General features: G+C 38.6%; 2 protein-coding genes across 2 annotated transcripts; both read right to left on the bottom strand.

Moving 5' to 3' along the window:
• Positions 1-2,175: 2,175 nt before the first annotated feature.
• On the bottom strand, positions 2,176-104,815 carry sardh (sarcosine dehydrogenase). Its single transcript, XM_041811745.1, has 22 exons — positions 104,655-104,815; positions 103,522-103,711; positions 101,042-101,178; positions 100,638-100,816; positions 99,256-99,435; positions 75,813-75,936; positions 75,235-75,335; positions 68,862-68,966; positions 58,297-58,426; positions 54,163-54,249; positions 45,279-45,369; positions 44,918-45,059; positions 35,056-35,139; positions 34,712-34,825; positions 33,416-33,554; positions 30,115-30,228; positions 26,495-26,642; positions 14,495-14,588; positions 10,773-10,935; positions 7,609-7,777; positions 6,360-6,495; positions 2,176-3,828 (listed from the first exon to the last, which is right to left on the bottom strand). The coding sequence occupies exons 2-22, from the start codon at positions 103,704-103,706 to the stop codon at positions 3,700-3,702; spliced, it is 2,751 nt and encodes a 916-aa protein (XP_041667679.1). The 5' UTR covers positions 103,707-103,711; positions 104,655-104,815; the 3' UTR covers positions 2,176-3,699.
• Positions 104,816-110,958: 6,143 nt separating this feature from the next.
• cercam (cerebral endothelial cell adhesion molecule) lies at positions 110,959-134,403 on the bottom strand. The gene is made up of 12 exons (XM_041810855.1): positions 133,945-134,403; positions 129,651-129,761; positions 125,566-125,683; positions 125,237-125,371; positions 124,959-125,163; positions 124,748-124,867; positions 124,504-124,580; positions 122,264-122,370; positions 121,495-121,627; positions 118,120-118,247; positions 117,478-117,681; positions 110,959-114,860 (listed from the first exon to the last, which is right to left on the bottom strand). The coding sequence occupies exons 1-12, from the start codon at positions 134,145-134,147 to the stop codon at positions 114,629-114,631; spliced, it is 1,773 nt and encodes a 590-aa protein (XP_041666789.1). The 5' UTR covers positions 134,148-134,403; the 3' UTR covers positions 110,959-114,628.
• Positions 134,404-144,179: the final 9,776 nt, after the last annotated feature.

Consider the following 144,179-nt stretch of genomic DNA (forward strand, 5'->3'; position numbering starts at 1 on the left):
TGGTTAAATTAAAAGTTTATCATTTTTAATCATGTATTTGAGCATATGAATTATATAAAAGTGTTTAATTAATAAAAATGTAGGAAAGTATCATTTAAAAATACATGTTGTTTTGTAGGTCTGCTCTCTAGTGTTCATAGATTTTTTCCCCAGCTAAGAAATTTCAGAGAAGAAAACTCTAATGAATGTTAGAATCTTTCTAAAAGTGGGTTTTAACAAATGTCTGTAGAACAGTTAGTAAATGAGGCCAAATGACATCACCCTTCTGCAGAGGGCGTCTGAAGCTTGTGGATGGTGGCGGCCATACTGGAGACCCCATCTCAGACCCAATTTAGGTTAAGGGCTAAGAGGTGGGCCTTTAGTGTTCTGTAAAACAACTACAGTACGTATCAGCCTATCGGTCAGATCAGCCATACTGCTAACAATGCATAACTCTTAGCATTAATGTAACCATTATGTATTTGAAAATTCTCTCCTTCCTACAGAGTGTACCAATAAAGAATTGAACTGTGGAGACCAAAACCATTGCTGTACCAGGCTGTACCCACATTTATTTCCACGGTGAAAATAGTGGTTTTAACATGGGTGTTAATGGAGATTCTTTGACTTTTACTGCCAGCCTCAAGTGGATGAACATGAGGTTTTGTATTGTGACTACCAGGGAGATTTCTACCATCACAAATTAATTTTTCTTGTTAACACTGAAACCACAGTGAGACCTTTTTATCCAAACAACAATAAATTGTGGACTTTGAAACTAGAAATCAAACCTGTTAGCAGTTATGGGTTTCATGGATGAATGCAGTGACTGTATTTAGTCATGAAGGCACTTTGAATCCTAAATATGTACACAGCTACAGTAAACAGTCATTTCAAAATCATATTAGGGTCCTGAAATACCTCTGATGCAGGTCGTTCATTCAGAAAAATCCACACATAATTACAACACTATTTTGCTCCACTTGTATCCCAGCTGTGCTTAGGCTTTTCTTTGAACTGAGGGTCATTAATGAATGATGTTGTGGTGATTTTAATGTGCTGTTTCTGAACACCTCCTGAAAATGTTTCACAGTTCAAGGGCTCTCAGAAAAAAGGGAGAAGTGTTTATGCCCCCTGAACTGCTTGGAGGGTTTTTCTGTGAAGCAGACACACAAAATGTTAAGTGTGATTTAACAGCACAACAAGACAGAATGAGAGCTCTTAAGGCTGCCTGAAAGTGTAGATAGCCTTGTTAAATGACATCTGCTTAAAAACAAAACTAAGTGATGCGAGTTTATGAGCAGCAACGACGCGCTTCATCGCCGCGGAGCAAAGCGGCGGCGGGACGGATCAGAAAACACGAGGGGTTCGTTCTGTGACGGTGGCTTTCTGATAAAACTCAACTTTTTCTGTCATTTTTCTCCAGCAGTGTTTTGTCCCTCGCTGGTTACATGTGCCTCGGGGTGTTGTCTTCTTACAGCCTTCAAACTTTGATAAACATTTAAGCTGTCTGTTTTAAGAAAAAATTGTTTTTTTCCCTCTTATTAACATCAGCACAAACATCAGTCACTGTAATCTGACTCTAACTGCCTGAAGGCTTGTATAATGTTTCAGAATACTGTTTTAATCCACCATACCCTTTGGCATCACACAGGCTCAAACTTGTGCTGCTCTTTTTTTTAAATGAAACTTTTAACTCATTTTCTTTAAGATCTCATGCTTTGCTAACTAATTTAGAATTAACTATGTTTAATTTAATCAAATCTTTCACACAATAGTGCAATTGTTTTATGCTCCTTTATAACTGGTATTTCAAATGAGCTTTACACCTTTAAACATAGGCTTGTTGTCTTCAGGTTCACTGCTTTACTCACTTTTAATTTGGCAAAAACAGAGATTGAGGGCCTGTGTTTTTTATTTTCAATACAAAGACAATATAGTCAAGCGTTTTTAGTGCTCAGCACTGAGTACAAAGACAAGGTCAGCTGATTTTTGGTTGCCATGCTCCCAGCGCTCTCAAGCCTTGTCCATGTGTTGGCAAACATTTTTTTTTTGTTTGTTTGTTTTTTATAGGTCACTGAAAACCTTTTTTTGGAAAATTACTTCCAAGTCAAAGATTTTTTAAAAACTTTACAGCTTACAGCATTTATGTGTAGATGGGAAAACTGAATTTTTGGCAAGTAACGTGACGCTGTGTAACGTTATCATTTTTATTTACATGGCAAAAGGTGGAAGTTAAACTTGCATTAGCATCACTGTTGTTAACTGGACTTCAGACTGGACTTTTCATGACTGCACAAAACACACAGTCTCTTTCAATTTATGGGCCAAGTGTGTTTGAAGCAAACAGGAAGCTTCATAAATAGAAGAACTTTATCATACAGACACATTTTAGCTTGTGGTCGACAAGAAACAGATTTCAAACATATTCTCCCAATGTGGATGTACATATCTGCTACAACAAGGTAAATATGGCTCTCTATTCATCATTTTACTGGCCAATAACTGCTTGCTGTGCACAGAAAAAAGAAGCGAGACCTCAATACTCTTCTGATGGAAGCCCATGAAACGTGTCACTCACGCACAGACAAACTAAAAATCTTCAGTGTTGTGGCAAAAATGCATGTGTTACACTGCCAGTCTAAAACGGCGGGCTACTGAATAGAAATAGTGCGGAAAATGTAGACATCTAGGGGTTTTTTTTGTTCAATATGCAGATCTATCCAATTATACAAACTTGTCTGATCACAGCCTGCTTCTTTAAATCATCCTGGACTAAAGGCAAGTGAAATATGGATTGAAACGCACCTTCAGCAGGTAAAAAGTTTGTTTTTGCTTTATCTAGTTTAAGTGAAAAATAGACGAGCACTCAAGCATTTATCCTGCCACCTGACCTTATAGTGAACTATGGTCAGAGGGCAGCTGCCTGGCTCTGTGCCAGAGCAGAAGGACAGAAGTCTGGGATTCAATTTACTGTTTTCTGGCACAAATCCCTTCATTATGATGCTTCACCTGTAGGCCACCATGGCTGATAGATTTGGTAAATTTACCTCACAATTAAAAAAAAAACATAGCATATAGCTGGCTGTTAACTTTCAATGAAGGCAACATCAGCTAACAACAGACTGTATTGAGATGAACTTCTCTGTGATTTTATCCTGTTGTAATGTTAGGGGGTTGGGGTATAGCATCCGTGACATGGGCACAAAGCAGGCCAGGAAAGAGGTAAAAAACTTCCTAATGGTCTAGATCCAAAATTTGGTCACACATAGATCTCACTGTTTTCATGTTTACGGCAAACTTTTCCAACATATCTAGTGTGTTAAGACACATTTTTTATTTCACCCACAGGGACTTTAGGCACCTTAAAAGGTCTACAAAATTTGGAGATAATTTCTCTTCATTGTTTCTTTGTAAAATTCACACAGCAGCATTTTTAAACAGTTAGTAAAAAAAATGTCAGTTTTAGTACTTTTAAATCAGCACCTCTTTGATTCTTTCATTCAGATTTCTGTATCACCTATACAAAGTTAAAATAAGTACAAAGTTTTGTCATATCCTCTCTATTGCTGTTAAATTAGATATATAATGACTAGAATCAAAACCTTTCCAGTTACTCAGCATTTCACAGAGGTCAAATTAAGACAAATGGATCAGCACCTCTATTTCTCCAACCACAGCTCATTTCCTCATTATCAGTTTTTAAATGTGTGGTCCTTGTTAAGCGTAGATGCCCTTGACACGTTTATTCTCAGGGTCGAATGGTGATTTAAGGTGGGCCTTGGCCTTGAACGTCACACCCATCCTCTCCAAGGTGAAGTCACCACTTTTTATGAAGTCAGCGCTCACCTGAAAAAAAGAGAAAGAGAGACGAATATGAGAGGACAGTGATTAAAATACAGCAGAAATAAGATGGCCGATTAATCTCCACTCAGACTTTAAAAAAACTGAGCTTCCAACTGGCACCGCACTCCATAATGCCCAATCTCACAGCCTTCATATGTGACAGAGGAGAAGTGTGCAGGAGTTATAAAACACTGAGAGCAATTCATCCAGTCATGAGTCAATGTCAGCTGCCTCGTAACCCAGAGAGCTAATTTTCACTGACTGACTCCCTTTTCCCTCCCTGCAGCTCTCCCACTCATCTGTCACTCTGCCTCTTTTTCACATACACACTTTAAAGGGAGCAGTCAAAGGTCCGGGACAAAGCTGCTTTTACTGCTGCTTAAAAAGGTCGAACAGATATGACATTACGACAAAGGAGGAATGTACATGAACTTGTCCAGTATGGGAAAAAAATAACCTGAATATGGCTTCATTTCAGTTTTCCCTAGCAAGATTTTAAGTCTGAAAAAATCGAAGCCTTTCTGGGTTACAGTGCTAAAATTCATGTTTATTCCTCTGCATTAAAATTAATCAGTTAGAGACATTTACGTTGATTGACCCTGTAGGAATCTGCTGATTTACTAAACAGTTCAACTTTTAAAACCCAGATCAGAACAAAGACTTGTGATGTAACAAGAGCGGTTTAGCACATTGCTGGGGAGAGTTGCAGCAGTGTGAACTAAGGGTGTAAAAGAGATGTAAGGGTTCGGTTTATACTTTGGCTTTGGGGTCTATGTTCAGTATTGATTAACTTCATCAGGAAAAAAACAGAATAAGGTCCTAGATTTACAAGTCTAGGTTTTCCTCATTTATGTTTTTCAGTAGTGCAGCGTATAGTTTGTTTCATCTAGAGTTAGTTAGAACTTCCTGTGACAGCTGGTCAAAAGCAAAACAGAAATGAACAGCCTTATATCATCTGATTTGAAACACTAAATTAAATACAACATAAAAATGTTCATTAAAAACATGCAGTGATTTATGATGTATGCCGTGACATACTCACATAGTTGTTAGTAACAGCCAGTGCAGAGGTTACTCATGCAAAATCACAACACATGCACATCAGCGAAGGACTGCAGACTAGCTTATGTAAACACAGGATGGGAAGTCATATCAGAGCTGGTAATAAGAGTAGTAAAATACAGACTTATGATCAGTGTCTCTACTTCTGAATATAGGCATAAAGCCTTAAAAATGTGTTGGCATCATTAATGTCTTCAGCCCTCAAATTTATTCAAAATAAGTCTAGAAAAAAGAAACACAGGGAGATAAAGCACACAGAGGAGTGCAGACACTTCTAGATCTCTCACTACAGAACTGTCCACAGACAGTGATGTGATAGTGAAGAGAGTGATCTGTAATACTGACTGACAGCAACTTGATGGACCTGTGGACGTGTGTAAATGTGAGAGTAACTGAAAGACTCCACAAAGCCAAGAGTTTATTCGCTTTGTTTTGCTAGTGAGAACTCAGGACTAGAAATGAAACAAATGAGCACAAAGACACACAATCACAAGGCCGACACACAACCAAACAAGCACGCACACACTCCTATGGTAAGTGTGCCTGTTGAATACACGCTCATCGATAGAGATCTAAATGTGCCGACAAATCACAGCAGGATTGTTCTATTTTTCAGGATGTAACAGAAAAACGTCTGCTTCTGAGCACTTCAAGGAACAACTTTTTGTGTGCCTTTTCTCTCATTCTGCCTCATTCCTTCTGTTTGATGTAACATCTGTTAGTCTGTGAGTGTGTCTGTGTTATTATCAAGAGAGACACACAGAGAGCGCTATGCTGGTCAACGAAACTTCAGTACAAAATAAGAGGAAGGGCGAGACAGACAGCTGACAGGAATACCATATACCCCGGTAAAATTTGGGGGGGGTTGGGGTCATATCATGCATATTCTTCTTACCATGATGTGTAGTGTCATGTTGTATTATATCATATCATATTGTATTGAATGTCGACACGTGTGTTGCTTGGCAGCCAATGTCAAGCTCTATGGCATCTATTTTGTCAAGTTCATTTCATCCCTGGTAATACGCCCAGAGACCGCTGACAGCTTTCAGGCCCTTGGGACATCACAGCACAACCAGGGGCATGTTGTAACCCTTCTACCTACCCTGATAGTACCGTAGGCCAATGCTTACTCTCCACATTCACCCCTAACTCCACCCTAAAGGTATGGACTTTGTTATTTTTTCAACAGATTGTTTCCCCATGTCCCTGGTAGTATGCAAGGACATCCAGAGCATGGGTGGGGTTGTGTCAAAGTTCTGCACAGCACCGTACCACATAAGAGTTTTATATAAAAACAGCAGAATCAAAATCATGCTAGTGTCCCATTGTTGAGACTTTGATCCACATTTTCGACTGGATGCATGCCAAAGTGAGACTAAATTTCCAGCAGACTGACAAAGGACAAAACAACAGAGAGGTGGGAAACAGGGTAGATTTGTATGTAAGTTTTGTGTGTTAAAGGCTTTTACCACTCCTCCATCAGGGTTGCAGATGTATCCATAACCGATAGTTTTGTCAATAAAGAAGCCGTAGTCAGAACGTCGCAGGTGACCAACAGGGATGCCGTTTCGGAAAATGGCCTCCAGACCAAACATTGGCACTTTCCTGGAGTAGAGAGAAAAATGGAGTGACAAGTTAGAGTTTACCTACACTCGAATGCAATTACATCTGTATTGTTTTTTCCCCTTCTTTTTTTTTTTTCTTTGTTTTGTTTTTGCTAAATTAATGTCTGACAGCCACACGACTCCAGGGTGTTTCAGTTCTTTCAATGACACTTCTGAAAATGCTACCAGCACATTGTTTGGATTGAAATTAAACATTTTGTGCACGTAGGAGATGTAAACACATGGAAAGGAACCCTTTGTTCTCACATAAATTGTGTTTTATTAAAGCTTCTGTTAGGCACCTATTATCTGTTCATTAATTTTGTCAAGTGCATGTGGGTAATGTTTTCTGACCATAATCCTGCTTTCTTTCAACAGGCAAATGTTATGACACATTGTGAATCTCTTTTAACCTTTTACACCAAGAAACTTCCAGGGCTGGTTGTAGCCAGTGCTAAATCTAGCTCCAGTTCTTTGTTTTTCCAGAACCAAAGAATTTGATCTAGAAAACATTTCCAGCAAGTCAAAACTCCACGCTGACGAGCTTCCTCAGGCGTGACCTTCCAGTGAATTACAGAGAAAGTCAGATGGAGCTACAAGTGCTAGTGTTGCTGGGAATACGAAGATGCACGCTGATGTTTACAGTGATGTAGTGAGGTATTTCTCTGGCCTCCTCCAGTTCATGGAAAAGCAAAATAGTTTGTCACTTTTTAGACTGAACCAACTGCAAAACTGACTCCAGCTCTTGTCCAGCACCAGGCCTGGAAGTGGTGGATAAGGATTGTGAATATTTGTTATGGAAAAGACAGTAGTAATAATTTCAGTCTGTTTCATAACCAGTAAAAACATCCAAAGGAGCTTTAAATATTATATTTCTTTCTGCCATTTGTATTTTCTACATCAAAGACACCAACCAGAGAGCAGAAAATCTGCCTCCTTTGTACTATGGCATATTTTAGCGTAGTGTAAATAAACAATCCTCTAATATGCATATATATGCATTGCCAGGCATGTTATTATGCATGAGGATCATTTCTAAAACAGTGTTTTCTCTTTGGGGATTGTGATTTATATTTCTTTGTGTTGTGTGGATGCAGCCTCAGGCTTAAATTACTCGTCAATGGTGAAGCAGACAATGCGTCTCCTTAGACCCTCCTCCTTTTGTTTCTCGAGCCTATCACGGCCCTGGAACGGGATTGAACTCTTCAGTTTGCAGGTAAAGGCTAGTCCCGCCTCCAGGGGCGTGTCATCAGGGCGAAGGTCGGCGTGCCAATGTCTGTAGCCTGGAAGACGTCATCAGAAAGTGGTCATTGAAGCCACTGTGCAAACCCTTGCTCCAAAAAAGTTGGGACATTGTGTAAAATGCAAATAAACAACAGCAAACCGATAAATGATATCATTTTATTGTAAATATATACACATCCTGAATTTAATGCCCGCAACACATTCTAAAAAAGTTGGGACAGGATCATGTTTACCACTGTGTTACATCACTTTTCTTCTAACAACACCCTGTAAATACCAGAGGACTGAGGACACTACTTGTTGAATTACTGACAGTGAATTCTTAACCAGTCTTGTTTGATGTAAGTCTTTAGTTTCTCAACAGTGCCCGGTTTCAGTTTTTGTATTCTGAGCCTCATAATGACCCAGATATTTTCAATGGGAGACAGGGCTGGACTGCATACAGACCAGTCTAGTACCTGCACTCTTTTCTCATAAAGTCGTGCTGTTGTGACTTGTGCAGAATGTGGCTTGGCATTGGCTTGCTGAAATAAACAGAGACATCTCTGGAGATGTTGTTGTTCGGGTAGAAGCATATTATGCATTGTAAAACCCAATTATAGACCTTACTTTAAAAAAATCCTGCAAACCAATTGCCTAATAAAAAACAGAAAGTAAAAATTACTTTATGCCTTCAGTAAAATAAATAGATATTGTGTTTTGCATTTACAAAATTGTTTTTTTAGTGTTGTGCATTTTCAGTTGAGTTTAAGTAACTTAAGATACTGGAGTCATACTCATTTAAAAAAACAGTATTTGTTAGATACCAGGTACTTAGTCGTTTGAAGCTATATCAACTCAATTTGACTTGTACATTTATGTTAGGTTAACTTACCTTTCTCATCCATTGTATTTTTTCTAAATCTAATTCTACATATATTTAATTTCAAACATTCATGCCACTCAGAGTAGTCTAACTTTTGTGACTTCAATTTGCAGTGACTGAAAGGTGCACACAAAATCAGGTGGTGCTATTATATCGTGTTGAGTAAACTAGCCCTGCTAGTATTAGCAGGTACATATTAGAGTTCCTCCACATAGACAGGACTTCTCTGACCATAATGGGGTAATTTCATCAATGGTGTAAAATGTCTAATGCCTGAAGGCATTCTGGAAAAACCCAGTTAATTAAGGAATGACTGTCAAAAAATTTGAGTACAATGCAAAAATACTTACTTATCGAGTACTGTTTACTTGAATCTATAAGTGTGTTCTTTCAACCGTGAGGAACAGGGCTGTTTTGGTTATTTAAGCTTTCTCATTTCAACTTTTTTCACAACCGTTTACTTGTCAGTCTTACAATGTGTAATAATGATTGAAAAGTGAACTCCCAACAGTAAAATGGTTTCTTTCACCATACAATTTAACATTACTAGATTAAAACTTGAAATAAGTACATGTACTTCATTATCAAGTAAAGTTAATTTTATTTATGTGAATGTGGATAGCTATCAGGGTTTATTGTGTGTTGTACCAAAACCTATATGAACCTCTCAGTATTAATGTTGTTTGTCACACCTGAGTCTAATCGCCCCCTAGTCTATTTAGTTTCTGTGTAACTGTCAGTTTGTGGCGTGTCTTCTGTCTCCCAGTGTCTTCTATTGTCTCCTGGTGTGGATTTATCTCACCCCTTAATTACACCAGATGTGTGTTCGGTCTGTCTCCGCTCAAGCACGGTAACGGATCAGATAAGCTTTAGTTTTAGTCAATGAGAGTGGTTCCAACAGCTCCGCTGGACTGCATCCCTGCTCTGGCAGAGCTCCAGCAGTCCGGAGCCCACAGCAGACATGCCGGATTTCTGCCGGATGCCAGAGACCTGTGCATAAATTCAGCAAGGAGCAGATCAAACAGGACAGGAAGTGTCGCAAATTAAAATATCCAGTTAAATTTCAGAACAAAATACTCCGTGTTGATGCCAGTCAAATGCCAGACTGTATTTCCTTTCACTACACCAACAAAATGTCATAATGAAGTGTAGCAGAGCCTGTAGTTAGCAGGTAAAAAACAGAGACAAATCCAAGCAAGTTAATTCTACTTCCGCAGTTCAGAACAATAGCTTGATATGTGTTTGTTATGTTTTACAGCACTTGAGATGTTTCTACTCTCATGGTCAGGTATGATTCTGTAACTACCGCAAAACTCCTCGGTCTCGCGGGTCTAGCAGTCCAGCAGTGCCGCTCTGTGCTGCTGTGCAAACGCAGTCAGTAGGTGTTGACGGACAGCAGGGCACGCAGTCAAACCGGAGGACAGCCGTGATTGACCAGAGACATATCTGGTGTGTTTCAGGGGTGAGTCTCCTGTGTGTTTGAACACGTTTCAGTGGATTTTTTTGAAGGCAGTTTTGTTAGTCACTTGCATTTTGTTTAATTGAAAAGTTTTGTGTTGTTTGCAATTACGGCCCCCTGGTTTGACATTTTTGTAAAACATGACACCTGACTTGTGTATATTCAGTGACGTACTGTGTTCACTGGTAATGGTTTTCCAAAGAGTGCCTGAGCCTGCACTGTAGTATTCATCACAGAATGATACCTGGTTTTTATCACAGCACTGCCTGAGGGATCAAAGGTCACAGGCTTTAACGTTGGTTTTCAGCATTACCCTTTACATGCAGAGATTTCTCCAGATTCTCTAAATCTTTTGATGATATTACACACTGTAGATGGTGAAACCTCTAAATCCCTTGAGGAAAGGTCTTTCAGAAGTACTAATTTTATATCAGACCCTGTTACTATGACCTGTTATCACCAGTTTTGAGCATGTCGCAACTTTCCGGGTCTTTTCTTATCCTGTCCCAACTTCAGCAACTTCTGCAAATTCAGAATGTGTGAATATATTTCCATAAAAGCAATACAGTTTACAAAGTGTTATTCAAGTTACTGTATACAGTTTCTTTTCACATTTTATGAAACGTCCCAACATTTTTGAATCAGGCTTTGTATGATGAGCACTTATAAATATTTTAGTTTTAATGGCTGACCTTGAATTAAATGTTACCTTTCTCTATGCTGAGTGAGTCAATGGCCCTGTAGCCTGAGTTTATGATGCCGTGTTTTGCACCAGCAGCCATGACGGCGTTGTAGACAGGAAGGCATGAGTCTTTTGGAATGTGCAGCTCCCAGCCGAGCTCCCCGACAAATGACAGACGCATGGCTCGCACCTTAACCAGAGAGGAGGAGAGAAGAGGAGGCTTAGAGAAAGGCTCATAGGAGACAAACCTGCCTCTACTTGTGCTCAGCTTACACAGACACTCAGTTCCCCTGTGCTGCAGCTGAGGACGGAAAAAGAGAAGGAGAGAAATAAAGCACAGAAGAATCAAGATAGAACAGATCCAAAGAAAAGATAAGGTGCACGAAAGGAAAAGTTTAATCTTCTATTAGAGACAAATGTTGCTGAATGAATGCTTTAGGTCCTGAGGGAGATTAAAAAACACCTCTGGGGTTAGGAGGCGGAAATGAAAAAGGTGAGGTAACAAGCAACTCAAAAAAAAGGAAAATTGCTGGGAAAACGAAAGAGACATGGCTCGAGAGGTCTCTCCCTTCCTGAAGCTTGGACAGAGGACACCTTGGTGAAAAAGAAAAGGTGACATGTTTCTATACTCATCTTTGCTGTTATTCTCCTATTTGGGTTCCTTACAAGTGGTGACATTTTCCTATAGTTTGCTGCATTCATTTTACCCTCTACCTTTACAAACCTTCCAAGGCCGGCTGCTAAGAAGCATCCCCACAGCATGATGCTGCCACTCTGCTTCACAGTGGGGATGGGTGTTTGTGGTGATGTGCCGTATTTGGTAACCCCCAAACATAGCATCTTGTCTGATGGCCAAAAAGCACCACTTTTGTCTCATCAGACCTAAGAACTTTGGCATTAAAGAGAGATTTTTCTGGGTTGTAGAGTGGGTTGAATGTGTTAAAGACAACATTTAAACTGATGCTGGCCTAGAAACATTACTAACCATCTGACAAGAAATTCAGGTGCTAGCGAAGGTGACTACATTCAAACATTTATTTCTCTCTGCATATACATCCCTAGAAAGGCATTGACATGTGAGCGTGTGCTTCCTGCAGCTTTCCATAATAACCTAGTTTAAAAGACGGCATTACAAAATAAGTTAATCTCCAGCTGTGAGTAAACAGAGAAAGTAGTCCACTGAAAATCCATGAAGTTGCTCGGCAGGGATGAATCAATTACTTTCAACTAGAGTTAGTCTATTTCGGAGTAAAAATCCATGACCACTGTGTGATATGAATCCTGTCATTTTATTTCTGCATCTGTTAAAAAAAATCCCAGGAAAAGCTGATGTTGTTTGATTTTCCCTTTATCTAAAAGATGTTCAAATCAAAAGTGAGAAACTGGTGAATATTAATAAGCATGACAAGTATTGGTGATGATATTTTCATTTTCCTGTAACTTGGAGGCAATTTCTTCTCAAATCAGAAAGATTAAAACCCTCATTGACAAAAAGCAAATGATGAGGATGCAATAAATCAGATGTTAAAGCTGAGAATGCTTAAAAGGGAAAGCAACAAAAAAGGAAGAAAATGTGGACAAGAGTATAAAACGAGCAGAGAAAAAGTATCTCCAACAGTTCTCCCAGTGGGTGCTGTGACGGCCAAGCCATCTGGACAGCCCTGGATCACTCTGCGCCCCCATATGTACACCATGAAAGTCTCAGGAGGACACTACATACAAGCCTGAGCAGATTCACAGGCATCTTACTAAAGCACATGAACACTGTCACTCAGATTTTCACCAGGAAAACATCAATCACAGACACAAATACAAGAACAAAAATACATATAAACATGACCTATCGTATGCAAGTACACTCAGTTATACTCGCATGTTAGAGAGAGAGAGAGAGAGAGAGAGAGAGAGAGAGAGAGAGAGAGAGAGAGAGAGATTGTAATGAGGTGTGAGGGGAGCAGAGGGCACAGAGAAGGCTCTGTTCTCGCAGCAGTGCAGCCATTAAAATGTCACCAAGACAAGGCCGGCAACCAGCTGGAACGCAGCACAACTAACACACAAATACACAACGGCACTACACACAAACACTTCTACAGACCTGTGAGAAGATGCCGTCTGCAATCACTGCAGAGTTGCATAATTCATGCAACAGCAACTAAGACAGAGGGAGTGTGTGTGGACATATGTGTCGCAGCGTGTGTCGGTACAACACGCTTGTTTTGATCTGGGGCCAGGTGCATTGTGGAGGTCATCCGGAGGGGTAGAGCTACATTACCAAACAGTTACATGGTTAGAAAAGTGAAGGATAAATACAGTTATTTGAAGAAATTAATCATTTAAACAATTATCATTGTTAAAAAGATGAAATCTAATATAATCTTAGAAGTGTTGGACCTAACTGAACAAACAGAAAAAGATGGAGGTAGTGAAAATCCCATTCTTAAGCAAATTTTTAATTAAGTTAAAATATTTCTTTTTATCATAATAGGAATCGGCTTTATTTTCCAAGTATGCTTACACTACAAGGAATCTAACTCTGGTTTGTGCTCTCAATGTACAGGACAGTGGTGCAGCACCGCCAGACCATTCTGCCAATTGTCTGGCATCAACACGGAGTATTTTATTCTGAAATTTAACAGTAAATTTTCATTTGGTTATGGCAGAACTTCCTGTGTCATTCAGTCTTCTCTGTGCTGAATTGATGCGCAGGGGTCCAGCATCCGGGGTAAAAAGAAGTGCTGCATATTTGCTGAGGGGAGTTCAGGCCTGCTGGAGCTGTTATGTACTACAGCGGACCCAGTTGGAGAACTGTCATTGATTGCCGTGATGGAGTGGTCACGGTGGAAACAGTGGAATTTAGGGGTTAGGTATCTGTACGCTACTTCCGGGAGACAGATTTTTTCCCAAGCCAACAGTAAAAGGTACCACATTTCCAGTTGATTTGATGCACAACGCTGGTGTGCTTTGAGGTTATGTTCTCCCTTGCTGATCTGTGTTTGTGCCCCAGTGGTATGATGACATAAATGTTTTGTCACTGAGCCCTCAATACTTCATGTCCATGTCTAACTAATTAAACACTGAATCATCTAAGATTTTGTAAAATCAAACAAGAACCTAACCTGACATGCCAGATGGATGTGTTTCAAACATCCATCTGGGAAAGCTTCAATACGAAACGTTTGAGAAAAGGCAGAGGTTTTGAAAAAAACTTGGAGGGTGATTGGACGAAACATGGCGACTATAGCCATGTAAGTACTCGACTTTTGTCGTTTTAAAAAAAAAAAAAACACACAACTCACTGCAGAGATTTGTTCTTCTTTTAACAAAGAAAAGTTGTCAAGTTGTGATATAAAACTGGCGCTTTTGCAGCCTCCACGCTAGCCTCTTCCTCCATAACTGCACCAGCTCTTGCTGCTGCTTGTTAACGTCACGACTCTGCTGTGCCTGAAAGTACTGCCCCTCGTCGCTGATTGGACCTGTCACTTTCTAACCTGGCCCAAACGGTTCAGATGGGAGCTTTGCAAGATGGATTCGCCAGTGAAAAACAAAGAAACGGGCGTATCCATCTGCTTTGCAAGGTTAACAAAAACCTTTCTATCCATCAACTTTTCCGTGTGGAGGCTAAAGGGTCGTTGGAATGTTGCATCTTATCTCCAGTCTTAAATGCATGTAAATATGAATGCTGCATGCGGTCTGTCTGGACCAAGGCACTATGTCTGTATGTATGTGAGTGTGCAATTCTGTGTTTTCACCTGATGCCCCGCTGCGTTGACGACTTTGTGCGTAGAGAACGGAAACGCTTCGTTGCTCAGGTCTGTGTCCAACACCTCCTGAAGAACCTCCCGACTGCATATGAAGAAGAAAAAACAGACACAGAACATTACTAACATAGATTTTGCTTATCCTATTAAATCCTCTGACAAAACACGTAGGTGGAACCCTCTCTGATAATGATGTGAAGGGGCTGATCACAACATATCTAACAAATATGAAACAACTTAAATCACTGTCTGCATTCTCAAGTTTATGTGCAGCTGTGTCACTCTTCTAGTATCTTGTTTTTTCTGTATGAAGTTTGGGCATCTATTAGCTATATTACGGTAGTTGAGGTTTTGGCCTGGTGACTTTATCACAATAGTCAACTTAATAGAAATGTCCAGTTGAAACTGTGCTCAGGCCACCGAATACAGAAAAAGCACTCAGGGAGAACCTGTATGGGCCAGGACATTGGTTACTTATCTCGGTAGATAAGATAAAAGATAAAACTAGAAAAGCACTCAGAGAGCGCAGACCTCCGCCATTAGCCCTATCTCCCAACAGTACAGCATCCTTTAAAATATTCCTGGATCCAGATGGTGATCCGGATCATTCACAAAATCTAATCAGTTCTTCCTTATGCCATTTCTGACATTTCCTGAAAATTTCATCAAACTCCATCCATAACTTTTTGAGTTATGTTGCTAACACACAAACTAACAAACAAAGTAACAAACCCTCCCAATCACATAATCTCATTGGCGGAGGTAATTAAAAATGGTTTGCATTGAAACATGAAGCTTGACTGAACTTCACTAGGCGTGCTGCTGTGTTAATTCTGTAAACAAACAATTTGACAAGGAATCTATGACTGAATTGAGATGACGCAAATGGTAATTCTTACAAACCAAAAAGAATACCAATTTCTTGATTAATAACACCCTAAATTAACAGCATTGGTAAAAAGGAATCCTCATTAGTGTTCAAAATGGTAAAACATGGAGAGCTCACTGCAAATGAAAGAGTCCGCATTAAAGCACTTCATGATGCTTGATGGTCTCTGAGACAGGTGGTCTGATAAATGTGTTAAGCACTGTACATGCATGTATTTATGTATATTTATGTTGTGTATGACTTGTGTGAACTTCTGTTGAAAACTGAATTGCCCCTTGGGGAAAATAAAGACTCATCTCATCTCATCTACCAAAATATGCTGGTGGGCGAGGCTGAGGCCATTTTTTCATAATATCCTCCTATCCCAGGATTGTAGAAAGCAGAAGGATTACATCATCCTGTTTGAGGTGTAACAGATGATGTTCACACATTCTGAATCTCTGAATCACTCAAAAACAAAAATCAAGATTAGTGTCTCGTTACGAAAACGACTACCTTATTCTCAGTGACAGAAGGCACAGAAAGTCAAACCCAGAATTAACCGAAGCTATCATAAGAGCTTGGAATAAGGTGATTTAAGCGTTATGAAAAGACTTAAGTCAACACTATAATTCTTTCATAATGATTCTCTGTTTTCTGTTACCTGTGATACTGATGAAGTAAAAGATGCTCCATCAATATGCTTTTGTATAAACAAATTATCATGTCATTCTTTCAAATCAAATTTTTGTGTATTTGGAGGAAAAACAACACAAGCGCTTGTTTTTTATCGTTGTAGAAATGATCCATCTCTCCCGCTCCCACAAACACACACTAAAAAAATCAATATTACATAAAGATGAGTCATCAGAAAGAGAAGCGACTAAGTTTAGCTTACTTTGCTTCTTCTACGTGTGTGAGTGGGCAGGTACAGGCCTCTTTTGGGTGGTATTTTTGCTACACTGTGGCAGGAAGCCAGGGATGTGGATATTTGGGGAAGGGTTCATGTTACATTTGTGTGTATCTGTGTGGGTGTGCTGTTTTTCTTCTAACAAGCAATCGATGCAGTCATAGAACGATGCAGAAAGATTTGTGTGTATGAAGGCTGGGGATTCATGGGAGCAGAAACATTTCTTACATCTATGTATGTGTGCAGAGTGTGGTGATGCACAGACTGCTGCTTTCTTTAGGCTGTTCTCTGATTTCTGTCTTTGCATAAGCATGATTTGCTCACTGAACTCAAGAACCCGAGAGCAAGGCCAATTAGCTAATCACTGAATGGTTCTGTTTGTCTGCCTGCATGTGGTGAGGCAGTCTTGAAACCACCAATTTGTTCCCCAGGCTTACCGCAGTCTCTCTAACACACACTGAGCTCCCTTTACATCCCTTTACAGGACGGTGACACAGGTGTTACATGTCCTTTACATGTCCTGGAAAACTACCTTGTGCAGCTTTTCTTGATTTTAACTCACAAAGTCCTAGAGTAAAATATACTGAACTGCCTGATGTGGTCATGTGACTGGTCGGGCAAATTTGTGAATTTTGAGAAGCATTTAACCTGTTCTGATTAAAATATAGAAACAAAGTGATAAAAAAATATCACAGTGACATATACACTATATGGATAAAAGTATTTGGCCACACCTGTTAATTAATGAATTAAGGTATTTCAATCAGACCTGTTGGCACATGTGTACAAAATCAAGCACCTAGCCACGCAGTCTCCATATGCAAATGTTGATGATACAAAATGGGTCATTCTGAGGAGCTCAGTGACTTCAAGTGTGGTACTGTGATGGATGCCACCATTGCAATAAAACGTTTTAGTGAAATTTCACCCTCACTGGATATTCCAGTCAGCTGTAAGTGATATTATCAGAAAGTGGAAGCATTTAGGAATAACAGCAACTCAGCCATGAAGTGGAAGAAGCCTGACTGCATTGTGCTAACTGTGAAATTTGGTGGAGGAGGGATAATGGTATGGGGCTGATTTTCATGGTTTGGGCTAGCTAGACCCTTATCTCCAGTGAAGGGCAATCTTAATGCTTCAGCATACCGAGGCATTTTGAACAATGCAATGCTTCCAACTTTGTGGCAACAGCTTGGGGAAGGCCCTTTTCTATTCCAACATGGCACAAATTCCCTCAAAAACGCTCAAAAATGTTGTGGAAAGCTTTGCCAGGAGAGTGGAGGCTAATAATGCTGCAAAAGTGGGCCAACTCCTTATTAAAGTATACATATTTGAATACAATGTCATTACAGTCCCTGCTGATGTAATGGTCTGGTGGCCTAATACTGTTGTCCATGTAGTGAATGTCACAACGGGCCTTTAACCAAGAAATAGTCCCCATAAACCTAATCTGACACAGATGTCTCTATAAGAAATATTGTCAGTGAGATTCCTATCTAATTGAGCTGAATTAGTTATGTTAAATCAACATTTTTTATGTTGTTCCATCCAAAGCATATTGAAACAAATACAACAAAAATGGTGCCAACTCGATGAAATCATTCACATTCCTATCTTTTAAACAGAACCTTTGCGGTCACCATAGGTAACCACTCATCTTCCACCTCTCCTATTACCTGTGGTGTACAGCAAGGTTTTATTTTAGGCCCACTTTTATTTTGAATTTACATGCTTCCTTTAGGTTTTATCATTCCTAATCATAATCTGTCTTTCCATTTTTATGCCGATGACACACAGATATACCTCCTGCTGAGACCTGGTGATTTTACTAGCCTAGCTGCTGTTTTTAACAGTTTCAAAAATATCAAATATTGGATGGCACAAAATTTTTTTTACAGTTAAACGAATCAAAGTCAGAAATCATACTCTTCAATTACCCAAATCCAAACACCAGCCTGATTAATAATTTTCTTGGTCTACTCTCTTCTAACATCACACCAACCGCAAGAAATTGAGGAGTTACTTTTGAGTCAACTCACATTCGAACCACACATCAAGAGAATAGCCCAGTCATGCTTCATCCAAATCAGATCCATATCCAAAATTAAATCCATACTGTCCCCTGCTGACTTCGAAAAAGTTATCCATTCATTTACAGTATCTTTTCGTGACTGCACTACTACAACTCACTCCCTTCAGGTTTTACAAATAAATCACTCTCCCGCCTCCAACTAGTCCAGAACACAGCAGCTAGGCTTTTAACTGGTTTTAACAGATGACATCACATCACCCCTATCTTTGCTTCCCTTCACTGGCTTCCTGTTACTTTTAGAATTGATTTTAAGATTTTATTGATCACTTTTAAAGCTCGTATGGGTCTTGCATCAGGTTACATTTCTGAAATGCTGACCCCTTATGAGCCAATGCGCAGTCTTAGATCCTCAGGCGGGGGTGTCCTGGTTGTTCCAAAGTCGAGGCTGAAATCTAAAGGAGACAGGGCTTTTGCTGTCAGGGCTCCTTGACCTTGGAACAGCCTGCCCGAGGAGATAAGGCTGGCAGATTTGGTGACATCTTTTAAATCACTCCTTAAAACTCACTTTTACAGACTTGCTTTTGTGTGATGTTCCTTTTAACTATTTATCTATTTTATTACTTCTCTTTTATTTACACTGCTACTCCTATTCTTTTTTATAATTTTATACCCTTCTTTCTTATCTCATGTTCATTTACTTTATTATTTAGTGTTTATCTACCTAAATTTTACTTACCAGTCCTTGTTTCTATTACATTTCTGTTTTGAATCTTATCTTTGTTTTATCGCCACTGATGTGATGTCGTTATCATCTTCATGTATTTGTTTGGTTGTTTGTTTGAATATATGTATTTAACTCTCTCCTTCTCCCACATCCTACGATATCTTTCGGAATATTATCATAGGAATCATATTATCATTTTTCACTGACTCATTTTCATTTTTATTCTTTTTCCTCTGTGTCCACATTATGTTCTCCCCTTCTTGTTTGGTTTTACAGAGCTCCTATTCTGCTCTGATTGTTGCTGTTTATTTTCCCTGAGTTTTAACTCTTGCCATGTGAAAAGCACTTAGTAAACAACTGTTTTTATAAGTGCTATATAAAGTTATTATTATTATTATCATTTTTATTATTATTAACAGAAATACAGTCAGTGATCAGGGTGTGCTGGAAGTCATCTAGGGAGCTGGAAAAGAAAAAAAACACTAAAATTCTTTTTTTTTTGTTAAAGCTAAAGGACCAGGTTTTAATTTTAACATATGATAAGCAAATACAAATGAAGAGATAAATTGGTGTCACTAAGTAAAATAGACTGTGTATTTTCCACTGTGGAATAAATCTATCATAAATGCCCAATGTGACATTTATGTAGCATTTCTGTTCTTTGACTTTGTGGGTAGGTGTTAAAAAAAGTCAGAAATGTGTCCCATGGGGTCCACAGAGTCTATGCAGCTCCAACATTTATGTGAGAGAAACAGCTACATGTTTACAGACTGGGTGCTCTCTGGAGAACTAGAATGAGACATCACTGGAAGAGAAAAGTGAGACACATTTACATAAATGCTGTAATTTCTTCTCTCCTTGAGATTTAAAAAGATTAATCCACTAAGGAGGAAAAAAACCCTAAACATTCAAGGGTTGATTTTGTCTGATTTCCTCATTTGTGGTAGAGACAATGAAGGGAATCAGTTGTGCAAAAGAAGGAAATGCAAACACAGATCTTGTTTATACTATGGGTGGCAAACAAACACAGATGCAAAGACAAACTTTTACAAGCAGATTGCACTCAAGGAAAGTCAATGAGCTCCGCAATCAGCCTCTTATTATGTGTGCGCAAACAGATAATGAACACAAGCACACATATGAAGGACTTCTGCACCTACTGGTGCGCTCATGTCTGATTTTACGTAAGCAGAAACAAGAGGATGCCTGTTAAGTTAAAAAAAATGGGAGGACACGGGAGGAGAGCGAGACAAATGTGGATAAGATCTACAGAGACATGAAGAGGAATAAGAAACTTGAGAGAGCAGAAGATTAGAAAAAGCCTCAAGGAGGAGAGAGAGAGAGAAAAAAGAAATCGACGGAGCCCACACAGAGCGGCCTAACCCTACTGCTGGTAAGAAGGAAGAACAAAGACAGTGTGGTGAGGTGGAGGGGGGAGAGGAGGAAAAGACAGATGAGGAGTTCAGAGAGGGAGAGAGGTAAAGGTGTTACGGCTACGGCTGTGAGTGAAGAACAAAGAAAAGCTGCAGGAAGGAAGAAGAAAGTCACATGTTGGACTGCAGCCACATGTGCGGCAATATTTTCACCTGTAAAGGATTTTTCATGCTAAAATAAAGAAATAACACAGAATGCTGTGGGGATGTCACAATAAAAGACCACCAAGCTTCAACACTAGTAAAAAGCAAAGTGTTTCTATAATTCAATAACATCACAAGTCCTAGGCACCAAAATAAGTTTGACTTCTTGTCTTAAAGTCCAAAAAAGTTGCATGTAAACTCCTGTGCTCTAAATTGCATGAATGTGTTAAGCTCAAGGCAGCGTTTAATAAATATATGACAGAAGATTTGTAGATTTTAGGAGGTTCTGTGCTTAACCATTCTATAAATCATTACAACAGCTGTAGCGTTGTTCAGACAAAAGCTTTATAAGATGTTAATGATCCATTTTGGGCATTTTGATACAAAGTGAGAGCGGATCTTTCTTATTTTATCAAAAAACCATTCTATTAAGCAACACAGTGCTCTTCTGAAGTGCTGGTTAAACTGAATTGACAACTTGTGATGTATTGTTCGTGGTTTACCCAGCAACAATGACTACAGCTGACAAAACAGCAGTTAAACAGTGATTTCTCAGTGAAGAATTCCAATAGCAACATGTGACACATCTTCTGCGTTATCTCGTCTAATATGAGTTTAAAGAATTGCATAGACTTCATATTTCTATGCCGACTCACCCCTCTCCTTCTGCTTCCTGATGGAGCGGAGAGTCATGGCTATAAAAAATACTAAACTTAACAATTTAGTCCTTGAAATAAATTAAACTGGCCTACTTTAAAGCATTTCATGGTTTTCACAAAAGCCAATGTGCAAAAAAACATTTATTTGCAAAATCTGCATAAAGTATGCAAACTTTTTTGTCGATCTAAAGAGATGGCATTCTTAACGATCTGTTGAAGATATCTGTCACAGAATTTCTGCACAAACCTGTGTGGCAGAAGCAGATCTAATCCTTTCGGTATAATAGTTAGAGTCAATATTGTTCTATTCTTTCTGTGTTTTGGGTCATTTTTAATAATAAGGCTAAACATTTTCCCAGCCCCTTTATGAGTATCAATCACGGTAACATTGCTCCTGAAGGAAATTATGTCAAAGAATTCAACCACATTCTGGATTGTGTTTTATTTTTCTTTGTTCATCCTGTACTTCAATGTGAGTTTTAAGGACTAAAGTTTAAAGTATGTTTTAAGGACTAAAGTTAAAGATCTATAATAAACATTTATATATCAGTATCAGCTAAAATGAATCTGTAAATTTTAGCATATTGGAAAATTGGCAGAAATTCAATCCTGTACATCCTCAGTAAAATCTGTGAAAATTCTGAATTTCATCAGCAACTTCAAACACGAGAGCCATGTTTCCTCCTACAGCTATACCTCTGTCACACATAAATCCAGTGTGCGACAGTGTTCATATAGCAGACAGCTGCCACATCATAATCCCTACTTGTCCTCATTAAAGGACCCAAAATCTGCAGCTTTAGATCCCTGCTAATCTCAGTAATTTCATAAGACCTAATTTAAATACAGGAAGTCTGCTGAGAGTTTTTGACATTTAGTCCGTGAAAGTTTTCACTTTAAAGTTCAAGCAGGGAGTTATCGGTACATACTGTGCTGGCACACAGAGAGGATCCTATAGGACATTTATTATGAACATTTAATGCAGTGTTTCCCACACAGAAACGATCCCTGGGTAGGCTACCCAGGTGTATTTGTGGTCAATTTTTACATTTTTCTTCTACCTATGAGACGTATCTGTGATCAATAAACTAGTGAGCATTCTTCCCTCATCTCCCCTGAGCGTGCAGCAGAGGGGACACATCAGTCTGGGTTACTTACTCTTGCTCACTACCTTAACTTAACACACATGAGTTTAGATTATCTAAGATATGAGTAGGGGGCTTACAAGGAACCTCTAGGTTAAGATAAGCAAAGATAGCTCATTAGCATCTCAGTTTTGTCACCAGACATTAATGCTTTATTCTTCCTTTTCTATTTAATGGCCTTTACTTTTAGATACACTATAGACAAAGATCCAGTTTCAAAAAACTGGGGCGTTGTGTAAAATGTAAATAAAAACAAAATGAAATAATGTGCATATCTCATGAACTGATATTTTATTCACAATAGAATAGAAATTTATGTTCTATTCACAACAGAACATAACTAATATATCAGATGATAAAACCGAGATATTTTACCATTCCATGAAAATATTAGCCCATTTTGAATTTGATGGCAGCAATACATCCCACAAAAGTAAGGACAGGGCCATGTTCACCATTGTGAAACACCCCCCTTCTTTTTACAACAGTCTGTAAACATCTGGGAACTAAGGAGACTTGCTGCTTGAGTTTCAGGAGAGGAATGTTGTCCCATTCTTGTCTTGTCTAGACCAGCGGTTTTCAAAGTGTGGTAGAGTGAGCCTCCTCCTTGATTGTGGACCTCCACTCCCATAAAAATAAGACATATTCTTCAAACAACTATATTTTCAAATATTTAGGTCTCAACTTTAAACATTTTATTTCAACATCTTTATATTTTTTATATTTTTGTTTGCATACATCTTCAAACATCCATCTTACCTAAGCAATCAGTTATTTATTTTCAGTATTAAACTTAATTCAAATACTGCCTGATTATTATGCTGTATGCTCTAATTTAGCGGGGAATATAAATTTGCATCAATGCAGTTGATGCAGTGTTACATAACTTTAAATCCTCATCCACCTTCAGATTGCCTTAGTTCTGATGAATGTCAATGTCAAAAACCCTCACTTGCACAGGCTGTCTTAGTGTTTATATGACCCCAGCATGACCCCAGGGTTTACACAGCCTTATGCTGTCATTAGCTTGTAAACTCTGTGGTTGTTGAGCATCATTAGGACCAATGTAGGAAAATCCTAAATTTAATTGTCCACCGTATAGTAACTATAAATCTGTTCATTTTGCCTCACATACAGCAGGAGTGCAAAGCAAATCATCTTTTTTCTGGTTTATGGTTCCACGCCTCACCTTAAGTACTTTGACCCCACAGGGGGAGGCCCGCCTCACACTTTGAAAACTGCTGGCCTTGACTAATGCAACCCCATACCATCAGAGATGCAGGCTTTTGAACTGTGCTCTGATATCATGCTGGGTGATTCTCACAACATCAGGGGGACACATCATCTGTGGTTTCAATAAAGGAACTTAAAATTTTGATTAATCTGATCACAGAACAGTTTTCCATTTTGCCACAGTTCATTTTAGATGAGCTTTGGTCTTGCTGAAATCTGTAAGACCTTCCCTAACAGAGATGTTGTCCTGATGGGACATTTTGGTCCTAAACCTCTGTATATGTTTCAGCACTGATAATACCTTGCACTAATGCAACCCCATACCATCAGGGATGCAGGCTGTTGAAATGTGCCCTGAGAAGATGGCAGCCTTTCTGGATGGCTTCTTCTTTGCATGATACAGCTGTTAATTTCATTTGTGGATGGCACAGCAAAATGTTGATAAACAGCGATTTCTGTGCCCATGCAGTGATTTCCAGTGCAGAATTCCTGTTGTTTTTTTTTTTTTTATTGTATTGTAAATAGTAGGATATTCAAAGTCTTTGCACTTTCCTGTTGAGGAACATTTTTCCTGAAGTTGTTTCACAATTTTTGAACACAGTTTTTCGCAGATGGATAAACCTCTGCCCACCTTTACTTCTGAGAGACTCTGCCTCTGAGAAATGCTACTTTTACAACGCTTTCCACATTATTAAGCAAATGACATTTTCCTTTATTTTCCTAAATATTTATGCAAATGACAGTCAGAGTATTTTTCAAGTTTTCAAGTCAAACTTCATAATGATGACTGTGATTTTTTTTTTAATAAAAACCTCAAAATGCACCATTCCACATTATTAAGCACGACAGAGTTTTAAAAGATTTTATAGGTTGTAAAGAACTGAAAATTGGTCATGTGTTGAATTTGCAGCATCAGGAGGTCATATTCACTGAAATCAAAAGCTATTTCAATCAAAAACATCTTAACAGGCCAAGTTCCATGTTAACATAGGAGCCCTTCTCTGATATCACCTTCACAATTCTTGCATCCATTGAACTTGTGAGTTTTTGGAGAGTTGCTGTTTGAATTTCTTTGCAGGATGTCAGAATATCCTCCCAGAGCTGCTGTTTTGATGTGAACTGCCTCCCACCCTCATAGATCTTTAGCTTGAGGATGCTCCAAAGGTTCTCAACAGGGTTGAGGTCAGGGGAGGATGGGGGCCACACCCTGAGATTCTCTCCTTTTATGCCCATAGCAGCCAATGACACAGAGGGATTCTTTGCAGCATGAGATGGTGCATTGTCATGCATGAAGATAATTTTTCTACAGAAGGAACTGCTTTTCTTTTTTTTTTTTACCATGGAAGCAAGTGGTCAGTCAGAAACTCTATATGCTTTGCCGAGATCATTTTCACACCTTCAGGGACCCAAAAGGGGCCTACCAGCTCTCTCCTCATGAATCCGGCCCAAAACATGACTCCACCACCTCCTTGCTGACATCACAGCCTTGTTGGGACATGGTGGCCATCCACCAACAATCCACTACTTTCCATCTGGACCATCCAGGGTAGCACAGCACTTATCAGTAAACAAGACTGTTTGAAAATGACTCTTCATGTAATTCTAGGCCCACTGCAACCGTTTCTGTTTGTGAGCATTCGATCGGGCAGCCGAATAGTAGGTTTATGCACGACTGCAAGCCTCTGGAGGATCCTACACCTTGAGGTTGGTGGGACGCCAGAGGCACCAGCAGCTTCAAATACCTGTTTGCTGCTTTTTAATGGCATTTTAGCATCTGCTCTCTTAATCTTCACAGTATGTTGATCATGATTAATTTTTCATGAAATATCTAATGTTTTCATTCCTTGTCCAAGGCATTACACTATTTGATACTTTTCGGCAGCAGAGAGATCATTTTTCTTTCCCATATTGCTTGAAACCTGTGGCCTGCTTAATAATGTGGAATATGTGAAAAAGTGGATTTTGAGGTTTTTATTTATTTAAAAATAACGGTTTTCATTATGTTTTGTTCAAAAAATTTTGCATTAATAATTAGGAAAATAAGAGGAAAATTTCATTTGCTTAATAATGTGGAAAGCAGTGTTTACCCAGTCATATTACTGACCTGTTGACAATTAACCTTATCAGTTGCAAAATGCTCCTCCAGCTGTTTCCTTTTCCAGCCTTCTGTTGCCCTGTCCCTTCTTTTCTGACTGTGTTGCTTCCATCTAAGTCAAAATGAGGTGTTTTCATGAAACGGTAAAATGTCTCTGTTTTAACATGTAATATGTTGTTTATGTTCTGTTGTGAAAAAAATAAGAGTTTATTAGAGTTCCAAATCATCGCTCTCTGTTTTTATTCAGATTTTACACAGCATCCTACCTTCTTTGAATTGGGGTTGCAGGACCACACTAAAAAGTAATGGAAAAAAACATAGAAATTTCAAAGTGAATATTCAGAAATGATAGTGAAGTCGATAATGAAGTTGAGCACAGCAGTTGTGTTTTTGTGGTCAAAAATGATTAGTGAAACGATTCAGACTTTAAATCTCACAGAATAAACCTTTAACTCTTCTACCTCCTGTTTCCAATCCATCACTGCCCATTCTCTCACTCTAACATCTACAGCCAGGTTTTGAGGTTAGACTCTTAACCTCCTCTTATTGATCAACGCTCATGCCCTCCTCCTCTGTCTACGAATCATTACCCGTTTTTTAGACCATTAAGTTACCTTCACCTTTTCCCTCCCCTCTCTCTCACCCTTTGCCCTTACTACTTTGTCATTTTCTCACCTGGATACATAAATCACACTCCTGTTTCCTTCTTGGCCCTCTTTTTCCCTTGTTTTCTCCCTCCTCTCCTCACCTCTTGGGTCCCTGAATGCTGATCATGCCCATGTCCTCAGAGTGGTCAGTCAGTTGGCACTGGAAGCCCTGGTCGGTGAGAACAGTTCTGATGTGGTTCCAGTTGTGTTCAGCTACACCACCACCAATAGCTAGGTAGTATGCATCACCTGGAGAGCAGATGGTACAGGAAACAGAGTGATTTAAAGGTACAGTATGTTGAATTTTTACACTGAAATATCGACATTAATTCAAAAACATAGCTGAGTTCTTACAGTACTTTAACTACCTCTAACAGTTTTCAAAAGCAGGGAAATTCTCAATTGCCTTTACAGACATGACATGTTAATCATTGCTGTGGAACTACTGTTACATTGAAGGCTGCTACATGAGGAGGCTTGAACTGCTGCTGTAAGCTGCTGTTCTGTTGCTGTACCTCATTCGTGTTTTGTGCTGCTTACTTGTGATGGACCATGATTACGGACTGCCATTGGCTGTGTGTTCTGTTGACCAACCACCACCTGTAACCCCCAACCCTCTTAACACTACAGCCCCACTAGACATTTCCATGCCAAGTAGAAACCTTAATGCAATGCTCGGCTCTGCACTCCTCCATTGCTTACTTCCTGTTTTGGATTAAGGACTGCTCTCTCGTATTTTTACATGAATACATAATTTTTCTGATTATTTGAAGTGTTGGCCACTACAGTTGTAAAACTACTTTAGGGTCGTCCAGCCTGCAGGTGCTACTGTGGGTGTCACTTAGGGGTGTTTGTGGTGAACATTTTTAATTCAGGCACAAAAAGCAGTGTTTATTCAGAGCTTTGGTACTACAAACAGACATAGATAAATCAATGATAATAACTTAGTTAACTGCCAGTTTGGTAAGGTAATAAAAATGTCTTCTTAGGCTTAAATAATGAATAGAGTGGTATTCATACACATTTTATTGCATTTGAATACCACAGGTGTGTAAAATATGAATTGGTTTTAAAGAGATAAATGAGAGTAAAAGTATCTGTTGTGTGTTTGTTAGAAAGATTTTTTTCTCCTGATAGTAAAATACTGCAGGAACTAAATGTAAAAGACTCAATCATTGTTGATCTTGGTGTAATTTGTATAAAGTTCTGTGAGATTCAATTCAGGTTCCTTTACTTGGACTTTCTGGTCATATTTTTTTATACATTCATCTGACATCCTTGCAGCACACATATTCTGATAGTCCAGATTGTCCTGAAAAATAGATGTCTATAACTTGACTGGGCTTGCAAGGGTTGAGTTTCTTCAGGCATTTTTGCATAAAAAATAAAGATGGACCAAAATAGCAAAGACTGGCTTGAGGTTCCAAGGGTTGAACTGATGCATCTGTGCATCTCTATATTGAAGCCCCTTGTTGTCTTTAATGAATTTAAAAAGATTCATCAATGCTGTCAACAGAACTGGTCAGCGACTCGCTGAACAGGGTGATCTTGGTCGGACATAAGCTTTTCCACCAAACAATTGACCAATCGAATGGAAGCTGTCAGCCCTACATGCAACTTTATTTAAATAAAAATATTAATAAAGTTACCAACCTAAAAATTAAAAAAAATTAAATACAACCGTTATAATACACAAAACATGATCCGATCAGTCGAGTAATCAGCTTAGTTAGCAACTAGTTGACAACAAAAATAGTCCTTAGTTGCATCCCTAGCTTTCAAACAAATGCATAACTATTACTGTTTTTTTCAATTCGTTCTTAAAAATATATCTATCTACAAAACACCTCAACAGCATGATCATTTAAAAAAAAACCCATCAAATTAGCTCAACTCATTTGTAATAACTGTCCTCATGAGGGTTTATTCAAGAATGCATTGCATATTAGCAGAACAAGCAGTGCCTCAGGAACATTTATACAACAAAGCTGCTTCCTGCATGAGATGGTATCTTAAAAATAAACTGATATTTTTCCTTTATATGCAGCAGTGACCCTCTTTAAAGCCCCTATAGCACCATCTGGACTCAAACTGCAGATACTGAGCTTACATTCACCCCATTTCCAATCTTTAATTCATTATTTTGGGGCTTTCTGCTGAGGTGGAGGCATTAATGTTTCATTTTTAGGACCTTTTATCTTACCCCCTACCCCTAACCCCCCTTTTCTTGACAAATCAACGTTTTCAACACCACCAGTCTTTGAAGCATCAGCAGTTTTCTTGAAAATGTATTGAAGTCACCCTTATATTATATAAACATCCATCTGATGTTGTTGGCATTCTGATGCCAAAGTTAACCGCACTCATAACAGAATCACCAGCTGACAGTCCATACATTCCCTGATGTAGGTCTTTCTGCATGCTGTGTGCACTGAGCTGCTGACAATACCAATAAATAGGAGCAAATTACTCATGAGCTACTAGGTCAATGGTACCTCTTTAGCAACTTTCCTACCTTATGTGTCATAAACATGCTTTTAAAGCAAACTGTGATATCGTATTTAGCATATTTAGACTGCTCACAAGCAGAAACGGTGGAGTAGGCCAAGAAATACATGAAGACTCATTTTCAAACTGTCTCTTTTGCTGATCAGTGCCATGCAACCCTGGATGGTCAAGATGGAGGAGTAGCGGATGGTTGGAGGATGGCCACCATGTCCCAACAAGGCTGTGATGTCAGCAAGGAGGTGGCGGAGTCATGTTTTGGGACGGATTCATGAGGAGAGAGCTGGTGGGCCCCTTTTGGGTCCCTGAAGGTGTGAAAATGATCTCGGCAAAGTATATAGAGTTTCTGACTGACCACTTGCTTCCATGGTACAAAAAGAAGAGCAGTTCCTTCTGTAGAAAAATTATCTTCATGCATGACAATGCACCATCTCATGCTGCAAAGAATACCTCTGTGTCACTGGCTGCTATGGGCATAAAAGGAGAGAATCTCAGGGTGTGGCCCCCATCCTCCCCTGACCTCAACCCTATTGATAACCTTTGGAGCATCCTCAAGCTAAAGATCTATGAGGGTGGGAGGCAGTTCACATCAAAACAGCAGCTCTGGGAGGCTATTCTGACATCCTGCAAAGAAATTCAAAATTCAAAATTCAAATTCATTGATTGAAATAGCTTTTGATTTCAGTAAATATGACCTCCTAATGCTGCATATTCAATGAATGACCATTTTCAGTTCTTTACAACCTATAAAATCTTTTAAAACTCTGTTTTGCATAATAATGTGGAACAGTGCATTTTGAGGTTTTTGTTTTTAAAAAAATAATGGTTATCATTATGAAGTTTGTTCAAAAACATTTGAATTATGCTCTAACGGCTGATGACTTGAAAAATATTCTGTCATTTGCAGTTATATTCAGGAAAATAAGAGGAAAATGTCATTTGCTTAATAATGTGGAAAGCAGTGTATTTAAGAGTGACTCAACAACAATGAAAAAGGTGTAATATAATACTGACTGAAACAGATATACTATATTTAGAGACACACTAGGAGAGGGAAAAACATGATGACAAATCCAAATAAGATATCATGGAGAGACACAGATAAATAATACAAGAGTTAAAATAAAATTTGTAACAGTAAAGGAAGAAACACAAAGACAGCAGTAGATTTACAGCATAGCAGTTACAGTATAACACGCACAGCTGTGCTTCTCACCATTGGACTCTGGAGCCAGAGGCAGGATGGCAGCCCCGGGCTCCAGCCTGCTCACTGTCAGGTCAGCCTCCGCCCCTCCTCTCTTATTCAACATGCAGGTATACACGGTGGTGCCTGAAACACACCCAAACAAAAAAACAAAAACATTAACAATTAATCCTTGTGTCAGACTCTGCAGGTGTTCTTTTTAAGTGTTCAGCGTGATGGAGGAAAGCCAATGAAATCTCTGAATAAAAGAAGAACCCAAATGTGAGGTCAAGCTCTTGTTTTTAACTGATTCTTTGTGAGGGATCCAGTTAGTAAGTTTTTTGTGGCTGTGCGTGTGTTTTTCTGGCCCTCTAGTGTGAACAAAAATGAATTTTTAATCAAGTCAAGTGTACTTACACCTCTTTCAACACTCCTCCAGGGACTACACTCGGCCAGACAACCAGGTCTTTTAAATAGTTACCAAGGAAACAACTGACATAAGAACTCTCTCAATACTGTAATAATCACTGAGGATGCCACATAACAAAGATTCTCTTAACGAGTATGTTATTACAGATATTTCCTTATGAGTCAAAACACAAAAGACTAAATCATAACATCTCAATCCCCCTCAGTCGCTTTTTTAATCAGCTCTTTTTAAATGAATGAGTGATGTTACTGTTTCATTATCTCAGTAATATCAAGACATGATGTGTAAATGTGTTTTCCACAATCAGTGAGGAAACCGTCTTGGTTATAGATTAAGAATTGGGAGTCTGACAGAGACGATGATGGACAAATAGGCGGAGAAAGCGCGATTGGCTGAAGCATCATCCTGCACGCTGAAAAAAGCCAAGATTTTAAAAGCTACATTCGTAGGTGGGTGAGATCTGGCTGTCATGATTTATTGGAGAAAATAAACTGGAAGGTAGCAGAAGACATTGATTAAGTGAGAAGAAAATTAAATCGTGCCTTGTTTCACACACATAAATACACTTCCTGATGAGTGTTTAACTCCAGATGTGGAAGAAAAGTAGTTCCTGGTATAAACAGACTTTTTAATTAATGGTTCTTTCATGTCATCAGAACACTTTTAACTGTTTGTGGGTTATAACTATAGTGTGTTTCCACCAAGGAGTCCAGTTTGGCTCAGTACAGTTTTGTATAGTGAGACATGATCTCACTGGAGAAGGATGTGACAACCAGTTCCCCCTGAACATGCTCTACTCTTATGATCCCTAGGAAGGCCTGTACCTTCAAGGTCCCTGGGGAATAGCTACAAACCATATGCAAAAAAAAAAAAGCTTTGTAATTAACCCATCTAATTCCATGGGACATTTTAACATGGCATGTTTTGTGTTAGTCGAGTATATCTGATTCTTTGACCCATCAAAAGACTGCTGTGAGTCTACTACCACCTTTCAGGGATAGCTAGGATATAGTATCCCAAAGAAGGGTGCCAAAAAGATCCATCATAACTTGATGCTGCTTTAATGTGACAGCACACTGTATGGACAAAAGTATCTGGCCACCAGCCCATTACACCAGCAGGAATGTAATGATATTGTATTCAAATACATGCACTTAAATGTGGAGTTGGCCCCCATTTGCAGCCATAATAGCCTCCTCTCTTCTTGGAAAGCTTTCCACAGAATTTTTGAGCGTTTTTGTGGGAATTTGTGTCCATTCATTCTGCTGAGCATTTAGGCCTGACCTCATAAATGGTCAGGCCTGGCAGGCATTTTCTGTTCCAGTTCATCCCAAAGGTGCTCAGTGAGAATGAGGTCAGAGCTCTGTGCGACCCAGTCAAGTTCTCCTAAACCGTACTCGTCAAAACATGTCTTCATAGTTCCTGCTTTGTGCAGTGGGGCACAGTCATTTTAGAATAGAAAAGAGTCTTTCTCAAGCTGTTGCCACACAGTTGGAAGCATGGCATTGTCCAAAATGTATAGGTAAGCTGAAGCATTAAGACTGCCCTTTACTGGTGATAAGGGTCTAGCCCTAACCATTAAAACAGCCCCATACCATCATCTCTCCTCCACCAAACTTCACAGATGGTACAGTTAATTCAGGCAGGTAACACTCTCCCGACATTCGCCAAACCTAGACTCGCCCATCTAACTGCGAAACGGAAAAGTGTGATTCATCACTCCACGGAACACGTTTCAACTGCTTCAGTCCAGTATTTGTGTGCTTTGCACCATTCTTTGCCACCCATTCAATGGTTTCTTGCTACATTCACACCATGCGCCTTAGTAGTCGTTGCTGCTTGGTGGCTGAGTAGCTGTTGTTCCTAAATGCTTCTGCTTTATAATATCTCTCGCCGTTGACTGTGGATTATCCAGCAGGAATGAAATTACACAAACCGTCATTTTGCAAAAGTGGCATCCGTCCCTGTACTGCACTTGAAATCGCTGAGCTCTTCGGAATGACCAATTTTGTCTCACAAATGTTTGCAAGTGAAGACTGCATGGCTAGGTGCTTTATTTTATGCACCTGTGGCAACGGGTCTGATTGAAACAGCTGAATTCAACAAATAACAGGTGTGGCCAAATACCTTTACCATATGGTGCACTTCTGCAATGATGTAATGCAATGTAAATCACACACATCAATATCATGCTGATGTGTAAAAGAGCAAAAGCAGGATGATTGGGCTAGTTTGTTACAGTGCTAGTGTGAAATCCAGTTAAAAAATATGGTGCATCTTCTATTCAAATGCTAAGCAACTATCCCAGTGCATCATTTTAATTTTAAATCATTTTGACAGCCTGTCTTTTATTATCTTTTTAGAATTTATCTGCAGTTTATCTGTTGTTTATCACAGTATTTACTCTGTGTCAAAGCTCAGACTCAGGAATTTTGCCAAAATCAGACATCAACCTTTACAGTCAGATAGCTGATCAACATTTATGAAAGAATATTACATCAACATAAAGGCCCTCTGCTCTGTTTAGCACTGATAACTCACAGTGAATGAGGTAAAAATATGAGATAAAAGGATAAAAGAACATCTGGAGCACTTGGATCTCTGCCTTCATCCATGTCTCCACGCACCTGTCACTGCAGAGGCGAAGATGTTGGCTCACTGATAAGACAGAACAAATTTGACAGCTCAGATTTCCCTGTTTCAAAAGCTCAGAGAGTTCAGAGGCTGGCATTTAGAGTTAGTGGACATTTTGTGGAGAAGTGGATTGTTTTGCTCATGTTTTTGGCATCTTATTTTGTCTCTCCATCCATGTATCCAACCTCTCCATCCTGTCAATCCTTCCTCCCATCTGTCTGTGCTTGAGCGTGCATTTCTGTGTGTATGTTCTCGCTGTAGCACACTGACCTGGCTTCTTGTTGACATCAGCGGTAAACAGCCAATCAGCCGCCTTCTTGGCATCTGGTCCGGTGAGATAGAACTTCCCAAAGTAGGACATGTCAAACACAGCCACACCGTGTCTACATGAGAGGCACTCGCTCTTAATCTGCATTTTAAAAGAGCACAACACACGCATCCAGTTATCACAAAACCAGACTCTAAATCAAAGTGGATCCTCTCTCTGCCAAACACGACAAGATGACTGGTTTTATTTGGAGCCAGAGCTTGAAAATTAAAGGTTGAACTCATCAAGAGATTTCATATTAAGCACAACATATTTAGGATATTTGTTCAAATTTGTTCAGACATTACTTTATTTGGTTGACAGGGAGATAACTGAACTCTGAAACAGCCATTTATGTTACTCCATGGAAAGGTTTTTTAAATTTTGGTCTTGTAAATGTCCACAAAACAAAATTATCAAAGACCCATAGTTTCTAAAGTTAGTTTTAATAACACAATTCTGTAGTTTTAGAACATGTTCATGATTCTGCCTTGGATTTTTCTTCAAAAAGTGTAAGAAAGACGAGGTCAGTTGTCAGATCGAATACAATTTTTTACCATAAACCTTAATCAGTCAATATGTTTTCAAACCCCCCTTCTCTCCCTAAAACAAACGGTGATGGCCTATTCAACTCATGTCTGATTATTGTTCACAGAAAAACTGTTTTGTAAGTCTCTTCTTTGTAACTGCATCTTTAGTTTTAAGTTTCATTTCTCTTCTGCAGAGGCTGCTTCAAGCTGATATTCACTATACCATACTTACATTAAAAATGCACTCAATGGACAATGGACTATGGACATTTATTGTGGAAAAACTTGACAGAAGCAGTGTGTTTATCATCAATGTAACTCAGCTTTGACAGCAGAACCGGTGTCACCACAACCTGCTTTGAGTTTAATCTCACATTTAAACAGTTGACTTAACTGGTATATGAATGGTTGCAGTACTGGGCTTAAAAAAACAAGACAATCCAATGCAGCGTGTGTAGAAGCTCAACAGAGGATGGCAGACGCTCTGTAAAGTGAGCACACTTGCTGTATGTTGCTGTTATTACCAACATAGAGTGGACAGAAAGACACCTCACACATTGCAGGGCTCCAGGAATCCAAATTATTTACTGCACCAAAGATGAGACATTTCAAGCATTGCTGCTCTTCATCAGACTGTCTGTTAAAGCCAAACAAGGCATTGCACCTCATTTATTAACACTTTTCAACTATACAAAGCAAAATTTCAAACTTTTATGCTTTGAGTCTTACCACATCATGATGTGGAGGGAAGTCAAAGGTGTACTCTTTTCCCAACAGCTCGTTGTATTTGTAGTTCACATTCCTCTTAATGTCATACGCTCCATAGTAATCATATTCTTTTACCTTTAAAATAAGAAACAACAGAAAAAGACAGGTGTTTTTTCAGTGCATAAAGTGAAAATAATAGAACACTGAGTCATCACCATCCATTGTTAACCCTGTGAAAAAAATATTATCCCTGTTGTTTGCGTCTTTTTAAAGTGCCTTTTGTAATCATGTGGATGTAAATAAACACGCAGCTCGCAGGTGTCTGTGTGGAGTAAATGTGTGAAGTTTAAATGTGTAAATCTCACAGGAGCAGGCCCGTCTTTGTTGAACCAGCCAGGTCTTTCCCAGCCGTGTCTCTCCTGGAACACACAGCCCTGCTCTGTCAGCACCTGAAACAAACAATAACACATATAAATAAATTGATAAAAACACAAGAGAGCGCACCTGATGCTGAGATAGTTTACTGTTTACTGTTAACTAACTTTTAATACACCAAAAAAAAAAAAGCCAAAAACTTGAAGATGTCTGTTTTGGTTGAATAAAAGCACACATTCCTAGGATTTTAGAATGAAAAATCTATTATTCTATTTAGAATTTACTCTTTTTATCCACAGTAGTGAAACAAATGGTAACCTGAAGTCTTGAAAAGTGCAGCTATTGAATTATTTTAGCGTCAACATGAGGCTGGCTGCAAAAGCCCCCTGAAGTCTCATAAACACCCATTTCAAAATGCTGATTATGTTCGCAGAAGATGGATTTTGGTATAAATAGCTGTATACTATTTACATTTTCAGATTTCCAGCCCTCATTATGCTAACACTTCTCTAGTATATCTTTCTCTTTATTATAAGGCTAAGAATTAGGCACATTTTAGGGGTGGGCCACTTTGATTAGCAGGCTGGCACGGTGTAGCTATTTGCCAGATGATTAAAGGTTCACGTCATCTCCACCTCTTTGTCTGATACTAGACTGTAGGACTGTGGTCAACCAAAGACAGACTTAAACTACAGCCACTCACTGACCACTGATTGGTTGTTTCAAAATAAATACATGAATAGCTGCACTACTTATTAGGGATGCACGATAATTATCGGTACTGATAAATTATTGGCTGATATTGCATATATTTTACATAGTTTTAACACACCGAATCTTTTAAGTCACTTAAAAGTCATCATCCTTTAACAACATTAAAACGAAGCGGCAATAGCCACTAGGCCAAAGGCTAATACCAGGCAGAGTGCTGATTCAGCAGTCACTGGAAACTGCAGAAGTTTGTCAGAGCCAAAAGGTGCACCCCTAATAATGACAAAATCAGACTGACAGTCTCCTGATCCACCGCTACTTTCATAGACGTATCCCTGCCTGCTCTGTGTGATGTGGTTTCATTCAGTCTGATTGACATCAGGAACAGAAGTTTAGCCACAGACCACGGTGCACTTAACATTTTTAACCTATTTCTGATGTGACTTACGTCAGTGCATACTTTTAATCTATATGTAAAACATAAGTTCTCTTTAATTCTATAAGACAGACCCCCCCAAACATCTCAATTTGTTAAGCATGACAGCCTGTTATCATTTGGTTTTGTCTGATTTGACATAAGTCAGCTGAATTCTTGTTTAGTTTATTGAAATGTCAGATTTGACCACTTGTCAAGACTCTATAATTTATTTCAAGGGAAAAGGGGAAAACCTATGTCAGTTGTTTGTGTTTGTTGTAATCTGGTACACATCTCACCTCCAGATGTGCATAAATACATCAAATAAACTTCTTTTGTTAAATCAAAAACTGAAAAAAAAATATTGGTTATTGGCCATCGGGTGTAGGAAATTATCGATTATCCGTATCGGTTAGGAAAATAAAACTTATCGTGCATCACTACTATACTAAACACACTATTAACCACAGCTGCCAACTCCTACTTCAGAGCATTTTGGGAAAGTTATCTGATCAGATTAAATCCATCACATTTGATTAAATCTAGAAATCAGGTTGCTCAGCATAGAAAAATGTACTGGAAACAGAAAAAAACATTAAAAATGGCTTAAACTTAATTCTCTGTTAAAACAAACAATCATGGTCTTTTAGATAATGTGAATTTTGACATGTAGAAAAACTTTTTTTTAGTCTGGATACGGTGGCTAATAAACTTCTGTATCTGGCTAAAGTTATTCAAATTTCTTTTTTCTTTAAAGAAACAAACTGGATTTTCTAATCCTGGACCAAAATACAGCGGAGTGCTAACAATGATCATTCTTGTCCATAAAAAAGCCTCTTTAAATTCTACTTTGGAGAATTCATTCTTCACTTACTGGATATTGTAGCCACTAGGAGGCAACAGAAAAAGCACAAAATTCACTGACACAAAGTTGTAATAGGAAACTTCCTTGCAGTGTTAAAATATTTTATATTTATCTTAAACTAGAGGGAAAGTGAGAAAGAGTGCTCAAAAACACTAATTCATGATATGTAATTTCCTCTTTTCTTGCCCAGCCTTAAAATAAGACATTACAGTGCTCGCCATCATCCTTGTTAAAACTGACAGTCGCCCACAGTTGGTAGGTATGCTCTGCTATGCTCTCCTCCTAGCAGGCAGCTAGCTGTCTCTTGCCAAAACTTCCCACACCGAGCTATATTTACCAGCCGCTCTACCGAGGTGGATAGAAAATGTGAGCAGCAGTGTCAAAAACTGCCTGGTTGTGCTCTGAAATAATCTCCTCAAAGTAGACCGTGTCATAATTTGCACAGGGGACAGCGTTATTGGAACGTCAAACTCCGTGAACACCTCTTAGCATCAATACATGCATGCATGCAGTTAGGAGCACAGATCTGTGTTGTGAGAAGAAGCTCATCTAAAAAATAATACTTAGTCAGTTTTGTCCTCTTCTCTCTGCCATCCTAACATTTATTTCTGACAGTAGGAAGGCTAGTTGCTAGGTGATGGCCCTCTACGAGTGATTAGCAAGGGTCTAATGGGCTCGCAGCCAAGGGTTGGACCAACCTGGCCTTGCAGGGACTGTGCTGCTCTCCTTTGAGATTCAACTCTGTCTACCTGAGAGAAGTCAGGTGGGTTTTTCATGCACTGTACTGTAGCTGGCTGATATAAAAAATTCTGATACCATACCAAATCTACCATGATAAGGACTGGAGTTCTATTTGAATCACGCAAAATTATGTATTTTGTGCTGATTTGTGCTTTTAATCAGATTTTTAAAAGAGCATCACCATACATTGTATTCCCAGAATACATTGCAAGTAAGGGTACACACAAAATTAGAAGAGCTGCTACATGATGGTGGTTATAAGCAGGGCTGAACGATTTTGGAAAACAATCTAATTGAGATTTTTTTTCCCCAATATTGCAATTGTGATTTGATATGTGATTATTCCTGAACTTTCATTTATTCATAAACAAGGGCTGAACAATTCTTCAAAAGTTTCTAATTCTGATGATTTTGACTCATCTTGCAAATTGGATATGAATTATTGCATTGAAGGGTTTTTGCCATTCTTATATTTATTAAGAAAAAAGTACAAAAATGAAGAAGGTAGCATTTTTTGTAGACTATTCTAAAAAAATGTCACCTGAATGATTGCATGATAAGTCATACATAACATCTCTGCTGCAAAAAAAAAAAAAAAAATGTTTAAAACTGCTCTTTTGACACAAATTTCAGGTGAAAGAAATATTACACTTTTTGCAATTTGAAAATTGCAGCAGGCCATATTGTGATTTAATCTAGTTTTCAATTAATTGCCCAGCCCTAGTTATAAGATGCAAAGTTTCCCTTCCTGCCTCCCACATCAACCCATCCCACTCAGCCCTCCCCCACTCCACCATCCCCTGAGGCCAAGATCCTATACATGTGATTGTACTTATGATCTACTAAGGATCATAGAAATGCCAGGTGATCAAAACAACTAAAATAAATGTAGCCTATGCTTCTGCAGTTATTCATCCTCATTCAGTGGTACTTGTGAGCTATTACAGGTCAAAATAATGATATACAGCAACATTGGATAGGACAAAACAACAAAATTCAGACAATAACCCCATCATGCTATCTTATCTATCAATCCGTCTATCTAGTTTCTCAGTGTCTGAATTAAGGTCTTCTTTGGATTATTGAACAAGCCCACGGTGACAAAAATGGCATAGAAAATGTGTCTGAAGGCCTCTACAATAAAAGCAAGCTGTTTTTTGGCTGATGGATTATGCTATCGGATTAGGAATTCCCTTCACAGTATGCCACATTGTATAAAAGGTGGTTTTGACAATAACATTTCAAATTGAACACCTTTCACTTGTTTCTGTTTTCTTGTATAAGAAAAAAGAATATCTTACATTCAGGTAACCTTTCTCTTTTTATATTAGGAAAATCTTTGGGACACAACGAACCAAAAACCATCTTAATGTCTCGTCTTATTCTGTTTAAGATCTCTGAAAAAGCCCTGAGGGGAAGTTAACTAGTTAACTAAGCATGAAATGTGACAGGGAAGCCGAATAACACAAGCTTTAAGAAAGCAGCCGACATAATCCAGAAAATACATCGACAACATAGCTAATGCAATCTTTGTGACAGTAATTTGCTCTGAAAGAATGCCTGCATGCGTGAGTGGGTGCAGAAATTGCAACAGTTAAAGGTAAATGAAGTCTGGAGCAGGAAAGCAGGGCTAAGTGGGTCATTAATGCATAAAATATGGTGGTAAGGACCATTAAGAGTTAGTGTCAGGCTGAGGAGAGAAAGGGAACTGAAAGACATTCTCAGTCGGGCCAGAGAAGCTAAATGTATCACTTATGGTCATGTTGGCGAGGAGCGCATTAATAAATGTAGCTGCTGGGGAGTTACCCGGCTGACTGCTGTCAGCTCCAGCCTGAACCAGAGATTCACTTCTAGATTTAAGCAGAGAGGACATGGAGCAGGAGAGAGGGGAGGACTGACAAAAGAAGTAAGAGGACATCAGAGAGTTAGACAAATTTAAAAAATGTCTGATGACTGATACCTTCAAAAAAAATGTATCACACACAGTCTTTCATACAAGATACCCAGACCTGTAGAATGTTTCTATGCTCCTACTGAGGACCTAAATTGAAGAATTTTTCCAGTTATTTATAGCTGGAGAGGCCAATCTGCAGGTCGCTTTGCAGGTGCATCTAAAAAAATAGAATAGCGTGAAAAAGTTCATTTTTTTCCTGTGATTGAAAATAAAAGGAGATCAATCAGATGGTCAACCACATGTCAAACTCATATCTGGGGCCAGATTTGTTCCAATGAGACATCCTTAGGGCCGGACTGTTTAGACCAGTAGTGTAAAAGTCAATCACGGATTCTGAACTTAGGCCTAACCTGAGAGTCTAAAAAGGTAAAAGTTTAACCATAAACTGTCAGCCTCATTTTCACCATAAGTGATATATGAAAAAAAAACTGATAATAAATCATTCCTAGGTGAAAAAAAGCCAAAATGATAAGTTTAAAGGCTCATTGTCTGAGATGAAAAGTCACCCTATTAGCTAAAAAGGTCAAAACATTAAATTCAAAGGCAAAATACTGTTTTTAAAAGGCAAATATTTGAGACAGAAAGTCAAATCACAAGTTTGAAAGGTAAAAATGACTTAAAATTGTAATCTTGAAGGTTAAAATATGACATGAAAAAGTCAAAATCATAATTAAGTCAGAATTGCGAATTGTGCAAAATTGAAAATATGAAATAACAACATTAATTTCTTATCCCACCTTCCAGACTTTTTATCTAATTATTTTTACTCTTTATTAGGGCTATCAAAATTGACGAGTTAATACTGGTTAATCCATCATCATGATTAATCTGATTAAAACTTTTAACGCAATTAACCCATCTACAGTGCAGAATGACTTAAAATCCCTGAAACGTATCTGGCAACGCATTTGGGCAGTTTGTCCAAGTAGGGTTACCATTGAAAATGCCACCACACATGGGCAAATGGGCCGTTGATCTGGTAGTGACCAACCAACTCGATATGGAAGACGCTAAACAGCACGTCGGCCCTCTCGATGGGAAATTTGAGTACAGAAAACATACAAGACAGAACAAAAATTTGGCCCAGTTGAATTTGTAATTGAATAGCATATATATTTCCTTCTTTCTTGAGTCTGTTTGCTTATGAAAAATGAAACACAATTATTATAGATTAAAAATGAATGATATTTAATCATGATTAATCAAAATTAATCCACAGCAACCCTGTGATTGATCTGATTAAAAATTTCAATCATTTGACAGCACTACTCTTTATATATTTAACAAAGATATTCTAAATCATCAAGGTAAAATTTATACATTTAGGGTCAATCCCCCTTAGCCCTTATCTTAGCCCTTCCTCTTGGTTTTGTGTATTCACGACAGGGGAAGGGGTGTTCCAGTTCTCTTTTGAATCAAGGGCTAGGGTTAAGGGCCAAGGGCTACATAGCCCTATAAATGAAGATTTTTCAGGACCTCACTTGAAACTAAGGGGTATGATGAATTTTGACCATGCACTGCGTTGACTTGCAAAATGGCACAATGGAGAGGAAAGGCGTGTTTGCATTTAAAAAACGAGTATAGAAAATATTCCAGTTGTGTATTCTCATATATTCAATCTTTACCCTATGGGGATGGGAGTTTATTGTATTTTGGTGACCTTCGATGATGTACTGTTTATCAGTAATGTGTGATGATGAACAGCAATCAAGTGGCATCTCGTTTCTTAAGGGAATGTTTTTACCCCTACCCCTTACCACTCTGTTTCAAGGGGCAAGGGGAAGGGGTAAACAAAGGGATAGGGCTAAAGGGTAGAAATGGGATTGGCCCTTTTACTGAAGGCAATCTGTAGACCATGTACCAGTGGGCCAGTTATAATAGAAAGATCTTCTGATCTGCGGTCCAGATACAACTGTACCACGGGCCAGTTTTGGCCCCCGGGCCTTGAGTTTGACACCCCTGGTTAACAAGGTTTACTGGGTTAGCAGCAGGGCTGACAGAACAGATTTCAGGGGGGTGTATGCCACTCAAGGCCACTACCTGAACAGAACCTCTTACATTTAGCATGAGTAACTCAAGCGTACCTTCTCCTTTTCTACATTTGTGCACACAAAGATGTTCAAGCCAGGCAGCAGCATTGTTTGGGTCCATTTGTGCTATCACCACAGTCTCAATTATCCAATCAGACACCAAGGTCACAAGGTTAATAGAGAGAAAGAAACAAAGGCCACACTTATTCTCTCATACAAAGTACCGACTGTGACAAGAACAAAGACCAAGGCAATAGCAGGATGAAAAAAGTCAGAAATAGCTCAAGCCTGAATAATAACATGAATAGGAGAGGAAATTGTGTTGGGGAGGATGTCACAAAGTTAGAAAAGAAGATGAAAGAGGGAATAGTGAAGGCCGTGGGTAGGCACACATAAAAACAGCACAAGTGTAAAATGAATGGTAAAGGAGAGCAGAAAAAGGAGTGAGTCATGCGACCTCTAAAAATATAGGACCTGATCAAAGACAGGCGGTCAGATTAAATGGCAGCAGAGATCCTCTTGAGACTTTAAGAGGTCAGCTGCTTTCTTCTATGTAAGGAAACCTTGTCGATATGGGTCTACAAAGTTTCCCCCCAGCCAAACATGAGCCAAAAGGTGTCTGTCTGTGTAAATCCGCTGAGATACACAACACTGCCTACACTTTTTCACAGAGAGTAAAAGCTTTACAGTTACCTAAATGGAAGAACTTCAGTACAACCAAGGTTATGCTTCATGCTTTTATAGATAAAGGAAATATAAGGTATATTTGTATATGTTCTTCTTATATCCTATGGAGACATGCAGGAATAAAGAGAATATTTTCACTTTTATCTGAACTTGTCACATGTAACTTTTTCAACAAAGATGTAAAACTCTGTGTACCATGCTCACATGAACATGTAAGAAATACTTCACAAAGACCTTTTGTCCCTGTGTACTGGGTTCTACCAGAGCTCACAGTTTAGGAAAGAGCTAACCTGACACGCCAGATAGACTGTTTCATATATCCATTGCATGGGTATATTTCACATTCATCTGGAAGGCTCCCAGCGTTTGGGAAGGGCAGGACTTTTCAAAAAAATTCTCAGTAGGTGATTGGAGAAACATTATGTTTGTCACATTTATTACTGGCTAATTTTCTCCACCAAGAGGCGCATTCAGTGTGGCTTGTTGCTCTTCTTAATAAAGAAATGTAGAACAATTCTGCAAACAGCCACTTTTTACAGCTACATCCAAGCTTCAACGGTAGCGCACCGGCTTACATTTCAACTTAACCCCGCCTGAAACAATCACACGGAAGCAGGTCATGGGAAGAGCGAAAAAAAAATTCTGTCAAGAAAAGCTTTCAGTGTGGCTCTTTGTTCCTGTGGTCTGATTCTAGCACAATTACTGCTGCAGCTACATCCCAGCTAATCACTCAAGCAGCAGCCAATGTGCATACCGACTCACACTGTAGCAACACCCCATTCTCCCCGAATCTCTTACTAACTCATGCTGAAGCAGCTCAGGAGAGGAGCATCATGAAAAGCTTTCAGTGCTGTTCTTTGCTCTTTGTTTCTTAAAGAAGTGTGGGGAAGTTCTGTTAAAATTGCCACTATACCAACATTCAAGCTAATTGCTACACTGGTGACAGCCATTGCACTTGGCAGTAGAACTAAACCCCGCCCGTAGCTACCACCTTATTCTTCTCAAATGGTGCTGATTGGTCAGAACTGTTTTCAGGTCTGGTACGAACATTTCAGATTGGAGCTTTGCAAGATGGATCTGCCTGATGACAGACATGAAGTCTGGCCAATCCATCTGCTTTGAAAGGTTAAGAAAGAGATGCCAAAAAACTACATTTTTAATCAGGATTAATTGCACATATTGTTAATCATGACAAATCACAGTTTTGGTTGCATTTTCATAATGTAATTATTTTACATGTAAAGATATTCATCTGAGTCCATATCGACATTACAAACCAGTTTTTACCAGTTATTTGAAAGTGCTATCAAACGAAATGCAAAAAGATGCGTTCTGCACTGCTACACTAGTGCAGTTTCAAACCTAGACTTAGAAGAAGACAGCTAAGTGCTTTTTCAATAAAATGATCGAATTACACTTTTACACATTCAGAAATATGCAGGAGTGCATGTACAAAATGACTCACTGGGATCACATGTTCCCAGTTATTGCTGCAATATTTACACTTTTCAAGAGTTTGAGTTGAGTTGCGTTCTCTGTGTCAGCAAGTCAACTAAGCCTGGTTTATGCTTATGTAGTGCTCTGTCATTGCAAGCACTACACAGTCGTAATTAGTGTGTCTGTGGCACTCTGTTGGAGTTGGAGCTGATAAATATCAAGTAACAGCTGATTATCCTGCAGCTACTACAAAAAAGAAAAGAGAGAAGACACTGTAGGAGATGGAAAGAATGACGGTGATGTTAGCTGAGGATGTGGAGTAGTTCTTCATTTGTTAAAGGATTAATAGACAAGGATGAGGAAATACATGTTTGATGTTTTTGGATGACTAGTTTTACTAGTTGTAATGTTATCTGCAGCCATTTATCTCACACTAGAGTTAGCATGATAAACCTGCAGAGACTGGCAGTCATAAGTGCTACCCAACGGACCAATCAAAGGACTTTCAGTCTGTGTTATATCAGCATTACTTATATTTTTGAGATATAAATGTCAGCTGTGTGTAGGCCTCTGAGTAGGGTTCAGAGCCATGTGGACTTACAGTGTAGGCTTCATAATGGCTTTCATTCAGCAGTGGGAATCGGGCTTCAAGGTTAACAAGCCAAAAACCGAAAACCAAAAAGTAAAAGAACTTGACAGAAATGAAAACGAAAACAGCTAAATGGTCAATATGAATGCTTGATATGTCCAAATAAGCTTCGTATCAGCAAGAAACGACCTTAGTCTGAAAGCTGTAAACACAGAGCAAAGAACAACAAACCCAGAAGAAGTTCACCCCTGACTCTCTGTTTAGGCAGCAATTTATACACCATACAGCTGCACAGTGTAAATATATATATTTTTTCTATATTAAGTGTTAGATGTTGCATTTTAACCCTTTAAATGACTCAGTTAGAAGGAGCTGTTCATTAAAAGTCTTAAGGTTCACATTTTTTTCCATTTGCTCATGTACCTTGTGGAATGGGTCCTTCCTCATGTTTCGGCTAGCCAGCGGCTCATCAAAAGGGAAAACCACTGAGTAATTTTTGGCATACGACTCGTGACTTCTCTCTCTGATCCAGCGTTGGTTGGCTGTCAGCGAGTTGTGGAAGCGCCTGCGATAACGGAGGAATAATTCAAAATATCCACTCTAATTCAAAGTCAGAATTATGCACAGGTCATTAAAACGGCATTATGCTGCCCTTGATAACGAGCCAACTGGAAGTCTTGGCTTTAGACTTGAGATGATTGTGATCCTGTGATTACAACAATGACTGGCAAAGCTTGGTGTTAAAATGTTCAATGTTTTATATGGTATTAAAGTGAAAATGTACCTGATGTCATAGCCGTACATATCTTTCTCAGGACGGCCATGAATGATCCAGTGAGCAAGCTCTCGGCCACAACCACCTCCCAGCATCATACCTATCATAAACATACAAAAAAGATATCTTAACACAGAAACTGTTACAACTATCATCCAATTACCACCTCAGCACTGGGAGAAACACACTGTCTACTTCTGGAACATGGTTTTGTTAAAGTATAAGCAAACCCCCAGCTCAGAGCTAGCTCTGCCCACTTTAGCAAATCTGAAAAATGAATAAAAAATGGGCAGTTTGGTACTGAGAGGAGGGAGGGGAAAAGGACGGGGTTTTCCAGATGAGGCGGGAGTGACATTAATGTCTCAGATCATTTTGATATGAATTTACTTGGGATTATTTGCTCTGATTTCCATTTCTTGAACAGTGGTCAGTCTCTTTTCTGTGCCAAACTCATCTCTCTTTATGAAAGGAGTGTAGGTTAAGCCTGGAGGTCTCAGATAAGCTATGGGGAAAAGATTAGCTGGGATCAGACCTTATTAAATTAATGTCAGACTTCAACTCGTCCAGTTCAAAGCCATTCACCTGCTGCATTACTCCAAGGCTGAATTAAACAGACTCTTTCCTTCTGTCTTTGCCGTCTGTGATACATGTATGTTGGGTTATTGGACCCTGGGGCATCCTGTCTGGTCGTGTCCTAGACTTAAAGACTTATAGGGCAACACTTTTAGTTGTACAATGTCATACATAAAAGACTATCAACTCCCAACAGCCTTGCTGTGATTTTGGGTCACTTCAATCATGGTCTGCAACAAATCTTAGTTCAGGAAAGCCACAGAGTCAAGCGCTGCCAAATAACTGAGATCAGCTGATCTCAAGCAAGCCCTCATCAGCTGGAAATAGAAACAAAAATATTTTGCGGGTGCATAATAAATGAGAGCTTAAAGAACTTCAGATACTGCATAGGCTAAAAAAGAGAGAAATAGAAACTCTAACCAATGCAGGACTTCTTTGTCCCTCTCTGGCATGACTGGAGGATGGTGAGTCTATGTCATTAATGCAGAGAACAGCTCAGAAAAGCATTGTTCTGCCCTCAGCCTCTGTACGTAATATAACCTACAGAGGTTTGTTCTGACCTTTCTTCCATCATTTGACCCTCGCTCACAGCCACCCCTGAGTGACCTGACCTCATCAGCTGCTCCCAACCACAGCTGAATGCTATTTGTTTCAACCCAACCAGCATATGAACACTGGCAACTCAATACTTCATCCAACTAGACCAAAAACTGCTGAGCTAATGAGCTGCTTCCTTTAAGCAACTCCCCCTTCTGTTGTTTTGTTGCTGCTAATTTGCATGTGTGTGTTGTGTGCACGCAAAACATCACTATGCAGCAGCACAAGCAGCATGTCCTTGCATCCCTCCTTCATCCCTCCATCTTTATCCCTCACAGCTGCCCCTCTCGGTGTATCGCTCAGCACATCACTCGTTGCATGGCACTGTCACTCCGGGCAAGGCCTGTGTGGACGTTTGAATGGCGGGATGGAGGGATAGATGGATGAATGGATATGAGCAAGGGGAGAGAGATGGAGGAAGGAGGGTGTTAAAGAGGGTGATAGAGTTCTCTCAACACAATGTGGAGACGACCGGCAAGGCAGGGTGGCACTGATAAATGTTGCTCCAGACAACAATGCTGATGTGTAAACATGTATCTGCGTGTGAACTCTTATGCTTGTGCCTCCTCTTGTTTAATCCCCTCATACTTGTCTCTTTCCTCCCCTTTAGTATCTCATTTTCCTATTGTTCTTTAAAATTATAAAGATGACTGGGCCACTTTGATAGGCCTCATCTTTAGAGTATTAAAGTTAGTGAAACCAGTGCAGGTCAAGATCTGCTGAAGCTTTCAGTTTCCACACAGTTAATAATGTCGCAGGTAAAGATAAACACAGTACGACAACACTTCTGATTTGCGCTTTTCAGAGTAAAGGCCCACATTAGCATTTCTTCAGAGAAACTCCTTTCATTTGCACATAATGTTTTAATTTTGGAAAGCTACCGGCACGCTTCCACTACACACTGAATCCAGTCACTTGTAGGGAGGTTTATCAAGGTTAAAAACTTGGGTATGAAAGCAGCAAAGCAGCAAAACACACTGCCAGTCTGAGACAGCGGTTACTGCATAGGAGTGGCAAGGAGTGGCTAAGTAACATCACCATACCAGTGTGGACCAAAACATGGTGGCCTCCTAGTGACTTTATAAGCTTAAACTGACTGAAAATGCAGACATCTAGGACATCTAGTGAGTCTTTTCTTTAATATTCATATGAGAGACACAAATATCTATCCAACACAATAAACACAATAAACTTGTCTGATCTTTTTAAGGATTTTGGGGCAGTCCCACCGAGTTTGGGTCCTAGTTGGCCCTAACCTAACACGCCAGATAAACTGTTTAATATATCCATCGCATGTCTATACATTATTTCACATTCATCAGGTTTCTAAATTTATGACTGGACGGAGAAGATATTTCAGGGATTCACTTGACCTAGAGCAGTAATTAACTGATTATCTGAAGCAATAAGATGCTTTGTAGTTTAATGTATCACTGAAGTCTTGTTTGGGTGTAAACAGCTCCAGCTGATTGGTGTATTTGCTTTGATTATATCATTAGACGTGCTGGACTACCTGTTAGCTGTCTTGATCTTCAACTGGGCTACACAGTATCCTATTAAGGACTAAAATAACTTATCACTGGAGACACATAATACTCTTTGAAGGAAAACTGGTAAGTTTTAATGGAGAGGAGGAGGTTGTTGCTCCTCTGTTATGTATACCACAAAACTCTTTTAAACACAGGCAGCAGCAAGCGTTTAACGGTCAGATGAGTGCATCTCAGTAAAAAATGGTTCTTGGTCTAAAAAATCAAGACAGTACATACCAGTACAGACCATACATCTCTGATAGCCACTCTCACAGGCTGTTTATCTGAGACACCGCCTCTTTCAGAACGCAACTAACACACCAAAACTTTCAAGATAAAATCTAATTAAACTTCCAGTTAGGGTAAGGGTTAAGGTAACTGCTAGGACACCAAAAGTTAAAAATTAAACACTTGACCCACAAAACTTAATTACAAAACTTTTAATAAAGCCCAGCAAACAGTCTGCTTACAGGAGAAAAAGCTTGTCCTCAGTGGCAACATTCTAATACAGCAAGCATAGCTTACATAGCTCCATAAGCTATGAAGAGAACATAGCTAATGCTTGGCTGACAAAGCAGCTACAAAGGCTATGTAGAGAACGTAGCTAAAGCTAAGCTGACAAAGCAGCTACGTTAGCTATGTAGAGAACATAGCTTAAGCTAAACTGATAAAGCAGCTACATAGGCTACACAGAATGCATCTTAAGATAAGCAGACAAAGCAGTTATGTAAGCCCTTGCTTCCCAACCTGGGGTCCGGGACCCCCCAGGGGGGGCGCCAGAGATCTTGGGGGGGCGCGAGGCTTTGTCTGCTCTGAGGCTGCCAAAAATAGGTTTGCAAATATTGACAAAAACCATGATAAAGCAGTTGTAAAGTAGTTCATACAGAGGTCTTTTGTTAAGAAAAGTATGCATGGACCTTTTTTAGGGTTTTATCAGTGGAACAATTAAAATCTATGTTGATTTTTGGCAGCAATGTGTCACTTTTTCTTCTCTCTTGGGTCCTAGGGGGGCTCTGCTTTTCTGAGGAGCGTGTAGGGGGGCTCCAAGGAAAAATGGTTGGGAAACACTGATGTAAGCCATGAGCTACATTCACTATGTAGCTATGTGAGATATAGCTATGTTTATTAAGCTCACGTTGTTATGGCTTACGTTGCTTAAGCTACCTTATTATTCAAATAGCTAGCATTGTTAAATTAGCTTTGGCTAAAGCTAACAAAGCTTAAGCAATCCACCATTCCTGTAACTACTTCTAAAACATGTTTATACATCACTTAAACCCAGATTAGACCTCTGACCTTTTTCTGCTGTTAATTCATGAAACGTTTCTTAGTCTGTAATGTTTGCAATGTGGTTATTATGTGAATGTAACCTGCAGACTTTGTTTATGAATTAAATTGAATTGTTTTAAAAAAATCTAAAACTGTAAATATGTTGTACTGGCAAATTACGGCATTTCAGTTTTGGAACAGATGGTATCTCAGGTAAATCGAAAAAACAGAAGCGGCTATTTGGTTCATCAAACTGATGTTGACTAGCTTCAGGTTCAAAATAAATAGTTACCTGAAAATTAACTGCATAAATATAAATGTACACATTCCATGTCATTATAACAAACAAAAAATGGTTCCATTTCTTGGTATTCAGTAGTTAATATACTTAAGTTATTTATATTCTCAAATATTAATTATCTACGATTTCTTTTTTTGTTGGTTCTTTTGGTCTTGTAATTTTTTTGCTTGTAATTTTTGCTGCTTTTGTAGCTTTGTTCATCAGCCATCTTCTTCTAGCATTACCCTGTCACACTGTACTTGGACATGGACTTTTCTCTTTTGAGGATTCAAGCTTCATCAAATTGCTGAGAGGAAAGGTCTCCCTGCCTCACTTACTATCCTCACAAGAACCTTTGTGGTGTCCTCACTGTCTTAACTGTGTTCAGCCATAAATGCAGGCAATTTTCTGCACCTTTAATGTGATAGAAAAAGACACACCTAGTCATAATACCCAAGAAAGCTGCTCATTATCATGAACAAGATGCTGATGGAGCTGTGTAAGAGGTTCAGCAGACAAAAGGAAGAAAGCAACCAGAATTGCTAAATACTAATGCACTCAAGAGATCAGGATGCTGGTTTTGACATAAAGATGAGAAACTTAGAGTTGCTAAGCAACAAGTACACTGCTGGACCAAAATGAACTTTATCAAGGAAAACATCTTAAAACCAAGAAAAAGAAAATACCTGGAGGTTTTAACTGCTGAAAACTAAATGATGGATCTCAATTTGTCAATTCTGGCCCCACAGTTTCTGCTTTGCCCCCATCGTTATGGCCTGCCTTGAGCAAAATAAGCTGTGTGAAATCCTGCATGTGTTTTTATATGGTAGAGAACGACGGATACAGATATTACACTAGTCAGTGAGACAAAGAGGCCAGAATCAGAAAAAAAGGATTGATGCAGAGAGAAAAAAGAACACACACTGAACCAAGGTACAGTGTGCATGCTGAATTCAACTGTGTGAATGTCTGGGATAATAGAACGCATTTAAAGCATCGGTGCTGCACTTCATCTGTGAAAAATCCCTCATTATCCAGATGCTGTTAGCAGGTGCGATATATCCGCGACGCCTGGTCCATTTCAATGAGCCTGTCCCTGCATGACTCTTTAAAAACAGAAACTTAAGGACTGTGGGACTTTATACATCTCAGTTCAGATAGGAGCATCACATAATCATCAGCATAAAAATGCATAAAAAGAAGAAAAATGTGAAAGGAAGAGGAAACATTACTGACCATTTTGAATTGATCAGTCTATAATGAGTAAAAAAGTAGGCACAAGTAGGGCTGTGCCAAAAAACATGAAATAGCAATACTTTTATGATTTTATGAGTGATGTTGCTGTTTAGCTTTAGGCTGGCTCCTTGAGATGAAAGCTGCCACAAGCAAGAGAGAGCAGGAATGGTTGAGTGACAAAAAAGTTCTCTCCAAAGAACACATCCATAGCTCCACTCTGAGTTTTGAAAGTATTGCAAAATGTAACCTGAAGTCCATGCAAACAAAAAATACAGTTTGAAGATACTCAATTTAGAAAATACTTAAAAGCACAATTAGAATGGAGTCTGCATTTATTGAATTTTTGATCAAAAGTATGACTTTATTTACCGTTTGTTTTAGCTGCTGCAGATTTAATATCAATGAAATACTATCATATGAATTTATATAAATTTAGCAATTTGACTGATTAAATTCAGAGTCAACATTGTGACTGAAAGTAAAGACTAAACAAAATGACTTTTTTATTGACTAAAAGTGTGAAAAAATGAGTTCAAGGACTAAAACTAAACTAAAACTGTAAAAGTCTGTCATGGAATCTCATGAGCCAAGAACCCTGAGAAGGTTGCCTATTTTTACTGTGAGCTGCGTGCATCTCTAGACAGAGCAACAATTACAAGGGATGTTCCTAGACACATAATTTTCCATCCAATTAAATGCAAAATATATCTGTGTTTAGCTGTCTAGTCTACAGTCAAGAAAACATGTTCTGTAAATTAACTTCACAATATTCTGATATGTATGTACAGCTCTGTGAAGAATTTTTAGGCAAAAGCTGAGTTTGAAAGTGCATAATGGCAAGTAAGCCCTCTTGAGGGTACAATCAGGCAGGAAGAAGGACTGACAATCCAAGTTGGACTCTGGATGTCTTTGCATGTAACAAAGAGCATGGAAAAATAATCTGTTAAAAAAGAAAAAAAAATGGTCCACATCTTTAAGGTGGAATAAGATGTGGATTTGGCGAGTGAGTACATCCTAGGAGGGCTGGGCAATATATTGAGTATACTCGATGTATCGCAGCTTTTGCCACGCACGATGTATAAAATGAATATATCGCAAACATCGAGTATATATAATGTGGGAGTTCTGAGCTGTCAGCTTGCTGGAGTTTCGCTTCTCCCATTGTCCCTGAACGCATCTCTCTCACAGCAAAGAACTCACTCCCCCACCCATCCAGAAACCCCTCCTCTGCGCATGCACATTTTTGTATCAGTGGAGTGCCAGAGTCATACATGTCATAGAGAAATATTTATTTTAGAATCAGCAAGAGTAAACGCAGCACGGAAAACATTTCAGAACTTTCCATACACTATAAAAGACTACACAAAAAGATATAAGTATATTTGATCTATTAGTAAAAGACTGAATTAAGTCTTTTTCAAAATAAAACAATGTGCAAAATTTGACTTTATATTGATTTTTATCCTTTCTGCATACATTTTTTAAATCAAATAAAATGGTCTATTTTTATCACCACACTGGTGTCGTTTAGGGTTGAACTAAACGTTATACAGCTACTTACAGGACATTTACAAAAATATCACTAAATATATTGTGTATCAGGATAGCAAAAATATATCAGGATATCAATTTTAGGCCATATGGCCCAGGCCTACATCCTTGGATACAGTCCCACTAGGTAGTAGGATTGCCATGGGCCTCTTGTTGTGCTGTGGATGTCCCACAGGCCCAAAAAAACACTGGTGCTCCTCAGACATATTACCAGGGTGAAAAGGCCCAGACAAAGTAGATGCAGTCCAGCTTGACCTTGGCTGTGGAGTGACTCACGCATGTCAAGTGTGTCAAGCTTGACTCTGGCCGCCCTCTCCCTACACTTCATCCCAGGGTTGTGGCACATTGGCCCTGTAATGAATCCTTAGTGCCCTATGTGCTTAAAACATATGCAAATGACTCTAAATCACACTAAACCATGTGACGTTGGTGTGTGGAATGTGACTAAAGTTAGCAATACTAGTGCTGCTGGTCTTCAATCCTCTTTGCAGGATAATGTCCATATCCTTAAGCCAAATAGCATCATCCAGTATAAACTCATCTCTGTTTTCCAGATCAAATAGTGCTTAACTGCACTGCACAAGGCACTATCAGTGCAATTAGTTAGTGGCTGTATATATTGGAGTTAACAGCATTGTGGTTTTGAGGCTGGATACTTTAAGAACATATTACAGTGGCTACTAGTGCAACAGGATTTCAGGCTTGAACTGCTACAAAAGGTCAATAGTTAGTTTCGCTGGCTTGAGATTCTGGTGCTGACTACAAAGGGATCCAAATTGAACCGTTTAGCCGGCTAATGGCACACATCCCTAATATTTACTTTGTTTTATTAGATATGTTTGTCACATTGGTGAAATATATCACAGGTAAGATAAACATAGTTTGGCTCCATTTCCAGTTTGTGCCTTTCAGAGTAAAACCCCAGTTTGGCATTTCTGGGAAGGAAATCACCTTATACGTACAGAATGCTTTTATTCTGAAGTTTACCCGGCTCACTTACACAATGAATCCAATCACTTGTAGGAAGAATTATTGAGGTAAACCTTTTTAAGTAAGACAAGGCTTAGAGAGCAGGGGACACAGCTAACAGGCAGCACAGGGGCCTGCATGATGGCATGGCACACGCCACCGTTGTCATGCAGCAAACACGCACTCAGTCTGAAACGGGCGTAACAAACACCACATGTATGTAGGACAGGTTTGTCTAAGTGCTGATAACACTGTATGATCACTCACAACAGTTTGTCCTTGCTCATCTTTAAAGCTTTAGCCTAAGGTTTTCAGTAAAAAAGAAGCTTTTTCTCAGCAGTCGCTTAACCCTGGTTGTGATTGCTTTACCCTTTACGCCTCCTCTCTCTCCATCCCTCTGTTTTTCAGACTGCTGAGATCCTTGCCATCCTCCCACTTTAATGTCAGAGGTAAGCTAATGGAGAGAGGAAGAAAGTGACTTGGGTTGTTTTTTTGCACGTGTGTGTGTTCTTCACGGACTTGGTGAAAAAAGAAAAGCACTCCATTATTCATTTGTGCCTTGAGAGTGTTCACAGAGATCGGCTATGACTCGGTCGAAACCAGGAGAAAACCCTCCCTTGGTTGTCTCTTCTTACTTGTTTTCTTCATGTTTGTTTTGCCACACAGTTTTAGTGAAGTCCTTTGACCTTTCAAGCTCTTTCACTCAACCCCTCTGGAAACCTCTATATCAGTAAATATTTGAAATTATTCATCCTGATGATATAAATCATTTTTGTTACACCAAGTTTTTGTCATTTTAACTTTGGTATAAGATCTCTGTCATAGTTGTTTTTCTCCCTCTCTTTTCTTTAAAATTCTAGCCTCATCCTTCCAGCCCCACATCTCTTACCAGCACTGTTGAAGCCGCAGCCCAGGAAGAAACCTCTGACCTCTGGTGCTTCTCCCATCAGGGGCTTATGGTCCGCTGTGAAGGACTCTGGAAATACAAGGGGAGAGCAAAGTGTTGATAAAAGTGGCAACAAAGAAAAACTTACAGATAAGTGAAATCCTGACACCATGTGTTGAACATTCAGTGAAATGTAGTTGATGAAATGATGTTTGATGACTTTGCTGATAGCCAGGCGTCAATAGCTTCTAGGCTCTGACTGTCTGGCTAGGTCTCTCTGGAAATAACTTATGAAACATGACAAAATAAACATAATATAATTCAGATTTCTGTTTAAGTAACTGAAACTTTGAAGGAAAGTTAATATTTTTGTCTCAGAGCAGTCAGTGGATAAACTTCTGAAGTTTCGGAATAACTTGGAGTAGTCAGCTGTCTTTGGTATGTCTTTCTTTACCAGGCATCTATGTTTTCCACTGAGTCCAGAAACTGTAAACTGTAACCTCTGTTCTATGGATTCATCATGAGGGAAATTCCTCAAAGATTTTTTGAAGTTTTTGTTCCATCATCTTGGTCTGATCCTCTGAGTCACCTCGAACGTCGAACCCTGTTTCAGTTTGGGGGATTTCAAAACAAGATAATTTGATCAGATGTTGCTGGTAGGGGGCGCTGTGATGATGTGTTTGCATGTGGGTGTGTCCAGTGGGATACTGTTGTCTTGGCAGGAGGAGTCAAAGATTACAGAATATTGAATATAAAAGCCACAAGAGGCTAGAGTCATTTGACACCATCAAAAAGGCCTTATTATTCTGGGTTTTTATTTTCATTCTTGGTCTTCAATTTTATTACAGAATCTTTCATATCTGGGTTTTTATGATGTCTTTCTAAACTGACACCATTTTTGTCTTTAGCATGTTCTGCTAGTTTTTATGATGTTGGAGTTACATTGCTGGCTGAGTTTTTCATGGGTTCTTCTGTTGTAAGGGTTTTGTCTTTCTTGTGATGTTTTGCTGTTTGTGTTTTGCTTTGTAATTGTGATTCTGGATGTTGTCAAAGCACTTTGTAAATCTCTGTTTTTAAAGGTGCTTTACAAATAAAGTTTATTATTATAGTTATTTTATTATTATTATTTTGAAATTGAGAGCGAGCTGGTGGACTTTCTGTTGGACTTGCAGAAATGTGTAAAACTCCACTGGGGGACAATTTTCTGCAAGGTTTTGGGAATTTTTAGGCATGTTAAGGTCCCAAAAACAAGCTGTGAGGTGTTGGAAAAATAGAATCTAAGAGCAGCTACAGATAAAATAGTGTTCTCCCTCTAAGGTCAGTGCTTAAGCCCTATCACAGTTGACTCCTTTGTATATTACACATACATTTTTAAGAAAACAGTCCAATGCTGTTTAAAACAAAATTCTCTTTCTAGAGCAAAACAGGAATAAAAAAATCAAATGATGGGTCTCCCGTTAGTTAATCTGGGATGGTTTCTAGCTCCTCTTCAAGGCATCCCAGAGAGCATACATATAAATCTGAACACTGGAGATAGACTGAGGAAAATATAGAGGGAAAGTGCATAGATTGAAGTATTTCATTCTCCAACTGAACTGAACTGAAAATCCAACGTGACGTCACGACAGACTTGTTAATTCCCTTTGTCTCCTACATATCCAGACCAGTGTTTAACAGTGTAAATATAAAAGCTGTTTTTTTCAGCCATATTCAGGTACTTTAGCAAGAAAATCCTTTAACATGGATCTTTTCATCTATTCAAACCTTGATCCTAACACAACCTTTAAATACTAAAGGGCCATTCTTCTGCTTGAATTGAATCCTCTTGAAGCATACCATAGATATTCACAGAACTTAAACTCTAAGGTTATTGTGGGGATTTCTTTTCACCCTGCTGTTTTCCCAAGGAGACTGTGTACGATTCAGCACATTCGCTATGAAAACAAAACACTCAAAGTTGAACCTTTAAAAAAATAGTCAAAAGGGACAAAACGCCCTGTAACAGCAGCAGAACTTTGGCAAAAGAAAAAGTGATTCTAATCACCTGTATTTAATCTGAGACAGCTGTTCCCTTTGAATTCAGTCTACCTTGACCTCTGCTTTTTTTTAGTGTCTATCATTTTCAAAGTTTTGTCTCTGTTTTCTTTGCATCTGAGTTTTTTCTTACTGTCTGTCTTGAACTTCTTCTCAGTTTCTTTACTGCTTTAAACACCTACAGCAACATGGTGATGAATTATCAAGTTTGATTCTGAAACTTTTTTGGCTGCAAATTAACAGATTAGCTCACATCTTAGAAAAATCAGCTTAATACTGGTACTGGCAGACAACCGCTCAAAAGTAAACCATCTGTAGATACAAAAAACATCCTTCAGTATGTACAGGCAATGTATATCAGCCATTTATATAGCTATCAGAAGAATCCAAGGATGAGGGGTAAGCATTTTAAGAAAAAATTTCTATTCAAAAGTTTGAAAAAAAAAAAATGAAGATGCAAAGAGATGGATTGAGATTTGCTTTTGAGTTTTTATGATTGATTTTAACACATAATGGACGTTGCTATTAACAGAGTTACCATTGCTAGATGCTTGTTCAAAGAGCAGCACCACTTTTTCAGATAAAGATCTATGTGGAAATCTAGTGGAGGTGATCTATTAGGGTCCAAATTTTAACATTTAAGCACAAAGTATTTAAATTCTACATTTTGTATTAAAAGCAACTGCCATCTACAGGCTGAAATTGTCTACTGCAACTGAATTTTTTGAGCAAAGATTAACTGGCTGATCTGGTGCTCTGTGACGTACGTGGTGTCATCTGTTGTCACAATAGAGCTCAACAGCTAGTGCCCACTTTTTCCACTACCATTAACTTCACTGCTAGCTAAACTCACACTCCACCAAGCAGAGACATTGCTGTGGTGTCTTCTGCAACATCAAATATCCTAATATGCCTTTTACCCCTAGATTGTGGGTAGTGTAGTACAGTGCTGTTGCCTAGGATTGCAAATGAACAAGGATTTCTTAAAATAAAGTGGATAACACTAAAATGTTTGTCTTCTGCATGATCACATATCATCATTTCTCCATCTGAACTTTTGATAAATTAACTAGCACTAACAGAAACAGGAACAGCAGAAGTTTCTTGACCCTCTGGACCCTAAGATATTCTAAAGCATTATTTCTCACCTGGACTTGTTGTCTTAAAAAGCTTGTAAAGCATCAACCCTGTGGTGCACACTCAAGCTCCAAACATCCTTTAATAAAGGAAAACCTGGGCTTTAAGAATATGTCCGCTACAATGTCACTTAAATTTTTAAAAATTTATGGGACTATAAACACTAAAAGAACAACAACAACAACAACAAAAAAAACAGAAATTAAAAGCAATTTTATGCATGACACACAGTAAAAAATAATGACAAAGGGGCAGATTAACAAAAGAATAGCACAGCTTTTTGAATGTTTTTTAGCTCCAAAAATGGCCAAAAAAGGATTGCTTTAGTTCCACAGATCACACACAAAGGGAAAATCAATGCTAACTGCACACAAAATGCATGCACACATGTATAGAGCTTGACTCTGCCGCCCTCTCCTCCTCTCCAGCCTTGTGTTCTGGCACATCGGACCTCTTAATGAATCCACAGTGCCCTGCATGCCTAAAAAGCATGCACATGACTGTACCTCATGGCTTTATTTTATTAAACAAGCATTAGGTTTGTGAAGTTTTAAGCAGAATCATGTTTATATGTCTATCTGTATCAGCAAAATGAGTTTTGAAATATCAGCACACCAACATGATTTAATAATGTGCATCCCTGGAGAAAAGTAATATTAGGCAGGCGGTAAGTTTTGAGTCAATTAAACTTTCTCTCCTAAAAATAGAACTCATCACCTGACATTTTCATTCATGTTTACCGGGCTCTGCCAGAGAAATTTCACGGAAAGTTAGATTTCACTTTGAAATGAGACGTGTCTAATTACACAAGAGTCTAGAAAGTTATTCATTCCCTGCTGAAATTCAGAATGTTAGGAAAAATTAACAAGAAGAGCTGAAGGGATTGTAAAATAATTACAGCTCCTGTGGAACTTAAAGTTTTGTGCATAACTAAGTGCATGTGCACGTTTGAATGTCTGTGAGTACCTGGTCCACAGACGGTGGACTTGATGCCTGTTTGCTCCAGATTAGGAACTCTGTTGATTGCACCTTCGATATGCTGCATGAAAACATCCCAGTCCAGATCAAACAGGCTGAAGGCAAACTTATCAGACACCTGGGAAATAAAACAAACATAGATAAGACAGACAAACACAGACAAGTCTAACACAAACATGTGGAAGGACTTTGCAGTTTAAAAAGGCGAAATATGAGCGTGTCAATGGTAAAAAATGCTTGTACATGCTGGAATGATTGTAGCCAGTTCTGGCATAATCACAAAAACCCTTCAAAGACTGTATGCTCATTTTCACAGTGAGTCCTACAGTAGAAAGGAGAGGATACAGTAATCTTGGGGAAAATGCAAATACACTGATTATGCAGCAGTCTCCTCAGAATGAAAGAAGAAAGATTAGAGAGTGCATGTGAAGAATTTACAGATACATTCAAAGATGACAATTCTGACTGTTTCATCTGCAGCAACTAGTTTTATTGATTTATTTATCTATGCCACTGCTAGACAGGGAAAAAGCTACACAAGAAAGACTGACATGTCATCAACTTGAAGGAGACGTAACTAACTTGTTTTCACCAAGTTTTTTAAACCCTCAAAATCTTGACAATTGAATTCTTTCCAAATCTTGCTTAATGTACATCTGAACTCATTCAACAGTACCAAATATGCCATAAATTTTCATCAGGATACAGGTCTGGACTGCAGTGTTAATTTCATCGACTAAAAGTATGACTAAAACCTTTCATCGACAGCCTTTTTTTCCATGACAACAACTAGACTAAGACTAACTAAAATAGATCTGTGATGACTAAAACTGACAAAAACCAAGTTTAGTTTTCTTCAAGATGCCTAAAACTAGACTAAAATGTAACATAGTTTTCATCTGACATTCAAAATCTGTGATATTTCTCCACTGTGGGAAAATCTGTCAAAAACAATGCATCTGTAGCTATTCTGCCTCTCAGCTGTAGAAAGCAGGGACCCCAGCTTTGGCAGAGTGCAGGAACACAATATCATAATTTAGTACCAGATTTAGGCAAGAAAACACAGTTGCAAGAAACCAGGCATGGTCCACATCAGGCAATGCTTCTTGAGAACAGCAAATTCAAAATTGGTGTGTGTTTTTTATAGGGCAGGGCAGCTTTAACCAACACATCCAATCTCTTGGAGAAGTCATTAGCCTAGAGGTTCGCATACTTTTTCCACCCTGCACTGTGAATGTTCACATGCTTTGTTCAATAAAAACATGAAAATGTATCATTTTTTGTGAGGTATTAGTTTAAGCAGACTGTGTCTGTCTATTGTTGTGACTTAGATGAAGATCAGAACACATTTTATGACCAATTTATGCAGAAATCCAAGAAATCCCAAAGGGTTCACATACTTTTTCTTACAACTGTAAATGCTTGGACTAAAAGTAAAAACTAAAATTTGAGGATTTTTCCATGGACTAAAACTAGTAAAGTGTTTTGAGTTTTCGTAGACTAAAACTAGACTAAAACTAAAAAGGACAGAAACTACTAAAATGTGACTAAAAATAAAACACATTTTGTTTAAAGACTAAAACCAAGACTAAAATTGAAAAAAAGCTGCCAGCATTAACACTGCTGGACTGCACATTTTACTTTGATGCCATGCTGTTGTAACTCGTGCAGGATGTGACTTTGTATTGGGACGTCCCTGAAAAAGATGCCACCTGGATGGAAGCATACTGATCCAAAACCTGTTTGTGTCACTCAGAATTAATGTGGCCTTTACAGATGTGCAAGTTACCAATGCCAGGGACACTAATACACCCACACACCATCACAGATGCTAACCTTTGATGTTTGCATTGATAACAGCCTGGACTGTCAATTACAAATTTATCCTGGGGTTCTCAACAGCTATTATTTCCTAAAACAATGTGAAATGTGGACACATCAGACAAGGTCAGTCTATACCAGATACGCTCAGGTTCAGGGAAGTCAGCAGCACCTCTGGATGTTGATTATATATGACTTTCATTTCTAAGTATTCCAAGGCTCACACTGTAATATCTATCATAGAATCAAGCCCATTTCTAGTGCAGTGGTTAGGATATATACAGAAAATCTGACATCAAATGTAATACCTTGTTCAGACCTTTATCAAAACCCTTTAAGCCTCAATGCATCTTCAATTTCTAATCAGTTACACTGGTGACAATCATGTGCAATTCTGTGAAAATTGTGAGATAAAAATATGACAGCTTAGTCAAGAAAATACAGATGGTATCTGTTATTTTAGTATGCAAATAAAGCTTTTCTTTTGAGATGCTAGCAGTGCAAGCATTAAGAGACTGGGCTAATATTAAGCCAGGCAAAGTTTCACTGCAAAACTTCTTTTTACTTTACGTAATCTGTGAAGGATTGCCCTGTGCTTGTCAAATCTGTTTTCAAAATTTCGGGCTGTAGCCTATCTCAGAATGAGATTAACGTATCAAGGATTTCTTACTTAATGCTATTTGATTTGAACACCAGTTAAAACTTTAGTTTTTTTTTTTAATGTGACAAATTCTCACACTACAGCTCTAATTTTTCTGTATTGTGTCTTTTAACCGTTAAAGCATCGGCTACATTAACTTCATGAAGTGTCCACATAGATAACTTCAGTGCTTGACCAAATAGAAATCTCATTAATTTACAAAGGCTAGTTTATATATAATAAAGGTGGGAGAGGATTTACAAATCCCCGTTTTCCATTTTTATTTACATTTTAAACAATGTACCAAGTTTTTTGGAATTGTTTGTATTAAGAATGTTTCATTTCATCTTGTCCACAAAAATAGTCTAACCTACACAGACAGGTTATCTAACACAATGCATTTGCAGCGTCTCAAAGCTACAGTCAGTGAACTGATTCGTCCTCTTTCTTTCCTCTGCTAATCTTCAATGACACAAACACGATACCCAATTCAAGTCCCCACATTACTGTAGACTCAGTGAGTAAGACACCAGCTACAGCCACAGCACAGGCTTGTAACATCTGTTGCTTCCACTCTTCCTCACAAGGGAGTTGACATCTTTTAAATGAGACCCTTCCTTCCCTCAGTTCCTTGTCCAAGCCTTAATTTGCTCCCATCTGGACTTCTGTAGCTCCCTCCTCATCAGGACAGCCAAAATGAAGCCTTTAGCTTCTGCAGCTCTGAGAAGTAAATACCACTTCCCTTCCCAACCTATAGTATTTTTCATATGATCAGTCATCTGATCAAACCTTTGTGCAAACTTAATCTTTCTTTGTGATGGTGGATTCAAATGTCCCACAAAAGAAGTCACCGTCCCTCTTTAGAGGAAGCCTGTTTTAATCCCATCAGCCAGCTCAATGTAGTGTATGCTAAATATTAGTGATTCTTTCATTTATGAGTCTCCAGTTAAACAGAAGCTCTGAGGATGAAAGCGGTTCCTACATAATTAGCATCAATGGTGGCACTTCACTTTTGATTTAGACTGGAACATCACAGGGATGTACAAACTGATGTCTGCTGCTTTCATGTGAACAAAGAGTTTCTGCATTATTACCGAGCACCGACATTAAACCGGAGTATCTGAGGAGCAGCGTTCTTTGTCCTAGACGCCACACTTCTCAAAATCCCTCCCGAGCCATCGATCCTGCTCAGCTTCACTCAGTAGGCATCGTCTATTCTCTCCGTCTCCCTGCTAATTCTCCTTTCTGTATCTCCTCTTTCTTCCACTGCGCGCCTCAAGACATCAAAGCAATGTTCAGCTGCATGACGGGAACAAAAGGAGCCGCTTTTGCACAAAGAAAGCCTCTCAAATTTAAAACCACAAAAGAGTCTGAACATGCTAAAAAATCATGGGTTACAAAATCTTCTCATATGGGGTCACTTCAGCACATGCTGGACTTACCTGATGGAGAAACACTGAAGTAGGGCTGGGCAATTAATCGAAAAATAATCAAAACTGACATTTGGAGCCTCTAACCAACATAAACCTGTCCTGTCAATAGCTTAATTTTTTTCCTTTTAACTCTCTCTCTACTACTGTACAAGCCCTTAAAACATACTACCGTCTGTGCAGTCATGTGATAGGCAGCCAGGTGTCACAAGGCATGAAGCCTGCCAGAAACCCAAAAGGAGAAGTAGGAGTCACATGACCCTGTCCCATCCAGTCTGCTAAAACTCAAACCCAGAGCAGACTGCGCAGCGTGAGCAGCAAAGTTTTTTTTTCTACTTTTAATTCAATAGAAAAAAATAATCTATTTTGTTAGCAAGAAATACCACTTGATTATTTCTATTTTTAAGGAAAATGTGACTTAAAAATAATTTCAGCTGATGTGTGTTTTGATTTTGATAAATAACCATACATTTTTAATCTGTGCATGCTCCTTTTAGTTATTTGTTTTAAAATTATACATACAAATATTTACAGCACAAACAGAGTCAAGGATGAGGGGGTTGGGATAATTTATCATCAATCGCAATCGAGGAATAAAGTTCATTTAATCTTGATTTTTGCCATAATCGCCCAGCCCTACAGTGAGGTGTTTGATGTGTTTATCTTTGTGTGAAATGGACTTTAAACCTTTCAAATATTTATGGTTTTGCCCCAGCTGAAATAGTTTTAGCTTTGGGTAGTATGGATTAAACCGTCAAATAATCTTATTTTATTGACGATTTCCCCACTTGATTTAGGGCAGGGCTATTCAATTAAAAATTCAACTGGGCCAAATTTTAAAATCGAGAAATGTTGCCGCGCCAGACATGTTCGGCACCCAGTGAGCAGCTGGTAATTTCAAATTTCGAACTAATACTGCACTTTTTATTCATATTCTCACTTTTAAATTTGGCAACATGACAAAAGCACATCAAAAAATGCATAAAAACACAACAACAGAGCTGTATTTGAACAAAACCTGAGGTAGTAGAAATGCTTTTTTCACTTAAATAAAAATAAAATAAATAGAATGAAAAAATAAAATGAAATTCTGTAAATAATCATTTTTGTCACACCTTACCCAGGCATATCTTAAAGTACATAAAAACAAAATTTGCACAGTTGTAGCTACTGTTGAAAAGGACATGTTTCATACTTGGTGTCTTGGGGCTATTGTCAGCATCGCTAGCAATGCTTCAAAACAGCGCAGCGCATTGTAGGTAGACTGTTGCTAGGTTACACAGAGTGTTGCATTCACGGTCTGAAATACTGCGGAAATTCATGAAAACTTGCGAAACAGGTTGCCCTCTCCATCTCTGGCATGACCACAGGCTGGGCCAATTGGGGGTTGGTTCTGGTCGCATGTGGCCCCCGGGCCGCTCAGTGAATAGGCCTGATTTAGTCTAAGGTAATCAACTAAGGACTTGTTTTGACATATTTTTCATACTGGATTTCTGCCAATTTACAGTATGCTTAGATTTATTTCTATTTTTAAGGAAAATGTGACTTAAAAATAATTTCAGCTGATGTGTGTTTTGATTTTGATAAATAACCATACATTTTTAATCTGTGCATGCTCCTTTTAGTTATTTGTTTTAAAATTATACATACAAATATTTACAGCACAAACAGAGTCAAGGATGAGGGGGTTGGGATAATTTATCATCAATCGCAATCGAGGAATAAAGTTCATTTAATCTTGATTTTTGCCATAATCGCCCAGCCCTACAGTGAGGTGTTTGATGTGTTTATCTTTGTGTGAAATGGACTTTAAACCTTTCAAATATTTATGGTTTTGCCCCAGCTGAAATAGTTTTAGCTTTGGGTAGTATGGATTAAACCGTCAAATAATCTTATTTTATTGACGATTTCCCCACTTGATTTAGGGCAGGGCTATTCAATTAAAAATTCAACTGGGCCAAATTTTAAAATCGAGAAATGTTGCCGCCAGACATGTTCGAGTGAGCAGCTGGTAATTTCAAATTTCGAACTAATACTGCACTTTTTATTCATATTCTCACTTTTAAATTTGGCAACATGACAAAAGCACATCAAAAAATGCATAAAAACACAACAACAGAGCTGTATTTGAACAAAACCTGAGGTAGTAGAAATGCTTTTTTCACTTAAATAAAAATAAAATAAATAGAATGAAAAAATAAAATGAAATTCTGTAAATAATCATTTTTGTCACACCTTACCCAGGCATATCTTAAAGTACATAAAAACAAAATTTGCACAGTTGTAGCTACTGTTGAAAAGGACATGTTTCATACTTGGTGTCTTGGGGCTATTGTCAGCATCGCTAGCAATGCTTCAAAACAGCGCAGCGCATTGTAGGTAGACTGTTGCTAGGTTACACAGAGTGTTGCATTCACGGTCTGAAATACTGCGGAAATTCATGAAAACTTGCGAAACAGGTTGCCCTCTCCATCTCTGGCATGACCACAGGCTGGGCCAATTGGGGGTTGGTTCTGGTCGCATGTGGCCCCCGGGCCGCTCAGTGAATAGGCCTGATTTAGTCTAAGGTAATCAACTAAGGACTTGTTTTGACATATTTTTCATACTGGATTTCTGCCAATTTACAGTATGCTTAGATTTCTTAACTCATATTAGCCAATAACAATATAAATACTGCTAAATAAAGATATTTTTGTTAAGAATAGAGGTGGTTTAAATTACTGATTCACATCAATATGGGAAATGTTATTTTTTTTGTTTCTGAAATCTGTGTGTGCACATTCTCTCACATCGGCCAAAACCCAATTAGAAAAAGCTATATTAGGGGTAAGCATAATCATAAGGTAATGCTTACATGTATTGCCATAAGTATGAATGAAAATGTTTTTAGTCAATGTTGAGACAGCGATATAAAAAACCTTTGAAAACCTTTGGTCTGGTGTGTAGCCAGCCTAAGGTCAACATAGTAATGTGTAGGTTGGAACCATGCTTGGGTCAATAAAAAAACAGGGATTCTGAGTGTGTAGACAGGCAGGCAGCCAAACAGAGTCATGACATCAGTCCAACAGGAGAGAACATTTTATCAGTGTCCTGCAAAAACCCTGTCAAACTCTTTTATTTACATTTTGGCTCAAGTTTTGGGACTTTTTTGTCACATTGTAAAATAATGTAAAATAATGTGGCTCATTCTTAAACATAAACAAGTTGAACAGGTAATTATATTGGACAGTGAATGCTATGGATGAAGGATTAAGCTGCATTACAATAGCAAAGATATTCAGACAAATTAATAAACCATACAAGATTGCACAATGAGTTATTATTGTGTTAAACAAGGACAGGAAACAAGAGCAGAGACGGACTGCCACCAAACTGTCCAATCCACTTAATAAACTGCTCTAAAAATGTGTCCTTGAAATAAAGTACACATCCATTAAGATCACCTGTCCATTTAGGCTTTAAATATGATGGATCTCCACATTCAACTCCACCTTTAAGTAAGTGCAGAACAGAACAGATGGAGCCATTACTTTTTTATGAAGAATTGTTTGAATAGTTTTCTTTCGCAGTCTTTTGTCATTTCAGTTTTTACAGAAATACTTTGCTTTAAGCATCCCAGTAAAATTTAATTTCAGCAGAAGTGGCACTAAATATAAAAGCTGTAGGTGGTGCTCAAAGAAAAGTTATGGTGTCGTTAAAATCAATGGGCTTCTCTTCCGTGGAACGGTGTTATGCCTATCATACCTTTGGGAACCATATATCTTGTATGCAGCTGTTTGGATGCTTGACTTTTTTAATAAATGGAACCATTTTTGTAACTTGAACACTTTTATAGACAGCAAAACTTTGAAAAACTTCAGTGCTTATTTTTGTCCTTAAAAACTGTGGAAATATTCAAGTTCATAAGTTCAGTACAAGCTGTCAACACTATTAAACACTGACTGAGTGAATGAAGACCACGTCTACTTCACTGTGGCATTGAGTATTTTATTCTCCATTTCTTCGAAGCAATGCTTACTTACGTCACCTGACAACCACAGAAAACAGAAATGTCGATAAAAACTTTTGTAATATTCAGTGCATTTCTCCTTCATTATGAGATATTTATGAATGAAAACAGAATGTCAGTTTCATTATGGTGTTCTTTTTTTTATTGAATAGTCCTTAATTCAAAACAAGGGGGAGTACTGAGAAGTAAGCAGTGGAAATGGACGTAGCTGAGCAGTGCTTGTGAACCTGCTTGAAATGCAGAGTGTGGGGGATTTCTATGATACCAGTAACTCAACCACAAAGCAGAAGACCACTTAAAATCCCAGCGCCAACTCTCTGCTAATTCCATAGCTGAGGAATCTCAAACTTCCAATGGCATTAATGTAGACTCAAAGACTGTGCAATGGGAGCTTTATATATATGGATTCAACGGTTAGCAGCAGCATGCAAGCCTCACATCACCAAATCCAATACCAAGTGTTGGATGGAGTCGAGTTAAGCACATTATCATTGGACTGTGAAGCTGCAGAAACATGTTCTCCAGTGAAGGACAACCTTAATGCTTTAGCATACTAAGACATTTAGGACAATGCTATGCTTCCAACTTTTTGGCAAAAGTTTGGGGAAGGCCCTTTCATTTTCCAACAAGACTATAGCCCAGTGCATGAAGAAAGGACTATAAAAATATGGTGTGATGAGTTTGGTGTGGGAGACCTTGACTGGCCTGCACAGAGCCCTGACCTTGAACCCATCAAGCACTTTTGGGATGAACTGGAACAGAGACTATAAGCCAGACTTTCTTGTCCAACATCAGTGTCTGACCTTATATATGCTCTAGAGAATAAATGGGCACAAATTCCAACCAAACTCTCTGAAATCTTGTGAAAAGCCTTCCAAGACGAGTGGAGGCTGTCATAGCTGCAAAAGGGGGACCAATGACAATGTCATTATAGGTCAGGTGGCCAAATACTTATGTCCATATATGGTATGAACAAATTTTCTGATGATAACTGCAGCGTGCAGGTCCAATTAGAGCTTTCACGTACTAAAACTCCTTCATTACTAAATCACTAAATCCTAACTGGTGTTCTTCACTTCCTGTTTCCCATCTGACTGGGAAGGACAAATTCCCATTGTTCACTGAGCTAGGAACTAAGCGAGCTGTTGAGCCAGTCGATGTAGTTGAGTCCTGTGATGTCCTGCTGATCAGACATTGAGTAACATTAGCCTTTTGCTGTTTTTATGCTAGTTAGTGCCCAAGCTCCAACAGCAGTGCAAAAGTCCTATTTGATTAAAAATGAATATCATTATTAGGGATGTGCGTGGTTAATCGCTAAAACCTTTGAATTTGTTTTTCAAATTATCTGGTGTGGGATTTACAAGTTGGTTAAACTAATTATCTATCATTTTTATAAACACAGGCTTGAAGTCCTGGTCTATAATGTTCTTTTAAACTGAAATGAGGCTCCTGCCACTAGAGGCCGCTGTAGCTTCAGTTAATGGACACTGCCTTCCTGTCTGGCACTTCGCAGATGCATGGAAATGAAGTGGTATGTAGGCTGTCAAGGGTTGAACTCATGTATAACTTCCATCCAAAGTGTAAAGATGCCACATGTCAAAGCACGATATCAATCTGCAAAGAGGAACGAAGGGTGGCAGAGCTAGATGCTAATGTTAGCCACGCTGTAGAGAGAATCAGGCTCATGTCATACCCGCTAACACAATGACCCTGTGAGGAACTTGACTGTTTTCTAGGGATTTTCTCCTCTTTAGACTAGTCGATTAAACAAAATTTAAATGAGCGTTTAGCCGAATAGGGAAATAGTTGCTTAGGAACATCTTTAATTATCTGCTGTTATCAAAATTGCTTGGTAGTTTTTTTTTTTTTTTTTTACAGCTTCTGCGTTTGATTCTTACATGAATAGCTACAGGGCTGTGAAGTGTCAATCAGGGATTTGTTCTGATTGCAGGGTTGATTTCATTCTCACTCTCAGGGTTCAACTGGAAGCGAGGCAAGAACAATTTTTCCAGGAGTTTGATTGCTGTGTTCACATATGTCCAAACAAACCAGGCCAAAGAGGGAACGCCCACCCCAACAGTACATCTAAAATAGCTGTTAACATTGGCCTGAATGACAACAAGCTGCTTCTTTTCCCCTAAAGCAGGTCTGCGTGCAAAGCTAGGCAAACTCTCCAAACTGAATGAGCATATTTCCTCAAATTTTTCACTTTTCTTTCTGGTGCAGAAAGTTACTAATACAATTTTACCTCAACAAAGCCTTGAACAAAGGGTTTTTCATCGTATTGTGCTACTTATAATTAGATAAAGGTCTGAAGGCAGACAAATGAGCAGAATACATTGTTACAGTAAATCTAGGTCCTGTAAAGAAAATACTCTGACCTCCAAGATAATACAGCCGCGAGTTATTAAGACAAGTGAACTAAAGCCCAATAAATAAGAGATAAGGTCAAACTGACAGACCAGTAGAGAAGTATATAACAGGATTAAACTTCATTCAGCTTCCTCATTGAAGTATTGATTTTATGACAAACAGGATAGACGCTGCGTCATACTTCACACTCAAGCACACACACAGTCAATACAGGTTAAGATTTCTTTAAATTACAGACAGAGAATAAGACGGTCAATCATCGGGTAATTATCAAGCTTACCTCATCCCAGAAAATGGGGTTAGGTTCATAACCTCCTACAGACAGAGCGTCACCTTGTAGGCGCAGGTAAACAGAGGCATCATGGTCCCTGACATTCGGCATATTCTGAACAGAGAGAAAATTCAATGTAAACATTAAAATGTACATTAAAATCAGCATCGAATTAAGAGTCCATTTCATCAACAAGATGAAGATCAATATTTACTTTATATCTTTATGCAAAAATAAATGCAGTGCCTTTTTATGTAGATCAATCAAATTCTAAATCAAACAACTATGTATAGATTTCTCTTTTTTCAGTCTTCAAGTCACATTTGGATTTCAAATATCACACACTGGGTCAGTCCTCTGTATTACTTCAATATAAACCACTTCTAACAATGTTTAAAGGTGCGTTTCATCTTCATGGGCTCCATAAGAGCAACCATTGATGAAACAGGAGCTCCCCAGCTGCAGTGCACACCAACAGCTTTAGAGGATGACCACGCATGAAAGAGAACCAAGATGAGATGCTTCTGATATTGTAAACATTTTCACTTAAGATGAGCTGCTGCCTGTATCTGTGATCGCAGCAGTGCCACCTGTAGCCTGAATGTTTTTACATGCAGGAATTCAAAAACTGCATGCTCAGTTTTCTGATTGCTTAAGGTGATGTCAGCCAGACTTTTACCATAGAATAACAAAAAAACGAGAAAATTTAACATTTTGGATTGCTTTCACAGCACAGAAGTGGCAGCACAACATGCTTCAGGTCACATGAATAATCTCAAATGCCTGCAACGGACTGTAATGCATGTGCACATTGCCACTGCAGCTGTTAAACATTAAATCATTCTGACAAATAGTCATTGTTGACGATTTTTGTGAGGCCATGAGATTGAGATTTCAGGGGTGGCCCTGGTCGACCCTGGCTACTAGGGATGCACAATATCATCTGCTAAGGCAGAGAGGATAATCGAAATTTGCAACAATTGCAAACAATATGAGTTAAATAATCACAATTGAATACTTTTAAAAATCGTTTAACTAAATATCTTGTTTTAGTGCTGAAATCAAATCATATATATATATATATATATATATATATATATATAAATTTCAGTCTATTTTGTAACCAGCTATAAAGTCCTCACGAGTTTTAAAATGTTGTGGAGTTAAACATTTTTCTAACTCATTTTGATTTCTTGTTGAACTACAAATTCGGAGAAACTTTTTCTAAGGATTTTTTTTTTTCTAAGAGGGGAAAGGAAACCAAATCAAATCTCATTTGCCTCCCACAATCTGACGTTTTTGCTTGAAATAGGAGTGAATGTACAGGGCAGAGTGTACAATACAGGACATAACAACCATAAAAACCTTAACAGCACGGTGGCATGCACCTTAACAAGCCATAGCGTTTCTTTAGGTGTAGTCTGGCAGCTACTGACACACCATGAAATCTTCATTCAAATCACAGCACAGAGTTGCATTCATGCCCTCCAGTCAGAGTAAACATTCTCATGAATAGACACACTGTAAGTGCTGTGTCGTTTGTTTTCATTCTGTCATGAGTGCTCTGCATTCGAAAGTCAATCGGCTCTCTGGGTACAAAATCAAAATACCAATGAACAGGCTGACATTTGGAAAACAGCGCACGGCATATCAAAGCAAAATATCCTTTCCTCTCTCCTCTGTGCGGGGCTCAGTCAGCCAGCTTAACTCATGTGATCAATACTGACACAAAACAGTAAGTGCTGGACTTCAATTCACTCCGTCCGTCACGTCACGCTGATACAGACACGCCAGTCATTACCAACTTTAAATGCAACTCCAATACAGCCCCAAGGTACAAAACATCCATTCACACACACATCTGGTCAACACGAGATGTGTGACCTGACAACTCGCACGTCCTGGTGGGAACACATCTCCTAACAGCATGTGAGTGTGACTGTGCATGTCGTTTAGTGTGTGGCCTGATGTCTGTGATGTGGCAGTAATGCTGGCTAAGCTGCTCTTAAACTACATAGTAGCAAAAAGAGGCTGTGACAGCTCGCTCTAAAACCGCCAGCCTCTAGAGGACGAGCGTAGTTATGCATGTGTACCCTGACTAATTCTAACGCACACAAGATGCACAGTCACTGAGCTGCAGTGGATCATGAGCACAAGCCCTCACAGATGTGCTGAATCAGCATACATAAGGATGACAAAGCCCTCCAAAATAGACGTTTTTTTGCAATCAAAGAATACAAACAACACAATCTTCTCCTCAGTCTTGCACAAATAAGCACAAAGTCTCATCCAAATGCTCTCTAACACCAGTGTGGATCATGTCAAGTAAACATCTATAATCACACAGTGCCCCCTGTTGGTCAGGCAGACTCAATGCTAACCAATGGTGGTGTGGTTTATATGAAGATGACTGATCTTCATGTAGCTTAAATATTAAACCAAAAGGCAAAAACTAAAAAATAGTATTTCACTTATTCCCCTCTCTTCCAACAGGAATAAGGACACCCGACTCCTAAATGTGAAGGTGCAAAACAAGTGGGGGTGAAAAAAACTCATCTAAATTGAATAATGAGGTGATTAGAAGGCGTTTGAATTTAAAAATGAAGTGATAATTATGATTTGGTTTGATTAATTTGAGGTTACTTTGATAAAAATCGTGGCAAAATTTACCATTATTGTTTTTCTTTCATCATTTATCATTAACAGAGCAAACAGATTCATTCATAGATAAACAGTGGTTTATTATCATTGCATTGTAAAAACACAATGAAATCATGTATTATTGTATTATTACATTATTATCATAATTATTAAAATTATGTATTATCATTTAAGGAAAGAGGCCTCAAGGTTACAAAAAGTGATGATAAAATCAAGGTGATGAAAACATGGGATTTGAATTTAAAAAATCACTTTGTATTATTCACAACGTGCGATTTTTGTGACTGAATAAAAAAAATTGGAATGTCTGAAACTTCACACCAGCAATGAAGAGTTTTTAAAGACTTTTGGGTACTACTTCATCACTGAATTACCTTTAGGGAATGTTTGAGGACTGGTGAAGTAAGCTAGCAAGCCCATCAGAGACGCCTTCTGACAGACCACAGCTGTCAGCTACAGGATCTTGGATCTCAGGCTGGAGGCATGTTTTCCTGGTTTTCTAACCATAAAAACATTACTCAAATGGTCACAAGAATTTGGTAACTATATAAAAGCGTAGGTATTTAAGTTTGGTTATTGTTTCATCACTCAGATCTCAAACTAGGTGGGTAACTGACGTTTGTGACTGTTAATATTTAAAGTTTTACAGACATTAACTGATCCGAAAAATCCCACAGCCTGCGCAGACATGGGATGAAGTTTTAATACCTACACTGCAATAGAATTTTAAAGTTCTAGTGCCTCATGCAGACGGTGTATTTCTGTGTTATTTTTATGTTATTTTCTTCCCATAAAAACATCACTGTTGCCAGCTGCTGTGGTCTGATTCACTGCAGGTCAGGAGGCTATCTGACAGGCTTAATGGCTTATTTCACCTGGCTGAGCCTGGAGCTTCTCAACTGGGAAAATTATTATTATTATATTTCCAATTCAACAACAAATTTGTGAAACTGTAAATACTGACAATCACCAACATCAATTTCTTTGCCAAAAAATGCCTAAAGATAATGTGATGAAGTAGTACCTAAAAGTCTTTAAAAACTCTTCATTGCTGTTGTGAAGTTTCTGACATTTAAGTCCAGAATGGAGTGGAAGTGAGGAGTTTTACAAGCTAGAAGTCACAAAAAACATCACATGTTGTGATAAAAGTCAAAGGCACCAAAGCTAATCAATGACAATAACTTGAGTAATTGCAATTAGTTACTTTCCTCCCCTGGCTAGTGAGTGCAACACAAGGTTGAATCTTATGTGTTGAGGCAGTTTAATGCACTGCATTTTGCTTTAGTTGCGTTTGGCCATATAAAAAAGCTGTACTAAAAACACTGTGTCACACTGACTGGACGCTTCCACCTAGACTTCATTTTGACTTTGGAGTATCAGTAAGGACTGTTACAAAATCTTTTTTCTATTGCAGGCATGAAGAGGCAGGAGGGCAAGAGACTTTTAGAGTTCAGCTTTGTTTTACACCCTGCATTTGTAAATAAAAGATTTTATTAAAGGTGCTGCAAACCAGTGTTAATTTTGACAGCTATTTTTAATTTTAGTCTCAGTCTTAGTCTTTAGATCAAATGCATTTTAGTTTTAGTCACATTTAAGTCATTTCTAACCTTTACAGTTTTAGTCTAGTTTTAGTTGACGAAAACTCAAAAACATTTTTTTGTTTACTTTTAGTCCAAGTGTTTTTTTTCTCTTGCCTAAGTCTGGTGCCAAGTCATGTTAGTAGGTTTTATGCACCCTGCCAGACCCGAGGCCCCTGCTTTCCATAGTTGAGAGCCAGAATAGCTACAGATGCATTGTATTTGACAGATTTACCTACTCTGTAGAAATATCATGGCTTTTGAATGTCTGACAAAAAATAAATTACAGTTTAGTCTAGTTTTAGTTTTCTTGACAAAAACTTAATTTACTTTTAGCCAATTTTAGTTATCAAAGACTATTTTTTGCTTGTCTAGTCTTCCTCATGGAAAAAAGACTGTCGATGAATAGTTTTAGTTGATGAAATTAACACTGCTGCAAACACTTACTGGCAGTTTAAGACATCAAGTCCCTCCTCATTCTTTGTTTTGCAGCTGCATCCACAGATGACCTCAGGTTAAAGGTTATAATGTGACATAAACTATGAACCGCCAGCTTCTTTTATCTTTGGCTGAGGATGCACAGTATTGAAATCTTGCTGATATCCAAATATGGATTAAAGCTAAACACTTAATCCTTAATATAAACTTTCAATCATAATTCAATACTTTCTTTTCAAATACTAAGAGAATAATGATGTTAAAGTTGTCACTCTTTAATTGCACAGATCATACTGAAATGGCAGTATAAGTAAAATAATAGCGATTCAAAACTCTTCAGCCCTAATGTGAACATTTCCGAATTCATGTAAGCCAACGATGACGACACTGATTTATAAATATAGTTCAGACCTCAAACTTCAGTTCTTGAAACACACTTGAAAATTTAAGGAATGAGGCTGGGCAAGAAAAGACCAGCTGTCATAGGTCTGCTGGTCCTGCCTTAAACTACACAAATGTATTCATGCATATGGCTGATATTTATAGATGATAAATCAGTTGTAAATCAGTTGAAAAATGTCATATGTGCTATTAGTGATAATGACATTTTTTAGCTGTTTTTAACCTTGTATATGACGATGAAATCATTCATCCCGGGGCACAGATGACCTGGTGGTTTGAGGCACACCCCATGTACGCGGGCGGCTCAGGTTCAAATCTGGCCTGTGGTCCTTTCCCGCATGTCTCTCCCTACTCTCTTGTCCCCATTTCTGATTCTATCCACTGTCCTCCTCTATCAATAAAGGCACAAAAAGCCCAAAAAATCTTTTAAAAAATCATACATCCCTATCTATGGCATAATTGCTTTAGTTGGAATTATGTTTTTCATAATAGAGGCAATACCAGCCCTTTCAAAATAAATTAAATTCTTAGAAAAAGAAGTCAGGTAATTTAGGGACCAAAACAGATGCTTAGTCACTTTTGCACTGCATTCTTGCACATGCATGGAAATCAGAGTGTTTTCTGTAAACATTTAATCCCTGCAGCCACACTCATGCAGAATAGTGAAAGATGGATGCTACGGCGCTGCTGGAGGTCTGTGAATGTAGCAGCAACATAGGCACTGTCTTGGTTGTTTGTTTGTGACCCTCCTGCTGTAACAAACAAAACCATCTGTTGTCTTATTACTTAACAAGCAACTCTTTTTCTAAGTCATGCGGTTTATTTCCTTAGTCGTTTTTCTGGTTGTTGGTGTGAGTCATTGTTGGAAATCTGGTCTGCCAGCTCATTTGAATGTTCACTCATGCCGCATTATATGTTCACTTTTTATGGTTAAATGTGGGTGTGTGAAGGGCCAAATATGAGGCTAATCAAAAGTGGACTTGCATTTTTAGTAACAATTCTACTCTCTTGCATGTATACAACTCAACTGGAAAAGACCGGACTATGTGTCCACCTCATGCTTCATATTCTTGGAGCCAGACTCTTCTCCAGAAGTAGAATAGCAGAACTACTTGATATTTGTACTAAAGCTCAAAGTCTACTTCATGTATCTCTCACTGAAACAATACATTTCTTTGTTGCCTTGATCATGATGTTTGCCGTTTACAGCCACACTACCAGGGACTAGAGATAACCATGCCAGTTTTTTACTTTACACATTAGTTGAGTAGTCACAGTCAAAACTGTTAAGACATGATGTGTACCTGTATGCCTTCAATTCTTTCTGTCACCACATACGCATGATGCATCGCAATCAGAGGCACCTTGACTCCAGCCATATCACCCAGCTTGGTGGCCCACACACCTGCATGAAACACACAGAGAAGAAAAGTCATGGAAGAACACTTTTAACTGCAGATAAATGCATTTTTTTCTATTATCTTTTGTTTTTTTTTTTTTTGCTTTTACATCAGTAGGACAGCAGACATGCACCAAACAGCACCAGGACTCAAGTCTCTGTTTATGAGTACCCACGTTACCAAATGAGCTAAACCAGCGCCTATCAAATACATTTTTTTAAGATATATTTTTGGGCTTTTTATGGCTTCATTTCTAGAAAGGACAGTAGATAGAGTCAGAAACAGGGATGAGAGAGTCGGGTAGAGACATGCAGGAAAAGAGCCACAAGCCGGACTTGAACCCGGACCGCCCACCAATAGCACCCCCAAAAGCTTCTGTTCTTAAAGAAACGTACACTAGTAATATACCAAATTTCATCTTTTGTATTTGGTAATGGTAATAGTTTGGTTATACTCAGGATAATCAGATCTTATAATCTCACCTGCACAGTTCACCACACACGGCGTCTCAATGGTCCCATGAGCGGTCTCCACTGCCTTCACTCTTTTTATGCCGAGGTCATCTGTCCTCACCTGGATACCCGTCACAGGGCAGTTCTCGATCACCTGATTTGAAGAGTAGAGTACTTTAAGAGACAGAAAGTCTGAACAGGTTTTTGTGAGGTTACAAAATCAGGCCAAGGCAAATAATTTACCAACATTAATGTGATTTTTAACCTGTACAAATCAATTGAAAAACAAACAAAACCTTTTCGAAGAAAAAAACGGGTTGGATAAATATGCTCACTCATGGACAGATAGGTCATTGAAGCACCTTTTGATTTCATTACAGCATTTGTTCTTTTTGGGTATGAATCTAAGCATGGCACATCTCAACTTGGCAAAATGTGTCCACTCTTCCTTGCAAATATGCTCCCAGTGTTCTTTTTGGTTTAAAGTAGTAGTTTTTTTTTTGTTGTATTAAGTAAGTAAATTTTAATTGTATAGCACCTTTCACAGAACAATGTCACAAAGTGCTTTACAATAGTTAAAATGAAATCACAACAAATCAACAACAGCAAAGCATAAAAAATATGAAACACCACAGAAAAATTGCAAATCAATGTTTGACACGTTTGAAAGCCAATCTGAAAAGCTGTGTCTTAAGCTCCTTTTTGAAAGCCTCTGCTGAAAGCAGCTGAACGCAACTGAAGTGGAGGAGATTCCACAGAGTAAGAGCCACATATTCAACAGAATGGTTGCTTTAAGTTCTTAAATGAACTTGGACATCATAGTATCATACAAACTCCGAGAAGAGCTCTCTCAGTTGAATGTTTTAGTCTGAGACCTGACTAGAATTTATGCAAAATATTGTGGGCAGTTAAAATAGACATGAGTTGGTTTGCTACAACTTTTTCCAGAATTTTGGAAATAAAAGGCAGTTTTGGAAATTGGCCTGTAATTGTGATAGGCAGATTGGTCAAGGTTACTCTTTTTAAAAAGAGGTTCCACAATTGCAGATTTAAAGATGGGATGTGGCCTGATTGCTGGGAGCTGTTTATTATGGAGACTAGACAGGGATTGTTGGAAGTACAGTTTTAAATAAAGAGGTGGGCAAGATGTCCACTGGCCCTTATAGTGTTGACCAGATCACTTAAATCCTGTAGAGGAGATAAATTTCCAAAATAAAAAGTCTTTTTTTTATTGACTATGTTTACATGGACTTGAGTATCCTGGTTTCTGTCAGGTTTTTTTAAGTACCCCGGTTTCTGTTTGTGCATGTATACGTCTTCAGAAACTGGGATATTACAGTATGCCAGTTTTGAGAAACCCGGTTTTGCTACTTGGAGAACTCCAAAAGAAAACAGGATACTGTGCCATGTATATGGCTTATCCTGTTTTCTGCAACTGTAGACTACCTGCACAGGCATGACTTTGATTTAACTTAATTTAACTTCAGATACTTTGTAAATACTGTGTCTGTTTCGCAGAGGAACAGCTGATCCGCCCTGCCAGAGAAAATGACAGCTGAGTGGCTGTGTCCACAGCAGATCAGTCTGTGACCTGACCGCAGTTTTGTGTCAAAACGCTCTCATATTTAGATAAAACATCACCTAAACAGTTTAATTTTTTCCACCATGAATGAAATTTGAGCGTAGTTTACAGTGGAGTTAGGGAATGACCCTTCACGCCATGAGTTACCGGTAATCAGAGCTCTGTGAGCTGAAGATGGAAAGACTGCACTCAGTCAGCATCCTGCACAGTCTGTCAATTCCTCCCAGTCCTGAAATTTAGAAACGATTACTCTTCTTAAGTATTTTTCAAAGGAAAAGCGTAATTTTTTTCAAGGCCCACTTTGAGCTGCCCCCGTAGTGATTAATAATAATAATTCTAATAGTCTAATAGTCAGAATAATTTAAAATACCAAGTTATATTAAGCTTATTCATTTGAGATCTCTCTTTCACTCCCTGCCATCCTCTCAATCGCTTTTCTGCAAATGCTTTATTACCCGTTCTTAATATAAATAAGATTAATTTGGTTTTCTCCCGTTGTGGGAATGAGGTAGGTAAACATTTCTGCAATTTGATTTTTGTATTCAATTGTGTTGCGCCCAAAATAATGGACAGAAATCGAATTTTTCTCAAATTTCAAACTTTTGTGTTGTAAAATAACATCACAGATGCCTGCGCAGTGATCAGAAACTGGGATACTACTTTTTCCTCATGTGTACAGGTATATGAATAACCAGGTTTCTCTGTGTGCATGTTAACACAGTATATCGAATATGATTAAAGCCAGGATTGACCCATAACGGGGGTACTTAAGCCCATGTAAACACAGTCAATGCCACCTTGCACGGGTAGCAAAAACTAGCATTTTCTAATTACAACAAAAGTCTGACTCTCTCCACCACTGTTGTGAAGGCAGTACAGGATAAGTTAACTGAATGAATCACTCTAATTTAAAACTATTTCACCATATGCCATAAAAACTTATCATTTTACAATATAATTCCTGAATGTTTGGGTCGTTGTCTACAATGTGAATACAAACAGTGTGCTGAATTGCAAAATGATGTAAGCCCATAATGACCTGTAAATAAAAGAAAATGCATCAAATGCAGAGATGGAGATTTTTTATTATTTTTGAAACATTATGAGCTCATTTCAATTTTAATGCCAGCAACACATTCCAAAAAAGTTGAGAGAGGGTTTTGTTTACCATTTTGTGGCAAAATCGCCTATTAACACTGTAGGCATTCCGACTTTTTTTGGAAAATGTTGTTGACGTAACCTTAAAAATGGACATATACTTTTACACCACCAAGACAAAAGAACACTCTAAACAACTCAGAGAATAGGCTGCTGAATAATATAAGTCAGGGGATGGAAAAAGAAAAATTCTCAGTCACTGGACATCCCCTGGGGTTCAGGTAAATCCATCATCAAGAAATAGAAGGAATATGGCCTCCCTCAAAAAGGCCCCAAGACACCAAACGACTACTCCGAAGGAAGTTTCGAGCTTCAGCAGCTGAGATGGGAGAGACTCTGTATACAACAACTGTTGTCTGGGTTCTTCACCAGTTGCTTTATTAATGAGTGGCAAAGAGAAAGCCACTGTTGAGGAAAACTCATATTAAATCTTGACAAGAGGTCACCTAAAGGTATGTTGGAGAATCCATGGTCGAGTGGAACAAAGTTCTTAGGTCCAATGAGACCAACATAGTGCTTTTTGGCTGTCAGACAAGAAGTGATGTTTGGCGAACACCAAACACTGCACATCACCACAAACACACCAACCTCACTGCGAAACATAGTGGTGGCAGCATCATGCTGTGGGGATGTATCTCAACAGCTGGCCCTGGAGGGCTGGTAAAGGTAAAGGGTAAAATGAATGCTGCAATATATAGGAAAATGCTTGAGGACAACCTTATTCAATCATCAAGAAAGCTACGACTTTGGAGAAGATTTATTTTCCAGCAAGACAATGACACAAAGCATAAAGCGAAAGCTACAAAGAAATGGTTCAAAGACAACGTGGTGAATGTTCTGGAGTGGCCGAGTCAAAGTCAAGACCTTGATCCTATTTGGAGTTCGTGCCTGGACTTGAAAAGAGCTGTTCACACCCTCTCAGTCTCAGTGCTGTGATCGCAGCCAAAAGGTGTATCTACTAAATACTGACTTGAGGGGAGCGAATACTTATACAGGCAGTGTGACCTCACTTAGTGCTTCTGGAAGAATGGTCTAAAATTCCCATAAACACACTCATAAACCTTGTGGAAACTCTTCCCAGAAGAGTTGAAGCTGTTATACTGTAGCTGCAAAAGGTGGACTGATGTCATATTAAACCCTATGGATTAAGAAAGGGATGTCACTTAAATTCATATGGGAGTCAAGGAAGGTGTGTAGCTCAGAGCTAAAACTTAAGTAGACAAAACAGACTTTGGGGTTTAAGAATAAACAAACTAAATTCAGTCCTTAGAGAACAATTTAAAATTTGTGAATATATGGAGGATATTTAACTCCCATATAGGCTGATATTGACAGTCACTATATATTGGTTGTCAATACAGGCAGAGATTTGAGACACAGGTGGCCTAGTGGTTAGGTCGTGTCCCCCAGGTCACCCTGGTTCCAGACCGGCCTGTAGTTTCTTCTCACGTCTCTCTCACATTCTCTTAACCCTGTTTCCAACTCTCTTTACTGTCCTGCTCTCTAAAAATAAAACCATAAAAAGCCCCAAAATACATCTTTCAAAAAATCATACTGCTGATACTATAATCAATTCTTATAGCTACAATCTTCCAATATTGATATGATGCCCATAATACAGTGCATTCCAACTAGGTTTACTCCTTAATACACTGATTCTGCTTTAAACTACACAGACTTTTCTGGCATTCTGCTGACATGTTTTGCTGATATATCAGCAATAAACAGCAGAAATTTTTAGATGAATTTCGCTGATAATCAACCTTTTGAGCTATCATCTGCTGTCACCTGTATCAGGCTGATCATATTGTGCATCCCTGGTGAAAATTGTGTTTTCTCAAGAACTAAACTTTCATGATATAAAAACCCTGTTTTAATGTAAAAAGGGTAACTGACTGTTTACTGCTGCAGCTCTTTTCTTCTTCAAAGATCAGGTTCAGAAAAATGATAGGCATGAATAAAACACTAAAGTAAAGTCACAGTAATAACATTCAGGATCAAATGAAAGCACTTCCTCCTGCAGTGAAAATTTTATGATATCAGATAACCATCAGAAGTCATTGACACCTGAAACAATCATGAGAGCACATTTGCAAAAACAGTGGCCATGCCCCTTTAGCATTTGTCTTAAGGCTATTGTTATTTTTTAAACCAAGCATGAACAAAAACACTCTCTTTGCCTGGATTTTGTGGTGTTATATGTTGACCCTACCTGATGTATCACTGCGCAGGACAGAAAAGGTAGTTCCGGTTACACGGAGGGGGAGGTACACAAAAGCTGTAACTCCAAGCAGAGGAGGCTGTATGCTGTTGTTTGTGTTCCCGAAATATACTGAAGTAAACACACAGTATATGAAGCTCAACTGTAGTCTTTATTGAGGACTTAACACAACATGGTGTCAGAAGTGGAGCTACTTTGAGCTGCTGACGGGAGAGACGCCGAGCGCGGGCACGGCTAGCAGGCAGGCTAACCATGGAGGAGAACGAGGGAGCAGTGGCACCCCGACCGGGAACTCCGGCCCCTCCGACGGCTAATTTTACCATCAAACCCCCGGAACCCTTTGACTTCTCGAAGCCACAGGAGTGGGAGAAGTGGATTAGGAGATTTGAGCGATTCAGACTGGCAAGTAATTTGAATAATTCTTCCAACGCTAACCAGGTGAATACGCTAGTTTACTGCATGGGAGACGAGGCTGATGACGTGCTAAGAGGACTGGACCTGACAAGGGAGCAGCAGCAGCGGTATGATGCAGTGAAAAAAGGATTTGACACTTATTTTGTCCCAAAGAAAAACGTGATATATGAACAGGCCAAATTCAACAAGAGAGTTCAGCAGCCGACCGAAACTGTGGACGCTTTCATTACAGCGCTGTATGCGCTGGCGGAGAACTGTGAGTATGGTGCACTTCACGATGAACTTTTGAGAGACAGATCAGTAGTCGGCCTTAAAGCTTCATCATTTTCAGAGAGGATGCAGCTTGACGAAGACCTCACTCTCACAAAAGCTATTGCTATGGCAAGACAGTCAGAGGAAATAAAACGACAACAGGCAGATTTGAGAGCTGACATGGCCCACAGCAAGACGGCTGTGGATGCTATGCATTTCAAAAGAGGGAAACCACAAAAAAACACACTTAAAGGACTTACACAAGGACAGCCAAAACCGAAGCACAACAAAGGAGATCACAAACCATGCCCAAAGTGTGGTAAATCACCTTTCCATCCAGCGTTTAATTGTCCAGCTAAGAGTGCAGACTGCCACAATTGTGGTAAACGTGGACATTATGGGAAAGTATGTAGGTCAACATGCACTGTTAATGAGGTGTCAGAGGACATAGATAGACTGTTTCTAGGGGAAATGACTCCAGGGGATGACCATGGATGGCTGACATTGACATAAGGGACTCTAAAGTAACCTTTAAAATAGATACAGGGGCCGATGTCATCGTGATCCCTGAGCAGCTGTATAAGAGACTTATCTGCAGAGATGAGAAGCTTGAGGAAACTAAGAAACCACTCTATGGTCCGGGTGGGGTAAAACTAACTGTCCTGGGGTCAGCCACAGAAACTTTAAGTTACCGTGACAGGAGCACCACAGAGAAGATCTTTGTGGTGAGAGATCTGCAGGTGGCACTGTTGAGCAGACCAGCTTCAATGAGAGTCAATCGAGTGGCAAGAGTTGATTCCATAGACCAAGAGACAGTGAGAAAGACTTATCCTAAACTCTGTGATGGGCTTGGGCTGGTTCAGAAACCCTATACCATTAAACTGAAGCCCGATGCTGTACCATTTTCTCTGAAAGTGCCACGTTGAGTACCACTGCTACTTTTGGGAAAAGTGAAGAAGGAGTTGGAGAGAATGGAGGCATTAGGGGTCATAAGTAGAGTGGAAGAGCCAACGGACTGGTGTTGTGGTATGGTCGTAGCCCCGAAAAAGAACAAAGAGGAAGTCTGCATCTGCATGGATATGACACCCCTAAATGAGTCAGTGTGCAGAGAAAAGTTCATTCTTCCCTCTGTTGACCAAACTTTAGGCATGCTCACAGGAGCACGCTATATCACTAAGTTGGATGCAAACATGGGATTCTGGCAGATTCCCCTGTCCAAAGAATCAGCTCTCTACACCACCTTCATTACACCATTCGGGCGCTACCACTTCAACAGGTTGCCCTTTGGTATTTCCTCCGCGCCAGAACACTTTCAGAATATGATGGTTACTGAGGTCATGGCAGACCTTGAAGGCATTGTGTGCCACATGGACGATATCCTCATCTGGGGAGCTACAAAGGAGCAGCACGATGCAAGGGTGCATATTGTTCTGGAGCGAGCTGAAAAAGCAGGTGTCACACTCAACATGTCCAAGTGTGAGTTTGGAAAAACAGAGGTGAAGTTTCTCGGCTATATCATCTCAGCAGATGGCATGAAGCCGGATCCAGACAAAACAAGAGCCGTGCAAGAAATGAAGGAGCCAACAAATGTAAGTGAGCTCAGGAGCTTCCTAGGCATGGTGAATCAGCTAGGGAAGTTCATTCCAAACCTGGCTGAAAGAGACAAACCACTGAGAGACTTGCTGTCTAAAAAGAACTTATGGTACTGGGGTCATGAGCAGCAGAGGGCATTTTCAAGTCTTAAACATGAGCTCTCATCTACACCAGTACTCAAGATGTATGACCCAAACAAACAGCTGAAAATATCAGCTGATGCCTCATCCTATGGACTTGGAGCTGTGATGCTGCAAAAGGAAGGAGAGGTTTGGTCACCGGTCGCCTATGCTTCCAGATTGCTGACAAACACAGAGCAACGCTATGCACAGCTGGAGAAAGAAGCACTAGCACTGACCTGGGCCTGTGAGAGGTTTAGTGATTTCATCCTCGGTCTACATTTTGAGCTGGAAACAGACCATAAGCCTCTTGTGAGCTTACTAGGTGGGCAGGCATTGGACTCGCTGCCACCTCGCATTCAGAGGTTCAGGATGCGTCTGATGAGATATTCTTACACAATCTTTCACACTCCAGGAAAAAACTTCACCACTGCAGACACTCTCTCGTTCCCCGCTCAAAGAAGGTGCTTCATGTACAGATCTGGGCCTGATGGAAGATACTGATATTTATGTTGAGACTGTACTGGACAACCTCCTGGCAAGTGACAGATACCTGACAGAGCTTCGTGAGCAGCTGTGTGCCGACAGAGTGTGTGCACAGGTCATGGGGTACTGCAGGGATGGATGGCCAGACAGGAACCATCTCCAGGGGCCACTAAAACACTGTTGGACTGAGAGAGCAGTTCTGACGGTTCATAATGGGCTTCTTCTGCATGGCACAAGGTTAGTCATACCTGCAAACATGAGAAACGATGTGCTGGAGAAGATTCATGAAGGCCACCAGGGGGGTGGTAAAGTGAAGAGAACGTGCAAAACAGGCAGTGTGGTGGCCAGGACTAAGCAGTCAGATAAATGAGTTAGTCCTGAAATGTAGAGGCTGTATCAATGAGAGAACAAATGCAAAAGAACCTTTGATGACGACTCAACTTCCAGACAGACCAGGCAAAAACTGGGTGCAGACCTATTTACACTTAGAGAGAGAACCTTTTTGCTTGTGGTTGATTACTTCTCTAGGTATATTGAACTTGCACAGTTAAGCCCCACAAGGTCCACAGATGTAATTGTTCATCTGAAGTCAATGTTTGCACGACATGGCATTCTAGAGACATTCATAAGTGACAACGGCCCACAATTCTCTGGACAGGCGATGAAAGATTTTGCAGATGATGATGGATTCAAACATATCACCAGCAGTCCGAAATACCCCCAGAGCAACGAGGAGGCAGAGCGTGCTGTTCGGACGGTGAAAAACCTACGTAAAAAGGACAGAGACCCCTATTGCGCCTTACTGGCTTACAGAGCTACACCCCTGAGCAATGGCTACAGCCCCGCTCAATTGCTCATGGGACGTCGCCTTTGCACCACAGTGCCTACCCTTCCTGAAAAGTTACTGCCCGCTCTCCCTGCTGTTCAGCCCTTCATACAGAGAGAGAGAGAGAGAGAGAGAAAAGGTTAACGGACAAACAATGGTTTAAAAGAAGACACAGGGCAAAGGATCTTACAAAGCTGTCATCTGGAGACCAGGTTTGGATCACTGATGTTAGAGCACAAGGAACAGTGACGTCTGCCCACCACAGCCCACAGTCTTATTTGATCAAGGGACCGCAAGGGATGCTGAGGAGAAACCGTCGCCATCTAGTGCTTATTCCACCACAAGAAGAGCAGAGTTAGAATCAAACTAATCACACTCCAGATGTGGGAATCAGTGCTAATACAGGTTCTTCTGAGACACTCTCAACAGCTGCAAAGACACTCACACCAGCTGCAAAGACTCAGAACACACCTGGGATTACAAGATCAGGCAGAGAAGTGATAAAACCCCAGAGACTTAACCTGTGAGAGAGAGAAAAAAAAAGTAGGAACAAACCCAACAGTGGGGTTTCAGTGTTTGTGTTCAATTAGGTAAACCTACTGTAAGAATAGCTTTTGCTTTTAGACCATTGTGATTTGAAAAGTGGTAATGTTATTATTTGTGGAATGTTTGAAAATAAGAGAAGTTCAAAGTCAATTAGTGATGTGTATTTTGTGTGCTTCTTTAATTGAAGATCCAGCTAAGGATTACTTTAAACTTCTTACAGTAAGGGGGATGTGGTGTTATAAGTTGACCCTACCTGATGTATCACTGCGCAGGACAGAAAAGGTAGTTCCGGTTACATGGAGGGGGAGGTAAACAAAAGCTGTAACTCCAAGCATAGAAGGCTGTATGCTGTTGTTTGTGTTCCCGAAATATACTGAAGTAAACACACAGTATATGAAGCTCAACTGTAGTCTTTATTGAGGACTTAACACAACATGGTGTCAGAAGTGGAGCTACTTTGAGCTGCTGACGGGAGAGATGCCGAGCGCGGGCACGGCTAGCAGGCAGGCTAACCATGGAGGGGTTGTTTGTCCACTGAAGTGTGATTCATGTTTACTTTGTGTTACTAGGCTGTATTAAATACATTGTGTTGGATCTGATGGTAATGCTTTAAACTTGCTGACAACCTAACCGAGGCAGTGGTAGATCAACAACTTATTCCTGCAAAGTAGAAATACTGTACACTATGGTGACTTTAAAAAGAGAAATATGTGATGGCTGGTTTTAGTTTTAAAAAAGGACCCTGTCCTTATAAAAAGTTCTATCCTTTTAGGTCTCAGCTTGTCAGTCCTTCACTCTAAGAGTAACATATCTTTGTAGTGTTACCCCAAATAAAAACTTTAAAGACATGAAAGGATGTTTAGCTGATCATTTTGTTCGATTTATTTTTAGCAGGCTTTTATGCATTTATTGATTGGAAATATAGTGTGGAAAGAGTCACAAACAGAGAGAGAGAGAGTGGAAAATGAAATGCTACAAAGGAGCCGAAGGCTGAATTTGAACCCAAGCTGCCCGCTCCAAGGAGAGCAGCCTCTTTGATTGGAGCACATGGATCCAGTTAGTCGACTTTTGGGGCCCTGTTAAGCTGTTTTTTGGTAATTTAGATCCCAAACTGTGAAAAATAAAAGGATTTAAAAAAAATGAAATCCCCTTCATGTGCACACGATCAACATTTATTGATCCTTGTTGTGAAGTCTGTCCTGCAGCCAAAAATGCCCAAAAATCATTTTCCCTGCAAGAACATAAAGTGCTGCCATCTCCTCCTCTTCTCTCAGAGACCATATTGTTCTAAACTAGAAATTTGTCCAAAAACAGCCTTCCCCTTAATTCCCTGATATTGATTAACATTGCAGGCTTTGACTCGAGATCCTAGTCCTGGAAAAGAGCTGCAAGGAAAGTAACCACACAGAGACAGGATGAAAAGGACCAGTGCCTGCTAATTTAATGTGTCTGAGCTGATCTCTTTCTCTTGCAGCTTTAATTTCATTTTAAAGCAACTCGCCTCTTCAGTTTGCCTCTTGTTTGGGTTAGTCCATTAGAAGTTATTAGCAACACTTTGCATTTTGGCATCCTGTAAGAGACAGGTCTCAAAAGAGATGACTCCCCAAGATTGATCGACAAACAGTTCTGGCGGTGAAGGGAAACTGTTCAGACGTTTCTCATATTTGACTTTTTCCATCTGACGAGCACTGAAAGTCTTCTGCAGCTTCTTATTTTGCAGTCATGTCATCGTACAACTACCTTTAGATAGCTATAGTAATCCTGATTTATTAGAATTCAATTCAATTGGATTGGATTGAAGAGTCTTTGCCACAATTCAGTTTGTAACCTGAGTCCATACAGACTTTAAACATCATAAAAATGCACTAAAACAAATACATAACTCCCATTACTGTCACCATGACAGACACGCAGAGAGAGATGAAAGACACACCAGTCCATCATAACAGTATAATGGCAACAATGCTTAAAGCTCATTATAAAACCCAACTGTTCAAAAGAAATAAACTGAATAGCGTGCGTAAACCTCCCCTCTGTTGGCATGCAGAGCATGATGAAGGCTCTCTAGGACTTCCTTTACCTTCTGGCTAACTCTAACTTTGCAGAAGGGTTGTTGGTATTGACTTGAATGATCTTTGCCTGGATTTTTTTAGTTAAACAAAATGAATCAAGCTGGTCAAGACCAAGGTTACCAAACCAATATGTCATCTCATAAGTTAAAATGATCTCATCTAAAGTCCTTCAAACAAACATTAAAGTTTACGGAATAAATGCCAACATTATGCCTAAAACTACAAAATGTATGGGTACACAGGGCCAGTATTTGCACCTGAGCATGCTGATATTTACAGCCAACATGTCATAGAATACATATTAAAAATAAATCAACACTGTATATTTTCAGTATGAAGCCTAATCTAACTGCAATCATATTTATGTCTCTGTCTGCACTGGAAAAACAGATGTCAACAGATTTTGGGCATGGCCATCTTAGCCTCTTGCTATGTTTGTGCTGCAGCTACAGGTGGATACACCTGAAGAATATAGTGAAGATATCAAGAGGAAATAAAACTTGAGCCTCCATCTGCATTGTTTTCTATCAAATTTCTCCCATTTATGCAAACTAAACTTTGCTTATTCCACTTTCTTGTAGAAGTACACTTGGCTTAAATTTCAATATTTGTTAGATTTTTCATGGCATATCACCTCAACAATAGCTATTAAGTAAATGCAGGAAAGCCACCTGACTAGTCGACTAATAGTTTCAACAACTGGCGATTAATCGACAATCAAAATAGTCGTCAGTTGCATGCCTAATGAAATATATACATCCAGAAAGATGCTGACAAAGTTTTTACAAACTTTTAAATATTCAAACATAAAAAAGAAAAGCCCTGAGTCATGCCTCATGGCTTGAGTAATGCAAGCCAAATCCAACCATAGCAACAGATTAGCATTTAAAAATAGTCCTGAATAAAGTAGAGATGTGCAGACGACGGCCTGTGAGCTTAGTTTATAGGTGCTTGGACACTAGAAAGACCATGGCAATTCTTCTGACTGCTTACACATTTATATGACATATAACTTTGCTGAATTAAAAGACAGAATGCTGCTGATTCCTGCCTTTGCCTTAAAGTGTTTTGATTTGAAATGCTATTTTTTTTTTTTTTTTTTTTTTACAAAATGCAGTCAAGGCAGAGAAAATATGAACACTTCTCCCAAAAAAGACCACATGCAGTCATTTTGAAACCAAATATTCTGCCATGCTTAAATTAAAATGTGTGTGCAGTAAATCTGCATCTTGATAACTTCACTGTATTTATTGTCTCTCACAGAGAAAGCTTCCTATTTGACCACTTTTTGATGTTGGATGTTTTAATGAAACCAGGCTGAGGAGGTTTTAGGCTGTTATTATACAGATGTGGCGCTCTGTGGTGCTGAGAAATGGCTGATTTGGATGACATTTTCAGGATGAACATGCTTAGACTTTTTACTCTCTATTCAGCTTTATGGTGAGAGATTGGAACAATATTTTTGTCTAAAGTTGAAATGTTTCATCATTGTATGATAAACATAATGTACCTCATAATGTAAGAATTTAAGATCATTGGTCCACAGGAGTAAAAAGTAAGGAGGAAAAACTGGCTTCAGTGTAGAAGCTATCTTTCACTGTGTTGCTTTGCTTTGCTTTATCCTGGGTGAGCATTTTCGTAATCAAGCTTTAGGGTGAAAATAATAGTCAAACTAATGGCATTAGGTGGTAAAATTATTGCAGTATTTATCTGAAAAATCAAACCCAATTCCCCAGTGATCTGGCCATTAGTTCCACCTCAAAAATAGAAATAAATTCACTGTGAATGCAGTACATTTATGACAATTGGACATTATTATTTTACCATAAAAGGGATTCAAATTGAGTGTTCCATGATCAAATCAGATACGACCCTTGTTTTCGTCTTATTCTCAGTTGTTAGTTGAATAACTTCCTGAAATACTGGTGTTTTGTAATAGAAAGATTACAGCTTGCTGTGTTCAATGATTATTATTATATAAGAAAAAGTCTAAATAAAGCATCTAAAATACACATTGTGGTGTTGTTGCATTTTTAAAAAGATAACCTTTCTCAAAATTGCATTTCTGTTTACATTGGGTCTATATCTTAGGAGGAGTTTGTAAGCTAGCTGTCAAAATGACCTCTCATGGTCTAGGAGGTTTTGAAATCTGCCATTTCTATTGTTAGCAAAGTTTTAGTCTAGAGATGTGCTTATTTATGCAACCATGTTTTAATTATTTCTCATTTTTAATTCCTACAAAAAGATTTTCTCTCCTTAATTTGGTTAGAAGTCCATCACAACAGGAAAATGTTCCACAATAATACATTTTGGTCTTAGATTTTTAAAACAACAAAAATGGGCCATTTTAAGAGGAGCATTGGTCCTTTAAAGCCACTGTCTTGCAGTAAAAATAATTAAATAAATAATTTGTGCACCTCTAGTTTAGAATGTTAAGCAAACTCATGGAGAAAATGGAATGGAATGTTGGTGATGTCATGGACTAGAACAGTGCCTCTGTTTCAAAGGAATAGAATATTCTAAAGTATTTAAAGTGTAGCAGAGGCAGGCGTAATTCTCTGTGTGGTTTGAGATTTCCAGGAGAGCAGTCACACTTGCAAGAGTTCGGTCGTGTTTCGATTTTGAACTGCAAGCATCTTTGGACTTGTTGGATACTTTCAATCACAGATTTTGAGGATATATTTCAAAATCTCATCAAACGTCAAAGCCAATTACATCCTTGGCGTTTTTTCCCCTCAAATTTGAGGTCCAAGAAACCATTTTTGACCTGTAAAAAAGTCCAGAGAGATGTCCTCTGACGAGGCCAACCAGCTAACAGCTGGAGGTGTTCTCCTCTCCAGTACTACAGTCTATGCAGTCAAGAAAATCCTTGGACAAGGGGCCTTTGGCAAGGTTGCCAAATGTAGAAAAATGGATGACATGACGACTGTAGCGGTCAAAGTCACCTCAAACCAAGGCAGTCATGGACAACAGGCAGAAATAGAGGTAGGAAAAACAAGTATTGATGCTAAAACTAATGTCTTTAATCAATTCTTCTGGTGTCAGAGTCTAATCTCATACTTGACCTCACACTTGAAAACAGATCAGTTTGTTCTGAGTATTTCTTCAATCAAATCAAAAAACCTTCTGTGATTCAGAACTTAGACAAACTAAATATTAGTGCAAAAAAGATTGGACACAACAGATTTGCATTGGCTACCAACACCAGTTCATGCACACATTACTTAGAGATGTTTATCAAAAAGGCCAATTTCGGCAGACACTGATGTTAAAACCAATGCATCTGTGGATCCCTAGATAAACCACTGGAAACTTTAAAGCTTAAAAAAGAAGTCCAATAGCTTTTTCATGTAGGTAAATTCCATATTTAACCTATTACTTTTGTGCAACCCCAGGTGGACAACCTTGAGAAGCTTTCGCAGCTAGACTCTGAGCGCTGCAACATCGTCAAATGGCACACAGCCTTTATTGACAGGGACTATTTTTGCCTCGAATTTGAACAGCTGGATAAAAGTCTGGCAGATTTTATGATGGTGAGGAACTACAAACCTCTCCAACTGAGAGAAACTCGGCCCATCATCCAGCAGGTATGTTTCACTACATTTCACTGGCATTCATGACTACACTGAACATCAAGACTTCAGGGGAATCGTCTGGTCTGTTGTTAAATTTATCACCAACTTTCAGATTGCAAACGCTCTTGACCATCTCAAGACTGTGGGGATGATACACGCCGATCTAAAGCCCGAGAACGTCATGATGGCCAACCACCCCGAGCTGCCCTACAAGATTAAGGTCATTGACTTTGGCTTAGCATGTGATGTCTCAGCTGCCACAGTGGGCGCTTATATACAAACACGACACTACAGGTGAGTAGCCAAAACCATTTATGATCCATACATACAGGTGGCTTATACACAATGGAACATAAACAGCATATCAGATGTTCACATGACATGTTAACATGTCCCCTCAATTCCCAGACATTTACATATTGTTGTTAAAAGAACTGTGTGTGCTACACAGTGGTAAACATGGCCCTGTCTCTACTTTTTTTGGATGTGTTGCAGCCATCATTTTCAAAATGAGCTAGTATTTTCATGAAATGGTAAATGTCTCCATTTCAACATCTGATTTGTTGTTTATGTGAGTAAAGTATGGGTTAGTGAGAATTGCAAATCATTGCATTCTGTCTTTATTTGTATTTCACAGTGTCCCAACGTTTTTAAAACTGTGCTCATACTTGTGTCTAAAGCTGGTTGTGTTTTTTCTCTAAAAGGTCTCCTGAGATTATACTGGGACTTGGCTTTTCTGAGGCCATAGACATGTGGTCCCTGGGTTGCATAGCGGCATATCTCCACCTCGGCACCACGCTGTACCCGGGCAACTGTGAATATGATATGGTACTTAAGTTTTACTATGTTGTTAAATCTCCTTAAAACATACTCAAGATTTTTTTTCCTGCCTTGTAAATTTTCCATGAGAATTTGGGAGAGACTGATGAGCGGAAAACATCAAAAATATATGAAAAAACACCAGAGCAAGTGTGAGGGGCACTCCCACATCTTTCTTTTCTCAGGAAGATTAAAGGGGCAGTCTGCCTGAAGTTTTATGGAACTTTTTAAGAGTTCATGTGCAAAAATGTTGTATTTCATGTTTGTTGAAAAGGTAGATTGATTTACTTTGTATAAAATGTAAAATGTGTTATCAAATTACAGATTAAGCCTTTTGATATACAGTGAAGCTGTTGTACTTATCAGTAGGTCTTATTGTGCCTCTTACTAAAGATTTAGATGAGATAAACTGCTATACTGCTTAAAATATTCAAATGAATGAAGATTTTGACTTCTTGTGTAACTTCTGTTTCACTTTCAGTTAAGGTACATCCAGGACCTTCAGGGTCAGATACCTGATAGCCTCCTCAACCAGGCAAAATATGTCGACTGGTTTTTCAATGGAGACGACGATCCTCTTAACAGCAACTGGATTCTAATGGTACCAACTATTTCACCATTACTCTGATTTAACAAAAGCCAGGGGCGGGTTTAGGCACTTTATTGTCCCTGGTAAAGATTGATATGAGGCCATTTCCTATTTAGCTAAAATCATCAAATCAAATGAACAGCAGAATTGAACTTAGATTTCTAAAGATGTCCAACCATTCAGTCTTATTTTGGTAATTTCTCAAAGAATAGCCTTGCTATCTTGGGAAAGCAAGAACCATTTCTTTATTTGTATTGTGCCAGTTTGTAACAGTAAAAAAGTAAAGTGTATGGATGAATGTCTGCTAGTCATAGAAATGCTGTCACACATTTGCAGATACTGATATTTATCTTTTCTAGCTCACACCTGCTGATACCATGCTGATAATATTTTGCATCCTTTATATCTGTGTTTGTCTGCCTGCTTTTAAACTGTGCTCAGAATAACGTGGCTAACATATTCACTGTCTGTTCAGGATCAGGAAGAGTACTTCTTGGAGACAGGCATCCAGCCAATGGAGCTCAGGAGGCTGTACCTTGAGTCACTAGACCAACTTCTGAAGGTATGTAACTATTAATATATAAAAAAGAAAAATATAAAAAGTCTACAGTTGTTGTTTTTTTCACTCTGGGTTTCTTGGTTTTATCCCTGAACTTTGTTGTTGTGTTTCCTCCGTGTTTCAGATCCCACCACTCACATCTGAGGAAGGTGCAAACAAAGATGTTGAAAGGATCGACAGAGATATGTTTGTTAAGATGCTTAAGGGGATGCTTGAAATTGATCCACACCGTCGGCTAACTCCCCGAGAGGTGCTCGAGCATCCATTTATCACGATGAGTCAAATTGACTTCATGACAAAATCCAGTTAGTAAGTAAATACTCTGATTTTAAAAAATGATAATTAAGGGTCCATAGATTGTGCTTTTTACTCATGCAGCACCCATACCATCAGTTTCAGAGTGACAAACGGTCTTTAATAAATATCTCTGAGCATTTAATAATTTCCTTTAGTTAAGGAAACATCATCAAGACAAAATGATGTAAAATAATCCTGCAGCTTTAAACCTAGAAATTGTGCTCTCAGATCTTTTGACTTGACAACAAGAAGTCCCACCCCTCCTTGATTTTGATTGATTAATCAGGAGGAAGTGACAATGATGAGCATGGCAGTCTATACAAAATTGTGTTATTGTCATAGAAATGTGTTAATATTTTCACGCAATATGTAAGAAAAAAAGATCAAAAAAGGACCCAGAACAGACCCTTGGCGACACCATTTTTCATAGTTTGATTGATGTTACTTGTCTATTTTTGGTGTCCAATAGTCACATCATTAATAAGATCGCCTAATGTCATGAAATACTGTTTTGCAGTGTTCGGTCTGGCAAAAAGTTGATGGAAATCTGTCAGAGCAGGGTTTCCACTGACGATTTCAATGCTGGGGGGTCTACCTCCAATGTGGCTGACCCATCCCAGCAGAACCTTTCAACTTCCCGTGGTCCTGATGATAGCGAACACACACCTTCCAGTGACCAGCCCTGTACATCACAGAGTACAAGAAAGGCAGGGGTAAAAAGGAGGGCTCATCAGGAGGAGGAGACCACTGAATCTTTTCATCCTTCAAAACGGGATAAGCTTGAGCACAGGTATGACAGCCTTTGTCAAATACATTATCATTACTGAGTTTACTGTGTAGAAGAACTAAGAAGTTTGTTGCCTGCTTTTTGCTCACTGAATTTTTCAATCTGTAAACATTTTTATTGAATCACAGGGAAAGTGCCTCAAGTCATGCTGCCAACACCCCTCACCGGCAGGTGAACAAAGACGCCCCCCAGACTAGCCAGACCCCCTCTGGCAGCAGGGCAGGGCTTAAAAGACGGCTACCCAGTCACGAAGATGGGGGACAGGAAAATACAGACAGCAGCGCCAACAAGAAAAGTCGGAAAGACTCTGTGACCAGTCCTGCTGCACCATGCAGCAGCTGTGGCCAAAGCAGTGGCTCAACAGCTGCGAAGAGAAAAACCACTCAAGAAGGCTTCTCTGAGGAACTGGTGCCCCCGCAGAAGAGTGCAAGGCTCAACTAGAGCCACCAGACTCTGCATCTTTGTGTGTTTTTAAATCTGTGTTTATTACGTGCTCGTGCATGCAAGCATGAACATGTGATATCAAAATAAAATTTTTCATCTTATACCTGTTATTCATGGTGTGTTTCATGAGCTTAAATGCCATTCATTACCGTTAAAAAATAAAGAACTGCTTTAAAATTCAATAATAAATGCTTTTTACACTTTTTTTCTATCTAAAAGGTAGGCTGTGCAAAGCATGCAGTTTTAGCTGATGTTTTATTATTACTGCACCTGTTGTTTATTATGAACTATGTGAGTTTGATTTTGAAACTGTACTGCTGCCATTCTTGGCCAGGTCTCCCTTTAAGAGATCTTTGATCTCAGTGGGACTAACCTGGTTAAATAAAGGTTAAATAAAAAAAAGAAAAAGAAAAAACATTCATTGTGGATTGTATGTGGTTTTGAAACATGCTGGGTTACATGGCAATGCAGGCCAGATAGGGGGCATGACTTTTCTCCTTCATTAGGTCAAAATCCTAATGGAGGAGGTCGAGAATGGTCTACTGTTTAGTAACGTAAGCTTGTGAAGGGCTGGTTTTATTGGAAAGACTCATCCATCAAAGAAAGTGTGCACAGAGAGCTTTAGGACAGATAGGCCTTTAGGACTGTTTAGTATCAAAATTCTATACGGTTAAACTATACAAAAAATGTCATATGCGATAAGGTATTACTACCAGGTGTTTAAAAATAACACCATACAGTTACAAGCAGGATGGTCCAAGCATTTGCTGGCATGCAGGTGCAAGCAGAGCGAGCGAGCATAGTGTGAACAACTTTACGGAATTTCATTCAATCCTTTGACAAAATGCTTCGAGCCTAAACTAAAATGAGTTGGGTTTAATGACCTTTAACTCAATGCATCTCTAGCTTACACAAAAAGCACCTTGTGTGTCCGATACAGTGGTGTCTGTGACAAAGCATCTGTATTTGAAACCTTGGTAACAAAGCAGCAGCAGGAGAACAAGAAGATGGAGAAAAAAAGCAGTATACACCAAAACAATCGTTACTCACTGAGACTTTCAGCACCATGGAGAACAAACATCCCCAACTTAATAAAAAAGAAGAGAAAGCTTGTTGGAGTACAACGGATCAAATCAAAATGATCAAAAAGGGCAAACACACAAACTTTAAAATGTACTAAATTCTTTATGGACATACAAACTGCTAACAGAAAGTCTCAGCACACATTAAAAGCAGTCTCCCTCTTAAAAACTAAAAAAGGAACCAAAAACATGATCAGTGCTCTCTAGCTATGCAGCTTCCTAAAAAGGAACTCATGCAACCAAGACACTGACAGGATATCAGACCAGCTCTGCAGAGACCGGGGACAGAGGAGGGTGGCCAGGTCTGCTAGGGACCCTAGCAGAGACTTTCCAGGATTCCTTAAGTGTCCTGTCTCTTATTCAGGGAGTTACTATGGAAAGAAGGTGTCAAAATAGTCACAATAGTAATGACTATGTGTCATTCCTACACAAATTATGCCTGAAAAAAGTACTGGCAGGTGTTGGTTGATGGTGGTTCAACTTTAGCTCTAATATACTGATTGAGATCTGACATCATGATCTAAAGTTGTTAGCAAGTGTTTTGACAACCTGCCTAATAAAGGTCAAGCACTGAATTGTTGCAAATGAATATATGGGTTTTCCTGGATTTTTTTGTTGGACATGATGCCCTACAACACACCTGTGTTATGACATAGCGGTAGATTTACAACATGTAATGAGCAACTGAATCCATCATGCAAGAAAAACTAGACTACTTTGCTAACACTTCATATGATTTAATATAATTAAATTAATAGTTGATCTATTTATTAACCAGAAGTAGAAGTGTACATTTCACACATGTATATTATCTGTAAGATTGACAACAAAATACCAGGGAGGAGAGCGAGAAGAAGGCAGGAAAAGAGGCCACAATGAGAGAATCAAGCTGAGCTGAGCGCTTGATGATAACATATAGTTGTAAAGCAATCAACTGGCCTCTGTGATTAAAAACTGATCAAATACTAGAGTAGAATGATCAATTTAGCAGTACTTCTACTGACACTGAAATGACAACTTCAGCTACAACTTTATTGTCCCCTGAGGGAAATTTGCTTTGCAGGCAGGTAAAAACATAAAACATAGGAAACGCAATCACATAAATTCAGAAACAACACTGAAATGGATAAGTACACAAATACCTTGAAGGACAACATTGAAAGCAGAACACAGGAAGTGATGCATTGTGTCAGTGGCATGAGGGCTTCAGGGCCAATCCACATTTTTTTCAGTCCTAATCCAATTCCGAATTCTGATTTATAAAATCAGTTAAAGGGTAAAACATGCAAGGGGGTGAATACTTTTTATAGGCACTATAAACACACTAGAGAGAAAGTTAAGTGCTGAGGTTCTCCACAACTCTGTGACAGAAGTCAAAGCTTATCCCACTTTAACAGCAGCTTGAGCAGGCTCAGTTACCATGGTTATCAACCTAAAAAGCAGCTACAATAATGGACAAAAAGGTCAGACTAAAGCCTAAACCTAGAAAGGTTTTCTGTAAAGAAACTGTCTTTGTAAAGTCTGTCCTATTCACATTATACCCCACTTTTGTTGTTAGTTAAAGCTCTGAACATTATAAATATGAAAAGTTTAAATAATGGGACGCAAAAATAAGTCCATTATTTTGATATTTTGGGCATACTGACTTTGTGCTCCCTAAGAGGCCACTCGGCTGAAACAGTAATTAATATTTAGCTTTACACAAGGTTATGACTTGCTATCTACACTTTTCTTGTTCAGATAAGGGAGTTATTTTTACACAGTACCATGCTGTGTGGTTGCAGTTCAATAAATAACTAACTAGTAAGAGCTGCTGGAGATCACAAGTAAAGTACATTAAAAACACAGTGAACACACTTTAAGTAAATGAAGATATTTTGCACAGAGTGATCTGAATGAAAAACGTAAAGCTTAATTAGATATTCGTAAGCACCTGTACTTCTGCTATTTACAGTTTTTGAATATACCATAAATTCCAGATCACAGGTTGCACCAATATTTAGGCTGCAGTCTGTTTTCAGTGCTTCCTAGTTGTCGATTATGTGCAGTAAAGCCCACAACCTGCAGTTTCTGTGCAGCTGTGTAGATGGTACATCTGTTTGTTTCATGGCAGTGGACCTCGGTGACGATTGTGAAGTTGACAAACACAAAGTCAGTGAGTCCCTCACCCACCTCCTCTGGCCCCTTCTTGTCTTCAACTGAGCTGTCTTTCAATTTGATCAGCACTACACAAGGCTTCTTTACTCATCATTATACCCCTATTTTCTTTAGATACACTGTGATAATCTCATGAGACAAAAGATGGTGAAAAATAGCACCAACCCCCACTGACTTGGTCTTTGTTGCTATGTATGCCAGCAATGTGAGGCACAATGTGGCCACTTGCAATATACAATCAATAATGGTGACTTTAGGTTAGGATTATGTTAGGTAAGGTGGCAGCATGTGAACAGCCCTTTTCAAGTCCTGCTGCAAATTTCAAATTGGATTGAGGTTTGGGCTTTGATTTGGACACTTCAGAACATTCACATCGTTGTCTTTAACCCATTTCTGTGTTTCTTTCTTCCACTTGACCATGGAGTCTCCCACATGCCTTTTAACCATTAGAGCTCCAGTGGCATGGATCCTTCCCGCAGGCACAACCCTTTGTAAAGTGCTTGGTAACTTTTGAACTGTAAGTCATAGGCACTAACTTGTTTTTTTTTTCCTGTGTTGTGCCTTTCAAAATATGTTCTTCATGCATTCGTAGCTCTTACAGAATATTTTCTAGTGAGCCCAGAACTTGGCTGACTTCCTGGGGTCTCTGAAGACAGGGTTGTTGTATACAACAAGAGGTGACACTGTTTAGAAAAACATTAATAACTTTTGAACCATATGTCACACACTTACTCTTTTTTACCTCTGAAAGTTGATCATTTTGCCGTTCGTTTGCTACCATCGATATGTCCATGGCCCTAAAGGACGCCATTCTAGCGAGCCCGAAACTTGGGTGACTTTTCAGGGTCTTTAAAGATTAAATCCAAGGCGTTACATCCAATAACAAGCATCTTGTTGTCAGTTTTTAATCAATTTTCAGTCATTTACTTTGGCTTTCTTTGGTGGGTAGCACCATATTTGTTGAGGGCAATGTTAACATGCAGTACATTGTGGGAGTGGTAGTCGACCAGTTGCTTCTCTACTGCTTAAAGGAACGGCACAAATGAATCTAACTGCAAAAAAGCACGTGGACTTTTTTTGTATATATATATGTAGATATTTTTAAAACCGTTAGTCACAGAATGTTTATTTTTTCACAGTTTTGTCCCCAAAAGATGGGAGAACAAGTCTGTGCAAAGAAAATGTCACAATTGTTTACTGGGTGTTATCAATAAAAATCACTGAGTTTCAAATTCTGATTTGTTTTTTTATTTTGTCTTTGGAGTCCTATAACCTTTTCAAAATTAAAGTGACATTACTGTATTAGATATATTCTTAAAGCCCGGGTTGTCCTGAAAAAAAAAAAAGGATGTATAGAGCTTGACTGTGCACAACAGGGTTGATTTTTACAAGCTTTTTAAGCAAAAAGTCCAGATGAGACATGACGGTGAAAAAATAGCTATGAGCTCTAAGGGTTAACAAACTCTAGACAAGATTTCATCTGAGTTTTCTTCAAAAGAGGCTTTTTCTCTGCCACTCCAACAAAGTACAGTGCCTTGGAATTTTTTTGTAACCACCCCCGACTTAAACTTTTCAGCAACATTTTCTCTGAGGGTTTTCTGTGATTCTTTTTTTTTAAAAAAAGCCAAACTGTATTGACACCTACTGATTTATAAAATCAACCAATGGTAAAACATCCAAGGGGTTGAATACTTTAAATAGGCACTGTACACTTTGTAAGGACATTATTCAGTTTACTGTAGCTATCTAAGGCAATGTCAAGAAGTTTTTCATGTTTATTCTTTCTTTGTCAGTAGAAATTGTGAATCACTGACATTTTATTTTGTATAATAAGCTACAATTCAATATTAGTTGACACGTATTGTATATCCATGCGAATAATCACCCCACATTACCATGGCTCCCCTGGCAGATGCAGCTCTGGTCAAGGTGGTGCAGGTGCCGGCTGGGTCCATGGTGCCATCTTTAGGTACATACAGGGTTCCATACAGATCATCAACGTTCATCAGAGGATACAAGTCCTTGGTCTCTGCAGGTGACAGCACATGGGACTCGATACCGTAAACCTTACCCAGCTGGAAAAAGAAGGCAGTAATATTTTTAGTGAAGTTATAAATCTTTGAATCTATTTCAGCATTTACTTCACAGTAAAAAGCTTTCAAGCATAATCACTGAAGTATCTGTATTTGTATTTTTACAATAAAGCAGTCCTGAGAAAGATGTGTTAAATTACCAGTAGCATACCAGAATTAACTGTTCATTTTAGTTCAGGATTACTGATCCAAACACCTTGATCAGGATCAGTAGATAAGTTTAAAACCATGTATTGGTGAGGTCATGTTTGAAATGGACTTTGGCCATTTTAAACAAAGTTCTCTGCTCTATATTGATCAAACAACTTAAAAATTGGCTTAAAAAACTGTTATTGTATTTTCACAAGTGAGAGACAGTGACAAAAATCACACATATTTGTTTCGTTAGTGACTGTACAGGTAAGTGCTTGATTTTACAACCATCTACGTGCACTGTCTCACTTTCGTTGTTTTAAAATTGGGGTTTAATCTGCAACTTTATGCCGTTATTTATTTATAGTGATAGATTAAGCATTGTCAGATTACTGCTGATGGAAGTTATTCTTTGCCACCTGCTTTCTTTTTCCAGCAGCCTGTCTTTACTGCAAACACCAAAGCCTGGTGATGCATCCTTTCAGGTGTCCGCATGTGTACTTACAAACTTAATTTTTGCCTTAAACTATCCATGCATGATTAATCAGTACCAGGTTTCGTAAAAACAGCATTAACTTTTATGACATTTTTGGATTTGCCAGCTGATAACATCTGTTTATTCATGGTCATCGAGAGCAGAGGAGGAAAAAGTTGATGACAAAATAAACTTCATGAAGTAAAGTTTGTGTTATGTGCACTTCCTCTTTATTTCTCAACTTTTAAAGCAGCATAAAAATTGCAAAGGTTCTTCCTGATGTTCATTAAATCATTGTCTAATCAAAGTTCAGATTCCACTGCTGTAATGTCGACTCTTAAATGCCCATTCTCTCCCTGGATTTGTCCATAGCCTCTAGGCATGTGGTGAGACCTAACCATCAGGTCATCAGCATCCCTTGGAGTTTTTTTTTTTTTTTGCTCTAATTGTGACGCCACTTCTCTGAGTGGACTTACAGCGTTTGTTTAAATGTGAACAGATCATGACACTAAAAATAATGTATTAACACAACAATACTTCAGACACAATGAGCAAACTAGGCCATCTCAACTCTTACCGACATGAGGCGTTTGTACTCATCCAGTCTCTGCTTGTTAGAGGCGATGAAGAGCCCGCCATTTTGGATCCAGCCTGTGTGAAGGCCCGTTTCCTCCTCCAGGTCTTTACTGATCACATTTCTGGTGTGAGCCAAGAGCTCCACCTCGACATCACTGGGCCGCAGCTGCCACAGCAGGCCTATAAGCAAACAGACATATTTGCAAATTGTCTAGGCGTATTAGCAGACATATAGATTAACATACAAACACGTTAACTTGAGCAAGTAATTTACAGAATTTAAAATTAATGTAGATTAGTAACATGCTCAGAATACAGAATAAAAACATATTCATATGAAATAGTAAGAGAATACTTGGATGCTCAAATTCCACATACAGCAAATACACCTGTTCATATTCTCACCTGCAGTGTGCCAGGTGGTACCAGCAGTCAGTCTGTCTCTCTCCAGTAGAACTGCATTGGTCATTCCCATTTTAGCCAAATGGTAGATGGTCTGACAGCCCAGACTTCCTCCTCCTATCACCACCACGTCGGCTGACCTGATGACAGTAGCAGAAAACTACAGATAAGATGAACCATGACCTGAAAAGTAGCTTTAGCAGCATCTGTAAAAGAAATACAGTGCTTAACAAATTTATTAGACCACCTGTCAAATTTGTCTCAGAGACCATCCAGCATCATGAAGTGCTTTAATGCAGACTCTGTCATTTTCAGTGAGCTCTCCACATTTTACCATTTTGAACAGGAATGAGGGATTTCAAACTGAATTCACCCAAATTTGAGCCGGCTCACTGGGCTTCTCTGAGAAGTCAGAAATTAATTAAGCATAACATTCAACCACTAAAACTCATTTTTCTGTTCAGGAATGCAAATAAATAACTATAATTTGACAAATTAATCAAGAAACAATAATGTGCTTTACTATTTTTTTCAGTTTTTTGTAAATCAGTACATTTGAAAATTCATGGATAACAATAATAATAATATTTTAGCATTAAAAATATCATTTTGGTTAAAGAGCTTCTACATATTGGTGTATTAACTATTGCAGAAACATAAAAAAATGATTTTGGTAATTACCAATGCTGTTAATTTAGGGCAGCTGTGGCATAAACCTTACTTTGGTTAGGGTTAGGGTGGTCTAATAAATTTGTTAAGCACTGTATCTTTCATTACTTTTCTCATGAGATCTTCATGCCCTAACACCTCTCTGCTATTTGTATGAAGCCACAGTTGTTTTGTTAGATAAACTCAAATAATAACAACCCAGTGAACCCAAGGGCGCTTTACAAACAGACAAGACACAACACAAACACTAGCATACTTGGAAACAAGTTAGTACTGTGCTTAAACAAGAGGACACAGCTACACAGGCTGAGACAATAAGAAACAAAACTTAAAGTAGGTCCAAATATCGTCGTTGTTTGAGACCCATAGGGTATGCACTTCCACTCTGGAGGGTTAGGATTGTGACCTGACCTTAGTTTTCTCTCTCACAGTAGGCTTCCAACTAGAGATCTGGCATTCATTCATCCAAACATGTGAAGATTATTCAACCTAAGATTTTATGCAGGACTTCCATGACTACTGCCAGATGCACAAAGATGACTGAGAATGCTTCTGCTTGTGGCATAATTGTGGTTATCATTGTCCATTATACCTCTCGTTTTGAGAATTCCCAGCTGTCAAGTCTTAAGTATCAGAAGGATACCAGACATGTCTCCTAAGTTGAAATTCTAGCTAAGCAGCTACCTGGCTCTCACACCCAGTTGAGGTATCAACAAATAGTAATGATAAACCAACTGATTAATGAAGACAAACAGCAGCAAACAGCAGCAAGAATGGCACTCATTTAGTCCATTATCAGCTCCATCTCCAGGTCCAATTTACAAAGCATATCACACTATTCATCTTCAAGCAAGACTCCTATAAAGTTTGGCAGCTTTGCTCTTGTTTTGTGTCTGAATGTGGAGATGAACTGTCAGTGTCTCCCCTCTCTGACGCATGGTGCTTTGCTCTCATCCTGGCAAAGGGAAGAGCCAGTCCGAAACCCTTAACAATGATTGGCTTTTTGTCTTGTGAGCCATTAACAAGTCGTTTATATATTTATTTACAAAGCACATCTTATCCCACATTGAAATTTTTTAGCTGAGTTTAATATACCAAAGGTGAATCAAAATAGCCTTGTCGCCCTGATATTTTTCTTGATGTGGCCTTCAGTGAAAAAGTTTGGACATCCCTGGTTTAATCTAAACAAAAGAAAGAGAACAGAGACTGTTTTTATGTGTGGCTAGCTTATGAAGCTGAAGCTAAGCTTGGGAGCTCTTGCACCTTGCTGAGGTGTAAAATGTTTACTAACTCTTTTTCCATCAAATTGTTTATAAGAAAAAAAGTTTCTATTGTTAAAATATTGAGATAATCTACCTAAAAGTAGCTCCAAAGTGAGGTAGTTAGCCAATATTTTACTTGTTTAGCCATATAAAATAAATAAAATTATTAAAGAAACAAATAATAATAATAATAATAATATACTACAATAATATAATATATATTATATAATAATAATAATAAAGAACAAATAAAGTTCTTGTATTGTATTGTATATAAAAAAGGGGCAAGAAATGACTGTTATATTTGCATGAGTTCTTTTAAAGCAGGAATTAAAAAAATACATATTTTAATAGTTTACAAGCAGAAAATTTATGTATTTAATGTGCATCTTTGCTATTAAGATAAAGATAAAATGTCTTTCAGATCCAAGATATTCAAATCAACACTGTTCCACTACTGATTCACAACATAAAATATGCCCAAGTTGCAAAAACCACTGGAGCTAGCCAGTTATTTAGCACATTTAGGCACCATTCAATCACTCAGTCTACCTGGGTAGAGGTTTAGTTGGTCCTGAGGAGGCTCCATCCTGCTGTTTTAGTGTCTTCTCATAGGGGACATTTTTTTCTTTGGTGGGCTCAGAGCTGCAGGAGCGAGCAGGTGTCCGGCACAAGGGAGAGCGTGGAGCCCGCACTGCTGACACCATCCGCCGAACCGTGCTCCCCAGGAAGGCCATGGCCCCTGTGGATGGACAGAGTACATAATGGGATGGAGTGTTGCTACAGATGCATATCTGGATTTGGAATAATTTCCATTAAATTCCCTAAATTATATGAAAGTATGGCGGTGTATGCTGTATGTTTGTTGTGCTTGAAAAAAAATATGTAATTTAATGGTCGGATACATAATCTGTGAGCAATTGCCAAACAGACTTGAACAAGAAAAATAAACAGGAGATCTGAGATAACAAACCTGCTTTGATATGCGTCCAAGAATTTTGACACTGAGGGTAAAAATAGCCATGGCTGTACATTAAAAAGTCTTTAATGGAGAGTAAAATTAAAACCACAATACGTGTTTAGTTGACAGTTGCAGCTTTAATAGATGCATTAACTATCGATGAAAGTGTTGATGACGTCTCAGCCACATTGTTGATGTTAATGGTGCGTTCAAAGATCAAACAACTCACCAACACTACTATTGCATTTATACCAGAAAACAACAGCATAGGCTGACAAGTGTGACAGACAATAATAAATTTGCATGCACACATTTGCTCATCAAATGAAGACAAACAGGAATTAAATCCATGTCTAGCTGAACCCATTCATTATTTGGCCTTGCTGAAGTTTTAACGTATGCAACCTTCAAGCAGACCCGTGTTAAGGAGCAAACTTCAGAGTGAGTAGAAACCGGATTTTAAATATGAGGCGTCTCTGTGACGCTCAGCATGGTTAGTAAAACATAATGCACTATAATGTGAACATTGATGTGTATAAGAGAACATATATATGACTTCGCCTGCATTTATCGCCTAAAAACATAAACAGATCTTGTAGCTTAGAGGCTCTTGTAACGTGGCATTGCGGTGCATTTGATCTCATACAAACGCTACCAACCCTGCAAGTTCACAGAGGCATAAAGTTGCACGAGAGCTGTTAGGCTTCCACGCACGCTTACTTACACTGCAGTCACAGACTGTCCGGGTCAACGCACTCGGTGCGATAATTGTGCAAAAATCCGTTATTTTAGTGGATAAAATGGCCGAAAACCGGTGTCCGGAGAGAGAGAGTCTGCGTTTTTAAGCGTAGCTCGTGCTGCTGTGCTTCACAAGCTGTCACACAACGTGAGCTATAAGTGGGTAACTGGACTGTGCAGTTGTAGTTCCTGTCTTGGCCCCTCCCCTCCCCATCCGTTCAGTAAACCCAGAAATATAATCTGATGCTGTGCTGCTACTTCAACGAGTCAAGTGAGGACACTGACTTAATTTACGACGTTTGCATGATTAAACACGAGATTGTACAACTCCAAACAAGCCATTGTAATCTACCAAGTAGCAGAACTACACAGACATGGAAGGAAACCAATGAAATAACAGTAAAAAAAAAAAAAAAAGACAAGATGGGCTATTAGCATGGGTAAATAAATTAAATTAATGAACACAGAAGTGCTAAATCAGGGGTGTCAAACTCAAATCCGGCCAGTGGTGCAGTCATACCCGGCCCACCGGATCATATGATATTTTTATCATAACTGGCCCACCAGTACGAGGTCTGCAGATTTCCTCCAGTATAAAATGTAAACTTATCCTTGATGAATTATGATATCCTTGTTGAGTAAAAAAAAGTAAGCAGTAAAAATAATTTAATAAAAAGTCAGGAACGTGGGAAAGACATTGGGTTTTCTCTCTTTTTTCAACTGTGCATCTCACAGTTATGACTAAAAGTTATGGTTTGGACTATTTATTTCATATTTTTACCCTTACATTTCGTAACTTTGACTTTTTATTTCATGTTTTTACCTTTTAGTTTCATAATTTTAAATTTTAAATCCTATTTTGACCTTTGAAAGTCACGACTTTGACTTTTCTCTTATGTTATGACCTTTTTCAACTCCTGACTTTAACCTTTATCTTATTTTTTACCTTAAAAGCTTAGGACTTTTAATTTCATCTCAGTTTTTTTACCCTTTAAAATCACAATGTTGACTTTAATCTCATGTTTTGACCTATTTCAATCCTCACTTTAAATTCTATCTCATTTTTACCTTAAAAACTCATTTTTTTCATATTTTGAAAGTTAAAAACCATGATTTTGAATTTTATCTCAGTTTTTGACTTCTAAAATTCATGGTTCCAGTATTCTATCTCATATTTTGCCTTTTAAAAACATCATTTTAACTTTAAATGTCATGGTTTCTTTACTTTTAAACTTTTAATTTTGACTTTTTATCTCAGATTTTGAGTTTTTAACTTATCATGTTCACCTTTTAATCACAAAATCATTTATCATCATTGCCAAGTTTTTTAACCATTATTAATTTCTGGTGAAAATAAGGTTGGCATTTTATGGTTAAATATCGACCCTGTTAGGCCCTCAGGTTAGACCCAAGTCCAGAATCCGGCCCCTGCTGTGATTGCTCTAAATGGACATATAGCTATCTATCAATCTGGCTTTAACCGGTTTTTCCATGATAATGATGAGTAATTACCCTTAGCAGTGCAGTGAGCCATAGAGTGCATGCAGCATACTAAAGAGAACAGTGGTGGGTGCCCTAACCTAGTTTGTGACGTTATTCCTTATTGGAAGCAACAGTATCACTAAACTGTAAAACTGTAACCACTAGTCATCATTACCTATATGATGCATAATGTAAAATACAGCGTTGCAGCCTGATCCTACAGTCAAAAATATTTTTGTTTTCATTAATCCACTCTCAGTACTCCATCATGACATTTTTGCAAATATATGAAAAATAACTGAAATATCATATTACACAAGTTTTTGTTCCCTTTGCAAAAACACTTGAAATTTGGCTATGCTTCCTCCCATTTCTCTGGAGCTTTGCTGAAATGGTTCTACACTTTGATTGGAATCTACCTGCGGTAAATTAACTGGTTTGACATGATTTGGAAGGATACACCCCTCTCTGTAGGGGGTGTCACAGCTAACAATGCAAATCAGAGCAAGAACCAAGCCATGAGGTCAAAGGAACTGCCTGCAGAGACAAGGCTACAACAAACATTTCTGCTGCACTAAAAGTTCCAGTGCCCACCATAATTCTCAAACGGAAGACATCTGGCTAAACCGGGACTCTTCCAAGAGCTGGTTGCTCGGCTGCACTGAGTAGTCCGGAGAAGGGCCAAGAACTCTGACTGAGCTCCAGAGATCTTGTGTGGAGATGGGACAAAGTTCGAGAAGGAAAACCATCACTGTAGCCCTCCAACAATCTGGGCTTTCCCACAGTTCCAGCGATGTCGTGATTAAAAGCACATTAAAACAAGCAAGGCAAAAATGGCCAAGAAACATAGAAGAAACCAATCAAACAGTTTGAGTTAGAGAGCAAAGTGGCCTAGAAATCAATGTCCTACAAGCTCATAATCCCAATTTACAATTATATTTAATATTTAGTTTTTATCTTACAGTTATGACTTACTATCTCAACATTTCAAAGAATGATATTTTTCTTGTTATATGGTTATTTCACATTCTATTTTTTTTTTTATATATATAGTGGCAGAAATGGGCTTCCATAGATATGATGTGACTGTGGTGATCAATTTGGTGATGAGCCAGAGGTATACCACTGAATTTACAGCATGAAGCTATATTGATGGCACATGTCACTGGAGTACAAGCATTTCACTGAAGCTCTGACACCTGCCACTGCTTTCTAAGTAGCATATCAGAGCTGCTTTCAGACCTCACCAACACTCCAGGCCCAGTTGTTTTCTCAAGTTTCAATTCATGTTGTAATTTTAGAGAAACAATGAAGATTTTCCTACAATAAGTTAAGTTCTCAAAATCTTGAGAAAAACATCTGAAATCAAATCATCATTGCTGAAAAAAACCTTTATTATTGAAATTCTAATCACAAGAAAATGAAGGAAGATAAAATGCAAGCCCACTTAGGGCTTCCATAAATTATTAAAATTATACTCCAAATGGAAAATTGTTGGAGCAACTATAAAAAAGAAATTGCTTCAAATTAACTTTACTTAGCTCAAGTTAAAAAATTGCATGAAGCTAATCTGAGCGATACAATTTTTAAAAGTAGGTTCAATGTTTTCTTTTTGGTGTAGCCTACTCTTGAAAACATGAGCTGAAACTTTCTGTGATATGGTTGTGAAAGGGTTAAGTAGACCAGGCAACTGGTCTAACCTCAGGACCTGCCTCCACCTCCTTGATAAGAAATTGTGACCCAAATTTCTGAAAACGTTTGACCACTCAAATGTTTTTGGTGAATTGCCCTTGGGTTTAACCATAAATACAGTGAAAAAACAGGACAAATAAACATTTTTAATGAGTGCATCATTGCAGAAATCCTTGGAGGACATGCATGCATTTTTTTTTCTCTTCAGAAAGAAACCATGTTATCATGGCCAAGTGTAGTAAAATAAAATATGGCCATTTAGGGCTTTCATATATTTTGAGATAAATATGTTAAGATCACAAGAAAACAACAAGTGTTTACTTATTATTGCAGAAGAATGAAGTAAAAAACACATATGGATGTTTGTATACTCAGGGCTCTGGTGCATTTGTCTTTCTACAGCATGACCCACAGAAAACAGCTCCGCGACCCACTTTAGGGTCCTGACCCACCCGTTGAATCCACTGGAGTAGAGAGGAAAAGACAGAACTTAGCCAGTTTCATATTGGCTCCAAATTATTTTATTTATGCAATATATGCATAAATTTACTGAGACAACATTTCTCACAATGTTTTTATACATGTGTTTACTTGTTTTCACCAGTGTTAAAGCTCCTGTTAAGAGTTTTTGGTTTGTTTTGCAGTACCTCTTTGCTCCTCTTGTCCTGTTTATTTGTTTGTTTTTTTGTTTGTTTGTTTGTTTGTTTGTTTGTTTTGGATAGCTCCTGCCTTCTTTTAACAGTGAAATATATCATGTGCAATGAGTATTTAAATAGTTTTGGCATCTTCTAACTCACTTCCTGTGACACCTACCCCCCTGCTGTCATTACATTCATAAAAAAATAGCACAAAGGTATAAGCAGTCGTCTTCCTTCTAGGCTCAGCTGCTTTTGTAGGTAAAAAATAGACATTAGTACTAGTTTCAGTCTGTTCTGTTATCATCTAAAAACTATTCTCATGAACTTTAAATAAATAAATAAACACAGCCCTTCAAGATAATACAAATGAAACATGGTAAAAGGACAGAACAGAAGTCCATTTGCCTACTATTGAGATGGAAAATGCAGTGTGATCTGCTAGGGGAAGAGAGGGTAGCAGCTGTTAGTGAGAGTCCTTAAGGTCCAAAAAGCAACTCATGCAGAAGTAGAGCAGATTAACATAAGACCTCATGTCTGCTAGAAAGTAAACAACAATCTAAAGATGGTTTTATGTGTGCATTACAACATACATGTGTGTTGTGAGAGTAATCCAACTGCCTGATGCAACTCCACGTTATGAAACCTTACTCCTTGAAGCCCTGAGCCGCTGGCAGTTTATCTGCCGGCCAAGTTGACCTCATGAATCTACACCTCCAAACTAGCAGCCAATGAGGAGCTGAGTTCAGGTTCACTCCAGTAATAGGAGGTTCTCTCCAGTTCATACAGCCTGAAGCAGACGTCGAGCAGTCATTCCCTCCGTGTGCATGTGTATACTCTGATATACAGCTGAGACTGAGGGAAGGTTTACAGCCACCTTTGAACTTCATGGGCACGTGCATACGCTTTGGGTGCACATATATCTGTAAACAGTCAGTCTATGTGTGATTTTCTTTTGGTGCATTCTTTTCATTTTAAACTGCTACAGTTGGTTTCAGGGTTTATTACTGCTCAAACCCAGAAAACTGGATAGACCACTTCATGTCTATACAGCTATGGTATTTAAAACTAAGTAGGTTAACTCAGCAGTATGTAATGATAACAATGGGATACAAAAAGATATGTTTCGGGATCTTTTTCAGAGTACTTTAAATTTGAAGTACACCTTGGGATGTTCAAACATTTTGAAAATAAATTTCAGATTTTGAATATTTTTGATTATATTGTAAAGCAAAAAAAAAAGATTGCTTTCAATGTTAAGGTTTACATAAAGACCTCTAACTTTGCATAGCCACAAAAGAAGCTTTCATGCCCTCTAGTGGTCGATATTTGTAAGCACAAAATCTACTCTCGAACAGACATAGCAAAGGCAGGAACAATAAAATAAACATGACCCAAACGAGAAGGTCTTTTCTAAGTGACAAGTGTAATAAACTTGCAAAAAAATAAATCTCTGTTTTCACTTTAATATGGGTCACTGAGCCAGGATTAATGAGAGAAAAGATGCATTTAAACAACTGTAGCATCATTCTGTAACATACCTAAACTGAAAAAAGTGAAGGGGTCTGAATCCTTTTAAAATACACTGTATGTATGTATGTATAAGAAGACGACATCAGTGGAGAAAAAAACAAAATACAGTAAAAACAGATGCAAAGGAGATAGAAGAAGGTAGTAAGACAGCACGTTTAAAAACAAGCAAACACCTGATCTCCTTTAGATTTGATCCGTGACTTTGGAACAACCAGGAAAGCCCCTGCCTCAGGATCTAAGACTGCAGGGTGGCTCATAAGGGGACAGCATTGCAGAAATATAACCTGGGGCAATGTCCAAAACAGGCTTTAAAAGTGATCAGTAAAATCCTCACATCCAACTCTGAAACAAACAGGGAGCCAATGGAGGGGAGTCAATGATAGCAGTGATGTCATATCATTACCAGTTAAAATCCTAGCTGCCATGTTCTGAACCAGTTTGAGGCTGTAAAATTAGTTTCTGGAGAGAACAGATATAAAAAATCTTCCAGTAGTCCACTTGGGAGAAGATCAGTGTATGTATGCCCTTTTCTAAGCCAGCAGGGGGCAGAATAGATTTGATTTTGGAAATGAATGAAACAGGACTACTATCTTGGCATGTAGTCATAAGGTGAGACGTGAGCCAAAAACAACACCATCCAATATCTTAGTTTAACAAGGTTTAACTGTTAACATCAAAACAGTTAAAACAGACACTGGACTTTTACAGGTCCCCAGGTCTCAGTGGGAGTTATACCTTTCTGCTATCTAAAGGGCTATGTACAAAGGTTTCTAACATTGACACCTTGTGGGCCTAAAATCAAACCCAGCATTACACCACAGGTAAAACAAGAGGTGGAAGATAAGCTATTACATACAGTATGGTAAGTGACAGCAAAGCTTCTGTCTTAGAGATAGAAATAAAATCATCTGTAAGTTCATATGAAAATTTGAAAAATCACATCTTTATTACGCTTGAAAAGTTTGCTTTACAATTGTCCAAACATCTGGGTTTTAAATATTGAAGACATCTGAGGGAGAGAAAGAGAGGATTTTGGCAGAAAAGCCATTGCACTTTGTTTTCATTACATCATTTTATCTGACTAATGTGTAAACATCATCAAGAAGTACCTAACAAATAAATAAAGACATGGAGAACTGCATTAAAAACAATATAGAAAATGCATAAGACCAAAGAGATAAATGTAATAATGATTGAACACAAGCTTAGATTTAAGGATCCCAGTGATACAACAATCAAGATACCAAAGGCTGTGTTTAAAAGGCCCAAACAGTACATATGAATTTTATTTAACATAACATAAAGCAAAGGAAAGCTCTCTAAAAAAGAACAACCCTGTAAAGAATCCGGATAAATGCTTGCTGCAATCTTAACTATCAAAAAATGGAGTTATCATCATGATATGTATTTCTGAGAGTTTTTTCTCTGTATTATTTATATATATATATTTCAACCCCAAATTGATTAAAAAACCATTGTCATGACATGCAGTTCATGCAATTTAAATATTAGAGCCATTTCAGTTGCTTGTTACAAAGGAAAATGTCTAAAGCAAGCATCTTTTAAAAAATGCAATATAAAATGCATCCTTTGACTTGTAAATAAATGCATTACCATAGTGCAAAGAATATGTAATGTTACCCAAGAAAATATGGAAACATTTCTGATGTAATTTTGACTCAATATACATTTAAGGCCCATTTTTTAGGTTCTGAGGATGATAATTCCTATTTCAAATAATTAAGATGCCAGGTGCTTACTTTGATTGATCTAAGGTCTATTGAATGTAAACACAAACTTTCTAAAGTATAACATCACAAACCAGAGCACAAGTGACTTATTGGCAGTAGAGCTGGGAATAATGTAAATATCAAGCATAATCAAAATTTCAAATCCAATTGTTGTGGCTGAATGTAGAGAGAGAGTTAGCCACATGAGATCAGTGTTTTTCTGAGAGGCTTAGATTGTCAAGATGCAGACATTCAATGCGTTAACCTTACATTTTTTCCTGAACAAAATCTTTCACTTAAATAGGCAGATACATTCCCAAGTAACTATGAGGTACCTCAACTTTAATCTGTAGCAGGAATCAAGAAAAAAAAATCTTCTCTTAAAACATTACTATATCTTAAAAGAACAGAGATAAGACATGCAAAAATGGTCAAACTGATAGTTACAATAATATACCAACACATCAAAAAGAGTAATTCAAGAGAGAAAGGTATGGTTTGTTAATGAAGGGTGAAACTTAGTCAGGAAAAATTGTAAAAATCTAGGAATACGTTCCTCGACAAACACATCTTTGCTAGAGTGTTCCTTAACGTGACCAATAACACATATTAAAGTTTAAAAATTATAAAGAGCTGCTGAAAGCTGGGTTACCCACAACCTTAACAGTAAATATTGAAAATGTTTATCTCTGCCTTAGTTGACTTGTAAGGGGTCAAACTAGAGGGTTTCAGGATTCTGAAATGTCTGAAAATGTTTAACACCAAAAACACTCCTTGGAAAAATAAAAAATTGTCACTTTTTCCTCTCACAGCAAAACTTGTTTTTGCAGAAAATAAATACAGAGGTGGTGAATCCATCAGCCAGCTCCCTCTGCAGGGTCAAAATGTCAAGAAATAGAGGAATTGCAAAAATATGGTAAAAAAAAATGGACTTGTTGTTTTGTGTGAATATTGTTAATTGATATGTGTTTATCAGTGATCCACACAATGATCTGAAAATGTCTGATACCCTCCGCTCGAAAATGCAGGTGCCAGTTAACATTCATAGCAATCATGGAAGATAAATTAATAAACATATCTATAGAACTTCCTTTTAATTTACATGAACAGAGAAATGATTATTTTCACCATAAAGAGAGTGAGCAGTAAAGGGGATATTTGGGTCAGACAGATTATCAGCCTGGTCGATTGTTGAGACCGGTATTTGGCCAGCCCAATAAATTAATTAATTAGTAAATCAGAAAGTGCACTTCCCTTCTGTCTCATCTAACATTCCTCCCATAACACAACTTGACTGGCTTAGGCCTGCAATCATAAAATCGATACCACAATTTATTGTCTCGTGAGGATATCACGTATCATTGATACAGATACTACAGAATCAATATGGCTGTACATGCTGTGACGGCAGTTTTAAAGTACAAAAAAAACAAAAGATGTGCAGTAAATAAGATAAAACGCTGCAATAACACCAGTTTCAAAGTTTCTATCTGCTGCCAAATACTGGATTATTTCAAGTGATGTGAGTCATTCAAGCTATGCAGTAAACAAGGTAAAATGTCAAAATCTCCCTCAACTTCTAAAGGGGATCAGAAGATCATAAGCAGCACTTCATGATTTCTTTGTAAAGACTTGAGCTATACAGCATCACTCATATTGTAGGCTTCAGGCAACGAGTGGGGGTGCTAGTGACACCATTTAATCCTCACTCATCAGTTTACTACAGAAACAGTGATGCCATTCTATGCAGAAGTAAAGCAAAAGGTCATTCTTACAAATACAAGTGGGCTGGTAGTAACCATAATACTATATTAGAAGTATAAAAAAACAGCAAGATAGACAACAGAGAGGGCCATTTCAAGTTAAATATTACTGTATTTGCCTTTATTAATTAGTGATTATAAATAGACTACTTCAATTAACTTGGATATCTGTGGATTTGAATTGAAATGTTTGAAAGTATATGATCCTTAAAACTTGAAAAAAAAAAGATAGGTATTGTATCATCAGGCTGTGGGAAGTACCCAGCCCTAGACTGGCTAGATGTCACACGAGTACAAGTTAATCAAAGCTAAAGCCTGAGTGCCACTGACAGTGAGCGTAATGCAACATTTCTTGTTTCCGATAGACCTAGTGCTAAATTATTTATTTTCCCTCATTTTTTTCAATCACGTCACATTAAATACAACTTGTCTCACAATAATTACATATTGATTCCAAGTATCAGTTACTGGTCTGATGAACTAATATTCACTATCGGTTCTGGCACAAAAGAAGCAATGAAACCCTAGTAGGTGTGGCCATTTTTCAACCAAGAAGTGGTTTTGTTGCAAAACAAATGTTTGCAATCATGCTGAATCCTGAAAAACCTGACTTTGCTCCTGCATTAGCTACCTAAGGTAAAGGTAAGCAACTTCAATTTACACCACAAAGGTTCTGGGTATTCATCGTTAAGCAGCTCCCTAGGATTTTGCTACAGGAATTGTGTTTAGACTTTTTAATTTGTGCTATTAGACACTTTTGTGGACATATTGGTGAAGAAACTGCTTTGTAAAGAATGCATTCCCAAATAAGCAAAATATCTGATTAAATTACCTCACTAACTGCAGAGTTATCTGTACAAGTATTAAGACAGAGAGTGTTTTACAAAACTTTACAAACAGGCTCAAATAAACCATTCCATCACATTCTTCCACTAAATAATACTCCTGTGTCATACTGCTGCTAACATGCTTTGATGAACACAAAGTCCAGTTAACATGACACTGAGCATGGCAGTGATTTGACACTGTGTGGACTGAAAGAAAATCTGTAAGAACTATCTCTTCTCAGCATCTCGCTGTCTGACCCCCTGATCTCTGACTTGCAGCCATCTCCGTCTGCTCGTACTAAAGTTCATCCCTGTAGGCAGCTGACAGCATCTCTGGTGGCGCAGCCCCTTTCAGGGTTTTGTGGGAACCCCTCCAATCAGTGCGTACGTTGTCATCGTCCCACAGAGTTGACGTCTCTGTGTCGCTCACCCATTCAGGATCACCTGCGTAGTGACACGGCTGAACCAGAAGGGGGTGTGTGCTGAAGGCTTGTAAGTTTCTGTTGGGGAAATGGGACTTGTAGTCTGCACTGCAGAGAGAACAAAGCAGATTTGATGTTATTGAGTAGATACCAGCAGGTTCAATAGTCACCATAAAGATGTAACTCCAGAAAATAATAGATTTTAACTGGATAAAAGATGGCATTTTTTCAAAATTCTGATTTTGATCATTTCTAACTGACTTCCAAACCTCTATTTTACCAGAAATGATGACAGAGGAGGATTTTCAAACATAGTGTAGCTACTCTTAGCATGAAGGGCAACAGCAGGACCAAAGTGTGGTGGCTGTTGTGATGCATTCTTAGCAAACTAGTCAAGCATATCGAATTAGACTCACAGAGGTGAGAATGAAAGAGGGAGAGAATAGAGAAAGTGGGTTGGCCATAAGCCAGTTTTCCACACATGATGGAGCACACAGACACTGCCAAGCCTTCTGGTTTACAGGCCCTGAAAACCAAGGTGCATTTCATCACAGCCATATGGATTAGAGTAACTCTGCTGGATCAAAACAGAGGGACTGTGAGAGGAGGCATTTGGAAAGGGCTAATAGGAAGGGGTTAGAACTCAGCTTTGACTTTGTTATTATGTCTAGCCAACAGTGAGCAAAGAGAGTCTGTGATAAAGAAGGAATACATGTAGAAAGAAGGGCTGAAATGTTCGGAAAGCAAAGATGTTTTGTTTTCAGACACTTGGCTGGACTTGTGATGAGAAACATAAAAAGAGAAAACACGAGTCAACAGCTATGCTAGTTACTCTGTTAACAACACAGGCATTTCTTGCAAGATTGCACAGGCATGCTTATACATTACAATGTCAATGCTATTTAGAAACTACGCAAGGTCAACAACCATGGCAGCACTGTTATCAAAGGACTTTAAAAGGCCCCTCTGACAGGTCACAGTAACAATAGGATTATATTAAATAAAGTAAGTTAGCATAAAGAAATGCTAGAAAACAATTCTAACTCAGCTAGCATGGCAAAATGGCAAGCAAATGTAAGCGATTGGACACAGCCATGCTAGCAACTTTGTTCGGCCAAGAAACAAAAACAACTCCTGCTAGGACGTAATGATGCTAAAAGTAGAACTAAAGTCTTTAACTACAGACTACACAAAAGTCTACAACACATGTTAGCACTTCACAATGCTAGCAGTAGAAATAAAATCTACAACTACAGACAACACAAAAAGTCTACAATGGCTACCTGCTTTTTGAGGCTTATTAAATGCTAAGCCAAACTAGCATGCTAGCCAATGATAGCATCCACTTGCTAGCTATCCACTTATTAGCAATAGCAGCACAAAAGAAAAAAGGCATTCAAGGCAAAATAAGTACATTTTCTGTAAGCGAATAATGTTAACATAAAATAAAAGTTACACTTATTTAATAGTGTGAGAAAATACCCATCAGATTTTGATTATAATCACCTATGCCTGTTTACTGAATGCTAATACAAGCATGCCAACATGTAATGATGACATGACTTAAATTATAATAAGGTTAGGAAAAAATGGTGTCAAAGTTAAGAAAAACAAATGCAGGCATTCCGACAAGTAAAAACATCAATACAAATAAACAAGAGTCCAAAAGGCAAGCAGCAGCTTTGTAAAGCTAAAAAATGCTAACACAGAAATGCTAACATGCCATAATTATGATGTTAATATAACAAAGAGAGACTAGGTATCGCAGCAGCTTTGTAATAGTTTCAGAGTAACACTATCATGTATAACAGAAATGCTAATATGGTAATCAAGCCAGTGTGATATTTTTATGTTTTCTTAGTGTTTTTAGTTGTTATTTTGGCTACGTCATGAGTTTTAGTGTGGGATAGATGGATTACAGGTGTTTAGATCACTGGCCTGGTATGACAAAATAAAGTGCCATATTAAAAGTTAAGACATCACCAACGTTAAAAATGTATCATTAAGAGAAAATAAATGTTGGTTGCACATTTCCCTCCAGTCATTTACCAGATGTTCCAGATGGTTGTGGACAAAAATTCAGACTACACAACATTCCTTATCCTTTAGACATACAAATTCTGAGACTCAAACTTAATGAGATATTTTAGTTTTGTAAAAGGTCAGCACTGTTGTCTAGTTTAGCTGCCATTAGCTCCTCTGAATGCATATTCAGCTGTTGAATTCTTTTTGGAAAACACACTGTCCTGAGATAGTTGTCCATATTCCAGAGAATAAATCCAAGAGCCATCATAGCAACGAAAGCTTTTAAACATGAAAAGAACACTCTTTAGAAAGACTGAAATATACTTAAACATGTGACTTCTATTTCAGCTCACAGTCAGACCAGGAATAGAAATTATGGCCTCAACTGACCGTTGTTTCAGAGAACCTCCAAAACAGAGGTAAACCTCAGACTTAACTCCAGCTCTTTAATCTGCTTGTACCACAAAGAGCTGGTCTAAATGTATAGAATCTCTAAAATTGTCTGCAACATACTGGAAGAGTGCTTTTGGCAATTATGAGGTCAGTTTTAGCTTTATTGGTCTGGCCTCAGAGCGTGGCTGAAGAGTTCTGAAGAAACCACAGTCTGAAATTATAGATAAGGAACAATGTGTGAGGATAGAAAGAAGCATGCATGTGTAGGTGCAACAAGTAAGCAATTCAGTGTTGTGTTTGTTCTTACTTTGGATGTTTGTCGTACATGATGGGGAGGAATTCATCAACGGGCATCATCTTGGACAGTGGCTCAGCATTGAGCAGTTTTTGGGCTCCCTGCAGTGAGATGGCATACGATAGCGTCCAGTACGAGTAGTCAGCCACAACCAAATTACGAACGTTTTCCACAGGTTCCTCCTTTCCAGGATTTACCTGCTTCCTGCCCAAGTATCTGTAACAATATAAAGTAAAAATAAGGAGGAAAAAAGAGCATTAGGAAGAAAGAAAATAATGACAATCTGGTGCATAGCTGATCTTTTATTGACAGATGTATTAAACTTTCTTTCTGCAGCATCATTGTTTCAGCATTTGTTCGACATGTGTCTAACTAGTTTCAAGGAGTTGTAGCAACCAAAAAATGTGGAAAAAAAAGGGGGAGATCAATTTTCCTGTTTATACTTTTAAATGCTTTAATCTGTTCCAAAAAGTCTGCCTGATCATTGAGTATGATTTCTGTTAAAAGTCTTGAAACAAATAAAGTGATTGCCATTCCTGCCTGTAAACTTCTGACTGTACCACACATACAGTGACATACTTACAAGGACACACAGCCTGACCTGATCCTGTTCCTTGGCCCTAAAATTGTGTAAACGAGATATGTCAATCTTACATGATGTCCCAGTCCAGCTCCACCTGCTCTACCTCTTCCATCAGCCTGAGAACCCGTCGTTTGAAGTTGGCCTGGAAACGAACATCGTCTTCAAAAACCAGCGCCTTATCCATCTGCATGTCCACCATCTGAGGAGAAAAAAAACAAAACGTTTGTTCTGGAGTTGGTTCAAGAATACACAGGAGAACATTTAAGATTTTGTCACATAAGTTGAACCAACACGGAAACAAAAGACAGAAGAGTGCTCAGGATTAGTCACGGTGGAAATATAAACATGGTCCAGAACATGATGTTCCTAGTAGTCTGCTATATGGGTAGCTGGTTCCTAGGCAGGCATTTTGTCACAAACATGCTTTTAAATTTAGTGATACAATATCAACTGAATAAACATTGTGGGATGACAAACTGAGTAATGACAAGCTGTTCATGAACAAGCCTAAAGAGCAACTATTAGTGAAGCTTTATGTCTCCACACTGGTTGAATATGTCACAGGAAAAATAAACACCGTATAAATGCTTTTCTGGTTTGTGCTTTTCAAATTAAAAGTCTGGTTTAGTATTTCTGAAGAGAAACTCCTTTCACTTGTACAGAATGCTTTTGTTTTGAATAGTTCCCGATAACTTCCTCAATACGCTGAATCAATAAGCTTGTAGGGGGGTTTATTCAGATAAAACTCGTGAAGAAGGACAGGGCTTTGAGAGCAGGAAAATGCAGCTGACATGCAGCAAACTTGCGCCCTGTGTGAAAGCCGCACCAGCAGGAACCGGAGCTGACACGCCGACACACACAAGCAGCAAAACACGCTCCCAGTCTGAAACGGGCTTTAGGCTGCAGCTCTCATTAATGACTCATTGTCTCACCTCTATAGACAGTGTAAGCATCTCTCTGTGTTTTCTTGTGCTTTGTAGTTTTATAAGTTTGCCAAAGCATTTTGAGATCCTCTTCCTATGAACACACAAGTTTTACAAGTCACTGGACAAAAGTCTGGTTTTGCTGTGTGCCTCTACTCAGCCATTTTGGTTTCTTGTATAACACCACTCTGGTTGCCTTTGCATTTCTTTAAAGGGGAGTTTTCTCGTTGTCCTAAAGAGTTTTCTCACTATTCAGAGAAATTCTAGGATAACTTAAGACACTTAAGTTGTTTCCCCCTTCCCTTAACCTGACAGAATGAGTCAGCCAACAGTGGGCACAGCAGATCATTTTGCAATCATCACTGACCTCAAGGAGACTAGCTGTCCAAAGGCAGGCTATTGCCACACAGGGGGCTCTCTTAGGCTATCATGGCAATTGCTGAGCAACAAGCTTTGCATGGTACTGTATTAAGAGAAATACTTACAGCTTACAAACACCCGGATCAGTCAAGACAGAAGACGAAAACCCGAAACCCTAACCAAGTTCAGTAATCAAGGTTGACAGCTCCTGCCTGCTATGACAAACTTTGCCTCACTGTGTCACTGCTTTCACACTGCTTTCAGGACACATATAAGTAACTCAAGAATGATTTTGTTTTCACAGTTTAAAGACTTGGCTGATTAGTGAACTTTTTTTAAGGAATAATCAATTGGTAGATGTGCCATTGTAATTTCAGTCGTTCAAGTCTTTCTATGGCTGAGTATAGACCAAATTTTTCTTTTTTATCTCATAGTTAAATATATATCATGTTTAATGTCTTTTTGGTGTCTTTTAATGTGCTTTTAATGTAAATGTTCTGTTTTTAATTCTGTAAATTGCTTTGTGAATGAATGGGATGCTGAGGCAGGTTTAGGTGTACCGCAGGAATTTGTGTAATTATATGTTACACTACGGTCATACAACAATTAATGATACTGCAATGTGACTAGAGAGGCTATTTAGCATGGAAATGACTATGGTGTGCCTTGAGATTTTGGCTGGTATTTTTTCATGCTAATACAATGTATAAAGAAGGTAGAGATTTTTGTTTGATTACAACTTTGATTATAAAAAATGGATCTGTGGAAATTTAAGGTATTGGTTAATTCAAGACAGTTCATCTGAGACATCTGTATATCACAGACCTGATACACAAGCTAAATCTTTCAAAATAAAATCGAATTAAACTTTTGTTTAGGGTTACGAAAAGGGTTAAGGTAAGCGTTAAGATATCAAAAATTAAAAGGTAAAACCTGACTTTTGAGCCTGATAATGAAAAGTTCAATAAAGCCAAGTAAACAGTCTGCTTACAGAAAAAAAGCTTTTCCTCCATGAAAACATTCTAATGCAGCAAGAGCTGTGTATACTATGTAGATAATGTAGCTATTTAGCTATTGTAGCTGTGTAGCTAAAGCTCAGCTCACAAAGCAGCTACATAAGCTACATATCTAAGCTATCTAAGAAGCTAAATTTGCTTTAGCCACGTTTCCTGAAGCTCATGTTGCTTAAGCTAACTCAGCTACATTGGCTAATATAGTAACATTAATTATGTAGCTAGCATAACTATTTTAGCTTCAGCTAAAGCTAATGAAGCTAAAGCAACCCTCTGTTCATATACTTCTAAAGCAGTTTGATACATAGCCTCTGACCTTTTTCTCTTTTATTTATGAAATGTTGTCTAGTCTGTAGTGTTTGCAATGTGGTTATTTAATGAAAGTAACTGCCAGACTTTGTTTAAGAAAAAAAATCTATAACAGGAAATACTTTGTACTAGCAAATAACAGCAACTCCTTTCTGAGATACACAGTGTTTCTGATAAATGGTCTGCAACCAAACCCCTCTCAGTTCATTCTGTTTTTCTTACCTGAAATATGTGTAAAACATATACTGTTAATATAATAAATTATCCTCACAGCCTCAAAGATTTTCAAGGTTTTTACATAACATAAGTAGACTTGGAACAAAAGTGGAAAAAAATATAGACCAGAAGGCCATCATTGTTAGCTTTGCATAATTTTTCTACATTTATCTATGCTACACAAAGAAACAGAAAACAAAGACGCTCCTGCTGTTTCTTAATTTTTCAACTCAAAATTGTTGGGGGATTAAACACGCAGGACATGTTCTGGATAAGTTTGCTACTACACAAACTGAACTCAACAGCTAGGCAAATTCACTCATCTCCTCAATGCTTTTACAGATACTGCCCTAAAAAGCGTAGAGTAAGTAATGTTTATTGCTATCACAGCGTGGTTCTTCACCTCGTGACATGACATTAAAAAAGGAGAACAGCCGCCCAAGGCTAGAGAGCCTTCCATGATTGCTACCTGTTGCTAAAAGGCTTCAATTTTGTTGTCTTTGGCTTGGACCACTTTGTAAAAACACTTTGTATGTTTTTCTTACAGAACCGATGCTATGTGCTAACAGGACAAATGCTATACTGGATTAGATTAGAATTAGCTTCAGTGATTCAGTCATCTCACCTCCTTCCAGATGAAGTAGTGGCTGAGGAAGCAGCCCACCTCTCCTTTGGTAAGGGTGCGTCCAGAGAACGGGTCATAGTAGCCCGGCAGCAGATCCACACCTAGGATTTTGATGTCACTGCTGTTCAGTGCACTGGATAAACACACAAACACATGAGCTCAAATCAGTAACAGTGCATATTATTCACTGTTGTCCACTCAAAAAGAAACATGCTCAACCAGGATTAACTCTACTGAAAACATATCACAGTCCTGCTGGTGTGAATGTAAAGTACATAGTCTGATAAAGCAAGACTAACTCTGTTAAAAATGATTTTTTTCATAATGTGGTTAGAAATTAAACATAAGCTCACAGTAAAACCATGAACTATGAGATTGCTTGACAAATGGTTAAAGTAACTCTCTGGAGACATTCAGCAGTAAAAAAGGCAAAGAGGGATAGTAGGAGAAAGAGAAGGACAAGAACTGAATAAAAAGAGAAAATGCGGCAGAGAAAATAAACTAAAAAACAAATTCAGAAGCAAAACAGTAAATTGTAGGGTTGCTGAGATAATTAAAGTTTCATAAGAGGTGTGTATCGAATCATAATGTAGATATTTTCATTACCAGAAAACTATCCCAGAACTAGGACTTTAACTAAATCATGAGCTGATGTAGCTGTATAGTCAGTATCATCTTTGTCAGTATCTGCTATTTTTCACTATTGATTTTTGTCCTTTTCCCATAATTCCATGCAGACTATACTGAGTCTTCCTCAGAGAACACTCACTTTCCATCCACAGCATCCACCACCTTTACATCAATCTCCAGCTCATTCAGAGAGTACAGCATGCGATCTCTGCGGTCCTGGCGTCGTCGCAGATTAATCAGGAATATCTGAAGAAGGAAAACAATCAGTTCTTTGTCAAGTATACATAATTAGAAAAAAATGTTAAATCTTTAACTTCCATTTCTGGCCTCATACTATAAGTACTGAAAACTTCCTTAACCAACTTAAACTCCCTGTTATTATCAGTATTTCCAAGTCTGCTGTGTGACTTCTAAAACGGAATTAAAAGCAGATGTCATGACAAAGGAATATCCAAACAGGCGTGGAGGAAGATTTTGATTAAAACCATACAAGAACTGCTTGAAAGTGTAACATAGCACAGCCTAGCTGTTGTCCGTCTTGCAGTGTTTCAGTGGTGGCAGTTAGCCTGCACCTGCATGGCCACACCTGCTCTGATAATAGCTTTGGATCAGGCCCTGCTTAGTCTCTGTCTCTGATTAAGTTTGCTGCAATATGAAGGCATGCATGTAACAAGACATTTTTCTGCAGCTAAATTACTTCAGATAAATTGAAGTGCAGAGGCTTTCAGAGGATGCGTATCCGAACATTTTATTTCACTCTATTGTCCTGTGAAATTTAGAATATTAGGGTTGTTTTCTACATATCAACCCAGAAAGGGTTTAGTCTTAGTACACCTTACTTTTTCCTCTGTTCCTGCTCCACTACCAGCTTCTTTCTATCTTTAGGACCTACTTTTTTCCACGCCAGTCTATCTGGACATTGCCTACAATCTCAGCATGCCTAAGAGCTGCCTCTGCCTCCTCTACTTCCTGCCCAGAGTTCAATTTCCTCCCTCCCACTGGATTTGGAACCACATTGCAAATTACTGTATCTTTGATCTCTGATAAAAACAACTCTTTTCAACCTTTGTGCACTTGAACTCTTCTGATATACTAGTAATTGGGAGCTGGAGTATCCCTTTACCATACACTACTAAGGCACAGAGGAACTCCCAACCACTTCCTTACACATGAACTTTTTATTCTTTCCAGCTTCTCTATCTCCGATACTGATATCTCAAACTGACACTGGCCACATCAGTCTAGGAAATAGCCCAAACTGCAAACAACATAACTTCAACCTCCCTGGGAGCCCTGATTTATCAATCTTCCTACTCCCTCTTAAATCTTTTCTACACAGCTCCACCTGTTCACTATCACTAAGGCTGATACTGCACCATCTTTCTAAGCTCTTTACTGGCTTCTCCCTAATCAACGGGATTTCTTTTTCATCTACAAAAAACTTCCTCGAAAATTTTCCTTGATACTGAGATGCTCCTGGACTTACTGGGCTTTGTCTTCGTACTAGTCGAGGTTTTTATTTAGCCTCTCTAGTAGCCTTCTTGTGCATGGCACTGTTGTGGTCACCAGTGTCATGCCACCCATGTAAGCCCTGCTTGGTGGGAAGCACATCCGATCCTGCCGTCTCTCCCCACCTACCACCCACTTGGAAGCTCCAACAATGACTTCCAATGCCATTGTAAAAGCTAGAGGGGAACCCATGCACCATGCCAGATATTAGGCTCACAAATATAGGATGAACATGGAGCCTAAAGTCCTTCTTTTTTTAGAATATCCCTATAAGTGTTAATGAGGTGTTGTTTCAATAACACTAGATAAAAAACTGTTTCTAGTGACCTTTAAATCTGATCCATGACCAGTTCATTCTTGAGTTCTAGTGGACATTTGTCCAAAGTTATGAGTAATCCCCTCAAAGATTTTTTTTGAGATATTGTGTTCACAAGTAAGGGATGAACCTCAAGCCTAATGACCTTAATCTTGACCTCTGAGCTCCAACATCTGAGTTCTACATCTTGTCAGTCAGAGTGGACATTTTTGCCAAGTTTGAAGAAAATTCCCAGAAACATTCTTGAGGCTGTAGTAGAGTTCAGGCAGGTTGGACATTTGTGTTTGAAGTAAATTCCCAAAGCATTTTTGAGATTTTGTATTCATAAGTAAGAGATGAACATGAGGTCTAATGATCTTTACCTTTCTCCTATCATCTTGAAAATCTCAGCAGCTCATCCTTGGGTCAAAGTAGACACTTGTGGAAAGTTTGAAGAAAATCCACCAAGTTTATCATGTTCAAAAGAATGGCCTGGATAGACAGACAACTCAAAAACACATTTCTTCTGGCCCTTGTTATTGCCATGGCAGCAGCATATAACCAGGGTCTCTTACCTCATCAAAGCCCATGAGGTCTCTCTGTTTGGGGGACATGTGGACGAAGCGTGAGGGATACATGCGAGGACCATCAACTAACAAAGACATAGAACAAAAGAAAGAAAATTCAGGTAAACCAACAAAATAAAAAAACTCCATATATATGGTTGCTTCACATATTCTTCACTATGTTCTATTTTTATGTTTCTGTCAGTATTAAGCTTTGTAAGTATAAAAAATTATGTAAACAGTCTGTTCTTACTTAATGACTCTAGATGCACATGGACAAAGTTGAGGCTGTCATCCTCCAGCGTCTGGTGAGGTTTGGCCGGTACGTTTAGGTAGCCATAGCGCTCCTTGTTACACAGGTACATCTGTATCTCTGAGCATCAAAATATCATCAATTCAAAACTAAATGAATGAATTTCTTTTTCTCTTCGCCATTAAGGGTTTTAATGGAGATGATAACTCACGTGCAGCACGGCAGGAGAATGCAAACACAATGATGTCATCATAAGGCCATGAATAGTCATCGTGAGGAGGGAAGAAAGCCAGTTTCTTCATGTCTTCCTTCCTTAAATCCAGCAGCATGGTGGAGTGGACCATGGGCATAGGGAAGCAGCCCAGTCTGTGGCGGTGTCGGGTGGGGAAATACTCAGCTGTGCGACGATAATACCCCTGAGACAGAGAGGGGGAATCAGATGGTACAAGAGTGTGAACATGTAGAAATGAAAAAAGGGTTCCTACTCACCTGAGGGGTGATACCACACCAGTAGTTGGAGTATGCTCCCTGAGAGTCGAGCATAGGAGCGATGACAGACTTGTTCTCAGCTATCAGCAGGTTCAGTGTGTCTGGGTTGGTGAGGATATTGTCTGTGTCAGCGTACTGAAACGAAGACACAAAGGAGACCAAAAGAGAGAAAATAAGAGAGTCAAGCCTCTGGGAACAATTGATGCCAAACTTGTTCTTGGATGAAACAAGAGTAGTGAAGCGGGAGCGACTTTCATCAGATAAATCAGATAAAAGGACTGATATTTATCTTGCACCACTATCAGAATAAAGACTGTTTCAACACTCACCAAGATGTAATCAGCCCAGCGTTTTCTGGCAAAGTTTAGGGCAGCCTGTTTCAGCTTCATGACATACTCATATCTGCTGTTGGGCCAGTGTTTGGGACCAAACTCCCCTGCATATGACCTGGGACAGAGAGAAAAGCCAAGATTGTTGTCCTATTGATTAATACTGTAGCTTTACTAAACAAAAGGTTTCATCTTTATAGCAAAAAGATGCCATGCAACTTTTTAAAGGTTTTAGGCCTTTATGTCTTTACTGGGAAGACAGAACAGTGGACAGTGTTGGATATTGGGTAAAGAGAGTGCGGGATGGCATGCTGGAAAGAAGCCATAGGGTCCAATACAACCCTGAGCCTCCTGCCTCCAGGAGAGACTCTTTACATGGGAACACAAACTTACCACTAAGCGAAAGACCCTCAACACAGTTTTTAAAAAAATAAAAAATAAAGTCAATATCATGCGATGTGGATAAGTTACACACGTGGACAAAATTGTTGGTACCCCTCTGTTAATGAAAGAAAAACCCACAATGGTCACAGAAATAACTTGAATCTGACAAAAGTGATAATAAATAAAAATTCAATGAAAATTAACCAATGAAAATCAGACATTGCTTTTGAATTGTGGTTCAACAGAATTATTTTAAAAAACAAACTCATGAAACAGGCCTGGACAAAAATGATGGTACCCTTAACTTAATATTTTGTTGCACAACCTTTTGAGGCAATCACTGCAATCAAACGATTTCTGTAACTTTCAATGAGACTTCTGCACCTTCAGCAGGTATTTTGGCCCACTCCTCATGAGCAAACTGCTCCAGTTGTCTCAGGTTTGAAGGGTGCCTTCCCCAGACGGCATGTTTCAGCTCCTTCCACAGATGTTCAATAGGATTTAGATCAGGGCTCATAAAAGGCCACTTCAGAATAGTCCAATGTTTTGCTCTTAGCCATTCTTGGCTGTTTTTAGCTGTGTGTTTTGGGTCATTATCCTGTTGCAAGACCCATGACCTGCGACTGAGACCAAGCTTTCTGACACTGGGCTGCACATTTCTCTCTAGAATACCTTGATAGTCTTGAGATTTCATTGTACCCTGCACAGATTCAAGACACCCTGTGCCAGATGCAGCAAAGCAGCCCCAGAACATAACAGAGCCTCCTCCATGTTTCACAGTAGGGACAGTGTTCTTTTCTTGGTATGCTTCATTTTTGCATCTGTGAACATAGAGCTGATGTGCCTTGCCAAAAAGTTCCAGTTTTGTATCGTCTGTACATACGACATTCTCCCAGAAGCTTTGTGGCTTGTCAACATGCAGTTTGGCAATTTCCAGTCTGGCTGGACAGTGGTGTCCTCCTTGGTCGTCTCCCATGAAGTCCACTTTGGCTCAAACAACGACGGATGGTGTGATCTGACACTGATGTACCTTGACCTTGGAGTTCAGCTTTAATCTCTTTGGAGGTTGTTCTGGGCTCTTTTGTTACCATTCGTATTAACCGTCTCTTCGGTTTGTCATCAATTTTCCTCCTGCGGCCACGTCCAGGGAGGTTGGCTACAGTCCCGTGGATCTTAAATTTCTGAATAATATGTGCAACTGTAGTCACAGGAACATCAAGCTGCTTGGAGATGGTCTAAAGCCTTTACCTTTAACATGCTTGTCTATAATTTTCTTTCTAATCTCCTGAGACAACTCTCTCCTTCACTTCTTCTGGTCCATGTTTAGTGTGGTGCACACCATGTCACCAAACAGCACAGTGACTACTTGTCACCCTTTAAATAGGCTGACTGACTGATAATGAGGACACACCTTGGTTGAAAATGTCCCATATGGTCACATTATTTTCAATCCTTTCTAGGGGTACCATCATTTTTGTCCAGGCCTGTTTCATGAGTTTGTTTTTTAAAATAATTCTGTTGAACCACAATTCAAAAGCAATGTCTGATTTTCATTGGTTAATTTTCATTTAATTTTTATTTATTATTACTTTTGTCAGATTCAAGTTATTTCTGTGACCATTGTGGGTTTTTCTTTCATTACCAGAGGGGTACCAACAATTTTGTCCACGTGTGTAATTGGGAGGATTCATAAAATAAAAAACAATGCAAAAAAAAGTTCTACAAGTTCCGCTTAAGGTTGGCTACATAAACCTAAAAATACCCATTGGATCTCATAATAGTCGTTTTAACAGCAGAAACAGGCTTGTTTACAACCTGGTTAAAAATGGATTTGTCTCTGTAGCTCATCTATTCATTTGTAAAAACTGTACAGATGATGGGGGTTACTGTTTTTATTTATATACAGTTTCTTTAACAATGAGGTATTTCTTCTTATAAACAAATGTTTAAAGGTATGTTTTTACTCATGACTTGGATGTTTTAAGTTCATGATGAGTCAAAGGACCAGGCTGTGGTGTTACACCACATCACTGCTACCGCTGCTAAAGCTAAGTTAAATTAATGATAAACATGCTATTTCTGTCCCATTTTTCACAATAAAAGTCTGTTGAGTGTTTTTTTTTTTTTTTGAATGGCAACACCAGTAAATATGGTATAGTGAATAACAGCTTGAAGCAACCTCAGCAGGAGAGATATGAAACTTAAAACAGGCTTCTTTGAAGAGAAGAAGAGTGGTTGTAACATCTGAATATACATGTGAATAGGTTGTCTCTTTTAATTTTGTAATACATGTCAATATTAACCTTGCAAAGCAGATGGACATGCCCGTTTCCTTGTTTTTCACTGGCGTATCCATCTTGCAAAGCTCCCATCTGAACTGTTTGGGCCCGGTTAGAAAGTGACAGGACCAATCAGCAACGAGGAGCAGTACTTTCAGGCGCAGCAGAGTTGTGATGTAAACAAGCAGCAGCAAGAGCTGGTGCAGTTATGGAGGAAGATATTAGCGTGGATGCTGCTAAAGCGCCAGTTTTATCAGAACTTGACAACATTTCTTAGTTAGAAGAAGAACAAAGAACAGCAGTGAGTTGTTTTCTTTTAAAAAAATGACAAAAGTCGAGTACTTACATGTCTATAGTCACTATGTTTCGTGTTATTCCTCAGTAGCTGCGCACATGCAGCTCGATAGCGGCTACGTCACGTGTTTTGTTGCTCTGATTGGCCCGTAGAGATGTGATAGACAGAACGTTCACCCAATCACACTCCGAGGTTTTTTAAATCCTCTATCTTTTCTCAAACGTTTCCTATTGAAGCTTTCTCAGATGGATGTGTGAAACAAATCCATCTGGCGTGTCAGGTTATGTCAATATAATGCCGTTACTATAAAGGGCAAGAAAAATACTGTGATATTAATATTAGACTAAATTGCCCTCACTAGTTTTGGGCAGTCACATACCACATACCATATGATGCATTCAGGGGGCTTTTCCACTATGACTTTTGGCCACGTCGAGCCTAACCAAGCCATGCTGATTTGCATTTCCACCATCAGTTTGGCCAAGCTGTGCCACGCCACGCTCAAATATAGTAAGCCAGCTCCACCTCCAAGCGCCCCACATTGACATCAAAGCGTTTGTCATCATTCACAGACACCTCGCTGCACCAAAACATTGAAATACTTACAAACCAAGTCTAGCCGAGTCGCGCCATGTCATGGAAAAGCCCCATCAGTCTCATTCAGTTTCACTGCATGCAGTCTTGATCAGGCTCATGTATGAACTAGCAGCAGTGTGTTGGCTCATTCCCTATCAGTAAGCTAAAAATCGTGCTATATTTAGGCAACACAATGACTCCTGCATGACTAATAGGAGCACTTGGAGCTAATGAAAGTTGTTTAAATACACATGAGGAGGGAGTCAAAAAAAAAGAAAAAAAAGGGCAAAAAAGTGTGGTTTGCTCAGCACATGTATTTGCTCAATTCCAGCTGGTAAGTTTTATATTTCACCATCATAATGCGACTTCAAGAATTCTCTATTAACATCATGCAAGGACAGAACTAGCTTATTTCTATGGCTAACCCATTTCTGTTTCTTCACATTAATGCTCCTACTAGGGTAAGATTTGACAATCCAGGATGGTAGGTTCATTCTCCCATGTCATTACTGTTTACAGAGCTGAAATTCCCTTCCCAAAGTTGGACTTACGTGGGCTTGTCCATGGGTCTCCATTCGACATAATGGTAAAACTTCTGCATAACAGTGAGCCATTCTTTCAGTATAGCGGTGGTGTTGTCTATGTTGTGATCTGTGGCTGCCCTGTGAATCACAAAGAAGGCAAAGTGTTAAATAAATGCACAACACCACAATAAAATGCTGAAAATTACGGCAAATGATCTTCCTTTATCAACATTTGCAGAGAAAGAGTTCTAACGCAGGGCAGAAGGTCAAAACTTTGATGAACTTCACTATATTTGTAAGGCACTACAAGTCAGTCTGCTGATTTGAAATTATATTAATCAGGATGTTACTTTAACAGTTTTTTACATCAATTACTGTTAAACTATCAATTACATTGGAATATTACAGTAATCAATCACTTTATTAGGTACACCTGTTCCACTGTTCTTTAATGCTAATATCTATGGCAGCTTTTGGCCATTTGGACATGATAAAAACGATGTGGTGAAGTTCAAACTGAGCCTCAGAATGGGGAAGAAAAGGTGGTTTAAGTAACTTTGAATGTACCATGGCTGTTGTTGGTCTGGCAGGCTTTCATGTTGTTTACGCCAAATTCTGATTCTACCTTTTAAAAGTAGCAGCAGAAATCAAAACTCATCAGACGTGGCAACGTTTTTCTAGTCTTTTTTGTGCAATTTTGGTGAGCCTGTGGGTTTCAGTTTCCTGCTCTTAGCTGAAAGGAGTGGTGCCTGGCGTGCTGCTTCTGCCTCAAGGTTTGATGTGTCGTGCGTCCAGAGATGTTCTCCTGCATACCACAGTTATGATTAGTGGCTATCTGAGTTATTGTTACCTTTGTATCATCTCAAACCAGCTGTGTCATTCTCTGAACTCTGCCATCAACAAGGAATTTTGGGTCTGGAGAAGTGCTTTTCACTGGACATTTTCTCTTTTTTTTGGACCATCCTCTGTAAGCCTTACAGATGGTTGTGCATCTCAGAGTCGCTTAAATCACCTTTCTTCTTCATTCTGAATTCTCAATTTTCTCAATTTGAATTTCAGCACACCATCCTGACCAAGTCAAACCCTAAATGTTTTGGTTGCTGCCATGTGATTTGTTGATTAGGTTTTGATGCTTAAGATCAGTGGAACAGGTGGACCATATAAAGTGATTGGTGGCTCTGACCAACACCTTAATTTGGAATAGTTATGCATTTAGGATGACAGGAAACAGAAATCTCCAACAGAAGTTGTAGTTTAGAGAACTTAATTGGACCGTCTAATAAAGTTGTCTTTTGCCCACTGTTGTGATATATTAACATGTTGACCATATTGGCAGTGGCAGGACCACTATCGAAGCAAATCTAAGCAGATGAATAAAAAGCACTGATGTTTACAGTAGAATTATTTATCAATTCTAAGATTTATATCAATTTAAGTTATAATAATGGCAACTACTGGGATAAAACATGAATGAGATCTGTCTTTGTATCCAGAGATGTCACAAGAATTGAAAGCCTTAGCCTCAGGGGTTGCAGGTAATGCACCTTAAAAGACTTCATTAATTAATCTGTTATTAGTTGTAGAGCATTTATCAGGATGTGTTATCTGGATCACTCTTTTCTTTCCTTGCTTTTGTTGGAAGAGCCTCTACCTATCCTTTCCTGCACCTTCAGAAGGTCTTCCTTTTTTATTAACAGTCCAAGCAAGTTTAAAGTCTATATGTGAGTTAGGTTCATGGAAAAGATGTTGGAAAACATCTATTAATGTATTTAGTATTTTTTTTTTCAAATGCGCCTCTTTGTGTATATATCTATCGATCTGACTCATGTTTTCCTGATACCTTATGTTGTTTTTCCTGAGACTTGACTGCTTTGTTCTGAGACCTGGCGGCTTTTCATCTAAGATCTGACCCCTGAGTCTAAGACCTGAGGATGTCCTCGAGTGGACACTGTACACACAAGAAAGCTTAGAGTCTGCAGATTCAGAGAACCAGGTTTCTACGCCTTAATAATACAGAGAAATTGATAAAAACATTTTGGAAAACCCCTGAAAAGTGTTGTTTATTGACCCCAGGGGTTTAAAAATAAAATCAAAGAAATTATTTTTACTGTAATAACTGTCTGTCAGTCCATGCTTGATGACATGTTTAACTGCTCTTTATTTAGTAGTGATGCGTGATATTGGATTTTTGCCATCATCTGATATGGCAAAATATACAAATTCATTGAAGCTGATACTGATATCCCTATATAAATGTCGTTCAGACCTAACAATTTAGACCTTAAGACACACTTAAAAAGTTTAAGAAAAATGAGGATCAACAAAGACAAAGTCTTCCGCTGACGTAGGTCTATTGGTCCTGCCTAAAACTTCACAAACTCATTCTTAAGTATGGTCAATATTTACAGCTGACATATCCATTGTAATTATCAGCAGAAATTTAAATCTCTGCTGATACAATAATTGACTTATTTTATCTAGTACCATCCGATATCATGCCAATAATATTTGGCATCCTTAATATTTATCTAACAAAGTGACTGTTGCTATTTTGTGCCTTTCCTTTGGAGTGACAGGGACTACAGGGTCTACACAGATGTCTGTGGCTGTGTCTGAAATCACTCCCTATCACTATATAGTGCGCTATATAGTGAATATGCCATTTTGTAGTGGTGTCCGAATTCTGAGTGAGCATTGTTATACACTATATAGTGCACTCACTCTATCCCACAATACATTGTGAAAAGTAGTGAATAACTGATGGTCACTAGCCCAGCAATATTTACCATCATGCATTGCAGTTGCTGCTCTCAAACATGAAAGATGAATGAGAGGAGCACAGGAACACAAAACAGTAAATTTTTAAGGCTTTTTTGTTTGTTTGGTTATAACCAAAAGAATTTAACCAGATAATAATCTGTAAGAAACTGTCAAGGATTCACAACTGAGTAACTTCCCCCCCCATATAATGTTTACAAGACATGAGACCATCATCTAAATGCAAAAGTAAGAAATCATACAAGAAATATTTCCAACTATTTCGCCTAAAAAGTCCCAGTTTTTTTAATCTATTAGTATTTTTATCTTTTGGGAAAATATTTTGGATTTAGTATCAGTTTTCAGTGAAATTCCACCATTAATTTGGATCCTCAGCCCGTCATAGCTATCTATGAGCTGTTGTTGCTAAATGTTGTAATTGTGAGACTGCGATGTCGTCATTCTAGTGTCCAGAATCATTTTTGTGTTTTGCAAATGACTCAACTACACTGTCCACTATACACTGCTCAGTATGTAGTGGATAGGGAGTGGGGAACGAGTGTGTGGTATCAGACACAGCCTACGTCAGTGGCACGCAAGCCCCAGTGCTCACTGGCTAGTACTTGTGTGGCATCTAGCCAGTCAGCTAGTGTTGTGGGCAGGACATTAGCCTAGACCCTTGAGAGTGAAAACAAAGCCAGAGAGGTAAGCCGACCATCTAACCGCTTAGTGGAGCCAAAGTAGAACACTTTTGATTAGTTCATTTTATCAGTTATTGGTAGACTGGAATGACAAATCAGATGATAGGCTCCATGCCAAATTACAGCCTTCCAGCCTGATAACCAATTAATTTGTATTATCAATTGATAACAACAACTTTTCTGTGAAGTATCTTCAGTCTATAGTTTTGCAATTTAATTCCAGACAATTTGGATTCATGTATTGTGTTGTAAAAGTTGACAGCTAATGAATATCAGCTATTAAAACACCACCTTCTACATCATAACCAGTCTGCCATCTAACAGCACATACATCTAATCATCTTTATATGATTATCATTTTTATATTTTATATCATCCTTACAAAATAATCCTTATTAAAGCTCTACTGTGAACTATTAGGCAACCCATTAATTTTATCTCTCTTGTAAGATCCAGGTTTATCAAGGTACACAAGCAGAATAGATTTGAAATGCGTTAGTAAATGGCACATAAACTGCATGTTGAGAACCCAACAGAGGTATGCAGCTAAACTGTTGGACAGCTCATGGATTTTAACAATTAATGTAAGGCTTACTTTATTAAATAAGGTCTAAGGAAGTAAATTAGTCAGAGGAAACTCCACAGAACATAAAACCTCAAGCAACACAGTAGGAAATGAAGTGTTAGCAGCATGCAGTGTGAGAGGCACAGAGAGAACAGGGGAGGGGTAGTACACTGCTGCTTTCACAAACTCATTTAAATGCCATTGACCTTTTGAACGGCTGCTATAGTGGGATAAAAAGGAGCCCCTTTTCTCTACAAACAGCCTGGCAGAGCATGCAGAGTCCATGCAGGAAACCCACCACACAGAGATGCGGTCTTTGGGGTAGTTGAGTCTCTCCAGAGCTCCGAGGTAGTACGGCAGGGAGTGAGCACTGTTCCGGGCTATTATCGCAACAACCACGGTCGGAGGCTGCATTTTTGATTCCTCTGGATACTTTTCCTCCGAGAAGTAGCATTCAGCCTGTAAAACAAAGGCTAACAAAGCTAGAAAGTAGAGAAACATGGTGGAAGCTGGGATAAGTCCGCGGTGCTTCGGCACGCAGGACGCGTCAGCAGTCCCAGAAAAAGGGCTTTCCCAAAAACTTCACCCCCCTACTTTGGTTCAAGCGGCTCGCTTTTTCCAACAAGAAATCCAAACCAAGTTACGACAAATGGTTGAATAACAACTTCCGCTTTGAGTCCATTTCACACGGAAAGTCTGACGAGGCTAAATCCAGAGATATTTAGCACAGGCGTGATTTGGCCAGGTTTTAGCTCCCAGTAAATCTTTAGTCAAAGGTGACATAATGGGAAAGCTATGACGTGAACATAAAACATCCTGTCAGGATGAACTATCAGTTTTTATATACCAAGAAATGGATATAAAAAATAATCTTTATGGAAAACATTCAAAAATGTTATGTCAGACATCGTGCTTGAAAACTTTTTCTTCGATACAGTCTTAACACATTTTGTGATTTAACCGTAACATAATAAATAGCAATACGAGCTAGCATTAGCCTGGGTTTTATGCTATTGCGATGAGCTCCTTCCATATACGATAAAAAATAAACACGATGATTGAAAGTTTTACTTATAATGTACTTATGAACATTATAGTATGTTGGCAGCTGGTGTTTGTTTTGGAAGAAGTTTCACAAATCGACCAGCAGAGGGAGGTTTGATCCAACAGAAGGCCCGTTACTCCAACACTATACCCAACTGTCTGTATGAATATCAGTCTGTCCTTGTTTATTGCTGAAAAACTAATTACTCTTATTTAGGCTATTCCTAAATTCTCTAGTGGTGATTCTTGTGCTGTACATTTGTATTTCCTTCTCATTTAAATAAAACAACTGTACAGTTGCAACTAAATATTTCTTTATTGCCATTTCATGGGTGATTTTTATTTTATTTAACCTTTATTTAGCCAGGTTAGTCCCACTGCAATCAGAGATCTCTTTTTCAAGGGAGAGCTGGCCAAGAATGGCAGCAATCTACAGTTCAAACAACCAGTACTCCAAATTTAATACAGTAGGCTTACAAAATAATGATAAAAAAAAAATAAAAACATTCAAAGTCACCAAGTTTTTAAGTTTAAAATCAGTCTGCAGATTGCTCCAAGCAAAAGGTCCAGAAAGCCTAAAAGTCTTTTTTCCACTTCAGTTCAGACTTTAGGAACAACAAATTGCATGTCAAATAAATGCAGATTCTGCAATCTATCCTTCAAGATTAAAAAGAGAGGGAAGACTATCCAGAATTTTGCCTAGGATGATTTTATAAATGAAGATGTACCTGTGTCAAAAATGACATGTACTTAAAGAAGTCCAGCTGAGTTTAAAATATACAGGGTGATGGTGAATTAAAAATCCCATGATAGTGATCCTCCATGATACACTCTGTGCAACATGTAAGGCTCTAGACGGAGGCATTCACTTACAATACATCACCATCATCAAGAATAGGTAAGAAAGTGGACTCATCTAATTTCTTTTTAACATAAAAGGAGAAATAGGGCTTGGAGAAACCATGCAAGGCCTTCAGCACATTTGATGTTCTTTAAATACAAGTTTTTGTCAAGTAAAAACCTAAAAATAAATGCCAACTCAGTTTCCTAACAATGACGATATTCTTTTAGCATGTTGTAGCTGACAAAGCTGATCTTGGACTAAATCAAAAGCATGCTGAGGATACGCAAAACCTGTGTAGACATAGGTGCACAGCAGTAAATAACTAGCTAAACTAACTAAATGGAAATGAAATTTGCTTCTATAGGACTTTGATGCTACTTTTATTTTGACAATCATGGACAGTTTTACCATCAGGCAAAGAGGTAGTAGCCTGAGGCCTTGTGCTTCAAGGGGCCTCAAGATATAGTCATTAAAGGTGTGCATCAAATATGAGGTATAGCCTTTCAATGATTAAGATGAGAATGTAAATGAGAGGCCAAGAGTGAATAAAGCAGCATCAAAATACATTTTTTTAATCAAAAAATAGAAATGGAAATTCTCTTTTTAGAGATCCAGATCATTTGGCTCAACTCAGCAAGTTGAACTGGCTCTAAGCAGCTCTTCATTTTGTATCATTATGCCTCATTAGATCAGCCTAGTTTCACAAATTTTTGCCATATTATCGGTATTTCTACTGGTAATTTACTCTAATTGTGCTTATTTTTTCTTAGTTAACAATTTAATATAATTATTTTCAGAAATATTCAATGTCATCAAAACCCTGCTCACTGGCTGGGCCTGTGACACCACTGGTATAAAATATTCATGTTACACCATGTTGCATGAGCCCATATTGCTTGTCGTGCCTGTGGTAGAGGTGTACAGAGAAGGCATTCCTGTTCTGTCAATCAAATAACAACACAAACAAAAATGACTCTCAAATGGGGCATAAAACATCTGGATCTTGGAACTGGCCCATTCATAAATTATGCATCACTACCAAAAAAGTTCCTGGGGATGACCCTGATCCCAAAAGCAAGGTTCAAGCCCCCCTCTAAAGCCCAAAATTCCCTCATATAAAGCAAAGCACAGTTAGATCCCTACAGATATGAAATAAATAAAATAATGAATTGGTGCATAACTGTGCAGTAAAATGGGATGCAGTATCAAAAATATGTGACACTTGCAGGTGAATGGATATGGCCCCAGTGGTGGGCATATATATTTTCCATTTTTAAAAGTAACACCTGGCCTAGAGATGTGTTAAAATATTTAGATGCAGTGAGTTTGAGTTATGATGCTCTTCTAAGAGGAAATGAGCAGGAACTGTTGGGTATATCAGATTTGGGCATAGGTGGTTTTACCATTACGCAAAGGTAGGGAATGCCTGGGGCCTTGTGTACTAAGGCAAAGGAATGTATCAAATATGAGGCACACATCAAAAATGATTTAGATAATCAAGATGAGCATTTAGAATATAAATAAGGGGTCCAGAGTGCATCAAAGTAGAGTTTTACAGTCAAAATAACTTCTTGGAAAATACCAGAGGGCTGCACTGGGAGTGGGATCTCATGAATCTTACAAGACCCGACGTAAATGCAGAAAGTCGGTGGTTGTGATATCACTGTGGGTGGACAAAAAATTGCTGCAGATCCTTGAACATCAGTTTTTGTAAGGGAAAGCAATGTCATTTGTATTACCAAACAAATAACACGAAAATAAGGATTTTATACTGTTCTTTTACAATAAAAACACATAAAACATTTTCTATAAGAGACAGTATGCAGAGACAGAAACAACTGGACTTTGAACCGCAAGCAAACATATTTGGCACGCCGATGAGATAATACCCCCTGCTGTACACTCCCCGATCTGTTTAATGATAAAGTACCTCTTCATGGTCATATCAAACAAGATAACACAAGAGATGTGTCACATGTTGCGGATAGAAATCACAGTTTTATTGCATTTATTTGTCAGTTTGAGCTGTGGAGCTGCGTAGACATGTTAGAATCAGGGTTTGTCTTGGTGCAGCCAAACGCTATGATGGTGTTTTAAAGCTCCACAATAAAGTGCATGTACTAAAACTTTCTAAATAGTTAAAAGGCACAGCTTAAACCAGCACCAGCGTGCAGAGATGCTGAGCCATTATGCAGTTATTTGGGGAAAAACACCCCTGCAGTTCTCCCAGAGATCAGGAACAATTCAACTTCTGTGTGACTTAGAAATAAATGATATGTAAACAAAGTCAGTAAATATTAATTTGACATGACCATTACAAAGCCAAAAATCAGTCTAGGGCTCCAGCTGCTCTTTTATTGATGTGTGGCACCTTGTAACAAAGCTGTTAGTGTTATGGTTGTTTTCTCCTGAACACATTAATATTGCCATTTCTCTAATTAAAAACACTGTTATTGAGAATATTCAACATGGATTGTAACAATGTGCGGGATGTGAGTGGGATTGGACACACCTGTGGTGGGAATGGACAGCATGTGCTGCAGGAGCAGGCAGTAATAGTCAGAAATCCAGCGGGAGCAGGATTTGGAAGAGTCCTACACAGAGCTCCACTCTGAACAACTACTCTTCAAGACCCTGAAAAAGCCCCACAATGTCTTCATGTCAAGCAAATTGTTGCAAGGCAGATCTATATTCCTAAGTTTATGTGACTTTTACAATTGAAAAGAGATACTTCGGTACATTTTTCTTGATGGTTGCTTTAAGCAAAGTGGAAAAGGGCCTTATGTTAGTCTTTGCCTTGGGCCTCCAATAACAAACGGTCTCTGTTGACAATAAAAAGGTAGAAACATAATTGTTAAAAAGACCAGTCAGAAAGTGGATTTTTTGTACAAAATGTGACAATCTCTATGCAAGGCTGCCCATAAGGTAGGAGGAAAGGTAATGCTTTCTGGGGCCCAGAGTTTTTGAGGGGCCCATGAGGTTGGTAAAGACACAGTCCATCCTTAATTTAAACAATGACTGCCTTTTATTTTAAACCTAAATGCCCATGATTGCTTATTTGAGCATGAAAAATGCACATTTTAGTTGCTGTTGTCTGTTTTGAAATGTAAAACCTTCTTAACATGGAATGAGCCCATGTATTTGTTGTGGTTGGGGTCATTGGATTGGGAAAGTAATGTCATCGAGCCTAGAGCCACGCAAAGACCTGCAACTTTTTTCAGTCTGCTTCAAAACTGATTAGAACCAAGACAAGGAGGTAAATGCGAACCTGGACTCTATCACTACTACAGATCCAGTATGCATGTGTTGATATCATAAACTGAATCTGGCGAGGGCCCATACATGGAGCTTTTCAAGGGCCCAGCTATGTCTGTGAGCGGGCCTGGTCTAGGTAGTGGGATTAAGTTGCATATGTTTGCTAGCAATAGTGGCTTAGAGCTTTGCAAAGTACCATTTTGCTTCCAAAGCATCATCAACCTACAGAAAAATACACCGCTGCAGATTAGATTACACAAAAATAAATAAAGCAGTTTTTAAAATATGCAGTATATAGTTCTTATAGTTCATATAACATACATAAGGCAATTTTAAAGAGGATCTACATTTTAGTCAGATAATGTGATCTCAGTCTGTGTTTGTGTTTGGTGGTTAAAATAGTCGCAAACAGTTTAATGCCACAGGGGCAGCAAGGCTTTTAGTGAGCAGCAGTAAAAAAGGGTTAAGTAATAAGTTTAAATACTAAAGACAAGAAGCTTGATCAGCAAAATGAAGAGCTCACAATAACAGCTTGATCTCCAACCTTCCATTCAAGGGAACTGTTTGCATTTAAAGGAGAAAGCCTCCAAATGAAGTCTAAAGGGAGCAGATTTCTCCCTGAGTAGAGCCGAGGCACTTCTTAACAGCAACACTGGAGTGTTTCTAGTATTTATTTAGCCAGGAGGCCTTTCACATTTAAATACAACTTGTAATTTGTCATTTTCCATTTGCACTCTGGCTTTATTTATCTCAGCTCAATAGCCACAAGAGGCTTTAGAGTTTGGTGCTCTCACAGAGTCCTTTGTTTAGCAAGAAGTCATAAAACAGTAAGTAGTTCCTCAGTTAATAAAAGGGTCAAAAGATGCTTATTTTAGTTGTTATGTGACGCTGAGTAGGCACTAGACACTCCATAGGTAAGTGGAGGGTTCAGGAGCAACCGTGGTACTGAGGTTGATGTTTTGGGGTTGGGTGAGTTTTAGACAGGCCACAGGATTAAATGAATGATGGGACATTCACTCATGAAACAAGACCAGTGAATTTAAAGAAGGAGTGGTGAATGGGTCCATGCAAACAGCTTCTATTAGAAAAAGGCTGCTGATATTTTGAACATTTTCTTTTTAACATTCTGTTCTTTGATTCAGTGTGCTATAATGCAATGTCATACCATGCCACAACATACCAAGGTGCAGTAAGAATGATTGCATGCCATTGTGTATCGTAAAGTCCCATACGATACGGCACTATAAGATATGAAACATAACAATACAATAAAATAGGATAAGATATGATGATATGATGGGATTAGATATGATACAAAAAACATATGTGATTGATATGATGATACTTTATGTGGCAAATGATAACGATATATATGATGTGATATGACTTAATATAAATTTAACACTATTAAATAGGATAGGATACAATAACATACCATACTGAATTGTAGTATCCCACAGATACAATACATTATGTTACGATTTTTATGATATGATAAAACATTATGATATTAAACAGTACAATGCGGCAGGATAAGATACAATGATACGATGTAATTCATTAGGATACAATCCAATAACATAACATAATGTTATATAACATAACAAAACACAGCATAACACATTGCACCGTCCCATATGACTTGATGAGATATTAAAGTCCCTGTAAAGTGATTTAAAAAATCCTTATTTTTGGTTTGTTGTATGACAGGCTACTGTGTAATGAACCACCAGGCCAAATTTCGGTCATGAAAAACATCTCTAACTTAATAAAACTAAGCTTTAAAAGCATGAAAAATGAGGTAGTAAAACTGGCTCTGGGATGGTGTGGGCGTGTTGGTTGAATGAGCCAAAGCCACATCCACTCACGAGAAACATGATCCTCACAGATTGAAAAAAAAAAAATGCCTCCGATCAGAGCGCAGCAGCCCGGCTCAGTGCTTGAGCAGAGAGACAGAAGTTGGGGATTAAAGTTACTGTTTTCTGGCACAAATTTTTCTGTTGTGATACTTTTAATGACCTGTAGGACACTCTGGGAATAGACTTAGGAAATTTACTTCACAGTAAACAAAAACACAACATGCTGCTGGCTGTCAGCTTTCAATAAAGGCAGTGGCATTGGCTAACAACAGACTGTACTAAAATGAACTGCTTGGTGATTTTATATCATTGTAGCATTGGGGGGGCAGGTAAAATCTCCATCAGGTCTGATGATGTCATGGGCTCCTGTATTTCCCCTGCCCAAATAAAACCAAGCCAGGAAAGAGGTGAACCACTTTCTAGCAGTCTAAATAAAAAACTCAGGCACACATACATCTCAGTGTTTTTACATCTACAGCAACCTTATTCAAACATATCTGGTGTGTTAAGACACAAAGTTTGGAATCAACTGAAAACCTAGCCAGTTAGTAGAAGTTATTGATAGGACTGTTTCTTTATTTGTTTCAACTCAAAAATGAGCACATTGACAGTTCTACAAGTTATGCTATAGAAGTGGCTTTGAGTTAGGGTTTTATAACACAATTTTGGCTATGAGTTTTAAAGCATATTAAATAAATTGATGTAAATAATGTAGCACACTCAGTTCTCAAGTGAACATTTAAGATCAGAAGTTGAGGTTGACAGGACGGCGGTTATAAAAGAAGCAGAAAGAAGAGGGATGTGAGCAGGGAAAGAGTGAATAAGGCTGATAGAAAGAAGGAGAGGCATAAATGTTGGTGGAAAATAATAAGCAAAGTGGTATATAATGAATTTTGTCTCTTTTGGTGGCCTGTGTGAATAAACCAAGGCCGTCTTGGTTGACAATAGCAGAGCGGGGTTAAAAGAGGCTGTTTGTGTGGACAGGTCAGGGGTGTTGAGGGTCAAATCTGTCCTATTCATGACACCCCAAGTGTTTTCATACTCGCACGCAAATGCACGCACGCATACACGTATGTCAGGGGCATTTTCCCAGCATTTGTGGCCGTGGCTGATCTGGGAGAGTTCAACCTCGGGTGCACTAACTTTTCACAGCGAGGTCAAGGGTGGAGATGGCGTTTGTGTGAGGGGGTGTGTGAAAGAGGGACAGAGGGAGAGGTAGAGGAAGACAAAAGGAAAATCTTTATTGTTTTGACCAGATTGTTGGAGAGAGTGAGAAAAGTCGATAAACTTCTGTTTTTGAGGCTTGTGCTCGCGGTAAAGCTTTGCTTCAATGCTTTGTAACCCATATTACACTCAAAAACATGTATTCCATTCATTTAAGTGGTTCCCAAGCATGAAGGTTTGCATTTCATGCTGGATATAACCTCTTAAACATTAAGATAGCTGCACTATTATGAGGTTCTGCCTTTCCCTGAATCGATGGAGGTGAATGGTATTTTCTGTTTGGCATCAGTAGCACAACAAACAATGTGTCTTAATAGCTGCTAATACCATGATTGAGAAAAAACAAATATGTTAAACATCAAGAAAAATATCTGATGTCAACACTGAAAACAAGGGGAAAAACTGTTAAAAATTTTACACAGAAAGAAAGTGCCATCTGGTGATGTCCAGATCACTGCTCTATCGATCTGCTGACTGCAAGGCTGAGATCAACCACAGACTTGGACTCTTGTACGGGGTGATAGGTTCGTTGGACAAGACAGTATGGAATTCTTTGAGCATGTGGACGAAAGTCTGAGTCTTTTGGTCCTTCTGGTCTCACTATACTCTTGCCACAATTTTGGGTATAGTTGGCAAGACCATGTGTCTAATGCTGAAGTGGTCAGGAGAGTGGGGATGAGAAAGGTAAGATGCTTGATACAGGAACAGCAGCGGTGGCTTTACAGGCACCTGGTGTGCTTTCCCAGGCCTGATCAAGCTTGCCACATACTGGGTGCCAAGGACCTGGCTGTTCCAAAGACGGGGCAACCAAGGGGTGCAGCTGGGAGGATACCCGAAGAGATGGGGCATGGGCCTGGTGCAGGTCTGGACATTGGTCATCAGAAGGCCAGAGCAGTACAGGTCCAAGGTTGACATGGTGAAGGGCTGAACCAACATATGCTCCCATTCCTGACATGAATGCAGGGGCAGAGCAAGAAGGATTAAATATCCGGGGCTTAGCCTAACTTAAAAAGAGTCCAGGCACCTGCTTCCCCAGAAAGTTTTTGCTTATCAAGCAATCTTAAGCGCAAATTTACATAAAGTGTCAAAAAATCTATGCTCTTAACTGTATTCTAGCTTATGATGAGGTTAAGGTCCATCATTAATGCATCCACTTTTTAAAATCCATTAATCGCATGCCTTATTGTTCCTTTCAGCACACTTTGGTTAAGCCACTGCAACATCTCCCTTCAGCCACACAGATGTAAGGTAAGCTCACCACTGCTCCTTGATGTCACACTTCAGTTTAGAGAACTTCCTAAAGTGGCAAAAAATGTGAAAACAGGTTGAAAGTTGAAATTAAAGGAAAAAATGGGTTAAAGTTGCAAAAAGGTGTTAAATGTGGCAAAGAAAGTTACAAAAACTGCATGATAACAGTGTGGATGGGCACATTGAACGAAACCATTTACAAAGTAAGGATGCCAGAAAAGGTTTTAGAAAATGGAACAATAGTAGTGGAAAAACAATTCAATTATTGTGAAGTGACACAAGAATGGGTGACAAGAGGCGAAAATGGGTTGAAAGTTGCATGAAACTTGTGTAAATGGGTTAAACATGGCAAAAGTGGTGAAAATTAGTTAGAAATGTTTTATTTAAGTGGAATAACTTAATTTAAAGTGGCAAGAAAGATGTAAAAATGGGCCAGAAGTCACAAGAAGTGGCGGAAATGGGTTGAAAGTTACAAAAAAGTGGCGAAAAGAGGTTAAAGGTGGCAAAAAATTTGTTAAAATGGTTTAAGTGACATAAATTGGCAAAAAAAAAATGTTAAAGCTGCAAATTGGTGCTAAAAGTGGCAAGTGGGGGGGGGTTAAAATGTCCAAAAATGGATGACAAAAAGTGGTGAAAATGTGTTTAAAAAAACCCAAAACATTTCAACATCAGACCCAATAATAGCTTGACTCATTTTTCACCTCCAAAATGAGGTAACGGTTTGCTGGGATGCCAGCACCAATGCTGCTGGTCCAACAAACATGCATTGACATTGTAAATAAATCACAACTGGGGAGGGCCCATTCACTGGGGTTTTTCAGGGGCCCAGGCCTGCACACAAATGAATGGCTGGTAGAAAAAAAATCTGACAACGGTGTGTCTTTTCTATACTACCGTGGATAATCAGTTTAATGTGGGAAAAAAAACATTCTTTTTCATTCTAGATGCTTACTAGGAAAACTGTATTTACTGCCATTTATTTACAGACCTTCCTGAATAAATAAGACAACAGATTTTTACAATACTTTTGCTCCTTTTGGAGTATTTCTAATGAAATCC

The sequence above is a fragment of the Cheilinus undulatus genome, linkage group 17 (assembly GCF_018320785.1).
Source record: "Cheilinus undulatus linkage group 17, ASM1832078v1, whole genome shotgun sequence".
Lineage (NCBI taxonomy): Eukaryota > Metazoa > Chordata > Actinopteri > Labriformes > Labridae > Cheilinus > Cheilinus undulatus.

What these genes read in the sequence shown, in the direction of transcription:
- sardh (XM_041811745.1), bottom strand. Translation starts at nt 103,706, where the DNA reads ATGGCCTTCCTGGGGAGCACGGTTCGGCGGATGGTGTCAGCAGTGCGG. An exon ending in TACCACCTGGCACACTGCAG is followed by an intron (nt 100,817 to 101,041) that starts GTGAGAATATGA and finishes GTTTGCTTATAG; the next exon opens with GCCTGCTGTGGCAGCTGCGG. An exon ending in GTCTGCTTCACCATTGACGA is followed by an intron (nt 6,496 to 7,608) that starts GTAATTTAAGCC and finishes TCTCTACTCCAG; the next exon opens with GAAAGTGCCAATGTTTGGTC.
- cercam (XM_041810855.1), bottom strand. Translation starts at nt 134,147, where the DNA reads ATGTTTCTCTACTTTCTAGCTTTGTTAGCCTTTGTTTTACAGGCTGAA. An exon ending in AAAGACCGCATCTCTGTGTG is followed by an intron (nt 129,762 to 133,944) that starts GTGGGTTTCCTG and finishes TGTGATTCACAG; the next exon opens with GGCAGCCACAGATCACAACA. An exon ending in ACTACTTCATCTGGAAGGAG is followed by an intron (nt 118,248 to 121,494) that starts GTGAGATGACTG and finishes TTTTCTCCTCAG; the next exon opens with ATGGTGGACATGCAGATGGA.